This window comes from Desmodus rotundus, chromosome 9, assembly GCF_022682495.2.
Source record: "Desmodus rotundus isolate HL8 chromosome 9, HLdesRot8A.1, whole genome shotgun sequence".
Taxonomy (NCBI): domain Eukaryota; kingdom Metazoa; phylum Chordata; class Mammalia; order Chiroptera; family Phyllostomidae; genus Desmodus; species Desmodus rotundus.
This window is the reverse complement of record NC_071395.1, coordinates 95,604,701-95,743,255: the sequence shown is the minus strand read 5'-3', so window position 1 is coordinate 95,743,255 and position 138,555 is coordinate 95,604,701. Positions and strand designations below refer to the sequence as shown.

General features: G+C 51.6%; 6 protein-coding genes and 1 pseudogene across 16 annotated transcripts; 3 read left to right on the top strand and 4 right to left on the bottom strand.

Moving 5' to 3' along the window:
- Positions 1–3,988: 3,988 nt before the first annotated feature.
- Positions 3,989–9,607, top strand: LOC112316521 (olfactory receptor 4D1). 3 transcript variants are annotated; one of them, XM_045182410.2, is made up of 3 exons: positions 3,989–4,138; positions 5,973–6,076; positions 8,173–9,607. In XM_045182410.2, exon 3 carries the CDS (start codon positions 8,203–8,205, stop codon positions 9,136–9,138), a length of 936 nt encoding a protein of 311 aa, XP_045038345.2. In that variant the 5' UTR covers positions 3,989–4,138; positions 5,973–6,076; positions 8,173–8,202; the 3' UTR covers positions 9,139–9,607. The 3 variants fall into 3 exon arrangements, with proteins under 3 accessions (XP_045038345.2, XP_024429159.2, XP_053767148.1); XM_053911173.1 differs by lacking the exon at positions 3,989–4,138 and adding an exon at positions 5,093–5,243; XM_024573391.3 differs by lacking the exon at positions 5,973–6,076 and having other exon boundaries at positions 4,079–4,138.
- On the bottom strand, positions 5,864–6,884 carry LOC112316497 (large ribosomal subunit protein uL13-like; annotated as a pseudogene).
- A 12,106-nt stretch (positions 9,608–21,713) lies between the features above and the next one.
- EPX (eosinophil peroxidase) lies at positions 21,714–31,992 on the top strand. Its single transcript, XM_024573246.3, has 13 exons — positions 21,714–21,896; positions 21,998–22,091; positions 22,340–22,515; positions 22,693–22,810; positions 22,932–23,061; positions 24,027–24,233; positions 25,420–25,735; positions 27,166–27,326; positions 27,708–27,963; positions 28,426–28,596; positions 30,554–30,791; positions 31,304–31,516; positions 31,863–31,992. The coding sequence occupies exons 1-12, from the start codon at positions 21,764–21,766 to the stop codon at positions 31,503–31,505; spliced, it is 2,202 nt and encodes a 733-aa protein (XP_024429014.3). The 5' UTR covers positions 21,714–21,763; the 3' UTR covers positions 31,506–31,516; positions 31,863–31,992.
- Positions 31,993–32,658: 666 nt separating this feature from the next.
- On the bottom strand, positions 32,659–43,854 carry MKS1 (MKS transition zone complex subunit 1). 2 transcript variants are annotated; one of them, XM_045182565.2, is made up of 19 exons: positions 43,704–43,821; positions 43,206–43,315; positions 42,015–42,085; positions 41,459–41,614; positions 40,015–40,112; positions 39,706–39,834; positions 39,332–39,436; positions 38,559–38,667; positions 37,953–38,069; positions 36,869–36,911; positions 36,536–36,601; positions 35,541–35,611; positions 35,117–35,186; positions 34,901–35,008; positions 34,082–34,215; positions 33,481–33,563; positions 33,297–33,394; positions 33,136–33,197; positions 32,659–32,791 (listed from the first exon to the last, which is right to left on the bottom strand). In XM_045182565.2, exons 1-19 carry the CDS (start codon positions 43,781–43,783, stop codon positions 32,783–32,785), a joined length of 1,719 nt encoding a protein of 572 aa, XP_045038500.2. In that variant the 5' UTR covers positions 43,784–43,821; the 3' UTR covers positions 32,659–32,782. The 2 variants fall into 2 exon arrangements, with proteins under 2 accessions (XP_045038500.2, XP_024428967.2); XM_024573199.3 differs by lacking the exon at positions 32,659–32,791 and having other exon boundaries at positions 32,803–33,197; positions 37,953–38,009; positions 43,704–43,854.
- An 11,695-nt stretch (positions 43,855–55,549) lies between these two features.
- LPO (lactoperoxidase) lies at positions 55,550–75,719 on the top strand. The gene is given in 15 exon segments (XM_024573433.2): positions 55,550–55,625; positions 56,567–56,654; positions 58,920–59,055; positions 59,057–59,081; positions 60,450–60,564; positions 61,007–61,039; positions 61,041–61,128; positions 61,875–62,081; positions 63,293–63,617; positions 64,968–65,127; positions 71,782–71,994; positions 72,844–72,884; positions 74,254–74,427; positions 75,102–75,339; positions 75,512–75,719. Coding segments are annotated over 15 exon segments (2,127 nt in total).
- A 1,550-nt stretch (positions 75,720–77,269) lies between these two features.
- Positions 77,270–87,704, bottom strand: MPO (myeloperoxidase). Its single transcript, XM_024573190.3, has 13 exons — positions 87,398–87,704; positions 87,152–87,245; positions 86,660–86,835; positions 86,316–86,439; positions 86,065–86,194; positions 85,778–85,984; positions 84,630–84,948; positions 82,625–82,785; positions 80,993–81,248; positions 80,347–80,517; positions 79,335–79,572; positions 78,367–78,581; positions 77,270–77,636 (listed from the first exon to the last, which is right to left on the bottom strand). Exons 1-12 carry the CDS (start codon positions 87,471–87,473, stop codon positions 78,374–78,376), a joined length of 2,160 nt encoding a protein of 719 aa, XP_024428958.2. The 5' UTR covers positions 87,474–87,704; the 3' UTR covers positions 77,270–77,636; positions 78,367–78,373.
- Positions 87,705–99,213: 11,509 nt separating this feature from the next.
- On the bottom strand, positions 99,214–123,567 carry TSPOAP1 (TSPO associated protein 1). 8 transcript variants are annotated; one of them, XM_045182453.2, is made up of 32 exons: positions 123,238–123,567; positions 122,355–122,462; positions 121,940–122,068; positions 121,173–121,352; positions 120,463–120,648; positions 119,117–119,194; positions 118,947–119,030; positions 118,596–118,685; positions 118,281–118,403; positions 117,916–118,020; positions 116,439–116,489; positions 116,005–116,025; positions 114,966–115,170; positions 114,198–114,370; positions 112,905–113,020; positions 112,514–112,623; positions 109,203–110,036; positions 108,884–109,035; positions 108,178–108,561; positions 107,854–108,093; positions 107,339–107,518; positions 105,925–106,770; positions 105,185–105,284; positions 104,929–105,083; positions 104,159–104,327; positions 103,696–103,767; positions 103,278–103,310; positions 102,988–103,091; positions 102,830–102,901; positions 102,507–102,617; positions 101,827–101,890; positions 100,034–100,168 (listed from the first exon to the last, which is right to left on the bottom strand). In XM_045182453.2, exons 1-31 carry the CDS (start codon positions 123,565–123,567, stop codon positions 101,861–101,863), a joined length of 5,571 nt encoding a protein of 1,856 aa, XP_045038388.2. In that variant the 3' UTR covers positions 100,034–100,168; positions 101,827–101,860. The 8 variants fall into 8 exon arrangements, 7 of the variants coding, with proteins under 7 accessions (XP_045038383.2, XP_045038384.2, XP_053767525.1 ...); XM_045182451.2 differs by lacking the exons at positions 121,173–121,352; positions 121,940–122,068; positions 122,355–122,462; positions 123,238–123,567 and adding exons at positions 102,292–102,351; positions 120,844–120,902; XM_045182448.3 differs by lacking the exons at positions 101,827–101,890; positions 121,173–121,352; positions 121,940–122,068; positions 122,355–122,462; positions 123,238–123,567 and adding exons at positions 102,292–102,351; positions 120,844–120,902 and having other exon boundaries at positions 99,214–100,168.
- Positions 123,568–138,555: the final 14,988 nt, after the last annotated feature.

The following is a 138,555-nucleotide window of genomic DNA, read 5'->3' as shown; positions in this document are numbered from 1 at the left end:
AGAAGAAACATTTATCCATACTGGTAGGAGGAGTAGATAGGACTCACGACAAGGTGGCAGCTGGAGGGCTGGAGGGGGCAAGGCGGCAGCTTGTGGATCAGGCAAGGTGGCAGCTGGTGGACCAGGCAGTACCACATTTGTGTGTGGACAAACTGGGAGGAACAGCTGGGGAGTGGACAGACAGTGCAACCCAGGGTTCCAGCATGGGGAAATAAAGCCTCAAAACCTCTGACTGAAAAAACCTGTAGGAGTTGTGGTGGTGGAGGAAACTCCCAGCCTCATAGGAGAGTTCATTGGAGAGACCCACAGGGTCCTAGAATGTAGACAAACCCACGTGTTTGGGAATCAGCACCAGAAGTGCCCAATTTGCTTGTGGGTGGTGGAGGAAGTGACTGAAAGCCTGCCCAGACCTAAGCAAGTGGCATTGTTCCCTCTTGGACCGCTCCCCCACATAGGGTGCCTCAAGGCAGCAATGTGGGTTGCCCTGCCCTGAGGAATACCTAAGGTTCTGCCCCTTACTATGTAACAGGTGTGCCAAGACAAAAAAAAAAAAAAAAAGAAAAGAAAAAAGAAAATGCCCAAATGAAAGAACAGATCAAAGCTCCAGAAAAAATACAACTAAGCAACAAAGAGCTAGCCAACCTATCAGATGCACAGTTCAAAACACTGGTAATCAGGATGCTCAAAGAAATGGCTGAGCATGGTTGCAAAATAGAGGAAAGAGTGAAGGCTATGAAAAGTGAATTGAAGGCAAATGCACAGGAACCACCAGCAAGGGGAAGGAAACTGGGACTCAAACCAATGGTTTGGAGCACAAGGAAGAAATAAGCATTCAAACAGAACAGAATGAAGAAATAAGAATTCAAAAATATGAGGAGAGGCTTAGGAACCTACGAGACAACTTTAAATGTTCCAACATGTGCATCATAGGGGTGCCAGGAGAAAAAGAAGAGCAAGAAATTGAAAACTTATTTGAAAAAATAAGGGAGGACTTCCCCAATCTGGCAAAGGAAATAGACTTCCAGGAAGTCCAGGAAGCTCTGAGAGTCCCAAAGAAGTTGGACCCAAGGAAGCACACACCAAGGCACATCATCCTTACATTACCCAAGATTAAAGATAAGGAGAGAATCTTAAAAGCAGCAAGAGAAAAGGAGACAGTTACCTACAAAGGAGTTCCCACAAGACTATCAGCTGATCTCTCAAAAGAAACCTTGCAGGCAAGAAGGGGCCGGCAAGAAGTATTCCAAGTCATGAAAGGCAAGGATGTACATCCAAGATTACTCTATCCAGCGAGCACTTAGAATAGAAAGGTAGATAAAGTGTTTCCCAGATAAGGTCAAGTTTAAGGAGTTCATCATTACCAAGACCTTATTATAGGAAAATAAAGGGACTTATCTAACAAGAAGAAGAAGATAAAAAATATGAAAATGACAACAAACTCACAACTATCATCAACTGAACCTACAAATCGAAAAACTAAGTAAGCAAACAACTTAAAGCAAAAGAACAGGAATAGAATCACAGAAATGGAGATCACATGGAGGGTTATAAGCAGGGAGGGGGAGGGGGGTAAATGGGGGGAAAAGGTACAGGGAATAAGAAGCATAAATGGTAGGTAGAAAATAGACAGGGGGAGGTTAAGAATAGTATAGGAAATGTAGAGGCAAAGAAGTTAAATGTATGACCTATGGACATGAACTAAGGGGGAGGGGAATGCAGATGGGAGGGGGGTCCAGGGCAAAGTGTAATTAAGGGGGGGAAATGGGACACCTGTAAAAGCTTAATCAATAAAATATATTTTAAAAATAAATAAATAAATAAAATAGCATCCAAAAGAATAAAACACCTAGGAAAAATTTAACCAAAAACATGAAAGACTCGAACACTTGAAAACTACTAAATATTGCTGAAAAAAATTAATGAACACCTGAATGAATGAAAAGACACCTCATGGTCACAGATTGGAAAGTTCAATATTATTAAGACAGCTGTACTCCCCAAAGTGATCTACACATTCAATGCAGTCCCTATCAAAATTCCAGTGGCCTTTTTAGTTTTTGCAGAAATGATCTATCCAACTCTTAAATTCATATGCAATTACAAGGGACTCCAATTAGCCAAAACAACACTGAAAAAGAAAAAGTAGGAGGATTCATACTTCCTGATTTCAAAACTTATTAAAGCTACAGTAATTGAAACAGTGTGGCATCAGCCTATGGACAAACATGTAGACAAATAGAATACAATTGAATGTCCACTAATAACCTAAAACATTATGTCCTATTGATTTTATTTACAATGGTGCCAAGACCATTCAGTACAGAAAAAAATAGCCTCTTCAAAAAATGGTGGAGCCAACTGGCTCCTCATGCAAAACAATAAAGTTGCACCCTCACCTCATTCCATATATAAAAAATAACTCAATGTGAATTAACTATCCAAATATGAGTTAAAAATATAAAACTCTTAGAAGAAATAAACTTTCATGACCACAAATTTGTCAATGGACTTTAAAATTTCACACCGAAAGCTTGAGCAAAAAATGTATTAGACTTCATAAAAATGAAAGTCTTTTGTACATCCAAGTACATTTTCAAAATATGAAAAGATAACCTACAGAATGGGGGGAAATATTGAATATTTGTAAATCACACATTTTATGAATCTAATATCCAGTATGTAGAAAGAACTCTTATAACTCAAAAACACACAAACAACCCAATTTAAAAGTGGACAAAGAACTTAAACAGGCATTTCTCCAAAGAAAATATACAAATGGCTAATAAGCACATAAAAGATGTTCAACACCAGCAGCTGTTAAGGAAATGCAAATCAAAACCACAATGAAATACCACTTCAATCCCACTAAGATGGTTAAAATAAAAAGACAGATAATAAGCTGTCTTGTGTTGGTGATGATGTGGAGAAATCGTCACTGCTCATACACTGCTGCTGGGAATATAAAATGGAACATCCATTGGAAACAGCCTGACAGTTCCTTCAAAGGAGGAATATAGAGTTATGTGAGCCAGTACTTCCACTGTTAGGCATAAACCCCAGATAATTGAAAACATATGTTTACACGGAAACTTATGTACAAAAGTTATAGCAACATTGTTTATAATAGTCAAAAAGTAGAAACAATCCAGATGTTCAAGGACTGACTAATGGATAGACAAAAGTGGAACACCCATACGATGAAATACTACTCAGTCATAAAAAGAAATCAAGTTGATACTTGCTACAATATGGACAAACCTGAAAACATTATGCTAAGAGAAAGAAGTAAGACATAAAATACCATGTATTATATGACTCCATTTATATGAGATATTCAGAATAAGCCAATTCATGAGGACAAAAAGTAGTTTAGTCATTGCCAGGGAGTGGGGAAAGAACAGAATGGGTAGAGACTGCTGAAAAAATACGAGAATTCTTTTCAGAGTGATGAAGCTGTCTGGAGTCAGATAGTGGTTATGGTTTCACAGGCTTGGGAATTTACTAAAACCCACTGAGCTGCACACTTTAAAAAGGTGCATTTTGTGGTATGTGAATTGTATTGTGAAGGTAAACTTTGCTGATTTATATTGGGAAGGTCTCTACAGCTGTAAGAACAGATCAGGGGCTGGAGTGAGAGAGACCCTTAACAACTGTACATGTGAAAAAGGCTTCTGCGTTTCCTCTGTAAACGGTGTAACCTGGACCATGTCCTAGGACACAGCTCACTTTTTCCACTACTTTGGTGGTAGCAGAGGGAAGAGCCTTGTACTGTCCATGGTGCTGACCTCAAGGGATTTAGTTCTTGTAAACCGTCCTGAGAATTTATTTTCCCTAAGGGCTTTTATCCTTCTTCATCTTGGTCCTATGATCAGGGCCCCAGAAGAGTTTATAAGGGTGCATCTGGTGCAACAGCTCACATACTTTTTAATAACTCCCATTGCTCTTGCCCTGAGCAGCCCGAGCCCAGCTTCAATTCACAAATTAAGCCTAAGTTTTGTCCTCTGAGGAATGTCCTTTCCCTTAAGGCCAATCCTATATGTGTTCCTGGTTTTAGAGAGGCCAGAAAAATGGAGCTGCGGGAGAAGGGTAGCCTGGAAGATGGGGGGATCTAAGTTCACTTGGCCACTTTGGGCTGGAGGTAGGTGGTGCTGCCAGTCTCCTTCTTATGGACAAGTCAGCACCGAGAAGGCTCCTGCCAAAGCCTATTGTAAGATAAGCATGGGGTGGAGGGAAGGTATGGGGAAGTCATGGGACAAGAATGCTGGGGGGCAGGATTTGGGGAACAGTGCATTTTATCTGGAACTGAGACCTTCGTCTGTACTGGCTTACGTATTGGGTGGAATTCAGGACAGAGGGTGGGAGAAAGAGCAGAATACAGATGATACTGGTTTCTCCCCCACGTCCCACATGCAATCTTCAGCTTCTTTCCACATCCAGGAGAAAACAACAGGGCCTTTCTCACACTTCCTACCCTCTAATGTTTCCCTTCTAATGTTTTATTACACTACCTTCCTCTTCCTCCTGTCTGCTGCCTCTCCCACTCACTCCAGGTTTTCACCCCTTCTTTGTTGCTATACCTCCATCTTATCCTTCCTTAAATCTTGTCTCTGATGAAACCTCTTAATGCTCCCAAGATGACCACCAGCTAGATTCACCCCTATTTTTGGGACCACTTATTCCTCCTTCCCATCCTGCCTCTTAGTCTCATGTGAACTGATGTTCTGGGAGCAGGGCAGATGGGAGACAAGATTGAGTAACACTAGGAAGGGGCTTGGAATCCTTCCCTTATCCTATACATGTCATGTCCTTCCTTTATGTCTCTTTGCTTTCTTTCCCATCTAGAATCCCTCTAAATCTATTCTCTGTGAAGGTAGGTGGAAGAACCATTTCCAGAGATTCTTATGAGTGTGTAGAAAGCATGCTGGCAATGCTCAGATGATGCTTCTAGGTTCATGAGTCTGGTGATGCTGGGCATTAGAATCCTGGGTGCCCTTCAAGGTCCTTTAAACTGAACTCTTTGAAGCAGTGGCTACTCTATCTCCTCTCCCCTCTCTCAGTGGTCTGACCTGTCCTGGAGCTCCATCCACTATGAAAATATCAAGCATTCTTTTGGGAAACATCCATGAGAAAGTTTATGTGTGCACTAGGAACTGTGTAGCATTGAACATCAGATTCACATTGAATCGCAAGCACATGTGAGGTGACAGAGCCATCCTTATGGAAATACACGAATACACGGCAATGTATGGAAGAGCTCATTACTCTCGGGCCTTGAGGGAGGGGTAGAATTCAAATAAGTGAACAGGATGGGAAGGTAATCAGGTTGGGCACTGGCCTGACGAAAGGCACTGAGGCCAGAGGAACCCAGGAGCTCAGTTTGGATGAAGCCAAGGATTCTTAGAGGGGAGCAAGTGAAAAGATCATTATAGTTAAGAGTGCATTTCTGGGACTAATTAGAGCTGGTTCAGAGTCTGAGCTCTACGACTCATTTTCTCTGTGACTTGGGGAAAATTATGTAACCTCTTTAAGCCTCAGTTCACTTACGTGTAAAGTGGGGATAATTAATAGCAATTACTATATTTTATAAACATGAGAATAATGCATGAGAATTAAACAGGATAATGCTCACCATAGGGCCTAGCACATAGTAAACTTTCAATAAATGTTTATGACCACAATGGCAACAATTACCATCACTGACAATAAATGTTTTACTACTTCTGCTGAGCAGCAGATAGATCTTAAAGAAAGTCAGGAGCCGGGTAGCGTGGAAACCCCTAAAAACCCATGTAAGTGTGAGTTCTTTCCTGTAGACAATGAAGAACCACGGTTTTTTTTTAAGGAATTAACAATTTTTGGGGGTTCAGAACAGAAGCCCATGGGTGTTGAGGACCTCTATGTTTGTCATACTTTTTCCCCTCCAAGTTCTTTCAGGACTGTTTCCTAGTCTCATGAGTTGCTTTCTCTTCCAGCAGCAAATCCGGCCCTTCTCCTTCCTCTTCTCCAGAGTGGCCGTGACCGCCTGGTGCTTCCAGCCAACCTCATGAGCCGGTGCCCTAGGGAGGCAAACTTCCATGTAGGTTTACCACGCACGACTTTGAGGATGGCAGGAATCACCCTCCGCTTTTTCTTGTCATAGGGTGGCGGGATCCACGGGATTCCATCAAACACCTTGAGGTGGTCAAGGGAGGCCAGGCCTCTCCTGGTCTTGGAGGGGAGCATGCCTCACAGGTCTGCCAAAGGATGCAGCTGGGGGTTTGCGAGTGGGTCGGGGCCGCAGGATGGGTGCTCATCCACTGGTGGAGGAAGGCCAGGTACTTCCACTTGTTTCTACAGAAATTTCCAGAAATGTTGATGCTCTCACAGCGTATGACCTCTGGGCCCAGCAATACCTGCTTGGCCACTGTGGCTGCCAGGCCACTCAGGAGGTGACTGCAGCCACTCAGCACTTCCACAACCACCTCTTAAAAACCATGGAACATTTTTGAAAAGAAGGTTGATCTAGAAGAGAAAATATCTTTTAGGCAGTTGACTTCTCTATGATGTTGGGCAGTGTGCATCTCTGACTGATAAAGGCCTATAAAAGGGTATGATAGCTGTAGTCTTTATACAGACAAAGATAAAAATAGAGCTAATAAAGCTACACTGATGGCATTTGAGGAATAATGACCAAGTGGGAGGGTTGGGGGCAGAAGCTTCCTCAGAGAGGCCAGACCATGTCATTTAAGCTGTTGCCCACCCAGTCTCACTTCCCCAAGGACACAGAGCCAGAGAGAAAAACATATTACCCTCTGCTGGGTTTGCTCTGATGCCTCTCCAGGAGTGTCTGCTCCACTCTTGCCTGCCTCAGGGCTTCCTGTCCTACTGGGCAGGGACAAGCCCATTCTAACCCTGAATCCTCATATCATTTTCCTTCAAAAGTCTGCCAGAGGTTCTCAGTTGCCCATGGAGATCCTTTTCAAATGGTTCTCTGCTGGGCGTCAGTGAGGCCACAGAATAAACAGAGTGCCTCTTCCCACAACATCATTTTTACACAAATATTTAGAATAAATACGAGTTTTCGATGTGATAAACATGGCAATATTCTGAGCACTGTTAATATCTCACAGGTACTTTTAGAGATAATTCTCATTTCTATTTGTCTACAGAAGTTGATAGGAAAAATTTTGCATGTATGTATTCAGTGTGACTCTGCTGTCCCTCCCGTGTCTGAGGCGGGAGAGAGGGAGGAGTCCTTTTTTATGTTCTGTTATCAGCCTGGGGTGGGGACTCGGCAAATTTTCCCAAACAATTAAACAATTTAGGAAAACTGTAAGCCAAGGGAATGGGTTTTAACACAGAATGGTCACTGAGCAAAAGAAAATGTTTCTTCCCTATCCCATATGTTATGTAACACCTTGGACTTACCAAAGTTTTCCAAGCCACAATGCTTAACATTTAAAAGCCCTGTCAAAGATGGTCTACAGATGCAATAGCAAATGCACACAAATTTAAAATAGGAGACATGAGAGTTCAAGGAAATCTGGCGTTTGGCCTGGGCTGCATTGAGCTCCCTGTGCAGAGGGCCCCGTGAGGACAGATGCCATTAGAGAAGCATTTCTGTGGAAAAGGTTGAGAAGCACTCGCCATCCAGGCTGTACTACAGCTGAGATCCTCTGCTTGTTTTCCTTCACATTTGCCTCTGAATTTGCCCGTGACAGCCTCCTCTAGTGCCCACCTCTCTTCCTCAAACCTCTGCCACGAAGAGGTGTCTATTTGTTTACTTAACAATGGCTAGTCTCTACTTGCCATACTCAAGATTTTTGCAGCTAGGTCGATGTTATTTGTGGTCACAGGTGCTGGCTGACCTGTTTATTCACTCATTGATGGATCCAACTGTATTTGTGTTGCTGTGGTTCACAAGGCTCATATTGGGCACAGTGGGTATGAATCAGATATGAAACCCACGGACAAGGACAGCGTGATTTGAAGAGAAAAAGACCAATAAATGCCCATGATACAGTGTCGGGTGTGGTTAGGGTGGTAAGTCTGCAAGAGCCTGGAAAATGTGTTTATCTCCACGGAAAGCTCTCCTAAGTTTCATCTTGGAATGGCACAGAATAGTGACTTTGGTCAACTCCATCCTGATACTCCACAGGAAAATGATGCAATTTTCATAATTTTTGTTTGCAGGCTTCTCTCTAGGTATGTGGAAAAGATCCCATGGAACCACAGAACACCACACGGGTGTCAGAGTTTGTCCTCTTAGGGTTCTCACAGACCCAGCAGCTCCAGAAACTCCTGTTCCTGGTGTTTCTGTTTGTCTACGTCACCACCGTCGTGGGAAACCTCCTTATTATGGTCACAGTGACCTTTGACTCCCGGCTCCACACCCCCATGTACTTTCTGCTTCGAAATCTGGCTGTCATTGACCTCTGCTATTCCACAGTCACTTCTCCAAAGATGCTCATGGACTTCTTTCATGAGACCAAGACCATCTCCTACCAGGGCTGCATGGCCCAGATCTTCTTCTTCCATCTCTTGGGAGGTGGAACAGTCTTCTTCCTCTCAGTGATGGCCTATGACCGCTACATAGCCATTTCCCGGCCCCTGCACTATGTCACCATCATGAACACTCGATGGTGTGTGGGGCTGGTGGTGGCTGCCTGGGCAGGGGGCTTTGTCCACTCCATTGTCCAGCTGGCTCTGATGCTCCCATTGCCCTTTTGTGGCCCCAATGTCCTGGACAACTTCTACTGTGACGTTCCACAAGTGCTGAGACTTGCCTGCACTGATACCTCCCTCCTAGAGCTCCTTATGATCTCCAACAGTGGGATGCTGGTTCTTATCTGGTTCCTCCTCCTTCTGGTCTCTTACTCAGTCATCCTGGTGATGCTGAGGTCCTACTCAGGACAGGCAAGGAGGAAGGCAGCTTCCACCTGCACCACCCACATCATCGTGGTGTCTATGATCTTCATTCCCTGTATCTACATCTACTCCCGGCCCTTCACCCCCTTCCCCATGGACAAGGCTGTGTCCATCAGCTACACGGTCATGACCCCCATGCTCAACCCCATGATCTACACCCTGAGGAACCAGGAGATGCAGGCAGCCATGAAGAAGTTAGGCAAGCGCCTAGTGATCTGCAACAGGGAGTGAACTTTAAATAGGTCAACTTTCAATGACACGCTTCTCTCTAAACTTTCATTTTCCCATGTGAAAACAGAATTCTTTATGGAGTAGGGCAATTAAGATTAAATTAATATTTCTATGGCCCTACTCCTGTGTCAGATACTGTGGTGGGCACTTTTATCTCATTCTCAGAAAACTGACAATGCATATATTATTTTTTATATTAAACAGTTTGACAAATGAGGAGACTCAGAGAGAAATGACTTGCTCGGTAATGGGCAGCAAGGGAGTGGCAGATGCTGGCCAGGCACCTGTTTCCCCTGACTCCAAGGTTGGAGGCAGGAGATGTGGGTGAGCCTGGAAACTCAGGGTCTCCCACACCTGCAAGGGAAAACCTGAGTGTTCCTCATCTATGGGTCAACATATCTGCAATAAATGGTCAACAGTTTCATCTTAACTCTGGAACGATCACATTCTTTTCTGCTCTCTATGTCTCTGCCTTATCACCCACTCTGGTATATAAGAAGTCATCTCCCTTTTAACATTGTATAAATATTATTTCCCATAAGCACATTTGCCCATTGTATGTTTTCTTACTACCAGACACTCCTTGGATAGCCTGTGAAGTACTCTACTTTCTCGACACAGTCTTCACATCATTTGGAAGACAAGGCTGAGAGGAGTATGTAGGACGGTTGGGGAACCAAGGTCAGAGAAGGCAGAGCCATAATATGAGTGTTCCAGGTCTGGGCTTGTGAGTTCAGTTCCAAGGCCAACCCCTCGTGGGCGTTCCCTTTGACTTCTGCCCTGGAATCAGAGCACCTTGAGGGCAGAGGCTGTGCTTTAGTCACCTGAAATCGTCCCAGCACCTTGCCCAGTACCTTACACGGAGGCATTTCTGCTTTTCCTGCATCTTGTTCTTTTCCCATCAATTTCAGAACCTAGTTTTTATTTCTGCCTCTATCATATTTCTATTTATTCTCTCCATCTCCTTTGAGATATGCCTCACTTTGTAAAAACCACTGGCCTTGTCCAATGTTGACTCAAAGTTAAGAAGATAGTGTAGAAGCTTTTTACTTCTTCCCTTCTAGCAACCGTCCCACCCAAGAAATAAAAGTCCTTTGGGGCTCTCTCTAAGCCGTCCTGGCAACTCTGACTTTACCTTTCCTGTTCGCATTTCACATGTTTCTCCCCGTTCACAGGGGACCTATGGAGGTGAGGGGAGAGGAAATGGACTTAGCGTCCTATCTCATCTGTGTGGTCTCTCAGAACAGCTTTTCCTCCTTTTACACGAAATTCCTTTACGTGACTGATGATACTCTTCTCATCCTGCCATTCGTCTCTTCTCCAGGTGCAGCATCTGCTAATTGTAACCTATACTGTTGACCCAAAGGGAAGAAATGTGAGAAAAATGTCCTCAGATATCGTGTGCGCACGTTAATTCCACAAGATGAGGTGCTTGATTCTTCACTGACTTGGTTAGGAAATACCCCACTTAAATGAATACAGCTATATCCAGGAAAGTTTATATTTTTAAGACATCTTTTAATGAAGCTATGCTGTTTTTATAATGTAAATTTGGCTCAGATCTGAATTTATGAACCCTAAATGGGTTGCTGCAATGTCTTCTACTATAAAGACTTCTGAGGAGAAAAAAATTAGAAATAAGTTGTCCATAAAATGGCTTACCTTAAAAAATATCCCCAGTGCTCTGATGCTGCCTTCAGTAGAGCAGTGGGCCAACAATAGACCCCACTGAGGCCGTGGGGTTCCAATCCAGGCTCTAACTCCTGTTGGCTGTATCCCTTTCGGACATCAATGAACCTCTACTTCTTTAGCTGTGAAATTTCCACAATGCCTCACAGTGTTGTGTAGATCGATGGCACAATTGTAGAACAGCCAGCACAGTCCATGGCACATAGTAGTTGCTCAATTAATGTTAGTTCTTTCACATATTCCCATTTGCCATTATTATTATTGTGTTTTGTTTACTTCCCATCTATACTTATACATGAAACCCAGAGAGTTAGGCATCCTTACAATCTGAACAATCAGGTCAAGTAATGCGCTTTGGTTATGTTGCTTATTTGTAGGATTAGCCAAAAACAGCTCTCTCAAAAGAAATCCATAAATTCAGGGATAGTCAATTAATTCTGGTCCAGAGAATATTTCACTTCTCAGACTTATTAATCCCTAGATCCTTCCATTTCCGTTGTATTCATAATCAAGCACAGTGATGATTTAAGAGTAAGGAGGAAAAGACCTCAGCCAACCTTGTCTAAGTCATCGACCTCATGTATGATGCACAGAAAGTGACATACCCATCAGGGTCCCACCAGAGAAACAGGACCAGGGGGCTATGGATATACAATGTCCGGCACAAATAACGCCCCTGTTTATTACAAAATCTTTTCTTACGAAATCATAAGCATGCAATTCTGTAACATACCAATATCACACTCAAGCACACCATATGACATTTTAGGTGAAATGCTCAAACTAAAATGATAAATTATTAAACCCATATTATTACGCCACCAACCATGCTCAAGTAGGCCTTACTCCTACCAAACCCTGTACATTGTAAAAGACCTTTTGCAAGGAAAAAATTCAGTCCTACACACTTGTGAGGCGGGCCGGGCAAGTGTGAAACCTGTAGGTCAGGCCATCGGCAAGTGCTGGCTGGAACTCGGGCAGGAGCGAAAGCTGCAGTCCAGAATTCCACTTCCTCAGGGAACCTGGGTTCTGCTCCTCAGGCTGTGCAGCCCATGGCATCAGGCCCACCTGGTTACCTAGGACAAACTCCTTTGCTTAAAATCAGCTGATTATAGACATCAAACACATCTACAAAAAAAAAAAACCCCATAACAGCAACACCTGAAACCTATTTAATGTTATTAACCAATGTTATCCCAATACATTTAATAAAATTTTTAATAAAATTAAAAAAGAATTAGTGTTTTTTTTAAAAAAATCTATTATCTCTTACCTGTGGAAGAGCTTTACATTGTTTCTTATCTCTCTGGCAGATACTTCATTTTGTCAAGTATAAACCTTTGCAGGAAGGAATTCAGACCAACGTGGAAACACTGTGTAGATCAGAGAGTTCCAGAAGTCAGACCCTTTCTACAGCGCATTAAGGTTACAATGCCAGTTAATTCCAGTTTTGATCAATTCCTCATAACGAGAAAATACCCAGGTTTCCTGTACCAATCCGTGTACTGGGAGTAGTAATAATTCACACGTAGGGAATGCTGGCAGTTTATAGTATAGTAGATGTGAGTAGACTTGGCTATGCATGGTGCATCCACGTTGGGGGTCTGGTTGGCAAAATAAAGGGCAAGGTTTACAGGGTAATAAGTTTCCATTGTAGATACAAACGTTTTCACACCTCTGACTTTCTCTAAGTAAAGATCAGTTAAGTTTAAAAGTGGAAGGAGAGGAGAGAGAAAAGGAGGAGGAGAAGAAAAACCAGAAATCAAACCAGTTAATCTTGCTGATTCCATGAGGGTGAACAGCTCACTGTGCTGGGAGCAAGTCCGTGGTTCCCTGTGCGGTTCCAGGAGTGGGAGCAGCAGCTCCATCTGAGGACGTGTGACACGTGCAAATGCTTGGCCTCTGCACTGACCCACTGAATGAAGATGTCTGGGCCTGGGCACACTAATTTGTGGTTTAACACACTTTTCAGGTGATTCAAGGATAAGAATCACTGGTCTAAGGAGACAAGTTCTTCCAAAACATCCAGAGAGTCTGATTTTTTTTGAAGGGACCTTTTGACCTTTTGGATCTTGGCCTGGGAATCCAACATTCTACAGATCTTTGAAATGTTCATTATCCTTGGTACTCTTGGCGCCCAAGGAACACCTCTCAAAGAGTATGTGTTGTTGAGACATTGGAAACTTTTTATCAACTCCCATTGCTCCTTTGGCCCCAGTGGTAATCAGCCCAGTCCTGCTTCCCAAGCCCAGGCCAACAGTTTCTACCTGAAGAAATTGCCTCTTCCCCTAGGGTCACACTCATAGTTGTGTATGTGAGGTATGGGCAGTGGCTAGGAAACCGAAGCTGCAGGCAAAGGATGCTCAAGAAGATGTAAGACCTGAAGGCTCTCTCTCCTTCTGGGCTGAAGGAAGGTGAGAGACCAGGGTCCCCTCATCTGTAAAGAGATCGGCTGTGAGAAGGATCTAGAAACGCTGGCTGGAAGGTGGGGAGAATAATCAAGGCACACAGACTTGACACCAGTGAGTCTCTGAAGGGTGAGGAGGGCCTCAGAAAGCAATGCAGGGAAGGCGGGGATGAAGACAGATGCGTGGGGGTGCACGTGAAAACTCAGGCTTTTAAAGACCAAGTGAAGACTTGGCCCTGCAATTTAGGAGCAGATGCTGAGAGCAAGGGGTGAAGAAATACACCCCCAAATTCTCCACATAGTCTCTTAAAACAAGATCACACAATTACCTACTAATACATTAACTTAGGAAACATTTTTTTGAGCAACTGCCAGATTAGAGTTGCTGTTATAGGTGCAGGACAGAGGGGCTACTAAGTTGTTGAATTTACAATCTAGTGAAGAGAGACAAGAGGAAAAAAATAAATGTCATGTCTGAGATATTTATAAAATGCATTGGAACCCAGAGAAATGAGAAATGACTTCTGATTGGGAGACGTGGGGACAGGAGTACAGAGAAGGGTATATCTGAGTATTTAGTTGAGAAGTTGGTAGAAGGTATTCCAGGAAAGAGAATCCATTACCAAAACCATGGAAAATACCAAACATATGAATTCCCTGGAGAAAAACCAGTTCCTGGGTACCGGGATGCTGGTTAGAAAGGCAGATGGAGGCTGCATTTGGTTGCTCTGTATGGCCTGCTGAGAGGGAGGTGCATGCATGTACAGGAGCATGGTTTTCTGCCCTGAATTGATCTGCAAAGCACGTTAGGGGACTTCTAAGAGTCTGAGTTTTAAGCTGTGGGCACTACACAGCCACTAAGATGATAATGAGGGAGAAACAGAATCAGGTATGAGTTTAGAAAGGCCTCTTTGAACGCTGTCTAGAAAATGGACTGAAATGGAAGCAGAAGGATGAGATTAAAAAGACCTCTAATAGATAACAGATTGCAACAGGCAGGTGAGAGAGGATGGGAGATTGAGAGAAGGTGGCGGGAATGGGAGGCTACCTCTCTGCTCCCATGTTACCCTCCATCTCTCATCTTCCACCCCCTTCTCCACCATTGGCCCCATTCCCTCCCTTTCGCGCCCCAACACCTTTCTACTCCCTTCCTCCACCTGCTCTATCCCTTAACCTCACTTCCTCTTAATCACCCTTCTTTATCACTTTGTCTGCCCTGTTTCTCTTACTTCAACATGATCCTTTGTTTCCCACCTTAGTATTCAATCACATATTCTAAAATCGTCATTACATCAGAAGAGCTGTCCGAGTCCCTTTCATACAATTTCATCAGGTATTCCTTAGTCCAGAGAGCCTCTCTCCCTCCTCTATCTTGTCACAGGACACACACTGTGTATATCCTGTCTTCACTCAGTAAGGGCACCAAGGAGGAGATGGCTCAAGGGGGACAGGATGCACGCCCACAGAACGGTTCTGGAGGGGGGGGGGCGGGCGGGGCAGGCCTGGGCTCTGCTGGGGCGGTTAACAGTCTAGCTTTGGAGTAAACTCCTCCACCTTGCCCCGAGGCGGCAGACTTGGAACCGGCAGCTTCAACTCTCCAAAGTCTATGCTAAACCACCCAAGAAGGGAGTGTGACCGCTTTGACCTCAGTCCTCCAGAGCTCGAACCCCCTTCTCTGTGAAGGAATCGGCGGCTTCCTCTCCTTGGTGTCTGCAAAAGGCGTTCACCTGTGGCAAACCTGGGCCTGGGTGAGCAGGACCAGGCCCCATAGCAGGAGCCCGGGGAGGCAAAGGGAGCCCAGGCGGCCAGGCCTCGGGCTTTCTGGGGGCTCTCTCGGGGCATAGGCGCCCCGTCTCACCTGGAGAGTGCCCACGCTGACCCTTGACCCCCGCAGGACACCTGCATCCCTCGATAAGCGGCCCTCTGCCTCCATGGGGCTCGGAGCCCTGGGGCTGGGGTGCTAGACACTGGCCTAAGTTGCGGGAATCCCACAGACCCCTCCGTCCCGTCCTCCCCACTGCAAAGATCCCCCTGTTCTTCCATCCGTAAGGGGGACCCCTTACGGATGGAAGAACAGGGGGGAGGCCCCCAGGAGATGGCTTTTGTCCGAGCCGCGGCTGGCTGGTTTCGGGCCAACATGCGGGGACGGGCAGGCCTCCCCCACCACAAGCCTCTCTCGGGCAACATGCCCCCGTTGGATATCAGACGAGGTTCACAGGGTCCCTGGGGTCATGTCCGTGGAACTGGACGCTCTCCCTGCCACCCAGAGGACCGCCCGTTTTCCCGAGGACCACTCTTGCCAGCAGGTCTCCCACCCTCGCAGAGGAAGAGTGCCCAGGGAAGACCTGCGGACCTGGGGCTGGGGCGGAGTGCTGGCCACGCTTCCGCGCCAGGTGGAGCGGGCCCGGTGGGCGGGACCCACGCCCACAGACCGACTCTCCCGTGGGTAGTCAGGCCTGGGCTCTGCCGGGGCGGCTAACACTCTGGCTTTGGCAGAAACTTCCCCACCCTGCTCCGAGGCGGCAGACTTGGACCAGGTGGCTTCAACTCTCTAAAATCTGTGCTAAACCACCCAAGAAGGGGGTGTGACCTCTTCGACCTCAGTCCCCCCAGAGCTTGAAGCCCCTTGTCTGTGAAGGCATTGTCGGCCTCCTGCCCTTGGTATCTGCAAAATTCTTTCACCTGTGGTGAACCTGGGCCCCGGCGAGCAGGACCAAGCCCCATGGTAGGAGCCTGGGAAGGCAACAGTAGGCTCTGGGGCCCGGGCTCGGGCTTTCCCTGTTGCTCTCTCGGAGCCCTGGTGCCCTGTCTTACCCAGTGAGTGGCCCTGCCGTCTCTTGATCCTCTGTAGGCCATCTGTAGTCAGCGTGATAGGGTCCACTCCCCATGCCACTTGCCACTTCCCCATGGGCAAAACAGAGAAGAGAAAGTGACATAAATTCAGGGCATGTCTGCAAGACTCTGACTACTTACTGCTATTTTCCTACCTACCCCCATTTTCAGATGCAACAGTCCTTGCAAACAGGAATGGGATCACTTGTTCGTTCGTTCATTCATATTTGTAAATATATATTTGTAATGCCTGATGTAATACTTTATAGGAAGTGCTCTACAACCGTTTTTTTACTATCTCTTTCTTTCCCTTACATTGATAGTTATCCTATCTCTCCCCTCCCTCTTCCCTCTCTCCCTCCTTACGTTGATTTCTGCCAATTTAGTCTTTACATCCATCTGGGTTTTCTCCCCCAATTCGCTGGGGTGTCTAGTGTCCTCTCTGCCTGGACTTCCATGGCACCCCCCCCAATATCTTTCCTCCACTATCAAACTGAAGCTTTGGGGTCAGGTTGTAAGGCAAAGTGAAGAGAAGAAATACGTTGTCATTAGAGTTGAAGGGGCTATGACCCCAACACGTTTAGATAAACAGAGGGGGGTTATTTTAAGGATATAAGGCGGCGTTGGGTATTGTGAAAATATGAAGCTGTCAGGGCTGACACAGCTGGTCTCTCCTCTTCCCTTCTTCCATCTATCCCTCCTTGCTTATGCAACCACGTTAAGTGGCCCAAATGAGCACCTCAGCCCCAAACCCTGACTTTTCCATTCTGCCTTCCACTGTTGACTAGCTCAGTGTTTCATGGTTCAAATTCCAAAGTCTCATAAGAATAATCTGATTGGCTGAGGTTGAGACATGTGTCCCATGTGGCTGAGGGATATGTATTTCATGTGACATATCATGACCATCCAAGCCCACCCCTTCAGCAGGGATTGTGGGTGAGGGCTGTTGCCAGAGAAGGAGATATCAGTGGACAGACTCCCCCCAAACATGTCTGCCATGAAAGGAACAACCAGGGCAACCCTTAAATGTTATCCAAGGAATTTAATGTTAGTTATGTCTAGACATTCATGTTTTTATTTATTCATTGAACTAATATTTGCAGTTTGGGCACCCCACAAGAGGCAGTGTTCAGGGGGTCATGTCCCCCACTGAGCCCCCTCATTCATTAAGTCACTGATTTGAAGCAGAGTGTGCCTTAACTGCAAGGCCACCTTCCTCCTCCCCCTGACCCCAGTCCCTGCCCCTGGGAGTTCCCAGTGTGACGGAGGAGGTGAGGTATAGCTCTCACAGAAGGCCAAGGCAGGAGGGAAGGGAGGGATGGTCCTTGACCTCAGCTGACCCTTCAGCCTGGACCTGAGCATCTTTCCAGTGCTCATCAGAGACCCCTTCTGCCTGCAGAACATTTCTGCCCATTATTGACTTTACTAGCAGATTATAGAGGGCAAACCCTTGCTCAAGGTCACACTGCCAGAGTGGTACTGGCCTCCCAGGCCAGGTCTCCAAGGCCTCACAGCGAGTTTTTTCTGGCCTTGCTAGAATCAGAACACTCAGAGATGCCTCTCTCAGGAGTGGCCTCAGCACTGGAACACGTACATACACACATGCAAACACGTGCACACGCTTCTGACCCTCCCCAGCCTCTGACACAGGGTGGAGCTATTGCAGTTTGAGTTAAGCCCCTTCTCCCTTCAGACTTCAGCATTCTTGTCATGAGAATAGGTCCAAGGACCCCATTCCCAAGACCCCTTGGAACAGGAGCAAGCCCACCAGGCCCTGGGCCCTGCTGTGCTGCAGCTGTCTCCATGGGGACCGTTGGGGCTGAGTAGATAAAGAGATCCAATCAGGCCTGTGGCCAGCAGCTCTGCTGTGGCTGGCAGACGGTTCTTGTGAAAATGGTTGCAGAATGTAGAGGTTTTGAGATGGCCAGGGGAGGGCGGGAAGGAAGGTCCTTGGGTACTACAGCTGAAAGATACCAGGGAGGGAAGGCTCCCTCATGGTCTTAGGTCTGGGCCTCAGCCTGGCAGGGCCAGTCTCTGCAAAGGTGTCCACTGAACCAGGGTGAACAATGTCCCTGACCAGAGGCACCAGATCCTCATAGATGTACAGGCACAAACCCAATCCCTGCTCCCAGAGCTATGACAGACAAGGTCACAGCAGATGCATCCATTCCACAAATATGTGTAGAGGCCCTGCCAGGCATTGTTATGTGCTGAGGCTACAGTGAGCAATGGCACGGGCACACACCTTTCCTGTATGGCACTCACAGACCTGTAGGGAGCTGTAGCTTCATCATATCCAACCACAGAAATACATGTATAATTACAGTGATGTTAAGTTCTATGAAAAGAGCTCTAAGAGTAAGGACCAGGAAGACCCAGCCACTTGAGTTGGGTCTGGTGGGGCTGGGACAGGAAAGGCTCCCTGTGGTTGGGGTCTGGAGGGTCAGTAGGAATCTCCAGCCACAAAAGGGAAAGGGTTTTCATAGTTGAGACCCATAGCAGGTAGGGTAGGCCCTTTTCATGAGCTGAAAGCCAGTGGGTTTAGAGGGCAGAGGAATAGAGACAGGACTGGAGAGGAGAGGGGGCAGGAGCCAGACTGTGCGAACCTGGGGTTTCTTTCTTTAGGAGAAGCTTCATGGAGGGCCAAGACAAGTTGGCAGAGGGGATACTATTCTCATGGAACCAGTGGTACCCGGTCCCCTGGGACCTTGTTGTCCTATGGCCGCCTGGGAGGAAGGGAGAGCAGTTGAAGGGCTGGCTGTTCAGGGTCCTGATCCCCAAGGATGCCCCCATCCTTCTGCTCACCCCTAATTCACAGTTTCCAAGCAGCCTTGTCTCCTCCTGTTGCCCCAAGTGGTCTTTTTGATGTGTCTCATTACAAATCTTTTTTCCTCTGTGGCTCAGACTGGGAATCCGATTTTGCCATTTCCTGGAGAAAGAGCTCTCCTGCACGATTCCCCAGCCTCTGTGGTCCAACCAGGTCCCAAGCCTGTAAGCTTCAAATGAATGCACTTTGATTACTTACCCTTTGATAAGCACTGTATTCTACGTGGAAATCAATTCTCAGTTACACGGTGGCTCCCTCCAACACGTGCATTTGCTGAGAGTAAGTTCCAAGTCATCTGGGTTCAGAATCATCTGAGCTAGCAGTGGCTTAGCCACACACATTGTTGAGTGCCTGCCCTGTGCCAGGCCCTATGCTGCATTCTACATTTATTGCCATGATGACTGTAAGTTGCACATAGCAATGATCTGTATTTGACAATGAAGAGGTAGGCTCAGCGGATGAGGAGCTGATCAAGTGAATGACAGTGCTGGGACTGGGACCCAGGCCCGTTCTTAGTCATCTCCCTATACTGCTCTCAACAAGCTCCTGGGGGCTACGTGCTGTGGCTCCCAGAGGGAGGCTTCCTGCAGAATCAGTAGAGGCCTGGAAGCAGAAGCGGAGGGGAAGGGGTGAGGATAGGGCGGGTGCTGTGCGTGGAGGGTTGAGGTGGCTGGAGCGTAGGGGCAAGGTCCATTGGGGCCGAGTGGGCAGCTAAAAGCAGACTGAAGGGGCAGAAGTCCAGGTGGTGGACCAACTATTTCCTTCGGTCTCCTTGCCTGCACCTCTGCCTGCCTTCCTGCCCCTGCCATGCCTGGGGCGCCTGCCCTCTATAGACTGGTTGTACAGGGCCCCTCAGAGGCCCCTTCCTATCTGCTTGCCTCTCATCAGCACCTTGAGCGGTCAGTGGGCCAACCCCCTAGAGATCAGCCAACATGGCAGGCAAGGTCTAGAGCCCAGGGTCCTGTCTCAAGCTAGTGCCAGTCACCTGTAGCAGCCCACAGCCGTGACAAACCCTTGCACAACTAGCTATTGCTGAAGAGCGAGTCCTCACGGAGGGCAAGCAGAGCTAGCTCACTCTGTGTTTCCTTTGGGAGTATCCCGGCAGGTGGGCAACCTAGGTCCTACCTTTGCTTCCAACCTTCTGGGGGTACCTGGCTTCCTGAGGTCCAAACAGTTAAGCACATTTGAGAAGCAGGCTACCAATTTTTAACTTTCCTTTGGGAGGCTCACTGTCCCCCTCTCACAGATTTGGAACCTGAGATCCAGTGAGTGGTGTGATTTACCCCAAGGCACTCAGGGGTAAGTGCACTTCTGGCAACTCCACAGTGACTTTCCATCCAGGCTGCTTGTCACAGGAGAGGGGCTCCTGCTGAAGATAAGGAGATAAGATTAGGGCCCAGGCCTTCAACTGGAGCTTGTGAAAGGATTGCTGAAGGGGGCTATTTCAAGAGCAACCGTCAGGCCAGGGCGTTGATGTGGGAGGAGGGGCTGTGGAGGGTGTGGGGCTGGGTGTAGGCAGGGCATGGAGGGTAGAGGGTGGGAGACAAGAACACTCAGAACACCCTGGTGGGAGTCTGAAGCAGGTACAGTGTCTGCACAGAGGAAGGGATGGACATGTCCACCTGAAGAAGAGGCAAGGACAGGCAGGCTGCAGAGCTCAGCAGTGGTGATTCTGGAGCTGAGTGTGGGAGGGATGAGCACAGGTTCTCCAGACAGACCAGGGTGGGGTGGAAGCCAAGGGTGAGGCAGGCTCATCCAGTAGAGGGAGCTGCAGGACAGAACTGCAGGAGGAAATTCAAGAAGGTATGAGGGGGCATGTCCCTTGAGGGACACTGACCGGGGTGTTAAGATGTGGAAATGAAAGTTTAGTTAGCCAAGGTCGCACAGGCAGTGACAGACAGAGGCAGATCCAAGCCAGGTGGCTCTGAGTCCCTGCAGCAAACCTCCTCTAAGGAAGCTGCTGCTGATCAGCCCAATAGGAAGTCAGAACTTACACCTGCTACTCAGTGCACACCTACTACTGCTAAGAACTTCCATTCATGGAGAAGCACAAAGCCCAAGGCAGATCCTCAGCTGTTATGGAGGCCCACTACCATTCCTCTGCTGGGTGCTTTACTGTGACATCTCACTGTGTCCCCTACATGGCCCCAAGAGGTAGCCCCCTTCATTTTCAGGCTCTGACTCAAGCATCGCCTCACCCTCTATTGGCATCTTGGAGAGGGCTGGAAAGGGTAGGGAGTAAGGGGGAGGGGCTGGATCATTAAGCCTACATCATGAATTCACTCAACAAACATGTATTGAGCACCTACTGAATTCCAGGCCTTGTGCTGGGGGAGTATGTGGAGATACTACAGCACTACAGATCCAGTTTCTGCCCTGTTGGAGAAGGAGAGGAGCATTTCCAGCCATCTGGCTCAAATCCCATGTTAGGGGTGTGGAAACTGAGGTTTGGAGAGGGGACATGACCGTGCAACTGGTGAGCGGGAGGACCAGGCACAGTCCTCTTCGGAGGCATGCTGTTCCTCAGTCATCCAGCCAATGTTCACCGAGCAGCCTGTGCTCTGAGAGAGCTAGATCAGAGAATGCAGCAGTAGAGAGGGTGGGGATGGGGTGAGTGGTAGGAGGGGAGAAGGTCCCCAGGCTGGTGAGCTGCAGGGTGGTGTGTGTGTTTCTGTCTCACAACTCCCCCCAAAATAAAAGGGAAGTTTAGAGCTCCACCTCAAGAGGCTGGGCTTCTGAGGCCCAGAACACCCCTCCCTCACAATAGGACAGGATATAAAAGTCCCAGCTACTTCCAAAGAAGAGCAAGAGGAGGGGAGAGGTCAGCTTGGGGTCCTTCCAGTGAGAAGGGAGCAAGAGAATCCACTGGTATGCAAGACATAGGCGTGGCTCATTGCCCCACTGTGGCTGGGGGTCTCATTGTGGAGATGAAGCTGCTCCTGGCCCTGGCGGGGGTCGTAGCCACACTTGTCCTGGCCCAACCTTGTGAGGGCACTGCCCCAGGTAACCTTGGACAATTAAGAAGGGCAATGGAGGGGGAAGTGCTTGGGTCTAGGGTGGGGGGTTGGCTCTCATGGACTCTGAGTCCCTGTCCCTCTGAGCAGCTTCCCCCACGGCAGTGGAGACATCGGTCCTTCAGAACTGCGTAAAAGAGGCCAAACTGCTGGTGGATGCCGCCTACAATCGGACTCAGGGGAGGTGGGCCTGGGTCTGGAGTCTGCATGGGACTGGGAGGGTCGATGAGGGAGGATGGGCTCCAACTGAGGTCACCTTACCCATCTCTTGCCCCTGGGTGCCATGGGGGCTGGGCCAGGTTGGTGGAGAGCCTTCCTTCTACCCATCTACCAGTGTAAACAGGTAAACTTGACTGTGTACCACCTGAGATGGGGCTCTGCCGGGTGGGTTTGCTTCCTTTGATCAGCCCTCCCTCCTCCTCTTCTACACAGAATCAAGCAACGCCTTCGAAGTGGCTCTGCCAGCCCCATGGACCTCCTGTTCTACTTCAAACAGCCAGTAGCGGCCACCAGGACAATTGTGCAGGCTGCTGATTATATGCATGTGGCCTTGGGGTTGCTGGAGGAGAAGTTACAACTGCAGGGGTTCAACTCCTTCAATGTCACTGGTACCATGATCCCCACTGAGCCTCCAGGGCTGCCCTGAGAGTGGAAGGAAGCCAGGAGGGGGAGGCGGGGTGTGAAGCCTTGGGAGGGGAAAAGGGGATGGGAGGTACAGAACAGACCAGTCCAGGCAGGGGCTAGGATCCCTGACCCCAGACCCCGACTGCCTGCCCCAACCCCAGATGTGCTAACGGAATCCCAGCTGTGGCTGCTGTCCAAGGCCAGTGGCTGTGCTGTCCAGGACCAGGAGGAGAAGTGCGGGAACAACTATCGCACCATCACTGGGAGATGCAACAACAGGTGGGTGCCAGGGGCTACACCTGACCTGGGGGTGCCTCCCTTCCCTCACCACCCCCCTATACTCGGGGTGGTCTCCAGGTCTACAACCCTGCTGACCTGAGCCCACCCGCTGCTGCTGCAGGAGGAGACCCTGGCTGGGGGCCTCCAATACTGCCCTGGCTCGCTGGCTGCCCGCTCAGTACGAGGATGGGCTGTCGCTCCCCTTCGGCTGGACCCCCGGCAAGAGGCACAATGGTTTCCTCCTCCCTCTGGTGAGTCATGGCCGAGGACCCTCAGGATGCTTGATCTCTGTGGAAAACTCGAAACTGGGGGGCCAGGGGTTGGTAAGAGCACAGCCCAGAGTCAGCCAGAGAGGACGAATCCAGGCTCTTCCCCCAGCTGGCTGGGTGCCTTTGGGCAAGGGATGCAGCTGAGTCTCGGTTTGCTTATCTGTAAAATGGCAGTAAAGCCTGCCTCATTTTGCTGGTATGAATATTAAATAAATATTAAATAAACATCCATATAAGATATACTCAATTACAGAGTATTTTCTTCTGAAAGAATTAGTGTCCAAGTGTCTTGCTAAATACAGGGGTGGGCAAAAGTAGGTTTACAGTTGTAATATAAATAATACAATAATTATTAAATAATACAAGAATAAATGCTCAGTTTCGCATATTCACAACTGTAAACCTACTTTAGTCCAGCCCTGTACAAAGGCTATACACTTTAATCTAGCTATTATCTACTAATCTACACTATTTCACATTTACTAACTTATCAATTTTCTATTCATATGTCAATATAACAATCTATCAACATGTATTTAGTAATTTTTCTTCCATCGATCTATCCATTCTCTCCATATGTATTATCCATTTCCTAGCAACCAGTCCGTGCATCTATCAATCAGTGCTATCATCCATGTATCCATTAGTTTATAAATTGATCTATCGATCTGATGTAATAACCTCTGTGGAAGTGCTGGCGGGGTCTGAGCCAGTCAACCTGGCCTCTCCCTCCCGGGCTCCTCAGGAGCCAGGCCAGATACCACCCTTCTAGGAATGACAGCCACATAGAAGGTGGGACAAAGTAGGACAAGGGAGGGGAGAGCGGGAGGGGAGGAGGACTCCATGAACTCCAGCAGGCGCGACCTGTTGCCCTGAATCCTGGGTTTTCTCCAACACTTTTCGGGGTCTGGAAGCCCACCCCCCACACTCACCTGTTTCCCCACCAGGTCCGGGCAGTCTCCAACCAGATCGTGCGCTTCCCCAGGGAGAGGCTGGCTTCTGACCGGGGCAGGGCACTCATGTTCATGCAGTGGGGCCAGTTCATCGACCATGACTTGGACTTTGTCCCTGAGTCCCCAGCCCGTGTGGCCTTCACTGCAGGAGTTGACTGTGAGAAGACCTGTGCCCAGCTGCCCCCCTGCTTCCCCATCAAGGTATCCTCAGCTGGCCTCCCAGGTCCCTGGCCTCCATCCCCAGCCAAGAGCGGGGGATGGGGGTGGATCTGGAAGACTTAAGTACCATCCTTAAGGAGCTGCCTGGGATGCTGGAGGATCAGAGACACAGTCCGGCGTGTGTTTGAGGGGTGGGGGTGGGGCAATCTTCCAGAAGATTCAGGGCAGGCTTCTCAGAAGGGGAAGCAAGTGAGACTGGCTTTGACCCATAGGTCTGATCCTAAGAGGGGAAGCCCCTGGGTTGCTGCTTTTGGAAGCCTTTAGGGTCTCTTAGCTCTCACCCTTCTCTCCTTCCTGGGGTGGTCCGAGGGCCCTGAAACTCTTATCAGCTCCCGTGATTGGGTTGTGAGCAGGGTGCCGTCCTTCGGGTAGAGAGGCAAGGGGGCTGTGAAACACTAGGGAAGAAAAGATGCTGGGGTGACAGGAGCCACACCACACATGCACACACTCATGCCGCCTACCCTCACACCTTCGCTCTCCCATAAGGCAGGCAGGATCCATGGGGCACGGTAAGTGTGAGGACCCCTGGCTGACCCCTCCCTGTTGCAACTTTCCCCATTCTTCAAGCTCTGGTTCAGGGGCATCTCCTCTGCGGAGCCTTCCCATATCTTCCTATACCACCTTTCACTTTTGGTTGGCTTTTAGATCAAGCATAGCAAATGGCACGTCAGTTTAGAGTTACATTCTCTCTGTGTGTGTCTGTTTGCAACTGAATTGCCAGCGTCCTGCAGCCGGTACTGGGCTTTGTTGATCTTCATATCCCCAAACCACCCCGCCCAGAAAGGCGCTTGGGAAGTATCTGGTGAATTGAATGGAATGAAAGGAGCAAGACCTAAATGTCAGAACTAGGTTTCAATCCTTCCGCTAACTCGTTGTCACTTCCCATCTCTGAGCCTCGTTTTCCCGTGAGGAAAATGAGGACTTAATTCCATTTCTTCTGGAAGTGAAGTTAATTCCATTAACTTCATCCATTTCTAACCTCTCAGGACTCTATGATACTAAGGACATTCAAACTGACTTGGTGAGCAGCGTGAGTCTGAATGAGTCAAGGAGGGCTTCCTGAAAGAGGGGAGTTTTGAGCAAGGTTTTGAAGCAGATATGGGATAACCAAGAGTCATGAGCTTGCTCTTTAGGGGCCCCAGTGCCACTGGCTCTTCTTCCATCTCAGATTCCGCCCAATGACCCCCGAATCAAGAACCAGAGAGACTGCATCCCCTTCTCCCGCTCGGCACCCGCATGCCCCAAGAAGAACGTCATTCGAAACCAGATCAACACCCTCACCTCCTTCTTGGACGCCAGCATGGTGTACGGCAGCGAGGTCTCCCTCGCCCTGCGCCTCCGCAACCGGACCAACTTCCACGGGCTACTGGCCATCAACCAGCAATTCAGTGACAACGGCCGGGCCCTGCTGCCCTTCGACAACCTGCGCGACAGCCCCTGCCTCCTCACCAACCGCTCTGCACGCATCCCCTGCTTCCTGGCAGGTCAGACGGGGGACAGGTGGCATCTTCCTAGAACCACCAGTCCCTAGGTTTGGGGCTGGGAGGCTGTGGTGGGGTGCAGTGGGGGCACCTGTCTTCAGACCTCAGTATTAGGCAACCATAGCACAGATCCACGTGTAACTGCCCCGGGCTCTGTAAGTTGTTAGGAGTCCCCTTGCAAATGCCTGTTCATCTCCAGCAGTGCTGACTACTAGAAAGGTCCCCCACTTTTGATCCAGCACCCACCTATTGCTCTTCCTCATGTTTCTGGAACTTCCGAAATGTGGCCTTTCTCTCAGTAATGGCCTCTTACTTAGCTTTATTTCCACCTACATGTTTTCCTCCTCTGGGCTAAATTCCCTTAGGGTTTCAATCCCCCCACCCCTCATCCCACTATTGCTAGACACTGTTACCTAGTACCTTCTTCCAGATGCACAATTTGAACTCTCCTTGGGCTGTTTGACCCCATGTGCTGGTTGTGATAACGGGCGTCGTTTCTAGTTGTTTAAGATATTTAAATGTGCCCTCTCTAATCCTTATAGCAGCCCTGACAGGGGGCCACTATTATCACCTGAGTTTGACAGATGAGAAACTGAGGCTCAGGGAAGATGACTAACGGGCTCCAGAGCACAGAGTTCAGGTGGCAGAGCCCACAGTGGGAACTCGAGTCAGGGGAGTGTCCAGGTCTCTGCTCTTCCCACTCCTCTACCACTTCTTTGCAGGGAGCTGGTTCCAGCCCCCCTTTCTAAGGATATATATATATTTTTGGAACCTTTGTGAGAAGTCTATTGAAGAGTGGGTTAAATAAGACTTTATGTAAAAGGGCTTAGTTCAAAGCCAACAAATAACTGTGTGCAAGGCCCACCTTCAGGAATATACTTAGTTTCCTGGCCTCTAGGAAAGGGTCTGGCTACAGGAAGAGGCTCTGCCCAGCCCTCCCTCTTGCATGATAGCAAGTCCAAAGCCGGGGGGAAAACCCAGCCCTGGGCAGAGAACATGCAGATGGATGTCGTTCTTAAGACAGGCAGGCTCATGGTCCCCCAGTCAAGGTTTCTAGAGTCACCCAGTTCTCTCCACGAGCTGTGGGCCTGGTCATCTTGTACAGTAGAATCATTAGGCAAAGATCTGCCTGTCCAAGACTGGCAGTTGCCCTATGCTTTGTTTTCCCACCTCACCCAAACCTGCTCCAGTCGCTTAAGGATCCAGGACGCCACTGTCCTCCCCGTCCTGGCCCGTTGTGCTGGGGAAGAGGGTGGCGGTCAATGAGCAAGCTCACAGCACAGCCAAGGAGGTGGAGGTCCAGTGAGGGCCAGGAGCTTGGCCCAGGCCAGGAAGTCCCGCCACCTTTCTCTAGTCTCCAGAATTCTGTCTGCCCTAGCAGAAAGACATTCCTCTGGAAAAGTTATGGTGACTCTGAACTTGGGGTTTTCAAGGTGACTCTCGATCAAGTGAAACTCCCAAGCTGGCAGCCATGCATACCCTCTTTATGCGAGAGCACAACCGGCTGGCAACTGAGCTGAGGCGCCTGAATCCTAGGTGGACCGGAGACAAGTTATACCAGGAGGCTCGGAAGATCGTGGGCGCCATGGTCCAGGTAGGGAGCCCTGGGTCCCAGCATTCACTAGAAGAACATCTGGCATGAGAAGCAAACTGAAAAAGTGGTTCCCACCTTCTTTAACACCCTCAGGGATGCGCCTCAAGCAAGTCAGGTCTGAATGATTGTGTGTGTGCCTAAGACCTATCTCTACCCCCAATTCTGCCACTGACTCACTGTGTGACCCTGTCCCTGTCACTCAGTTTTGCTGGGCTTCAGTTATCTCCATCAGCCAATGGGAGATTAAAGCTACATTTGGCATGATGATATTCAAGAATGAATATGTCTGAGTAGCCCTTCAAAAAGCCAAATCCTGTCCAAAGATAAGGGAGTATGGTAGGCAGCCTCTAAGGTAATGTCTTCCCATGACTTCTCTTCTAGATCATCACCTACCGAGACTATCTGCCCCTGGTTCTGGGGGCGGAAAGGGCCAGGAGAACCCTGGGGCCCTACCGGGGGTATTGTCCCAATGTGGACCCCCGTGTGGCCAATGTCTTCACCCTGGCCTTCCGCTTTGGGCACACCATGCTCCAGCCCTTCATGTTCCGCTTAGACAACCAGTTCCGGGCCTCAGCACCCAACTCACGTGTTCCGCTCAGCTCCGTCTTCTTTGCCAGCTGGCGAGTTGTGCATGAAGGTGACCAGGTTCTCCAGAGGCAGATGGGAGTGGGGTTGGGGAGGACCCTTCCCCCTGGGTGGGCCAAGCCTACTGCCCAGAGGTAAGGCTGCTGCTCAGGCCACTGCTAATCATCTTCCCAGGACAGTGAAAACAAGGCAGGTGCCACCAAGACCCTCAGTCACAGGCCTCCCATACCCTGTGAGATTAGGGATTTCTAAAAGGGGAGGAGACTGATGTCAGACTGGTGGCTTGTGGACCTGAAAGAAGCTTGCCTTCCACTCCTTTAAGAAGTAGGGGCTACCCCTTTCCCTGCCAGCCCCACTCTCTTCATGTCCGCCCAGGCTTCTGCTTCCTGAAATAATCATCACAGAATGTAAGCGACTGGCTTATCCAGCTCTGAGCTACTTTGGCATTCCGTGATGATTCAGGGGCTTCTCAGAAGCTGGTGCAATCTGTGCCGCTCACATTTCCTGCCACCAGGTGGCATCGACCCCATCATCCGAGGCCTCATGGCCACCCCTGCCAAGCTGAACCGGCAGGATTCCATGTTAGTGGATGAGCTCCGGGACCGGCTGTTTAAGCAACTGAGAAGAATTGGGCTAGACCTGGCGGCTCTCAACATGCAACGCAGCCGGGACCATGGCATCCCAGGTGAGGGGGCTGCCCACCCCTTCTCCCAGGCTTTGCTTGGACCAGGGCTGCTGCTGCTGCTAGTGGTGGTGGTGGGGACGGGTTTCAGAGAAGACCCTTGGTGCCTCTTTTTGACTGGGGCTGTCTACAGAATGTGCAAGAACAAGGCTGGCGCAGTAGGGCGTTCCTGGGGCCACCTTTTCGCTGCCCTGCTATATCTTCTCTGTCTGTTGCAGGGTCTTTATGTGTATGCTCACCACAGGACCAGGATTTGGGCACAGGAGATGAACAAAGGTGATCAGGGTTTTCCAAGTAGAGAGAAACAGATATAAAACGAGGGAAGAAATGCTCGATTCCCCAGCACCTTGGCAAGTTCCAAAGAGAAATGGCTCAAGTTCCAGGGACAGAGCCATTTCTCTACTGGCCTCTGGCTCTAAGTAGAGAAAAGCAGAGCCTGAGAGACAGGGAACAAGGCTGCCGTGGCTGCTCAGTGAGGATACAGAAAGCCTGATTCCGAGAAAGAGGACAAATTAGGCACTATGCTAGGGACTTTCATGGATATTAACTCATTTAGTCTTTCAGGAAATAAGCTCAGGCATCCAGTAATTTGCCCAATGCCACATAATTAAGAGGTAGTAAAATCTGAATCAAATTCAGTATTTCTCCTTTCTTTCCCCGGTTCAATTGGCAATGTTAGGGGAAGGCTCTGTCCCTCTCCCCACCTTCTACTTTCCTGTCCATTTACAATCTGCAGCTCCACCTGCCTCACCTGGTCTTGGACTGTGTGATAACAGCGTGGGGGGAATTTCTACTGCACCTAACTGGCAGGCACACGAGAACCAGTTTCTTTCCTTCATCACACTTGTGTGGTCCTGACAGCTAAAGAACTGTGGGCGCCCCCTGCTGGAGAACTGAGATTGCTAGGCACCCGAGTTGCCACACAGCTTCTGTTCCCCCAGTACCTGTTTGTTCCCTGCAAGCTGTCCCAGAAATATTTTCCTGATACTACCTCTTATAGTCTATTCTAATCCCTTCCAAAATCCAACACCAAATTTGGAATTGGAAGACCTGGTTTGAACTCCACTTAACAGTAAAGTGACCTTGGATAAAGTCACAGCTGCTTAAGATCAACGGCTACCCATTGATAAATGGGAATTAGGTGTTCCGAGGGTCCTGAGAGGTAGACATTCATGCAACAGAGCTTTGTAACAGTAACACATGATACGGTTTTCCTTTGAGCAGCTGGGGGATGGCGTTTGTGAGTTGTAGTTCAAGGGATGTTGCTGGCCACGTGTTCCTTCGGGTTACGGCAAAGCCACCTCTTACAGTCACGGCCCCGCACATCAGGTGGCCCGAGGCTGGTGTGAGGGGCATCCAGCATGGCGAGTCTTAGGAAATTTCTGAGTAGGTGAAAATTTTCAAAACAGTTTTGTTGAGATGTAGTTAATGTCTACAATTCACCCATAGAAAGTATACAATTCAACGACTTTAGTGTGGAGTTGTGCATCAGTCACCAGCTCTCATAACAGAACACTTTTATCTAAAGAAACCACATAGTAACAGTCAACCCCCATTCCCACGCCAACCCCTGATAACCACTAATTTACTTTCTGTCTTTACATATTTGCCTATTCTGGACCTTTACATAATGGAATCATATAGCATGTGGCCCTTTTCTGAGTAAACTTTATCCATGTTTTTCATTTCTTGTTTACTCACTTACTTCTTCATTCGTTCGTTCTACCAACCTGATTGACAGTCTCTCGTGTTCCGGGTGCTGTCTGAAGTGTCACGCGCTCAAAGCATGGTTGTCCGCTTGCACGTGGTCCTTGGTTCGGGGACTCTTCCGCCCGCAGGCTCTCGTTCTGCCCAACGTGCCCTTACCACAGAGCTATTGGGAGAAACGTGGAAAGCAGCAGCAGGTAATGGGAAGACAGCAGGGTTAGGATTGAAATGGCTTCTGCCCCCTTCCCCTCAGGGTACAATGCTTGGCGGCGCTTCTGTGGGCTCTCCCAGCCCAGGAACCTGGCACAGCTGAGCCGAGTGCTGAGAAACCAGGATTTGGCGAGGAAGTTCCTGAACATGTACGGGACACCTGACAACATCGACATCTGGATCGGGGCCATTGCAGAGCCTCTTCTGCCAGGGGCCCGAGTGGGGCCTCTTCTGGCTTGTCTTTTTGAGAACCAGTTCACAAGAGCCCGAAGAGGGGACAGGTAAGTGACCTGACCTTAAAGAAACTAGCATCAGGGCAGGAAAGAAAAGCACCAGCATTCAAAGACTCTGAGTTTACAAGGTCTGAGACCAGGAGGCTCCAGGGGAGCCCAGTCACAGGGAGTGAGACCACTGACTCCGGAAGGCTGGTATTGCCTGCGCTGGGGGCACCTTTAACCCAGGAGAGAGACCCCGCGGCCTCGCTGTTCTGGGCTGGAGGATCCTGGAAAACACGGGCAGAAAAGGCTAAATCTGCTTTCCCTCCAATAAGCTTTTGGTTTAAGACCTGATTTATTTGCATTTGAACTTTACCTAGGTTCAAATACAGCCCTGGCCACTTACATTACTGTGCATTTAATACTGGGCCATTTACTTGACCACTGAACTGGTTTCTTTAGTTATAAAATGGGAATAATAGGTATTTTGCAGGAATTTTGTGACAATTGAATGAAATAATGTACCTGGCACACACAGGTGCTCATTGTATATATTAATTCCTCCTCAACCTTGGAAGGTTCTGGTGGCAGAAGCAAGGTGTTTTCACCAAGAGACAGCGCAGGGCCCTGAGCCAGATTTCCTTGTCTCGAATCGTGTGCGACAACACTGGTATCACTACTGTTTCGAGGGACATCTTCAGGGCCAACACCTACCCCCAGGACTTTGTGGACTGCAGCAGAATCCCCAGGTTGAACCTGTCCGCCTGGAGAGGCAAATGAGGCTTCTGCAGGTAAGGGGAGGCCCTCCCCCAAGAGCCCTGGGCTCGATCAGGTCCTCACTTCCTTCCCCAGATGGGACAGCCAAGTCCTCTTAGACCGCTAAGCTGGGACAACAGAACTTGTCACTAGCGGGGAGTATACTCATTCCCAGTGGCTTCCCAGTGTGCTGGCATCTGGGATGACAGTTAATCCCACCCAGGGCCTAGAACTCGGGGGGTAGGGGGCTGCGATTAGGAAGGTCCTGAGCTTCCAGCTCAGGATCCAGCTAGCCTTAGCTTAGTCATCAACACCCTGAAACAGCTTCATTTCTGGATGTCCAGCAAGTTTCTCACACGTCCACTTCTGCTGCTCCCACAGGACTCCACCCCCGGCCTCCAACCTTGGAGACAGGGAACCTCGGGAAGACCCCAAGTTACCTTTCCCCCTGGAGCAACCACATCCTGCTGATGCTTTTGCTGGCTACAGCTCAGAGCTGGTTCTTTGGCTGGGAGTGATAGGTAGGGTGCCCAGCAGCAATGAACCCACCGGCCTTGGGAGCCAAACGAGGAGATCTTGAGACCTCTGCAAGAAGTCACCTGGAGGGTTTCCAGCCACTTTCCTACAGTGTATTTCCCAGCCCATCCCCAGCATCCGCCGATGACTGGGAGACCACAGTCCCAGCCTCTAGCCACCCCATGATCCTCCTCGGGAGCCTGCAGGCTGGGTAGCATGCTCTGCTTCTGCCAATAAAGCTCTGCTGAGGGCAGGAGCTGGTTTCTGTTTTGGGCTGGGGAGGGCGTGACCTCAGTCCTACGCTTTGCTGCAAATGTTTAAGAGGACTGCTGCCAAGACAAGCTGGCACTAACCGCGAAGCCTCTCCTGGGGGCTGAGTGAAGAGAATCTAAAGGAACACCCTGGAGTAGGAAAAGGCAGAAAGGGGGAAGGGCAGCAGCGCAGGGGCCCTGACATTAAGGAGAATACCTCAGCTATGCCAGCGGCCTGAGCAGAGAAATAACCAACAGAACATCAGTCAGTATAAAAGGCTTTTATGTATAAAACACACAATAAAAGATACTACCCAGCTAGCAGAAAGCACTGGGCACTGCCTGCAGCCTTCATTTGCTCTAGAAATAGTGGTATCTCAAATGCAACGAGCCTCAAGCAGTAGGATGAAGCTCCCCTGCAGAGAAGAGGCTGAGGCTCCTGGGCGGGGAATGTGAGGTCTTGCTCACTTTCCTTCTTTCTTGAGGCTCCACTTGTAAAGAGGTTGTGGAGAAGGAGGCGCCTGTAGCCCACAGCTACGATACCTGTGAGACAAGCCAGAAAAGAGGCTGTGCTGAGGACAGAACTAACTATGGTGTTACCCCAAACTAGTCTCAAACCAAAAAACCTGTCTTGTTGTGATGCCCACTTGCAGTAGCTGAAATATGAATATGGGGGCCACAGGGTCTCTGGCTTTACTGCCACGTGGCAGGGAGAAGACCCTGCAGACTAGGCAGAGGGGCTGCCCTGGGGATTTCCTCAGCCCGTCTCTGATAAGAAAGGTGAGGATGTGGGAGAACACAGGCCTTAGCTATCACCCGCCATATCCTCTTGCAGAGAGGGACAGAACAGCAGCAAGCTAGGAGACCACAGTTCCCAAGTGGCTCACTAGGTCCTGGGGAAGGCTTCCTCGGGCCTCCTGCATGCGGCGCCGGGCTCGACGGAAGGCCTCTGTGAGGGGAGCAAATACTGGAGTCAGCTGCCGTGGTGTGGGGAGGAGCACGGCCCATGCTGACCCTGCGAGGCCAGCTGTGGGGGAAGGGGACCTACCCAGCACATTGTGAACAGAACTCTGCTGGCTGAATCCTTCCAGACGGTCCAACACACTCCGCATCCTTTTCCGGAGAGAACTCGACTCCATGAAGGCCCTGTAAGGGAGTGTGCCACAGGGCCCAGGCTACTCTCCAGCCCCCAGGGATAAGAAGCCCCAAGGCAGAGGGCCAGGGTCACTCACCTGGACTGCTGCAGACAGTGCAAGCGGAAGGTGACGCTACCAGTGGTCTCTGTACGGAGCCCAAAGCGGCTCAGACGCTCCCCCTGTGGCATAGTTAGACAGCATCAGATTTCTGCAGCCTCGGGACCCCAGGCGCCGTGCTGGCCTCACTCCCGGTGCTATTCTTAGGGAAAACAGTTCTGTTGGGGAAACCTCATTCCAGCACCCAGACTCCATCACCTCAAAGCTAACCCTGGGCTCCCAGCCTGGAAGGAGAGAACATTCCAGCCTCCTTGAGACGAAGCCCTGCTGATCGTCCCCACCTCAGCTATCAAGGCCTCAGTGATGGGCTGGAAGGAGGGGAGGAGGGGAGGGTTATTCTGATGGGAACCAAGGGAATCTCAAGTATACAATTTTCCAGAGATCTGCTAGGAGAGCGGTGTAGATATCTGTACCTGGTTCAAAATGCACCTATGACTTCCAGCCTAAGTAACAGGAAGGAAAGGGCTAAGTCATGGTGAAGCAATGAACAACTAAGGGGCTTTAACCTAGATCCCACCTTCGACAGATGAGACAGGAACATAAGTTCCTGGCACGAACTCTCCCCAGAGACAAAACTCACCTTGAAGGTTCCTGGTATCCGCACATAGGAGAGGTCCTCCAGTTCCAGAGACCCACCAAGGAAGAACCTCCTCAGCTCAGCCACTGTGCCAAGCTCCACGGGTCTCCACGTGGAGACTGTCAGGGTGTGTGAGCCTGTGCAGGACGAGGAAACGGAGGCCAAGGCCGGGAAGGTCACATGGTGCCTTGCCGATTCCCCAGCGCTGACTCTGGCCTAGTCACCACTACAACACCTGTTCTGGTGACAGCCTGACCTCTGGTGAAGATTATCGTGGTGGTAGTTTAGGGCGCCCATTTGGAAATTAATCAGACAGAAATTCAAGTCTCAGCTCTGCCCGTTATTACCTGTGCACTGAGGTTAAGTTTCTTAACCTCCCCGAGGCTCATTCTCATCTCGTAAAATGGAAGCAACAACACCTACCTACCTGTGCCTCGCAGAGCAGTTGGGAGAACTAAGGAGAAGCACCCCGCACAAGGCCAGGTGCACAGGAGAGGAGAGTGGCTGTTGTTTTAAAATGAACGCTGATGCGCTCCGCCAAGCAGCTTCTCTCTCTAGGCTGCGAGTCAGATCAGAGCAGCATGGAGCAGGCTCCAGAGGCACTCCGGCCGCTCGGCTTCACAGCTCGCTGCGGTTTCACTGTTGTGTCTAAGGAAGGGGGCAGACTCCTCAGCAGGAGCAGGGACTCTTGCGAGTTAAATGCTTCTAATTCCTAACTATCCCTCCTTCTCACTGGAAGCGGCAGAATCTTTTGGAAGTGTTAGTCTTGTTCCTAGGATCTAGGGCATGTGGGCCACAGGAAGGGCAGGGACAATAGGTCACCTGGGGTGGCAGGCAGCACCGCAGCCCCGTAGCCTTCCACACGGTACCTCTGCCAGAAGTCCAGGGAGAGGACCTCGAAGTAGAGCACAGGCCACTCCGGGAGAGCCTCTGGGAGCAAGTGAGAGAAGCAGCCAGGTCACAGGAGGCCTTTGCCAGGAGGGGGTGCTACCTGAGGAGACCTAAGGCCTGGGATCCCTCAGCGGCTGAGCTACTCACCAGCTGATTCGTCCTCATGGAGGAAGGAGGCCTCCAATGTGAATGGATAGGAGAAGTAGGCCACCTTGTCCTAAAAAAGAGGAGTGTCATTTTATACTCGGCGTCGTGGGGTAGGCAAGACCTCACCTGAAATTCATTCTCCCTGTGGCCAAGGTCACCTTCACACACGGAAAAAAAATTATCACCCCAGGTGGGAAATAAAAGGCTGAGGCAAAGGGAGACCCAATTACCAGCTGCTCCCATTCTCACAAAAGCCAAGAGAGAACCAAGGGGCTAAGCAGCCCTGCAGAGCCCCACTGAAGGGCTGGACCCGACTCTGGAATCTGCCTAGAGGGTGTGGCTGTGGGCCCCATACATCCTCAGATGCCACCCCAGGATCAGAGTCCTGTGCCCTTGGCTAGGTACCCCTTCCCGTTTTCCTTACCATTCCCAGGGACTTGGTGGCACAGGTCTGTGTTATTCCCGAGAGCTGCTGGAAGTCTGGGCTTGACCAGTCTGAAAGCCAGAGGCCACATGTCATAAGTTTGCCCAGGAGGAGGGCAAGCTGCCGAGAAAGGACGCGTCCCTTCATGCACTTATTCACACAATCAGTCACTCATGTAACCTCTACTGAGTGTCTGCTCAATGCTGTGACAGGCACTGGGGACATCCTGGTGACCAGAGAGAAAAGACCCCTGTCTCTCATGGACCCAACATTCCAGTGCGAGAGAGACGGACAACCAACAAGAGACCGTCAGGGAGAGAACAATGCAGTGCTAAAACCAAAACAGGGTAAGGGACCGAGGGGCCTGGAGGCTCATTTCGATCGAGTGGTGAGGGAAGACCTCGCAGAGGCGACACTTAGGCTGAGACCTACACTCAAGAAGATCCAGTCACTCAAAGATATGACAGGAAAGGTTTCAGACACAGGAAATGGTCCTGAGAAGGCCCAGTCTTGCTTCGCTCCCTGGTTGGGACGTAGAAGAAGGCAACCAATCGATACTTCTCTCCCCCACCCCAACCTTCCTCTCTGTGTAAAAGGAATGAAAGAATGTCCTCAGGTGAGGATTAAAAAGAAAAAAACATATTTACAAAGGCCCAGCCTTGGATACTTGAATAGTTTAAGATTAACAGAAGGTAAGGAATCTACCAAGGGGCTGACAACCCACCAATCCTGCTTCTCTTTTCCCTCTTGAGAAGCATGAAGCCAGGAGCCAAGAGAAGAGTTTCAGTGAGAAGGGAGCCTTGTCCAATGCCCCTGAGAGGTCAAGTAAGGTGACAGCAGAGAAGTCACCACAGACTTGACAACCCGGAAGTGACCTATAGTCTTGACAAGAACAATGACGTTTTTGTGCGGCCGCCGGGAAGGAAGCCTGACCAGGGGCATGTAGAAAGCTCTCAGAATGGGTATAAGAAAAGAGACTCAAGAGCGTTACTTACTAGTAGCTGGTAATTCCACAAAGAAGTGGACGTAGAGATTGTCATACTCGTAGCCTCGGGCTGAAACTAAGAACACAGGAACCTATTTTCAGCTTCTCCCACCACCTGCTGCACCCACCCAGGCCTAAGGGGTCTGTACCCTTCTGGAAGAAAGTCCCTCAAGGGCCAGGAATTCTCTTGTGTTTCCAGGAAAGGCTCGTGGCTGAGTTTCCCAAGTACTGCGGACAACCCAAGGCCTCCGTGGGGGCCTTACGGTGGATTACGTCACACTCCACTGGGGCACATGACCGAGCTTGAGAGATCTCTGTCATCTCTGTCTGGCAAGACACTCACCAACCTCTCCATTCACAAAGAGCCGGAAGGCGCCAGGGACCGTCTAAGGCAGAGAGAAGCGGGGCAGGTCAGGAGGTGCGGGGCGGCACCGAAACCTCTCCGCCTGTCCCCAGCGGACCTGACACTGGGTGTTGGATCCGGATGTGTCCCTAAAGCGTTTCCTCCCCGCCCTGCCACTTCACAGATCCGTTTCCTAACGCACCCAAAATTTGCCGTGGGGAAAAAGCAAGCACATCACTGCAATGGCGGGGAGGTATGGGAAATCTAGAAGACTGGCCAAGGGAAGCCCGGCAGCTGTGCTGCGGTGTGTGCGGGGCGGCGGAGGCCCCTGCTCCCTTCAGACGCCTGAGGTCAAGCCGCTAGCCAGTCCCAGTTTTAGTTATTTGTGCAGCTCTCTTATCTAACTTTTGACATTGGCCATCTGCTGCTAATGCAGTCTCAAAATAATGAAAGTTAATTTTTTAGAGAGGGAGACCAGTGGCTTGTTCTCCTCTCTATCCTTGTTTCCAGATCTGGAAATGGAGTTCCTAGAATGTGGGGGCATGAAGAACACGACGTAAAATAACGGACCTAAACTGTTTTCTTTGGAAAGAGCCGAACTGTTTAACAAACAGAGATGACATCCCTTCCCTCTATATGGGGCTCTCGGGCAAAATATCCACATGAAGTGAGGAAGGCATTTTCCATCTTTGTATTTATTTTTAAATTAATTATAGTCATACTGAGTGCATTACCACTGAAAAAAATCAAAACTACATATGTTTAAAGAATACAAAGTAACACCCCTGACATGTCACTCTCACCAACCAGTATTTGTCCACCATCTCCCCATCCCAGCATCTCCCCAGAAAAGCCACCCACAGCAGGTGTGTGCCCTTTAAGGCCTTTCTCTGTGTATCAAGAGTGCTACATCAATACGCAATGTGTCAAAAACATTAACAAGGACTATCCTCTTTATGCTATTTTTTACTTCCTTTGACACGGCAGAGCATGTCTTGGGGACCCTGAGGGGAGGCGCTATGACAGCCAGTCAGAGCGCCCTGGCTGAGCCCAGCCACGGTGCTGCAGGGAGCCAGGGACTCACCGTCTCAAAGTCGGTGCCCACGAGGCTGCTGAGGTACTCCTTGTGCCGGCCATAGAGCTGAGGGAGAAGAGCAAACCAAAACCCCAGATGTGACCCAAGCCAGAGCAGGGTCCAGTCCTGAACGGGAGGAGAAAAGCCCTGATGGGAAACGCCACCAAGAACTGGAGGCCTAAGCATCCTGGCCACTGACATTTTAAAGTGAAGCCCAGAGGCTGCGGAGTCCCCTGGCCTGGGACCAAATCCCGGCGCTCACGCGTACAAGCTACGTGACCTTGGGCAGACTGCTTAGCTTCTCAGTCTCAGTTTCCTCATTGATAAATGGTAGCAATAGAAGTATTTACCTCAGAGCTGTCGAACAACTGAAGGAAATACAGTACGGGAAACAGCTAGCCCAGAACATGGCTCAAAGAAATGGCCCTTATGATGATGATGATGATGTTCTAATATGATAACAAACTTGGGTCTGATATGTCAGCAATGCTTCCCGAGTCAGAAGAGAGCCACTAAGAGCAGCCCTTGCAACTACAGACATCAACCTCGGGCAAGGTCTCAGCCTCCCAGCGCCGAGCCTCGCCCCTTTGGTACTTGGAAGGAATTAGCTCTTACATCCTTGAACACACGCTGTTCCCGCTCCTCCTCCTCCGGCTGCGCAAGGGAAGACACGTTGTCGATGGTGTACTTCCACAGCTCCTGTTTCTCCCCCTCCGTCTCAATTCTGTAAGGTCAAAGCCACAGAGGCACTGACTCTAATAGCAAGAGATGGGGCCCTCCAGACCCAGCCTAGTGATGAGCTATCACTGGCCACACACCTCTAAGGGTGTGTGTTGACGGCGATGGCCAGAACGATGCCTGGCAGAGGGAAATGAGATGGTCGAGTAAGGGCACCAGACTAGACTCAGAGAGTATAGGATCTGGGCCCATTTCTGCCTCGAAGTCACAGTGAAACCCTAAAGCGTGACATCCCTGGCACCCCGTCCGCTCACCTAAGAAACGGACAGGAGGGGTTAGGTGATTTCTAATTCACAGTTCTGTTATTCTAGGACATAGAGATAAAGAGCAATTAGCCCAGAGGAAAAGACCCGGCTGAGTTCATCTCACCCTGTTCTGGTCGGTCCCTGTATTCAGCAGCACAGAGAATTATTTTCACTTAACTATACAGCTGAAGTTATCACTTTCAAATAGGTGAAGTGATACGTGTTCTGAGAACAGATTCCCAGTATCCAAGGGGTCAATGACCCATAACAGAACATGAACCACTACCTGGGAATTTAAAAGTTAGAACAGATGAGGGGCTTTCCGCACAGCTCCTCAACTAGGGGCACGAAGTGAAGCCAAGGGGAAAATGCCAGTCTCTACCACCCCCTTCGTTCTCTCCTCACCTGTAGGGTCCTTTGAGACCAGTGAAGTCAGGCTTTACTGTGATCACACCATTGCTGTCCACCTTCAGAGTACAGAGGACGTGTTCATAGTTCTTATAGCCAAGCCTAGAAACCAGGAAATCAACGAGGTTCAGGATCCCCAGTCCCACGTCCAGGGAAGAGGAAGAGGAAGTCAGACCACGTCAGGGCAGAGGACAGGGGCTGTAGTGAGAATTACTGCACAAAAGGCTTTCTTCTGAGAACCACCAAGAAAAATAAAAAGGGAAGAAGTCCTTCCCTCCCACATACCCCGGGATGACTGCAACAGGAAGCTGGTCACTAGTGAGAGGGGACGCGGACGAGGGCCTGAGCTGGGCAGCGGGAGCTTCACTCACTTGCCATAGGGCCCCAGGTCTGCCATGATGTACATGGTCTGAAGAGGGGTGTTGAGGACATGGTTGTTCCTGATGAATTCTTCTGAGGGTTCCCAGGTGACAATTCGTGACTTGAGGATGCTGCCCTCCCTGGGAGACACCGCAGGAAAGGTCACTTCCCCGGTACCCCCTGGAGAGCCTGAAGGAGGAGCATAGGGGAGCACACCCAGGTGGCGGTCTGCTGCAGAATGGGAAGCTCCGGCCGGTGGACATACCGAGAACAATGGCGTGGAAGGACCGCAAGGCTCCCCACAGCCCCCATGTACTCACATCCCTCGCCTGTCCTGCCGGCGCCGCCTGACATTTGCCATTCGCTCAACCAGGAATGATGGCACCTCCCTGGTTGCGGTGGTCATTTTCTGACAGTGCTGGGAAAAGAGAGCAGCCTTGTGGAACCCAGTTGGCCAGGGCCACGTGGGACCAAGTACCCAAAGGGAGGTCTTCCTTCTGAAGCCTCATCCAGGACCCAACCTAAAGTCACACCTCACCATATCCATGCGAATGGAGGGGAGCAGTGGCACAGACGAGCCGAAGAAGATTCCTACCACGCCTCGGTTTGCCCTAAGCTTTCAGCAGCATATCGACCTTCAGAAATGCGTTTACTTATGCTAATGTTAAAAGAGCTGCAATTCCTGAGCGCATAGCAACAAAAAGTTGGGTGAGTTTGCCTGGTAGATGTTGACATTAACTCGGTAGTTGGAGGGTGCCAAATGGGATACAAGTGTTCCGTGGGAAATCCGCACATGGGAACTAAGCACTAACTGTAATTTCATTCACTTTTCCAAACTGTATATGATGCCAACCTACAGCTTTCTTAATAAAAGCATCAATATTTCAAAAATTTTCACTTAACAACTATTCCTTGGAGAGATCTACAAGGGTATAGACAGAAATCATAAAATAGTCCCTCTATCCGCCCTTAAATAGTTTAAAATCTCTGAGAAAATGGAATGCATCAGGCAGTAACTGCAGAAAATGTTAAACAGGTCCCCCAGGGTGTGCTGGGATAACTGAGCAAACTGAGGCCATAAGCCATTGGCTGAACTGAATTCCCGTGCAACCCCATACATGCAGCGCTTTGGCCGAATCCCCTGGTCAATTTCATCTAGATCAGCGATTTTCAACCAGTGCGCCGCAAGAATTTTTAAAACATGCAGTACCTGACTATTGAGTCAGGGGCACTGACCTCTTTTCCCTTAGATTGTCAAATTTTAAAAAAATGACAACAGCCAACACAACAATAACCACCCAGTGTGAATGAATCAAAACTATACCTATATTTTTCGTCAGATTGGCAAAAAATGTATTTTTTGGTGTGCCGCCGAGTTCTGGTAATTAGTGTATGTGTGCCCTGAGCTGAGAAAGGTGGAAAACCGCTGTTCTAAGTGGTTCTAAACCCCACCCACCCGTCTTATCTCATGATGCATGGAAGCACCGTGGCCGCTTCTCCAGGTTTGCAGCCTGCAAGCCTATCCTCAGAGACGCTGCCAGCTCCTCCCGGCCCCCCAGCAGGCAGAGAAGGGATGAAGCCACACCACCTGTAGACTCTGCCCACACTACTCCAGCCTGGCTGCCAGCAGCACGAGTCAGTTCCTACACTGGCTCTCTGTCACCCCTGAATAGGCTCCCGATTTAACACCCAGAACCCAGGGAGGCCAGAAAGCTCAGGGAGACAAAGGAGAAGGTAGCTATGGGACCTTGGAAAGAACAATACCTCCTCCAAGTTGGTGTATCTATCAGAGTCAGTGTAGGTAAAGACCCGTCGGTTCCTCCTTCCACCCGAATCCTCCAGCTTCAGGACCTCCTGGCGGTACTGATGGTCCAGAGGGCTCTGACAGGCCGCTTCATTTTGGTACAGATCCACTTCAAACTGCGGTCACAAGGGAAGAGAGATCTACCGAGACTATGTCGAACTTTCGTTCCTATTACTGTTGAATGAAAGCAGTTCCACATGGCTTATACAATCCAACGTGTTTTCATAGCCAATTCTAATTCGTCTAAACTAACGGAGGGCAGGGCATCCCAAGAATGTAAGAGTTAAAAGGAACCAGAGTGATGGTCTAATCCAACTCTGATGTTACTGATAACAGTGGCCCAGAGGTGAGAAGGACCCTAAACTGGGTGATGGCAGTCACTATGCTACACTGCCCCGGCTACAAGCTTTCTGGAAATCAGTCTGTCAGTCTGTAACAAGAATCTATCCCTGCCACCAGGCAGGTGGAGGAGGACTAGGTGGGGGTAGACTGAGCAGACAAGTGGCACTGGCTCACCTGGCTAAAGAGCTTCTCCTGCCATCCAACGAAGACCTCCTCCTCTTCCTCTTCATCTGGGCGGTGTCCACCTCCAAAGACAACAGGGCGAGTCAAATGTCTGAGCAAAGCCAGCACCAGTTCTTGCTCTGTGCTTAGTTATCATCAAAGTCCTGCTCCTACATCTGCCACAAACCCAGCTGGAGCTCAGTGATTTATTAAGCACTCACTCTACACAGAGGTTGCAGAGGTCGTGGTTGTGTCGAAGCCAGGATTAAGACCCAAGAAGTCTGAATCACTTCTCTGATTTGAATAAAAGCAAGACATGCCTCCTAGGAATCATTTAATCTAACTCAATGTCAGTCGCTGAAATTTAGATATAGGCTGAATAGCTCTTCCCCAATCCCAATGGTCTACATTTGCTTAAAAGGAACCCTGGCATTTTAATCTTTACTATTCCTGAAGCCATATATCTGGAATCACAAACACTGTAACCTTCGGACCAAGAGAAGAGAAGAAGAGAGAGAGAGAGAAGAAGAGAGAAGAGGGAAGGCAAATAAATGACTATATAAAAAACCAAAACTAACACACTCCTGTCTGAGTACGCCCTTTGCAGAGACACCTGCGTCACCACCCACCAGCCCACACTCTCGCCCACGACTACTTTTTAACAGAAACAAAAGCAGAGACTAGAGGCCTAACAGGAGCACACTGTTCTCTCTTCCTCACTCTTCTGCCTTCTCAGAGAAGGAAAGCTGCAAGAGCACAGCTGATGTTAAAATGCATGTTTTCCGAGCAGACCCCAATTTTTAAAATCATTTTAAGAAGTGTCTATATGTATACTTAGAATTTGAAGCATATTTTCTCTTAGAAAAAATGCCACAAATGAAATTTAGGTTGCCAGGAAAATGTATATTCTATCTAAAATATGGCATTTGTTACTTCACCACATTTAACTGCAAGTAAGATCAGTATCTTGATGGCAAGACTCATTCCTATTCAATTTTCATACACAACATAATACAGCAGTTAAAATTGCCTAATCAAGCCCTGGCTTCAACATTTACCAACCATGTGACCTTGGGCAAGGATCCCAACCTCTCCATGCCTTTTCTCAGACTACAACCCTGGGTCTATTCTGTTTTATGAGGTAACTACCACCCTAGTCCCTTCCCAGGTACCCAGGGGGACACATCACCACCAAACACCCACTGGCCGTTGGGTGAGGCCTGAAAGTGGCCAAGTCTATGAGGTCCTTCCCGTGCTGGGCAGCAGGCTGGTAATGGAGGAAGTTGCTTGATGTGATTCTTTGCAAGTGGACTCTGTCAGGAAAAGAGAAGCCCAAAACACTCGTTAAAAGACAGACAGCCTGCAGATGAACACCAAGCAAAGATGGGGGAAACACAAGACTACAGTGTGCGGGGTGCACACAACTGAGGGGTGGTGAGTGGGGCGCGGGGTCCTAAGGGGAAGAGTGAGGGTGAAGGAGTGTCCTGGGGACAGAGGACTCCGAGGAATCTGGGAGGGCCTGTGTGGGTCTGCAAGCTGTGAGTGGGGAGGGTACAGGGTAGTGGGCAGACAGAGGGAGACCGCGGAGGCACTTAAGGGGATTGTAAGCGGAAGTGGGAGCCCCCGAACACTGAGAGGTGAAGTTCAGGCTCGAATGATCTGAGAGCATAAAAGCCCGGGGCTCTGGGACCATGCCACTACCGGAGGCGCAAGTTGCGCACGGGGTCCCGGGAGCGATATACAGCCTCCCCAGTGTCAGTGTTCCAGATGGTTTCCGCCATGACAGCTGCAACACGCCGCGACTGCGCCGGAAAGCACGCCGCTCCCAGTTCCCGTGGCAACGGAGACGCTGCGTTCGGAGGCAACGGCGGAGTTGCGCGCGCAATCTTTGTTTCCCAGCGCGCGCCGCAGCCGCTAGCGGGTGCAGTCCCGGCCAAGGCCAGGCATCTGGTTGCCCTCCTCCTGGGGTGTCCCGGGATCACCGATTATCACTAGTGTGATCAAAGCTGAGGCACACCCAAGGCCGACTTGATGCACTTTACAAATGAGGAGACTAAGGCAGAGCCATTGGCCCTTTTCATATAGATTCAGACGGGGTGATGGGGACCAGACCCAGATTCCTTGATCCCCCACCACACCTCCCTGACTTCCGCGGAATGCTGTTTACTTGGGCCTGAAAATCGGTAGATGTGACTTACAGAATGTTTCTGTTCTTTCCAAAGAAGTCAGAGAAGGTGATGGCACTCATACAAACATGAAAATATATTCTAGGAAGAAAAAAAAAACCCTGCCAGATTAATTAGTCCTTGTATTCACTAAGCCAGAGAAAGAAAAACAAGGAAGCAAGCAGTAAGGAAAACAAGTTATTGTAGTGGGTTTTCCCCTGCGTGTGTTAGTTCCAGATTAAGACCTTAGATACTCACTGGCCTCCTGAAAAGCTAACAGTGTCATTCAGAAGTCACGCTTCGATGGACTAGCAAAGGCAAGACACCTCCTGACCTCCTGTCTAGCTCCCTGGCATCTTGAAGGTGGTGTCAACAGTCATCAGCCTTTGACAATTGCCACTACCCCCAACAGTGTAAGCAGTTGTCCTCTGAAATCAGGGCTCTTGTGCCGGTTTGATTATATTGCATTGGGAGCCCTGGGCAGCAGAGCTGCTGTTGGGTAACACAAAGGGCTCACTATAATATTAGCACCATTATTTAACATTTAACACAGCCTGAGCGTTTTGTTTGCATTGTCCCTAGTCTTCCCTCTAAATTGCTATTGTTATTCCCACTCACTGATGAAGTTAGTGAAGGCCAGAGCTTAAAGAGCTTGCTAAGGTAGAACTCTAGTAAGTGGTGAAGGAGCTGGGACGCTAGCCCAGGTCTGTCTTTTGAAGCCCGAACACCTTCCACTCTGCCTCCAGCCTCTCACCCACCGGTTTATTCTATTGCAGCACACAGTTTGCAACCTGGGAAATAATTACTTTAACAGATGAAACCACGGAGGCGGGATACTAGCTCTTGAGAAACATTCTCTTTCATTTTTCCTTTTAAAGTTGTGAATAGACAGGAAACACTGTACCACATGAACAACGAGTGATAAATATGGAGACTGCACCAACAGTTTAGTTTTATAACCAAATCAAATTTATAGCAAAGTCTACCCGATATAAGTAAAATGTAAGTACCACATGGTATGGAAATGTAAGTTATTTGTATAAGTAACCATAATTGAATTATTTTTATACAGGTAAACTAGATGCTTATGTTTTTGTTTACTGCATTCTATAAATCAGCATTCTTAAAACTGGGGTCTGTGAGTGGTGTCAAGGAGTCTAGGAGCGCTTTCCTAAAATTCTGTGGGGAAGGGACCATTTTCTGGAGGGAGTTTCTAGGTTTTATCAGATCCTTGAAGGAGTCTGTACCCTGATATCAAGAATGGCCTTATCCCCACTACACTTACATACTATCTTGTTAAAAGCCAAAAGTTTGGGTTACATAGCCCAAAGTTGGGGCTACAAAAAGAACAAAATCCGTTGTACCATCACCAGCAACCCTCCCACCCTCATCCCCAGCCAGGATGGTTAAGAGCTGGCATTTACTGTGTTCTCCCTAAACTAACACCATAATCCAAAGAAATCTTTTGGTTTAGAAAATATTTGCACAAATCACCTAATGGAAGGTAAATATTATTGCCTACATTTCACATATTTATAAATTAAGACACTAATTTCTCAGTCTTATGACTAGGAAGCATAGAGCCTGGGGTGTAAGTCCAGAGGTTCTGACGTAAACTGGTGGGCTCTCCTTTGAACCGTGCTGCCTCCTTATGTCTACGCATCCCCATCCCCACCCCAGACTTGTTTCTTTCCAAAACCAGCCCCATCTGAGCCACATCAGAACAGCCCACCGCTCCTCCTTTTCCCTCCCCAGTTGGCACTTCACAGTTTACTTGAGCTCTCCTCACTCCTAGACTTTAGGAAAGCAGACGAAAAGGAGGAGGAACATCACAAAGTGAAACATTCACCTACCACACGATCGATCCAGCAGTCCCACTCCTAATCACTTACTCCAAAGCAATGACAACATATATCCACACAAAGACCTGTATGTGAACGTGCACAACAACTTTATTCACAACAGTAAAGATGGGAAACAACCCAGCTGTCTACCAACATGTAAATGTTTAAACAAAGTGTATAATTATCTTTACAATGAAATACTCCTCCACAGTAAAAACCAAAGTAGCTACTGATACATAAAACCAAAAATTATTATGCTAAATGAAAGAAGCTGGACACAAAGGCTATATCCTGTGTGGTTCCTTTTATATGACACTAGAAAAAAAAATACTGTAGAGAGGGAACACAGGTTAGTGGTTGCCTGAGGTGGAGTTTGGGAAGAGGGGTTGACCATATAGGTGCCGTGTGAGGTAATCTGCGTGATAATGGAACTCTTCTATATGGAACTGCGGTGGCGGTGGTAATGCAACCCATCACGTTTATTAAAACCTATAGAACTGTGTGTCACGATGAGTGCATTTCACCGTATGTAAATTGTAAACTGTTTACCAAGTTGTGAGAGGTACCTGAAATGGAATATGGACTATGACAAAGGAATCGAACTGTGTTACAAGTGATTCACATAACCACACTGTAGGAGTGAGAAAGGAGCCACTCTAAATAACTTCATATACATATTCATGTGTCTAGTTATTTATTTTTGAGAGGGGAAGGGAAGGAGAAAAAAGAGGGAGCGAAACATCAATGTGTGGTTGCCTCTCATGTGCCCCCTACCGGGGAACTGGTTTGCAACCCAGACATGTGCCCGAGACTGGGAATTGAATCAGCCACACTTTGGTTTGCAGGCGCTATCCATTGAGCCACACCAGCCAGGGAAACCCTAAAGAACTTTGAAAAATAGTGTTTTGACTGGAAACTGAAGGCTATAGAAGAAAAGAATTATCTACAAATGCTGAACTCTAGTTGATACATTTATTTCTCAGAGGGGTGTCGGTTAGCAGTTCTGAAACTACCTATATATACCAAGGCTGAGAAAATAAGTAAATATATTATAGATAACAAGAACCACATTTTTCACTGTCTGAGAAAGAAATTACAAATAAGGAAAGGGGGTAAAGGCGAGAATGGACCCTGTGGATCATAGTGGGAGTAAGGAGTAAAAATTCATGGGTATTTGAATACGCAAGGTAAGGGAAAAGTAAGTTTACAGTTGTTCGTATGGAAAAATAATACAATAATTAATAAATAACAACACAAGAATAAATGGTGTTTCACATACAACTTCAAACCTACATTTGCCCCACCCTGTATATATAAAGGCAGGATCAGAAATGAATATGGTTATGGAGGCATATAGGCAGGAGTTGCTATCCACACATACAGTTCCTAGCTATGTCCACTGAGACAGTCTAGAAACAGTCACTCCCCAACAGAAATGAGCACTCCCAGTACCCGGACTTTGGTTTCTAAATACCATTCTCCATTACGAAGCAATCAAGAATTGACTGATTACCTGAAAGAAGCATAATGGAAACTAGGCATTTCTAGGTTAGGGAGCTCCCAGCCAAGGAGAATCCTGCGATGGGTGCAGGTATGAGCTGTTAACAGTCAACACACTCGGGAGCTGGTCAGGAGGACCTAAGCAGAACACCAAAACATCTGCTACAGGGACATTTTGTAAAGGTGATCCCAGGAAACATTAGTATGGGAGTGGGCTAAACCCAGACCAACTTACTCAGGGAACCATGAGAGTGAGCATCCCTATCTTTTCCCAGCCCCTTCCAGGCAGTGTGCCAACAGGTAGAACAGGTGGGACCACATGGGTATTACCCAACTGACATTAGCAGAGTCAGGAAGAGAACAAAAATAGGAGAGCAGTACCTAGAAACTCCACCTCCAAAGCAGTTCATTTGTGTCAAAGCCAGATTTCAATTGCCTTTTCCCAAGAAACATACTCAGGTTCTGATAATTAATTGCTTTTATCTTGGGAAGCCCCATTTTCCCTACAGTGTGCCCCAGCAGGTTAGCCCAGGTCTTCGGCAACATGGAGCAACAGGAGGGTTCTAAACAGTAGAACTCTGACGACATTGGCTTCTATAGCCTCCCCCGCTCCAAGTACAATTTTTAGAAGTACAGGGACTTTGAAATTCACCTTCTACGCTCCCCTTTTTCTTTCTTAAAATTTTATTGTTATTCTATAACAATAATTGTTGCCCCACTTTTTCCTCCTTTACCCTCTTCTACCCAGCCCCACACCCCTGCTCCCACAGTCAAACCCCACACTGTTGTCCGTGTCCGTGGGTCATTCATACATGTTCTTTGACTAGTCCCTCCCACTTCTTTCCACCATTACTCCCCTCCCCCGTGTCCCTCTGGCTGATATTCTCCTGGAAACACAAAGAAATTAATCTCTTCAATAAATTCTAGTAAGTGGCAGAGATTTATTTAGGTTTATTGGATTCTCCAATAAATCTATTGGATTCATTTAGATTTATTTAGATTCTCCAATGCCAGAGATTTGAATTCTGTAGCGGAGGAGCAGGGCCTGGACACCTGTATTTTTAACCAGCTTTCCACCAATTCAGATGCAGTTTTGGGATCCACTGAACCAGAGGCTCGCTGAATTTATTTTGAACTCTAAGCGTCCTTTTCCCATGAATCTGGCCAATATAAATCAGAATGGAGCAGAGCCAGGTTGGCCATGATTCTCCCACTATATTTATACTGTAAATAGCACAGAGTCAAAACCACTCCTAGATATAGTCATAGATTACACTCACTCCCTTTCCCGAGAAGTTGGCATTCGCCACCCTTTGGCAGAGCAGACTTCCACTGTGCTCTCAGACAACCCAGTTAATGATTTATTGAGCTCCACCAAAAAGAGGAACTTCCATATTAGGTTTCTTGGAGAATTTTTCAGAAGACAAAAGTAACAAGAACATCTAGGGTTGTGTGACACATTGAAAATATCCCACCAACAGGAATGATCCAAATTGAGTTTGTTGGAGCCATGATCTCTTGCTCCAGATGCAGAATCACAGAATGATTTGAGCAACTCCTGTTTTCCTACCCGCCCGTCATCAGTACCCTCTCCTATGGTATAGCCACATATGGAAAGATTCATGGAGATGGGCAGGAGCCTGGTCCTAGAACTTGGGACTGGAGGGAATGGCTGGACTTCCACCCCCTGCAGGAGTTAGGAGAAGGGCCTGTTGCATTGGTAGGATATAAAATCCAGTGAGGACCATCGTGGGCTACAGATGGTGTCCTGGAAAGAAGCAAGCATCAGGGAGGGCCTGTAAGATATGCCCTGACCGATGTCCTGGCAGGTGGGCACAGGCCAGAGGGGGGAAAACTGGCGGGTGTGTAGGTAGGCCAAACCTGGGCACTCTGACCACACTCTCACCCCTCTGGGTCCGGTGCTCCTCCAGTGTCATACCAACGCACAGGGTGTTTGTCCTATATTAACGTGAGCACAGCATATCCCTTCTGCCTGATGTTCTTCCTTCCGTCCTCCACACCCCTGCTTGAGTCCACTGTCCTTCATACTAGCTTCAGACACCCTTTGCTCAGGGCAGACTCCCCCGCCCTCGACTGTCTTAGACCCCAGCTTTAGACCTCAGGTCATGGGTACCTATTTCCTGGCAGTCTTACAGTTTGCAGTTATACAGTTAAAAGTGGGATTAAAAAATATATATTTGACACCCTGACCGGTGTGGCTCAGTTGGCTGGGTGTTGTCCTGCAAAGCAAAAGGTCTCTGGCTTGAATCCTGGTCAGGACACATGTCTGGGTTGTGGGTTTGGTCCCCAGCCAGGGTGTGGATGAGAGGCAACCGTTTCTCTCTCACATTGCTGTTTCTCTCCCTCTCTCTCTCTGCCTTCCCCCGTCCCTAAAAATAAATAAATAAATAAAATCTTTATACAAATTTTAAAAATAAATTGTCAACTCTAACCCCATGAAGGCAAAACTCACGTCTGTCTTCAGTCCCAAGACACCCCCAGAACCTATGTGCTCAGCGCATGGCAAACACTTGCTCAATAAATGAACAATTGCCTTTTTATATGTCTTTCCCCCCACTAACCTGTGAGCATCCTAAGAGGAAGAACCAGACTCAATTTACCTTTGTATCCTTGGAGAGAACAATGGCTCAATATACAATTATCTGAATTGTGCTGCACTGAATTAAATGATCAGGCATAGCAGTGCCCCGGGCACTGGGCTGGGATTCTGGGGAAGATCCCAGGGCTTGATCAGGGAAGTTAACCCTGAGGCCATGGACTCAGGGGCACAGGTATTTACATTAAGGTGGGCTTCCTACAGTCTGCAGCCAGAAGGGAAAAGAGAAAACCAGAGTTACTCTCAGCACCGCAGGCTGGTTTTGAGGTGTAAGGCTAGGAAACCCTGCTAGGGCTTTCTGGGAGACAGGCCTCACCACCTGGGCATTGCCACAGGGGCTTCTGAGAGGTGGCAGCAGCTTGCCAGGGGTCACTCAATTCAAGAGCAGCACACCTGTCTGGGCAGCTGCTGTCCTCTGGGCTGGAGATGGGGTTTTTCACACCTACACCCTCCCCCACCCCCAAATGCAATATGAATGCTAGCTCCTTGGGTAGTCTCCGTGGTCCCCCTCACCTCTCACTTGTTCGTCATCAGACAGCAAGCAGTCCCATGGTGGGATGGTGGGTCAGTGGGGGTTTGGGGGGATGGCGGGGGCGCTGTATCTCACAGTCACCAGGACAGACAGGAAGTCCAGCAACAAGCCAAAAGAAGGAACTTTCCATTTCTTCCTCCACTTCCTGCCCCCTCAAATCTGTGAAATGCAATCTGGCAATGAGGGCATGGGATTTAAGCACTTTTCTTCCTTAGTTTCACTTTCTGACCCTCAGCATTCTAACTAGAGCTTCAGAGGAGCCCAAAGCACGGTGTCACAAGAACAAGCTGTGCTGAGGGCACTGTGCTCCTCCTGGTCATCACCCCTCACGTGTGAACCGTGCCCTCCGTGTCTGGGGGCCCCCACAGCAGCCCATGGTGCAGGCTGGCGCTGTTGTTCCCGTCTGCCCGAGGAGGAAGCCGAGGCTCTGAGACAGAGTGGCTGCCTGGGGCTGTCAGGACCCAGTGACACCTTCTGACCCTGATCTGAGCTCACTCTCCTAGAGTCCTGCTCACCGCACTGGCTGACACCTCACCTCTGGGGGCGAGCGGGAGGAGGTCACTGCACAGGCTCAAGTGGCCCACCTACCACACGTGTCCATTTCCGTCTGTGTGAAGTACATTTAAAATTTTTATTTAAAAACAAACACAGATATGATCTGGAGTAAGACACAAAAGGGTGACTTTTGTAGCTAAAACGCGAGATCTTGAACTTTCAGTTGATAATAATGTAGCGATGTGGGTTCGTTATTTGTGGCGAATGCACCATAGAGATGTAAGATGATGATGATGCTAACAGTGGAAAGCAGGTGTGCGTATGTGTCTGGTACTATTTTTCCAATAACTCTGTAAATCTAAAACTTCAGTGTAGAGGAGGGGTGGGTGGAGACAGGCGGTGGCAGGAAGAGCAGTGAGAAGGGTGTGGCTGGAGCGAAACCGAGATGACTTACGGCAGAACCACAGCAAGGTGAAGGCAAAGAATGACAGATGCACAAGATTTATGAAGGACGAATTGACAGATATTGGTGATTGAAATGTGAGATGGGAGGAAGGAGGAAAAAGAGGAAAAAGAAGAAGAAAAGCGCCCAGGATGACCCTTGCTGGAGAGGTGCTAAACACGGGCTAGCCCGTCAGTTTCCAACATTCTGTGGCAAATTGAAGAAACTCATTGATGCTAGGTTTGTCCTTCAGAACCCCGATGTTATGCCAACCTCAGAAGCATCCAAGGACTCCTCCCACCAGAAAATACTTAGAGAAGACAACGGAGCCTTTTCCGTCGGCTGATGGAGACACACAAATCATCCCAGACATTTTTCTCTTCCACAAATCCTTCTTCACTCTGAAGGGAGCCGCCTGGCACTGTTCCCATCCTTCCCCAGGGCTTGTGTTGCCCAGGGACACCATTCAGAGAAACTTCGTCATCTCTACACCCCAACCAGAGGCCTGGATGGCTTATGCCAGAGCATGGGGTTCCTCCCTTCTCCAAGATAGAACAAATGGATGAGTTCCAGCGAGGGCAAACATTGGCATGTGCAGCCATGGTGGGAACAAGAAGTCTATTTGTTTAGTGTTCTTGGAAAACAACAAGAGGGAATATACTTTAGTCAGGAAAGAAAATAATAACCTGTCAAGCTGTGAATGACACACGCTTGGAGATTCCAAGGCAAAGCCAAGCTGTGAATCTAGGCTGGCTGCTGCTAGTGCCAGGCGTGGGGCTCACTGAGGGTAGCTGTTACTTGTTTAAGAGGATTAAGGAGGTTGTGAAGCCTGAGTCAAGACCAGACATTCATATGGAAAAGGGGCTCGTGTGGAGCAGAGTCTCTGGGGATCTCCAAGGTGGGTCAAACAGTGTTAGCTAGGTTGATGAAGTTTCAGACATGGCATCAGCTTGCCGGCTCTTTGGCTCTGTGGAAGAAGGGTTTAGAAAAGGAACAATGGCCTCTGCTCCCCTTGATGCCAGACACTCAGTTTCTCCCTGTATACCACTGGTGCCTTTCAAGCTGCTACTCTGGTGCTGGAGCTCAGAGGGAGTGAGTCTGAGTAGGTGAGTGCATGTCTGGGTTCTTTAAGAGGAACTGCTTGAGGCTCCAGCAGTTTCTTCTACCAACTAAATCCCTGCTGGTTTTTGCAGCCAGAAGTTATGGGGCCTTATCTTTCTGGCACTGGGACCCTGGGCTGAGGGGCCTGGTGTGGGGCTGGGACTCCTCGCTCCCAAGATATCCCTCCTGAATTTTTATCCACCACACGTGGATGTGGGACCAGCCCAATTTGCATCTGCACCCCTCCTACCAGTCTGGATAGATGTGGTTTCTTTAATTCTGTAGTTGTCAGACATCCCTTCAACTTGATTTCTGATGGTTCTGAGTGATGGTTGCTCTACATTTTAGTTGTAATTTTGATGTGGTTGTATAAAGAGACAAGCCATGTGTGCCCGTGCCACCATCTTGACTGGAAATCTGGCTTGGGTTCTGAAGAATGAATAGAGTTTATCAGGCAGAGAGTGTGTTGCATAGGAAAGAGAATGAATAGAGGCAGGGGACTGCAGACCAGCCTGTCATTAGAAGGGCAGAGGCTGTGGCTCTGCCTCTATCTACTGTCATGTCCCAGGGAAAGCACTGGGCCTTGCCGCCAATGAAAGAGATTGGAAATGGTTTCTGCACTGAGCATGATGATGAGAATGTAGGTGAACATCCAACCATCACTGGCTGCAGCTGCTGCCCTTCAGGATCGTTCTCACACCCTTTTTCAGTGGCCTGGCCTCACGTGTGCCTGGCTCTGCTTTCGGTCTCACTCTTTTCTTCACCCTCACCGGGAAAGTTGACTAACACGTGGGAAATAATTTAGTTTTGACCTTGAGGTACCCCCCCCTCCAACTACTCAGTGAGGGGAGTATGAAGGCTGTTCCAAGGATAGGAGAAAAGAAATGGGCATCTAAATTTTTTTTTCCTGTTCAGTTTTCTCAACTCCCATGTGTTTGGCTATGACATTTTCCTCTTCAGTCTAGCTCATATGATGCCTTTTTTTTCATAGACTAACCTTTTATTTTTTCTTTTTATAATGAAATACATTAATCATGGAAAGAATAGTATAATGAATACATGTGTGCCCACCAGCCCTCTTTAAAAAAACAATGATATGATGGTCCCCAGAGGCTAGGAAGAGGGGGAAGTGGGAGTTGGTGTTTAGTGGATATAGAATTTCAGTTTTGCAAGATGACATAATTCTAGAGATCTGTTGTACAACAATGTGAATATACTTGTCACTACTCTACTGTACGGTTAAAATGGTTATGATAATATATTTTATGCTATGTGGTTTTACTACAATTAAATGTGTGTCTGTGTATATGTATGTGTGTGTATTATATATATAATACATACACACATGTATGTATAATATGTATACACATACACATTATATACCAATGATACCTTTTACTCCAAAACCATTATCTTTGTTTGCCTGAAAAGGCACGTTTCTGCTGGCTCAGTGGTCTCCTTAAGTCACAAAGAGAAGGATTCTGGTTGGTTCTACCTGGGTCCATACAGGTATAAAGACAGGAGCCCAATGAGGGTTAAGCCCTTTGAAAATTCCTCTCGGAAAAAAAAAGTGCAGGGAGAATCTTGGTCAGGGAAGTATTTACTTATACTTTTACTTTTTTCTAGAGTTAGCTTATAACAAGCACATTCAACAAGATGAAAATTATTAGGGGGATCATAAAATGGCAGAGGAAAAGACTGGGGGAGTGTGAGAGAGGCTGAAATTACCTGGTCCAGAAACACAGTTCTCCTTTTGTGGTCTGGCCTAACCCAAAGGGAGATTATCCGGAGCGGGCCTGGAAGACTGCCTGGGCGATCTCTCAGGCAAAGCTCCAGAACCATGCTGTCCCCTAGGGGAGCTTCCAGTACATACAGAGGGGGAAGCCACCCTGAGAACGTTCTCCTTGGCGTGTTTCCGGAGTCCACCGGGGAACCACACTGCAGGGTGACCCTGTGCTCTCCTGGGAAAGCTGAGGGCCTGCCAAGACTGTAGTCTAAACATGTGATCATTCCGTCTGCACAGGGACACCTGCCTGGCTGGAGCTAGAATCTCCTCAGGAGATATTTGGGGTCTATTCCACCAAACCTAATGTACACACTAAGCCCCTAAGCCCCTCATCAGCAAACAATGCTATGCAAGTTTTAGTCTGACGGTTTAGGTTCAGAGTTTGAGCTCTCGAGGGAGGGAGCTGGAATCTCTGCAGACAGCCTAGGACACAGCTGTGGGCTTAGGGAGTCTGAGCTTTGCCACAGTGTTCATTCCTGTGTTCCCATCAAATTGCCTTTTGGAGCGAGGGTAAAGCCCCTGCCATTTCTGAAGGCAGGAACCGAATGTCTGCTTTTAGGGCACACTCTCCTGGTGCTGAGCCAGAGGAGCAGGGCTTGCAGGGAGCAAAATATCCTGCAGGGAACCCCACAGACGTGTTCCAGGTTTGGTAATAGCATTTCTCCCCAAGACAGGTGGCAAGACAGGCACAGGATCTCAGGTCACAGGCGGAATCGGAAACCTTGGATCACTTGGTCCAACCCTCCTCACTTGACAGGCCAACGGCCCAGAGATACTGAGTAACCTGCCCAATGTCATAAGCTAGTTAAAGCAAATCAGAACTACAACTCAGGACCTGCAGACGCCAAGGCCTGAGTTCTTTCAACCCACTGCCTCTTTCCAGTACCCAGCATGGGCCTGCACTTATGGTAGATTCTTAGGTATTGTAGCTTCGCCTGAACTGTTTTAATGTTAGGGTGTCTGGTATCCCCTGGGCTTCTCTTCCTTACCACCCCGTTTCTGTGACTCAGTCCCTCCCATGGGGGCTCTGCAAGGCCCACACCACGATCTGGATCTCGTTTCAGCATGTGGGTCCTCCTCTGCGTCCCAGGGCTCCGAGCGTCCCTGACCTTGCTCCACGCTGCAGTGTCTGTTGCGTGCGGTAAGTGTCTCCCTGTATTGGTTTCCTGGGGTTGCTGTAGCAAAGGGCCACAAACTACTTGGCTTAAGACAATAGACATTTTTTCTCCTACAGTTCAGGAGGTTAGAAGTCCAAAATCAAGGTGTCGGCAGGGTCATACTCCCCTGAAGGCTCTAGAGGGGACTCTGTCCTTGCCTCTTCCAGCTTCCAGTGGCTCCTGGCCATCCCTGGGAGTCCTTGGCTCACAGCTGCATCACTCCAGTCTCTGTCTCTGTCTTCGCATAGTCTTCTTCTCTGTACCCTCCGTGTGTCCTCCCCTCTTGTTGTAAAACCACCAGTCAGAGGATTTGGAACTCACCTTAATCTGTACATGTATAACTTTATTTTAATTTATGTCTGCAAAATCCTTATTTCCAAATGAGGTCACATTCTGAGGTTCTGCGAGTACCTGTATTTTAGGAGCACACTACTTAACCCACTATACTCCTCTTGTTCAGAGAATGCATCCTGCCCACCCGACACCCAGACCCCAATATGAATGGAATCAAGGAATCCCACCTCTACCCTACACCATCCTCTCCCTACTTCAGGGCCCTGGTGGTCAGCTAAGTCCTTGATGGACTTGCTTAAGGGTCTGGTTCGCTAAGAACCAGAAAAATCCCCACAGCCCAGGAGCTTTAGCCAACCTGAACAGCCACACACCTTCCTAATTCCATCACTGGGTATTCCAGTGGACTCCCAAAAACCAGTGTTGACATCTTATGGAGGATCATATAGTGTTCTTCCCATGCTGTGCTTTTTGTCCTTGAGGATTCTTGTGAAAGTTTCCTAATCTTGATCCTTTGCCTGCTCAGATTTGGGGGTTGAGGGTGGGTAATGGCTGAGAAAGAGGGAGATGGAAGCAGAGGGCATTTCAAAGGAGTGGTGTCTGACACCCCGCTGCTTATTTCTCCCCCTCCAAGCACAGGCCACCAGCACTGCTGCCATCTCTGATACTGTGAGTCGGGTCAAGGTCCACGTCAACAAGGCCTTTCTGGAATCTCGGACCAGGTAGGTGAGACACCCACACAACATACTGCCCTTCCTAGGCCTCCTGTTAACGACAAGCACATGCAGGCCAGCCCTGACAAGCCAAGGAGCCAAAGCAGCTACTCAATCTGCCGATCCACCTCCCCACCTCGGAGCACTTGGCAAGCAGGAGTAACAGCTCACAGCTCCTAAAATCCTCATCCTGTGGGTAACTTGAAGCGGATGTTTAATCTAATCCTATAAAACCCTGCAGAGGTCTCGGTCAAAAAAATTATAGGACAGGTTGAATATCACACACCCTTAAGAAACACATGTTGTAACCAAACTGATGGCTTCAACATTATGGGTTACTATTAGCCATGTACAAACACACAGCTAGTCATGACCTTCAACCTTTGCATCCGATATACGTACCAATATTTAAGAAAAGAGTTTCTTTGTATCTCTCATATCGGCTGTGACCTCCCCAGGAGTAAGCACTTCTTTCTGCATGGCCAGTGTTTCCTTGGGTCACACGTTCCAGTCTCAGAAAGCCTGTAGGTGGAAATTCTACATTTATTTGGCTAATATTGACTGACTTAGGTCAGGTCCTAGAAGCGGAACCCAAGACCTGGGTTCACATGCGGGTGACTGATTGGGGGGTGCTCCCGGGAAAGCTGTAATGGAGTGAGGGAGCAGAGAGGTGAAAGGAAGAAGCTAAGCAAGGATGTGGTTTAAGGTCTGGCCTCAGCTGACCCCAAAGGGAGACCTGTCACAGCACCAGCCACCACTTCATTCCCTTAGGCTCTCTGAGAAGGTATTAATAGCCAACCACAACTCTGGGACACCCAATGGGGCCTTCCTCTTAAGGCCCTTGTCACTAGTATGAAAGCAAAGAGGAAGCTTCCCACGGTGGCAGGAGGGAAACAACAGGTATTTCTGCCCCCTCCTACCTCCTTAATGTCAATCCTTGCATAGCCCTGAGCTGGGGTTAGAGCATAAAAGCCGCAAAACCAGTGTTCATCACCTCCTCTGTAGGTCGTGCACAGGACGACCAGCCCTGCTTTGGAACTTGTCCTCACTGGTTAGTTCTTGGGCTTGGGGGCCTCATGGAGACACAAAGGGTCACATTTGAACAGCCTGTTACACAAACACACAGACAACCCAGCAATTGCTCATGGAATGAAGGAATAAACAGAGCAATGGTTGCTACTCCTGGTGGAGGAGTCAGGGAAGCATGACGGAAGACAAGGAGGAGCCAGTCCTGCAGAGGGGTGGTATTCCAGGGACTGGGAACAGCAGAGGTAAAGGTCCTGGGGCAGGAAAGAGCTTAGGGTGCTCGGGAAACAGAAAGAAGGCTGATGTTGGTGAAGTTAGTAGGCAAGGAGGAGCACACACAGGCGAGGACAGAGAAATGGACCATAAGGGCCATGGAGTCACATTAGTGGTTGCTAGGGGTTGGTGGGGGAAGAGGAGAAGAGGAGAGGAATTGGAAGTGACTGCTTAATAGGTATGGGGTCTTTTCTGGGGGCGATGAAAATGTGTTGGAGCTAGATAGAGGCAATGACTGCGCTTTATAATCAGCATGCATGCAGCAAGCAGATGGATTCATGCACGTCCCAGCGGAAGCCAATGAAGTACTTTCATCAGAGGATGGCATGGTCTGAATTTCACTCTAGAAAGCTCACTCCAGCAGCTATGGAGAGAATGGATGGGAGGGGGACAGGAGTGAGGCAGGAGCCCAGTTAGGAGGTGGCTGCGGCCCTCCAGATGGGAGAGGACAGTGGCTAGGATGAGGGCGGAGGCGGTGGAGGTGGAGAAAGAGGCCCTCCAAAGCCCTGCCTGCTCCCACAGAGCCCAGCCCCGAAGCCGGCCAAGCAGGAGGTAAGTCCCTGGTGAGTCAGTGTAGGAGTGTAGGCAGGAGAAGCACACAGAGCGTCAGGGGTTCCCCGGTCTGCATCTGTGTGTCCTGGGACACTGGTGGTTTCAAGGTTCCCCAGTCGGTCCTGTCGCAGCCAGCACAGCCGCAACCCTCTGATTCTAATTCAGGCAGCGCTCACATCCATCTGCCGGCCTTCCCTCAGAACCAGACCTAGCAAAGCTTAAAGACACACAGCATCTTCCTCCTCCCACAAGAGATTTTCCAGAAGAGAACTGAGAAAAGATCCTGAGAGCGCAGGCGGTGCTTATCTCCTGCATGCTACCCATACCCTCGTGGCCTCACTATTCACGCTGCACCTCACACCCGTTCTACGGATTCAGAGCCGCAGGGGCCAGGTCACGAGTCCTCCTTTGTCTCCAGTGTAGGCTGATGACTGCCATGAGCTCTGAGGCGCCCAACACTCGAAAGCTCTCAGAGTACCTCAAGCATGCCAAGGGCCAGACACGCACGGCCATCCGCAACGGGCAGGTGTGGGAGGACTCCTTAAAGAGACTGAGGCAGAAAAATGACCTTGACCAATGCTACAGGTACAGAAAACCCCCTGGCCCTCAGATGGCGGGAAGGGGTCGTCTCCTCACAGGAGAAAGCAGAAGCCACCAAAAGTTGTGTCCCCTATGAGGAGCCATCTCCTCGGAGAAGCACCCCTGTCTCTCCCTTCTTAGAACTGCAAAGCAAGGAGGAGCTGAGAGGACAGCTAGGAAAATGCTCTTTTTGTTTTTGTAGAGAAAGGAACTTAAAAGTCCAGCAAGGTCACACTGTCAACTCCAAATGAGGGGACATTCATGCTCTTGGTAGAATACCATCTGAAAGGCCTATACCCAGAGGAAGTTCTAAAGTCAATGAACATGGGCTCCCTGTTCCAAACCCCAGTGTCACCACTTTCTGCCTGCGAAGGGGACATTTAAGTCACCTGTGTCTGGGGGATTTACTGGGGTTGTATCACAGGAGGTAGGATTTCCACCTTCTGAGTAAAGTGGAGCTGAACCAATGGGCCTATGGGTGGATCAGGGCTTCCTCCCAGCTCTCCACCCCAGCCCCACCAGTGTCACAGAATCACGGAGGGAGGGGTTTGGATCTGACCAGAGCAAGAGGTTGCCGGTTCCCCCTGGCAGCACATCCAGTGAGAGAAGGTATGCAGCCCAGGACCTGGGCAAATTCCAAAGTTCCAACAGAAGGAAACTGGGACAAGGAAGGGAGAAGTAGGCAGCACTTTGGACTCCAAGATTCAAAGGCAGGGGTGGGGATGAACCCCGGCCCCTGCCAACTTTCATAGACGGTCCTCTGAAGAAGCCCCCCGGGCTAGATTCCCTCACCTATCTTTCTCTGTAGGTGCTCTGTTGGGCCACAAGCTGCATCAGGACTGTGGAGCTCTCTCCATTCTGTGCCCACATGGAAGCCTCCAAGGCCTAAAGCCCCCCATTATGTTGCTCCTCCCAAGACCACAGTGCCCCTGACTTAGAAATGACCTGTCCCTCCCCAACATCTTTCCCGTAGAGATTCCTGCTTGTTTAGTGCTTCAGATGTCAGTGAAGCTTTAGAAGACAAGCAATCATATCTCAGGGGTACTTTTATTCTAACAGAAAGATCCATTAATTCAAATGACCTGACAGTCAAAGAATTACTGAGAATTCTGGGGCCTTGCAAAGTTGTTACCTGTGTGGCCTTGGGCAAGTCTCTTGAGCACTGTGGTCTCAGTTTAACTGGGAATTTAAATTCCTTCCCAAGGAGTTGTCAGGATGAAATGAGACACCACCTCAGAAATGCTTACTTAGAACACAGAACATATTCCCCCAAATTTGAGTTCCTCCCTGGTTTCCCTTTCCTGCCTCCCCGCCCCCCCCAGTGCCTCAGAATGGAGAAAGAACTCAGCCCCGTTGGTGTCCCTTCCGTTTCAGACCTGAGCCTGAACTTGGCTGCACTCTCTTGGGAGGTGGGTTGTGATGCCCCTGCCCCTGTGGTGAGATGCGACAACAGGTCTTACTGCACCATTAGAGGAGACTGTAATAACAGGTGAGTGGGCTTGGGCGGCTGTGGGGGACAGGGCTCACGACCACCATGCCCAGCCCACCTGCCTTACCCTGCCATCTGCCCCGCTCCGCCCAGCCCAGCCGCTTGAACATTCCAGGCAGCGCTCCCACTGCCTTACCCTCCTAAACTTGGCGCCCACCAGAATCCGTCCAGTTGGAACCCTGCCCCCCCCAACTCCCCCACCTTCTAAAGAGACCACTGGTTCCCACTGGAAGCAGCACCTTTCCCCAGGGCAGGGGAGCCTCGCACCTTCAGGTGGGGGAGGTAGTTCAGAACCCCTACATTGGAGAGGTGCCTCCTCCGCGTCCCCTTTCCCTCAGGCAGATGCTCCTGGTCCTTCCCCATGGGATCCTCATGGGATGTGCGGGGAAGCGAACCCCGGAGTTGCTGGTGGAGGCTGAGTGCGGGTCCTGCCCGGTTTCAGGAGCAACCCTGAGCTGGGCGCCACCAACAGGGTGCTGGCTGCCGGCTGAGTACGAGGATGGGCTCTCCCTGACCTTCGGGTGGACGCCGGGAAAGACACGAAATGGCTTCCGGATCCCGCTGGTGAGGCCAGGCTGGCAGTGGGGGGTGAAGGATGGGAGTCAGAGGGGGACAAGATGCACTCTACACCCACAAAACAAGGACGAAGAGCTAGGTGGGAGGACGGAGGATGCGTGGTGGAGCCGCTTCAGGAGATGGACATTTGGACTTGCTGCCGGGCGGTAATCCCCGAACTGCCACGAGAGGGCAGCAGAGCTCGGAGCCAGCCAGGAGCCCAGCCAAGTGGCTGTCACATCCCAGTTGCCCACAGGCCAGATCCCCTGGGGTCTCCTAGGCAGATGGCCTCCCCAACCCATCCTGCTCCTGCTTACCCCACCCCAGCCCCTGGAGCGCATCAGCTGTCCTTTGCCTGGAGGTCCTATCTGCTGGCCTTATCTGAGCTGGCAGGCCCTCCCCTGAGCCCCTCTCCTCTTCCCAGACACCTGGCAGCTCAGTGGCACTTCAGAGGCAGCCTGTCTTTGTTTCCCCTCTCCACAGTGGAAGGGCACCGGCCTTGCAAGCCTTCCAGCCACACAGACCTGCGTTTAATCCTGTCCCTGCCCTTTCGTAGCTGACCTTGGAGAATTGACCTCACTTCTCCAGGACTCGGTCTCCTCGTCTACAAAATGGGGATAACGCCAAGCGCCTCACAAGCTTGTCATAGGGATTAAATAAATGTGCCTCTTACATTGTAGGCAAAAACTGCAGTTGAACCTGAATCCTCAAAGCACATTTTCCTCCAGCCCTCCTGCCCCTTCTTTCTCCCGCAGGCCCGTGAGGTATCCAACCAGATTGCAAGCTATCTGATTGAGAAGGATGTTCTGGACCCAAACAGATCCCTACTGCTCATGCAGTGGGGTCACATTGTGGACCACGACCTGGATTTTGTCCCTGACAGTGAGCAGGGGAGCAGCGAATACTCCAAAAAGCAATGTGGGAAGTACTGTGTCCAAGGAGGCAACTGCTTCCCCATCATGGTAGGCCCCGCACTGCGCGTCCCTGACAAGCCCTGGCCACCCTCACGGGGCAGACATTTCCAGCCCGTCAGCCAGGGTCTCTAAGGAGACCTTGAGTGCTGATTTGACACTCCTCACATGTCCATTCATCCACTTGTCCATTTATTCAGTAAACAGACATTAGTCATCTCCTTCATGCCAGGCAGTGCACTATGTGCTAGGGATTCAAAGACAAATTAGATGCTGTTCCTCCCCTCGAGGACAGAGGGCCTGCATGGGAAATGGACAAGGAACCTCTAAGGGCAAAACCGGGATGCTCTGGGGAGGCTTGTCTGTGTCCCCAGCCGGCAGTGTCGGTACCAAGTGTAGACTTAGGAGAACTCTTAAGCCTCCGCCCAGATACTGGGGAACAGGTCTTACACTCTGCTAGGAGATTCACTTCATACGCAGTAAGCTTTGTGGAACCCTGCTGTAATAAGTCATCCTAGGGTCTGGGAAGAGCTGAAATTTGATGGATGAATCAGAAATTGGGGAAATTTCCAGCAGGAAGGGAGAGGAACTTGCACTGGGGCCCCTTGGCCTCTTATTCATGGACTTTAGGATTAGAGAGTGATTTATTCACTCAAACAACAAGCAAGTCAAGGCCACGTGCTAGGGTATAAAGAAACTGAGCCGTCAACTGAGGCCAACCTGCATCTGATTCTCACATCTTTCCCTCCCAGTTTGTATGTTTGTGGGCAAGGTACTCAACCTTTTTGAACCTCAGTTTTCTCATCTGTAAAATGGGACTGAATTAGCTACCTTCCAGGGTTTTGTGAGGTCCAAAGTGAGAAAATATGCAGAATGCCTAGCACACGGTAGAAGCAAAATACATCCATGGTAGCTGCTGTTGGTAGTAATTATTCACAAGTCCTTCCCTATCTCCTGCTCTGCCTTCCTGCCCAGGGGTCTCAGGGCCCTCACTCCACCAAAAATGTGAAGCCCTGTCTCTGAAAGATTGGCTGAGTCCCCTTAGTCCTTTTACACAGTGGGAGGTAATGAACTTCAGGGTATAGCGGGCCCAGGATGTACAGCATCAGCAGGAGGTGTCTGGAGTCGGTGTCTGACACTAGGATCCCAGAAGGACACCATCAGCACCTTTGCCAGCTTCACCCAGATCTGCCCTGGGGAGAGGTTGCCAGGGCCCAGCTGTACCACCTCTGCCCAGTCACCCACCTCCAATCTCTCTGCAGATCCCATGCAATTACCCTCAGGTGAAGATTCAAGGGGAGTACATGTCTTTCTTCCGATCTGGGTTCGTCTGCCCCACTCCATCCTACCAGACCCTGGCCCGACAGCAGATCAACGCTGTGACCTCCTTCCTGGATGCCGACTTAGTGTATGGCTCTGAGCCCAGCCTGGCCAGACGCCTCCGCAACCTCAGCAGCCCCCTGGGCCTCCTGGCTGTCAACCAGGAGGTCTGGGACCATGGGCTGGCCTACTTGCCCTTTGACAACAAGAAGCCAAGCCCCTGTGAGTTCATCAACACCACTGCCCACGTGCCCTGCTTCCAGGTGGGTGAGTCTTGGGTAGGAACAGAGGGGCCCAAGGGCAAGGGGGTGGAGAGCAGAGGGAGGCCAGAGAAACCTCATGGGGCTGCCAGGCAGCTTCCAGGGTCTTCTCATCATCTTCTGGAAAAATGCACACCAAGCCACCACTGCCTCTGGCACTGGTTCGGGACTGGCAGAAGGGTACAGATGAACACAGAATCTGAGAACATGTGTTCAGTATAAAAAAAAAAGTTAAGGGAGTCCATAAAAACGCAAAGAAGATCAACAAAATCCCACCACCCACAGGAAGTCATTGCTAACATTTTAATGCCTATCTTTCTAGGTTTGTTCCTATTACAGTTCTGTATCATTTTATATCAACAGGATCATGTAGTAATGCTCTATAACCTGATGTCTGCACTTAGGACGTCACTTAAATACTCTTCTACAACATGATTTTTAATGGCTGCCTGGGGTTACATGTATTACCACAATTTATTTTATCAACCTTACTTGGAGACATTCGAGTCATTTCTAGTTTTTCTGTGATTTTTTGTTGTTGTTGTTCTTAGGTAATAAACATTTTTGTTGATGATTTTTTGTGCTCATTTTAGTAATTTTTTTAAGATAACTTCCTAAAGGAGGAAGTTCTAGATTAAGAGGATGTATATCTTTAAGGCATTTTATAAGCTTTGGCATAAATACCACACTCCACGCAATCTGTGCACAACCAGAGCCCCCCAGTCCTGTTCATTTGGGGCCACAGGACCCCTGGTCCTCTCTGCCTTTCGCCTCTGGAGGCCTTCCCTTTGCCAAAAATTCACTCTCCCGGGCCAACCCCCTGCCCACCCTGGCATGGCAGAGGCCAGCCCGCAGGCCCAGACCTCTTTGCCGCTCTTTCAGATTCCGTGTCTAACAGAGCTCACACCCACCCAGGCGCCTACCCTCAGACTTGCATTCCGGAAACCTTCGAAGTTGCTTCACACAGTACAAAGTTCCGTTCGTATAGCCCGCCCCACCTTAAAAGGCAGTCGGGACTGTACATTAGCAAAACTTTACTTTTTAATGTCACCTGTAGTCTTTACCACAGTCTTGTGAGGTTGGCTTTATTATCCCCGTTCTCACAGATACAAAGACTGAGGCTTAGAATTGTTAAATAACTTGTGCGAAGTCACACAGCTAAGAAGTGCATGTGTGTGGAGCTGAGATCCAACCCTGTGGGTCTCCACTCTGATCTCTCTCCACCTTACTTCCCTTGTTGAGTGCAAAGAGGGGCCCTGGTGGGGGGCACCATCATTTATTTTTTTGGTGCAGGCTACCAGGTTCTGGGGCTGCTCGGGGTGGGGGGGAACCCACCTCCTGCCTTCTGGGCTTTCAGGAGATGCCCAAGTCTCACAGTATACTTTGCTGGACACTTGCCACACCCTCCTTCTCCAAGAGCACAGCCGGCTGGCCAGGGAATTGGAGAGACTCAACCCTCAGTGGGATGGAGAAAAGCTCTACCAGGAAGCCCGGAAAATCCTAGGAGCCTTCATGCAGGTACGGAGGCCCAGCCCTGCTCCCCCCAACCCTGCCACAGCCTCCCCTCCCTCTGTGTGTAGCAGCACCTCTGCTACCTCCTCTGCTTTTCACACCTCCGCTTCCCTCCCTCCTCTCTGCTGCTTCTTTCCCATGGTCTCCTTTAAAACCTTCCTTTTTGTTTCTTTAGCTTCTCTTCCCCAAAGTGAGTCTCTGGATGCAGAGTATTGGACAGAATCACTCGTAGGCTGGTCACTCGGTGTACCTGCCCAGGTACCATCTCAGGGTGTAAGGTTCCCTCACTCCTGGGGCAGTTACATTGTAGTTATTTTGGTTATTTTGTTTGGATTATTTTTTTTCCCCAGTTCTCTGCACCTAAGCCACACATCACAAGTGTAGTCAACTGCCCTTGTTGACTGGCTGACTAACTAGAAAAGACTTAGAAAGCTTGATATGTGTTGTTATTAAACATGAACATACTTGTAAAATAAAAACATTTGAAATAATTGTCAATTTTCAAGAAATTGTAAAAAAAAATGTACGTGCATCCAGCCTCCCCCAATGCCGAGATTTTGTATAACTACGGTACAATATCAAAAGCAGGAAGTTAACACCGATACAAACCACAGCATTTATTCAGATCTTACCAGTTATGAACACAATCATGTGTGTGTAGCTCCATGCAATTTTATCACACGTGTAAGTTCATGTAACCACCCCCACAATGAAGATGCTTAACTCTACGGTAACCACCAGACTGCCACACTACTCTGTCATGGCCACGCCCCCCCTCCCCTTGCTATAACCCTCCCCCCCCCCGCCCCCCTGGCAACCACGAATCTGTTCTTTACCTCTACAGTTGTGTCGTTTCATGAATGTTATGTAAATGAAATCATGCAGTATGTATCCTTTTGAGATTGGCTTTTTACATTCAGCATAATTTCCTTGAGGTTCATCCGAGTCCCTGCACCTATGAATAGTTTACCCCTTTTTGTTACTGAGTAGTATTTCGTGGCTTGTTTAACCAGTCAGCTATTGAAGGACATTTGAGTGGTTTCTAGTTTGGGGCTATTATGAATAAAGCTGTTATGAGCATTCATGTAGCAGTTTCTACATGAAAATAAGTTTTGATTTCCCTGGGACATATGCCCAAGGATGCGATTGCTAGATCATAAGATACACCCATTTCAGTTTTTTAAAAAACTGCCAAACTATTTTCCCGAGGGACTGTACCACTTCATATCCCTACCAGCAATGTACGAATGGTTCGGTTTCTCTGCACCCTGCTCCTATTTGGTGTCATCACAACTTTTACCCTTTCTGACAGGTGTACAGTGACGTCTCATTGTGGTTTAAATTTGCCTTTCTCCAGTGGCTAATCACATTGAACATCTTTTCACGTGCTTATTTGCCCTCAGTGTACCTGCTTCAATAAAATACCTGTTCATATATTGAGCTCATTTTCAGATTGGATTGTTTGCCTTTTAATGTTGAGTTTTGAGAGCTCTTCATCTATCCTAGATACAAGTCCTTTGTCCGATACGTGACTTTAAATATTTCCTCCCAGCCTGTACTTTTGTCTTCTCACTCTCTTCCAGAGTCTTTTGCAGAGAAAGGGTTTTTCATTTTAATGAAGTCAAATTTATCTTTTTTTTTCCTTTCATGAACGGCGCCCTTGGCATCAAGTTTCAGAACTCTTTCCCTGCTCACAGGTCCCCAAGACGTTTCTCCTGTTTTTGTTGGCTTGTTTGTTTAATAGTTTTATTGTTTTATGTTTTAGATTTAAGTGCATGACATTTAAAATTAATTTTTGTGTAAAGTGTGAGGTTTAGGCCAAGGGTCATTGTTTTGGCCTATGGATGTCTAATTGCTTCAACACCACTTATTGAAAAGGCTATTTTTCCTCTACCGAAGTGCTTTTGTTCCTCTGTCAAAATTACCTGGACATATTTATGTGGCCCTGTTCAGTCTACTTTCTCTCTGTTTTCGGATTGACTAAATTCTATTGATCTGTCTTCAGTTCTATCCTGTCATCTCTATCCTGTGACTGGGTCTATTTAACAAGTATTTTATTTCATTTAATTTTCAGTTCCACGAGTTCAGTTTGTTTTTATAAAGTCCACTTCTTTGCTGAGGTGTTCTGTATTTCATTTGTTTCAAGACAGCTTAGAATTGGCCACTGAAGCGTTTTTAGGACAGCTGCTTTAAAATCTTCAACAGGCAATTCCAGCAGCAGATGTAAGTCACTGTTTAAGTCTTTCCTCATTCAAATTTTGGCTTTCCTTTTTCTTGCTATTATGAGTGACTCTTCAGCTGTATCCTAGACATGTTAGTTGTTACGTTAGGAGACTCTTGAGCCTATTTAAGTCTTCCGTGTAAGCGTGCAGTTACCGTTTAGGTTTAGCCTCTAGGTTCTGACATACTTTAGTGGACATTAGTTCTAATGATAGTTTAGTTCCTGAGTCCCTGCAGTGCTATTCGGGTCTGCTTTATTCTTCTAGGGTTCATGAGTCATTACTGACTGGTGCTTCTGGGGTTCCCAGTCAGTCCCTGCTGACACTGATACGTTCCTGGCTGCCTTCTGCAGCTGAGCAACCTTCTAGGGGAGCAGAAGCCACTGCTCCTGCGTCTCCTTATGCCACTGAGTGAGGAACAGAGAGACACAGGGTTTCACTGCTGCCACCACTGTAGGCAGATCAGACCATTCACCAGCCTGGGTTGGGGATGAAGGGCTGGGATGGCTAAGGGCTTGGCTTGTGAAGCAGGTTTGGGCGCTCTTTACTAGTTCTCTGCTGGACTTCCCTTGTCCAAGTCCTTTAAAGAAAGCATTCTGGGGGCTTCTTTCTGTCTATTCCTTGTAGAAGTTCCAGGTTGCCAGCCTCTCCTGCACCTAGTCTGGGGTATGCAGGGACTCTCCATGTTGTCATTTCCCAAGTCCTGAGGTCATCAGATAGTCTACCCTCTTGCCAGATTTCAGAGTCTCTTTCCTGTTGTCTGTTGAATAATTTCCAGGGTGTTTTGCTATATTTAGCAGGGAAGATGAAGGGAAAATGAATCTACTCCATCTAGTTCTGGAACCAGATGCCCTATGCACTTATTTTTAACTGTCAAAGACATTTACACATATTTCCATTTTCCTCTCAAAATCTCCAGAATTCAATATTTATTTTAAAAGAATTTGGAGCCCAGAAGTCTTCCTGCTGGAGATATTTATAGGAAATCATCCAAAGAATTTAAAAAATGTCTACCTACAGATTAGTTATGTTAAGGCTGGTATTAGCATACTCAGGTTACCACAATAAGATCTCACAGACCAGGTAGCTTACACAACAGAAATTTATTTTTTCAGTCTGGAAGCTGGAAAATCAAGGTGTTAGCTGGTTTGGTTTCTCCTGAGGCCTCTTTCCTTGGCCTGCAAGGTGGCCACCTTCCCTCTGTGTCCTCACATAGCCTTTCCCCTGTGTCTCTCCCCCTTCTTATAACGACACCAGTTCTTTTGTATCAGGGCTCTACCCTTATGACCTCATTTAACCTTCATTATCTCCTTACAGGCCTGATCTCCAAACACATTAGGGGTTAGAGCCTCAACATGTGAATTTGAGGGGGACACAATTCAACACATAACAAGGCTTTTGGGACTACAAAAAAAAGAAACCCACTCAGAAAATACAGATGACTGCAACTGAACAACAATAAAATAATAATAATAAAAAAAAAACCCACTCAGGCTAGTCCAGATGTTCAGGATTGGCTCAACCCCATACATATGTCATATGGGAGCCGACAAGGGTTTCTCCTGGAACCCCAGGATAGGGAGGGTAGTTGGGCCTCAGCAAGGGTTAGAGGCAGAGATGGGAAACCATCTGGAATTATAGCAGTTAGTCTTGCTCTGTCCCTCCCTTCTCTCTGCTCCTCTCTTATTCTTTGTTCTCCACTCTCTCTCTGCACATGAGTTTTCTCTGATTTTCTGCACATGGTAGAAAATGAAAACCTATATGACCCTTCCTGTCCCTTCAGATCAAGTGCCATTAAACTGGGCCAGTCCACTGTGGCCAAAGGCAGGGTTCTGTCTCCTGCCCCTTCCCATAGCCCATGGAGCAGATTGCCTGTACCAAAAATGACGCCCACATAGTCTGTGCTGCTAAACAAATTAGTAGCAACCCAAGAGTAAAAGAGTAAGGGAAGGACCTGTGAGTACGATAGAATATTATACACATTTAATTACATAATTGTGAGCTAAGTAGAAATGTGACAAATGTTAAGTGAAAAAGCAGAATGTAAATGTTTGTATTCTCTAGGATTACAACTATATAAAATGTGTATTATATAGACAAATATTAGAAGAATAGCCATCAGTGAAGATGGAGGTGTAAGTAAACACACTTCGTCTCCTTGCACAACTACAAAAAAAAATTACAACTAAACTACAAAACAAATACCACCCAGAACCATCAGAAAATCAAGCTGTATGGAAGGCCCAACAACCAAGGATTTAAAGAAGCCATATTCATCCAGATGGGTAGGAGGGGCAGGGATGCAGAGAGAGGTAGAGAGGTCCTGAGAGCCATGGAGCCACAGAGTGGCACGGAGAGGCAGTGGAACCAGAAGTCCAATATTCACATGTGGTGGATAAAAATTGGGAGGGATACCTCAGGAGCAAGGGATCCCAACCCCAAGCAAAACCAGCCAGCAGCCCAGGGTTCCAGCACCAGGAAGATAAATCCCTATAACTTCTGGCTGTAAAAACCAGTGGGAGTTGGGGCAGTGGAAGAAACTGCCAGATTCTCAGGAGACTCCTCTTTTAGGGCCCACATGGACTAAGGACTTATGCAGACCTACCCCCCTCTGGGATTCAGCACCAGGGCAACAACTGGAAGGTACAAGGACACACAGGGAGTGAGTGAAGTGACTGGAAAAGGGCAAGTGCCAGGAGACAGTTTATCAGATACAGAGTTCAAAACACTGGTGATCAGGATGCTCATTGTGTACAGCAACAAAATAAAAAAGATCCAGGCAGAAATGAAAGTTATATTAAGTGAAATAAAGAAAAATCTACAGGGAACCAGCAATGGAGGGGATGAAGACAACAATCAAATCAACATTTTGGAACGTAAGGAAGAAAAAAAGCATTCGACCAGAACAGCAAGAAGAAAAAAGAATTAAAAACAAAAAACAAAAACAAAAAAACAAGGATAGACTAACAAGCCTCTGGGGCATCTCCACATCTCCACATGCAACAACATCTGAATCATAGGGATGTCAGAAGGAGAAGAGAAGAGCAAGAAATTGAAAAATTATTTGAAAAAATAAATGAAAGAAAACTTCCCTAATATGCTGAAGGAAATAGTTATTCAAGTCCAGGAACCACAGAGAGTCCCAAGCAAGTGGGGCCCAAAGAGAACCACACCAAGACACGTCATAATTAAAATTTCCTCTTACAAGCAGCAAAAGGAAAGGAGAGAGTTACCTACAAAGGATTTCCCATAAGACTATCAGCTGATTTCTCAAAAGAAACCTTGCAGGCAAGATGGGGCTGGAAAGAAGTATTCAAAGTGATGAAAAGCAAGGACCTGCAGCCTAGATTACTCTATCCAGCAAAGCTCTCATTTAGAATAGGAGGGCAGATAAAGTGCTTCCCAGACAAGGTAAAGCTAAAGGAGTTCATCATCACCAAGCCATTATTATATGAAATATTAAAGGAACTTATTTACAAAAAAGAAGATCAAAACTATGAACATTAAAATGGCAACAAATTCACAACTGTCAACAACTGAGTCAGAAAAACCAAACTAAGCAAACAACCAGAACAGGAACAGAATCATAGACATGGAGATCACTTAGAGGGTTATCAGCTGTGAGGGGGAAGGGAGAGAGTGGGGGAAAAGGTGCAGGTGTTAAGAAGCATAAATTGGTAGGTATAAAATATACAGGGGAATGTTAATAATAGTATAGGAAATGGAGAAATAAAAGAACTTATATGCATGAGCCATGGACATGAACTAAGGGGGAGTTACTGGAGGGAGTGGGGATACTGGGTGGAGGGGGGTAAAGGGGGAAAGTTGGGGCAACTATAATAGCATAATCAATAAAATATATTTTTAAAAAGAATAAAAAATTAATATAATTATTGTGTTAGATGGTAGCATGATTTATTATTTTTTCAAACTTTTCTTAATTTATTGTTTTCAGTAAAACAAAAGCAGAAACTGACCTCTCCAAAGTGCAACATGTCTTTCAGAACTGGAGATTGAATGAACGTCCCTTGGTTGCCCTGGGAACCATTACTATGGTTCTTCATTCCTATTGCCCTGGCCTGTGGGAAAAAGTTTAAAAGCCCAACATGGCTATGTTGAAGTGACACACAAGGGCTGTCACTTTAGCTTCAAGGTCATAAACTTAGAGTAAAGATGACAGAGAGTACATCTCGAGTGCCAAATTCAAGTGACTGACTGGTAGTGCCTAGGTTGAGACAAATCATGAGAGATCAGCAAAAAGAATGTCACGATCAATTAGTAATGTCTGCCAGGCCAAGGGGGCGGGGATTTGACACAGGTGCTACGAATTTGCCCTCCTTGATTTCTGACTGCTCATCCCTCTCAGCTGCAGCGCCTCTCCAACGTCCCTCTGCAGAGGGTCTTCTCATACCCTTTCCTCTTGACTTGTTTCTCCTTCCGGATTATCACCTTTAGGGACTACCTACCCATTGTGCTAGGCGTTGAGATGCAGAAGTGGATCCCTCCGTACCAAGGCTACAACAACTCTGTGGATCCCCGAATTTCCAACGTCTTCACCTTCACCTTCCGCTTTGGCCACTTGGAGGTCCTCCCCACTGTGTCCCGCCTGGACGAGAACTATCAGCCATGGGGTCCAGAATCAGACCTCCCCCTGCACACCCTCTTCTTTTTTTTTTTTAAATTTTTTATTGTTATTCAATTACAGTTGTGTGCCTTTTCTCCCCATCCCTCCACCCCACCCCAGCCAAACCCCCATCCCTCCCCCACCTCCACCCCACCCTCCCCCTTGACTTTGTCCATGTGTCCTTTATAGTAGTTCCTGTAATCCCCTCTCCTCACTGTCCCCTCCCCACTCCCCCCTGTCCATTGTTAGATTGTTCTTAACTTCAATGTCTCTGGCTATATTTTGTTTCCTTTTTTTTTTTTTCTATTTATTATGTTCCAGTTAAAGGTGAGATCATATGGTATTTGTCCCTCACCGTCTGGCTTATTTCACTTAACATAATGCTCTCCAGTTCCATCCATGCTGTTGCAAAGGGTATAAGCTCCTTCTTTCTCTCTGCTGCGTAGAATTCCATTGTGTAAATATACCATAGTTTTTGGATCCACTTGTTTGCTGATGGGCACTTAGGTTGCTTCCAGTACTTGGCTATTGTAAATTGTGCTGCTATGAACATTGGGGTACACAGGTTCTTTTGGATTGGTGCTTCAGGGTTCTTGGGGTGTAATCCCAGCAGCGGAATTGCTAGGTCAAAGGGCAGTTCCATTTTTAGTTTTCTGAGGAAATTCCATACTGTTTTCCACAATGGCCTCACCAGTCTGCATTCCCACCAACAGTGCACTAGGGTTCCCTTTTCTCCGCATCCTCTCCAACATTTGTTTGTGGATTTGTTTATGTTGGCCACTCTGACTGGTGTGAGATGGTACCTCATTATGGTTTTAATTTGCATCTCTCTGATGGCTAGGGATGCTGAGCATCTTTTCATATGTCTCTGGGCCCTCTCATACCCTCTTCTTCAACACCTAGAGGATGGTCAAAAATGGTAAGGCCATTCAGGGAAGCGCTGCCACCTGGCTGCCTCACTTTGCAGCCTGCTTTGAGGGAAACCTGGCTTGGAAGTGAGGCTCCAGGCACTTTCTCTGTGACCTGGGGCAAGGCAATTCTCCTCATTGAACCTCAGTTTCCTCAGTTGTAAACTGTGGACAATAATAGTACCTATCTCACCAGGATATACAAAAATCTTGAAATATATGGGTAGAGCACCCTGCATAGTCCCTGACACACAGGAAGTGATCAATAAATACTAGTCGTTATTCTTTCCTCATCTGGCCTCTAAGACACCAGGTTTTTCCTACCTCCTTTCCCCCGTGTCCAGCTTCTCTGGCCTCTGTAGAAAAAAAACTCATGGATTTGGTAAATAACTTGCTCTTCTTCGGTCCCCTCTGGGACTTCCCACCTCCATTAATTACTAAAGGTTGGACCCAGCTTCCCTTTACCTTCTACTGGGTTGTGCTGAAACTGGCCTTAATTGAGGCCTGACAAGTCACGCCCATTTTCTATAGATTTCTGCTACCTCTTCCTGTACTGCAAGGTTCCTTAACAGAACCTGTGGAAGGAGAAGGGGCCATCTCTGAACTAGAGCTTGGAAAAAGTCCTGAAGTTTATCTTCATGCCATTATTTCATGAATGGCCCTTTCTTTTTTAAAAAGTATATTTTATTGATTATGCCATTACAGTTGTCCCAATTTTTTTCTCCCCTTTCTCTCCCTCTGCCCTGAACCTTAGTTCATGTCCATGGGTTGTACATATAAGGTCTTTGGCTTCTCCATTTTCTATACTATTCTTAACCTCCCCCTGTCTATTTTGTGCCTACCTGTTATGCTTCTTATTCCCTGTGCCATTTTCCCTCATTCTCTCCCTCCCCCTCCGCACTGATAACCCTCCGTGTGATCTCCATTTCTGTGATTCTGTTCCTGTTCTAGCTGTTTGCTTAGTCTTTGTTTTTTAGGTTCAGTTGTTGGTAGTTGTGAGTTTGTTGTCATTTTACTGTTCAGAGTTTTTGATATTCTATTTCTTAGATAAGTCCCTTTGACATTTCATATAATGAGGGCATGGTGATGGTGAACTCCTTTGACTTGACCTTATCTGGGAAGCACTTTATCTGCCCTTCCATTCTAAATGACAGCTTTGCTGGAAATGGCCCTTTCTTCCATCCCCAAAGCAGGCAGTGTGCACTGCCTCCTCCCCCAGAACACCCTGCAGGCTGCACTGTGCTCTTCTCTCCCTGCTTTTCACCTGAGATGTTCAACTGGTCCTACTCATGCTTGAGAGATAACATCTGGTAGAGGGAGGGGTCAGCAATGGCAGATGTCCCCACCCTCCCTTTATCGCCAGGATGGTCTCCCTTGCAGGTGGAGTTGACCCTCTGGTGCGGGGCCTGCTGGCCAATAACTCCAAATTGATGAAGCAGAATAAAATGATGACAGGAGAGCTGGGCAATAAGCTTCGCAAGCCCGTTCAAAAGATGCACGGCTATGACCTGGCTGCCATCGACACACAGCGCTGCCGGGACCATGGGATGCCTGGTGAGTGGGCCTGGGTCTGGCCTGACCTGGGGCACTTTTAGCTATTTCTGGGGTTCCAGAGGACTCTCTTCTGTGATCCTGAGGATCTGATCAATTCTAAAACAGAAGGCAGGCACACCAGTTTTTAAAACTCATTTTGCTCATTTGTGAAATGGAGTCTTCCCTTCACTCTTCAGAGGCAAGAGAACATATCTTGGTACCATCTTGGAGCTTCTCAAATGAAAAAGATACCACCAACTGACTTGAAAATCCAGTTTGAAAGCCCAGAAAAAATTATGAAAAGGAGAATAGAGGGAAACCAATGACCATGGGGCCATATTTTTGACCCCAAGAAAGGCGATTGAAACGTTTTGATTAAGAGCCAATCTACCTGGGTTCAAATTCCACCTGTGCCATTTCTAGTTATGTGACCTTCAGCAAGTTACTTAACTTCTCTGTTCTTCGGTTTGCATATTTGCTTAGAATAGGGCCGGGACCCTCACCACCTGCTAGCCCTCCTGAGACTGAAGCACCACAGATAGAAAACAATGGAACCTCATCCCCAAAGCTGTGACTCCTATGAATCCAGACTTTCTGGGGCTATGGGGCAGGAGTGGGTATGTCTCCGGTGGGTGTGGGGGGGGACTTCAGCAAGTGGTCCCCAGGATGAGACAACTTCAGCCTCTCTGTCCTAGGGTATAACTCCTGGAGAGGCTTCTGCAACCTCTCGCAGCCCCAGACCCTGGCGGAGCTGGGCGCTGTGCTGAAGAACAAGATGCTGGCTAAGAAGTTCCTGGATCTCTACGGAACCCCTAGCAACATTGACATCTGGATTGGGGTTGTCGCTGAGCCGCTGGTAGAAAGGGGCCGGGTGGGGTCTCTCCTGGCCTGCCTTGTGGGGAAGCAGTTCCAGCAGGTTCGAGATGGAGACAGGCAAGTGAAACCTCCGTGGGAGAGTGGCAGGCCTTTCCCCGAGGTGGGGTCCCCACCTCCTGGGTGAGGGCTAACCCAGACCTCAGCATGTTCCCAATGACCTGCCCTTTGGCAGGGTGGGGAAGGGTCAATAGCTGGGCTGTATGGCAACGCTGTGCCTCTGTTTCTACAGGTTCTGGTGGGAGAACCCTGGGGTCTTCACTGAGAAGCAGCGGGACTCCCTATGGAAAATGTCCTTCTCACACCTTGTCTGTGATAACACCCACATCACCAAGGTCCCACTGAAACCATTCAAATCCAACAGCTACCCCCACGACTTCGTGGACTGCTCAACCATTGAGAAGCTGGACCTCTCACCCTGGGCCTCAGTGGGGAACTAGGGGCCTCCCACACTGTGCAGGAAAGCTGCCTTTGGTCCACCATGCCATTTCAAGCCAGTTCGGTGGCCAGCCCCTGAGTCCTCCACACCCTGCCCCAGCCCTTCTTTCTCACCAGGTCTTGCTTCACTTGCCAGATGCGTACCTCCCGCAAGCCCAAGACCAGAGCCTTGGCTGCTCTATCTCTTCCACTAGAAACCCACTGCCCCCATCTCCTCTGCCTGGGGAAGTCCTTGTTTGCCGTGGTGCAGACTTGCTGTGATACCCTTCCAGTCCAGCTTGCCGGGGGTCACCCACCCTCTCCCTGGGACAGGTCTTGGCTGAGGCTGTGGCCTTTGCATCCTTATCTCTCTTTATTTCTTCTCAACTAGATTGTAAGTTCCTTGAACCAGGGACTTGACCTGCTTCTGAGGGTCTCCTGTACCACCCAGCAAGGTGCTGGCACACAGCAAGCACTCAATAAACATCTAATGATTGACTAAAGATGCGCAGTGACACCGTTCCCTACCGGAGGGCAGGCCCTGCAATGTCTGCACGCTAGGTGTTTGCAGTTTCACCACAAAGGTGTGTGTACGGGTCTGCGGGGTGACAGGGCATGGTTTGGTGGGTTTCAAAGAACTTCCCAAGAAAAAGAGGAGGCAAGAGGGTTCCAGGAAAAGAAACAATGGCCATAGAAAGGAAAGAGAGGGGGCTTGGGAGAATGCCAGGGGATCAAACAGGGAGGAAATCCAAGCTTGGATTCCCCTACCTCTAGAGTTAATTTCCCTCCCAGAGGCCCTTCTGAGAAATACCCTCTTCTTCTAGGGTAGAACTCAGAGCCTGGCAGGCCTCTAAGGGGCACCTCCAGAATATTCCTCGTGCTGCTACCCAATACATATTCATGTGTATGTGTGTTTTCATATGACCCTCTGGGTAAGGTCAGCCCAGCCAGGACCTCCAGGTCCCCCAACTGGCAGGGTGGGGGTGGGGGGTGGGAGGTACTTAACCATCTTGTGGGAAGAGCCCAGGAGCCAGAAGGCCTGAGCTGCAGCCCTGGCTCCGGTACCTACTTCTGCAAGGCCTCGAATAAGCCCCTTCACACCTCTAAGCACCCTGCTCGTCATCAGTGCACTGAAGATAAGTAGTATTTATCCTGCTCTGGTGAGGTCCTAATGTGACCTAGGGGTACTCCTAGGGGTACATTAGCTCTAGCAGCCTACACACTTTCTGGCACTCAGCTGCAAGTGGCCCTCCCTAAAGGCAGGAAGGAGGGGGAGGGAATCCACCTTTCAGATAGAAGGGTCACACTCCAGGCAGTAGGGAAATACCCTCCTTCCCTTGTTGCAGCTCTGGCCACAGAAAGCCATGACTGAGAAGGAGTTCCCTGTGTGAGGAGGGCCCCTGAGCCACCATGCCAGGCTGCAGAGATGCAGGATCCAGAGGTCCCTTCCTATCACACCTCTGCTCCTGACCCCTTGCAGGACAGCGTTTTGTCCCCTCTATTTCCCGGTACTGAACACAAGCCTGATACAGAGTGAGCATGTAGCAAATATTTACTAGAGCAATGAACACACGGGCTTGGTGGCCACAATTCCTGTTCTCCAGGTGGTATGAGAGGAAGGTGAAGGAGGAGGGTCTTCTCAGTTTGGCCCAGCCCCAAGGCATCTAAGAACTGACTGCCTCCCACCTCTGGACCAGCCAAAGGAAGACTCCTGGATATCCTCACACACCTCCCCTGCCCCCGGTTCAGAAAACACAGGGCCCTGAGGTACAGACCACACTGGTTCAAGTTCGGAGCCCAGCGCAAGCCTTAGACTGAGACTCTAGCCCTGCTGCAGACACAGAGGGAAGATCCCCATCAGTTCTATTTATTATCATGGATGTCAGGTACAAAAAAAATGATACAAAGCCAATGTGCCCCAGTTCCTCTCCAGGCAGCTCCTGCAAATAAGCGAGAGAACAGGGTAAAGAAGAAAAAAGAGAGCCACGGACTGACTGAGCCTTGACCACCACACACAGCCCAGCTGCCAAAGGCCATTCCTCCAGGGGTTCCTGGTTCACCTCTGCCAGCCAGGACATGGTAAAGGGGTAAGGTCTATGAGGGAAGAGACGATGTCTGACTCTGTTTCCCATGCCTAGCACAGTGCCTGGAAGCTGGTAAGTGCTCAATAATCACAGAACCAAAGGAGGCAAATGAACCCTGTAAGGAGACATGACAGCTACAATAGCAACTGTTTTCTTATTCACAAAGAAGTAGACTCAGGCTTAGTGAGGTTGAGAAACGTGTTCAAGGTCACACAACTGGTAAGAAGCTGGGCAGGGATTTGAACCCAAGCAGTCCAGCTCCTGAGCCTGTGCTCCTCCCCAATCCTCTCTGCTGCCTTCCATATATTTAATACTCACTGAAACAACAAACACACACTCACTAAATGACACACGTACACAACACAGTACAGTCCCTATGTTCACAGATAACACACACACACACACACACATAATGCAATATATATACATTGCACAGGTGCGCGCACACATATGAATGAATGTCTAGTCGTTCATCTTCTCGGCCAGCACCCAGAACAGGGGTGGGCTCACCTAGGGAAGGGATATCTGTGGCTGCAACTGCTAGCCCAGGTGTCCCCAGCCTTCACCTCACCAAGCACCCCCTTACCCAGGCTCTAGTCTGTGCCTCTCCAGGAAGACAGGTCCAATGCAGGAAGTGTACTGCACTTGACAAAGTCCCGAGGGAAGGTGTTGGACATGAAGATGTTGTTCTTGGACACGGTGGTGATGCCTGTATTGTCGCAGATGATGCGAGGCAAGGAGATCTTGGCCAGAGCCTGCTTCTGTCGCTTGCTGAATACACCCTTGTTCTGCCACCAAAACCTGCATGAGAACACCCACGGACACTATGCCTGAGGTTCTCCTGGGCTGGGAGGGCATCACCTAACTTGAGCCACCCTCTAGATGCAAAAGGGCCACAGCAGACACAGCTCTATAGCACAGGGGTGCTCCAGGCCTTCAGACAGCCACGGGTTTTCAAGCAAGTGAAGCTTCACTCACCGCACAGAGTAAAGCCCAGCTATCCAGATGGCTTCACCCCAGCAGCCTCTGGGTCATCACTAATGCTGGACAGGGGGCTGGGCCCACACTCACCCACGAAGTCTGTGCTCCGGCCAGAGCTTCACCCATAGGGGTGGAGAGAATCTTGGGGGTGTTTATAATTTGTCCACCCAGAGAAGGACACCTTTTCTAATCTTCCCAAAAGCACAGTGCAGGCTAGGTGAGAACGAGGGACGACAGCTGTCAGAGCCATGATGACAGGGCACTAGGACAAGCCAGGATGGGACTGCTCAGTAGTGACTGACGACACCATGGCTGCACCCTGATGCACGGAGAAGTACAGAGGGGCATTTTCTCTGCCTTCCCTCCTTCCCAACCAGGAGTCCAGGTCCCTCCTCACTGCATCCCCAACAGGTTCAGAGCACATTAGGGATGACCTTGAAGCTCCCTGGAACATACTGGGAAGTCACATTCCTTCCAGCCCTTTATTTCACTGCAAAAAGCTGGGGCCCCAAGAGATTCAGAACAGGCCCAGGGCCACACAGAGTGCCTGGACCCCTCTGCCTGTCTCCTCACCGATCGCCATCACGGAGCTTCCTGAACTGGGTCCCGATGAGGCAAGCAAGGAGCGGCCCCACACGGCCATTGCGGTTCAAGGGCTCGGCCACGCCGCCGATCCAGATGTCAATGTTGTCAGGTGTACCATACTGCCTCATCAGCTTCCTCGCCAGTTCCAGGTTCCTCAGCACTGTGCCCAGCTGGCCTACCGTTTGGGGCTGTGGCAGCCCACAGAAGCGCCTCCAGGCATTGTACCCTGCATGGGGGGAGGGGAGAGGCGGCTGTGGGTGCATCTTAGAAAACCCTCTTTCTCAATACACCAAGGCCATGTACAGAGTCACGGGAGGGTGGGGAGGACACAGAAGGGCTTCTCCCAGTCTGCAAACCTCTGGGGAACCCTAAACCCTTGGCTCAGGCCAAGGGCACAGCTGAGTCGCTCCAGGACCCTCTCTATCTTTCCCTTGCCCTCCCACCCAGAGGCAAATCCTAAATTGCCATAACTCCTGTCAGGTCCAAAAATAACGATATCTCATCGTCCCCCCTCTGGAAATCTCAGGCCTGTGAGGGGTGAAGTGTGTCTAGAAGGCTCAGCGACACTGGTTGACCCATGACACAGGCACAGGCTTTGAGGTTAGGCTGACTTGGGTTCGAATTCCAGCTCCGTCACTGACTTGGCTGGAGAACCTAAGTAAGCAACCCTCTGCTTGCTCATCAGTAAAACGCATGTGACAATACTCTCCTCCCTTCAGAGTTCATGTTACATGAAGCAAAACGAAACGACCATGGAAATTGCTTTTCAGTCTATGGGGATTAAGGGGCTTGATGTTATTATTATGATGCTCCATGTTTAAGGGTTACAGCAATGCAGAGGAGGACAGGAATTGCTGAAAACGAGCAGGCAAGCCCAGGGAGAGGAAGGTGCCCGACCTCAGACCGATTCCTAAGAGCGAGATGCTGGGCCTGGGGGAACTCTTGGGCAGCTGGGGACACTGGAGAGGGGATGGGGGAGGGGGATCCTGCAGCCCCTCACCTGGGAGACCATGGTCCCGGCTGCGCTGCATGTTCAGAGCAGGCAGGTCCAGCCCGATCCTCATGACCTGCACGAACAACCGCTCCCGGAGCTCATCCACCACGATTTGGTTCTGGCGATTCAGCTTGGCAGGGGTGGCCATGAGGCCCCGGAGGATGGGGTCAATGCCACCTGGGGGCAAGACAAGCAAGGTTGGGGAGAGGATCCGGCTCAGTATCAGAGCTCAGACAGGAGTCAGGCATAAGTCCAAGGCAGGGTGGGGTGGGCTGCAGAAGAGGGCTGGGCATATGCAGCTCCTGGTGCCAAGGGGGCCCCAGTGGGAAGGTCCTCACTGGGGCATCAAGGTCTCAGGGGATTATGCTGTCCAGATGTGCAGGTTTGGGGTGCTCCCTGCAACCTCTGGCCTCCTGGGTCACTGAGAGTCACAACGCACAGGAAGGAGCCAGCTCCCTGTGAGCGTTCTCCGCCCACTCTCTATTGTTAGATGTAGGAGTAGAGGCAGGTGAACTGCGGCTGGCGAGTCAGATCAGATGCCCCAAAATGGAAGGAAAGAAGATTGGTTTTGCCCTAGTTCCCTGTGGCCAAGCCCACCCCTACCCCATGCTCAGCTGCCAGCCCAGTCTCTCCTGGCCTAGGTCCCGCTCACCTTCCAGCACAACCCTCCATGAGGCAAAAAAGACCTGGCTGAGTGGAACGCGGGGGTTGGGCCCCGTGGGCCTGTACTGATTGTCCAGGCGGAACATGAAGGGTTGGATGAGGGTGTGGCCATAGCGGAAGGCGTTGGTGAAGACGTTGGAAATACGAGGGTCCACCGAGTCATTGTAGGAGCGGTACTTGGGCAGGTACTTCCTCATGGCTTCTTGCCCGAGCACCAGGGGCAGATAGTCCCGGTAAGTGATGATCTAAAGAAAAAGTCACTCCGAGTGGCCTCTCTCCTCACCCATCCCTTCAGAGTCTTCACCTGCTCCCGGCTTGGGGGATCCTTCTCATCCAGCTATGGCCAGGGAACCCCCTCCTACAGCACTAGATCCAGGTCTGACTAGTGGCCCTGGGGGGCATGAACAGAGTTCTTGCCTGCTGTGTGCCTTTGGGCCAGTTATTAGCCTCTCTGAGACTCAGTTTCTCAAATGTAAATTAAGGTTAATTATTCTGCCCTCTGCCCTAGAGGATTAAATAACAAAGGTCTTTGTTGGTCATTGATAGCTCCCTTGACTTTGAGTTCTCAATGTCTCGTTCCTCCTACTCACTTATAAGCTCCTTGAGGGCAATGCTTCTATTTCATTTCTCTTGGAATTACTCAGTGCCCAGCAAGTACTTGGCTCACAGTAGGGCTCAATCTATGACTGTGGAAAGAGGGGAGGCAAGAAGGAAAAGGGCTACCCTAGATGACTTCCCCCAGATATAGAACAGTATCACTCTAGACCCTGTACTCGGGAATTTCCTCTGAGGCTTAAATGAAACTCATATAACTTCTTAGTGCAACTCAAAAACTCACCCTCAGCACCTGCAACTTTCTCCTCATCCAGAGTTTTAAAAAGGTGTGCCTCTGTGTGTGTGTGTGTGTGTGTGTGTGTGTGTGTGTGTGTGTTGGTGTTTGCGTCTTGAGGAGAGGATGGGGGTACTGGAGCATCAAAGTTGGAAGGGAAAACCAGGAACACTGCCCAGAGATAAACAAGGTTAAGGAGATAGAGTGGAGCTCTGACAGAGCCAAAAGGAACAGGTGAGTGGGTAAGGGGCCAAGGGAGACAATGAGATGAAGGAAAAATGAGGCGTTTATTGAACGGCTGTCAAGATTTGATTTATTTATTTTTAGAGAGAGGAGAAGGGAGAGAGAAAGAGGGGGAGAGAGGCATCGATGTGAGATAGAAACATCAATCAGTTGCCTCTCCTGGGCACCCAACTGGGGACTGAACCCGCAACACAAGCATTTTCTCGAACCGGGAATTGGGAATCAAACTGGTGACCTTTCGCTTTGCAGGATGATGCCCAATGAACTGAGCCATACGATTTAGCCCTCCCAATTTCATTCCCAATGGACAGAAGAGTAGAAAGGAGAACAAGCCTGGGAGAGGATGGAAGGCAAGCAACCCTTGTCAGGCACTTAGTAACTGCCAGGTGTTTTCCTGTATGTCTTTAATCTTTACAGTATCATGAATGAGGAAACTGAGGCTCATGAAGGTTGAGTTGCCCAAAGTCAGACAGCCAAGAGGTGACAGAGGTATGTTTGGATCCTAACTCTGCTCGAACCCTGGCGTCACAGATGCTCAGGACTGCCTACCTGGACCATGGCTCCCACAATCTTCCGGGCTTCCTGGTAGAGCCTCTCTCCATCCCAACGAGGGTTCAGGCGCTTGAGCTCTGTGGCCAGCCGGTTGTGCTCCCTCAGAAAGAGTGTGTGCATGGAGGTGAGCTCGGGCATCTCACTGGAGCGGATATCCCCTTTGGGAAGCAAAAGCTACTATCACTCTTAAGACCTCCACCTCAGAAAGGACTTGCCTCACTGAAACTCCCTCCCCTGAAATGCCTCCTACCCAGCCCACCTCTCCACCCATCCTTCTGCAAGGTGTTCAGATGACACCTCCTCTGCCTTGATGCCCTGGGCCACCATAACAGCTTCTTCCTTGGCTTAAGGGCACTGCTGGTCAGAGATGTTCATTCAATAGGCATGAGATCTGACATATGGTTTGCCACCTTCCTGTACATGCGAGTGGGAGCTCCCTGAGAAAAAGGCTTCCTGTCTTTCACCTTTTTATGTCTGACCCTCTCACCCAGCACATGCATATAGACCTGGGGCTTCACCCGGTGCTTGGTACATAGGAGAACCATGAACACTGCCTGGTTGACTTATTCTCTTGAGTCAGGGAAGGGCAAAAAGTAACATGCTTGTTGGCACTCCCTGCTTCCTGCCCATGTCAGACACAGCCAACGATGACAGCGCTCTCTCTTGCTGAAATTGGATGTAACCTGAGAATCCTTCTTAACACAGGACTCTAGAAAGTCACTACCACCTGATCAGAGTTGCCACCCTTAGTACATGCTAATTGTGCAGCTTGCTCAGGGAAGGGGGTGAAGGCACAGGATGTTTAAAGTCCACGCCTGAGACTCTTCAAAACAACTGAGTTAGACGCTTGATCCTTCTAGTCCTCCCCCAACCCTTCTCTGAAAGGCCTGAGGCCATTTCAGCAGGGTTTAGTCCTCACCAGCTCTTGAGGCTGGTGGGAAGAAAATTCTGTGAGAGCAGCTTCTCCATTCCATTAGCTGCCGGAGGTCGTGATGATCCAGACCTGGGTCAGGCAGCTTGCCAACACCAGACTGGAGGCAGCCATGCCTGGCTGAGGAACTCAGCTCTTCCCTCACTAGCCTGGGGAAGTCCACACTGGCACTGACCTTGAATCTCCTCCCCCAGGCTCAGCCACTAGAAACCACCAGGAGGAGAGGTTGGGAGGTCAAAGGGAAGGGCCTTTGGCGCACTGCTGGTCTTACATTAAAAAACATTGGAGTACATTATACAATTGTCCAACCACTATGCTGTACACCTGAAACTAATACAAAATAATGTTGAATGTCAACTGTAATTAAAGAACAAAATATTAAAACTCAATGAAGTCCAAGACAATTAAGGGACCCAATAAAAAAACTGGAAAATTTCTGGGCACGTGCACCATCACAGCCCCAGTGGCATCCCCAGGGCTGCCAGCTGTTTAAATTTCAGCTCCTGCCCTCGCTTATTACAGGCAGTCAAGATGGGCAGGAAGTGATATTCTGGAGCAGCACTGTCTGACCGATGAGAACGTTTTACAGCCTGTGAAGCTATGGAGCATGCAAAATGCGGCTAATGCAGTGGAGAAACTGAATTTTTAATGTCCGTTAATTTATATTAACTTAAATATAAATGCAAATAGCCACATGTGGCTAGTAGGTCCCTAATTAGTGATGTGGTACAAGAGGGTGAGGGTCCCTGTCCCTTTAGTTAGTTCCCTGTCCTTCAGGGGCTGAACTCTCCTCTCTGCCAGAGTCCAGAGGGAAAGCGAGAGACAGAGGAACGGATGGACAGAGGCTCCTCAACCATTCCTGAATCTCCTTCTTATGTTTGAGTTTTTGTTTCTTGTTTTTTCCTTTCTGGCTCCATCCAACTTGTTGCCAAGGCAACTGGATTAATATCAGGAAGCTGGTGAGGGCAGGGTCTCTCTAAACGCAAACCCACAAGGTGCTTACAAATAGGCCTGCTGCGGCTCCAGCAAGGAGTGCCCCTGTGTCATCCCAGGTCCCTGCCCAGGCCTGACCTGCCAGGAAGCAGGGGATGCTTGCGGAGCGGTTGGTGAGGAGGCAGGGGTCATCCTGCAGGTTGTCGAAGGGCAGCAGGGCCCGGCCGTTGTCAGTGAAGCGGGTGTTGACGTCCATCAGCCCCAGCTGGTTGGTCAGGTTGCGCAGCCTCGTGGCCAAGGGTTCCTCGCTGCCATACACCATGCTGGCATCCAAGAAGGAGGTGAGGGCGTTGATCTGGTTGCGGATGGTGATGTTGTTCTCTGTGCAGGCGGGGGAGGAGCGGAAGAATGGGATGCAGTCCTGTTGGTTCTTGATGCGGGGGTCATTGGGCGGGATCTGTGGCAGAGAGGGAGACTGAGCCGGCTCACCAAGGCAGGGACAGTGGCTAGGAGTGGCTCTCCCCCTGTCCACCCTCCTGAAGGCCTTGATCCCACCTAGGAAGTGGCCTGCAGCCCAAGACCAAAGGAGGAGACCCAAATACCAAAACAGGGGTCTCTTGGGACCTCTGGCTCCCTCAGACTACAGGGAGGCCTGTCAAGGCCCACAAGGAGTCCTATCTGAGGTTCCACGTGCAGAGTGCCTCTGAGCTTCTGGGGTGAGGAACGGAATGCTGGACTAGGGAATGTGGGGCTCATGGAGAGAAACCCACCAGTCCTCTGACCTTCCTCCGAACCCTATCTCTCACTCCTCTCCTTTGTGTCTGCTCGGTCCTCGCCAGCTCTTCCTCTTTTCCCTTTCCTGTTCTCCTCCCTCTTTCTGCTTTCCTGCCTCTCACTCTGGCCCTTGTTTCTCTCAGATTCTCCTTCCTTCTCTCCTATTCTCCCTATTCCCACCAACAGTCCCCTCTCAGCCCTGCTCCAGCCCCACAACCCAGGCGCTGTGCAACTGGGCTGCCTGGAAGGTGCCCCTTTGTGAGGAGGAAAGAGGACTGAACACCAGGTACCACATGCAGAGGTTTGCGGGACAGTGGAAGGTCCTTAGCAAGTGCGGGGGGGGGGGGGGGGGGGGGCGCGGGCCGGGGGCACAGGTAGGCAGGGCTGGGCCGGCCTTCTTAGGGAGCTAAGGAAGGAAACCTGGGCACAGAGGGAGGTGAGGTGGACACTTTAGGAATGATGCCCACTCTCTCCACCCGGCAGACAGTGGCCAGACGGGAAGAAGTGGGCACCTTGAGGGGAAAGCAGGGTGGCTGCTGCAGGCAGCTTGTCTCGCAGTTAAGACCACTGGTATAGGAGACCCGGGCTGCTGGCTCTGGGGTGAAGTCAAGGTCATGATCAATCAGCTGGCCCCACTGCATGAACAGGAGCGAACGCTGTTGGTCCTGGGTCAGCTGCTGCGTAGGGAAGCGCACGATGGCGTTGGAGACCGCGCGAGCCTGCGGGATATGGAGAGTCAGGGGCCGGCTGCCTCTGCGCCGCTGGGCCCGGCCTAGCCGCCCTGCAGTCCAGCGCTCACCAGGGGCACCGGGAAGCCGCTGCGCTTGACCCTGGGCGTCCAGCCATAGGGCAGCGAGAAGCCGTCCTCGTACTCAGCCGGCAGCCAGCGCGCAAAGGCGCGGTTGGAGGCCCCCAGCGTGGGGCTGCGTCTGCGGGGCGAGGGCAGGGTGTTCACACAAGGTGGCAGTAGCAGTCAGGCCGGGGAACCGGGACGCCGCCCTGAGCCACCTGCCCGGAGATGAAGGGCCGACCCGCGCCCGCCGTGCACACCTGTTGTTGCACTGCCCTGTGATGGTGCGGTACTTGTCCTTCTTGGGGCACGTCACCCCCACGTCCTGGTAGGCGCAGCCGCTCGACTTGGACAGCAGATTCAGCTGGGCAGGTGTCAGCACGTCTGTGGGGTGGGGGGAGAGGACTGTGGGAGCTGAGTCCCTCCACTTCCTATCCTAGGCTAAGAAGCCTCGGTGAGGGGGGCAGCCTGAGGAAATGGAGGGGAGACTCGAAGTCTGGGGGACCCCCTCGAAGGAGGACTTGGGGGGATCCCTGGGAAGTGGTAGAATCGCTTGGAGGGGTCCCTAGTGGAGCAGGGGTTGGGATTGTAGGGGCAGCAGTACCGGTGACGTTGAAGGGCCCTGACAACAGGGGCCGCAGCTTCCCCTCCAGCAAGCCGAGGGCCACGTGCAAATAGTCAGCAGCCCTCACAGCTGTCCTGGTGGCAGCCACAGGCTGCTTGAAATAGGACAGGAGCTCCATGGGGCTGGCCCAGCCGCTGCGAAGCCGCTGCTTGATGCTGCTTGGAGAAGGGAGGAGTGAGGGCCAGAGGAAGTGCGCAGAGGCACTCTGCAGAGCCCCAGCCCAGGAGAGGGACACATGGACAGTGTGGACAGACTCACAGACAGGAGGAAGGTTTCTCTTTATAAACAGGTTTCTGTCTGGACTTGGGCGTCCAGACAGAGGCAAGGCCGGGGAAGTGGTGGTTTTGAAGACATTCTCACATACAAAGACTGACAGACCGAAAGAGGGCCCCACCCCTCTCCCCATGCCTGCTCCTTTTCCCAAAGGCCTGGGCAACCTTGCCCAGAGCTGGGCAGTGCCTGGCACCCCACCTTTCCCGCCGCTCCTTGTAGGCCTTGTCCACTAGCCGCTTGGCCTCTTCCATGCAGGTCAGAACCACTGAGGTTTCCACCTCCCCCAGGACAGCTGTCCAGAATGGAGGTCACAAGGTCAGGAATGGTCCCAAAACACCCCCCTTCCCATGAGACCCCAGAGCCAGGGTGGCCTGCACTGAGGAAGGAATCCCAGAAACTCAGAACCACCAACACATCACCTTTCCCTTGCCCCTGAACTCTTACCTGGATCAGCACCCTCCAAGGGCCCAGGCACAGCCAGAACGGCCAGGAGCCCTGCTAAGGCCAGGAGCGGCATCATCTCTGCAATAAGACCCCAAGCCCAGTAAGTGTCCAAAGCTTACAGTGCACTTGGGAGAGGAGAACCCCACTATTCCTCTCCTCCTGGCCCCTCGCTTGCACTTTCATACTCCAGTCCCATCTCTACAGGGCCCGCCTATGGGTGGAGCCCAGGCCACCTTGAGGGAGGGGTCCAAAGCACCCCTCCTTCGCTAGGTCACCTGCCCCCTGCCCCAGGGCCTCACTTCGAAAGTTCACCTAGCACTGGCAGCACCCCTCAGCTGAATCTAGGCTTTTTATGTCCTCCAAGCTGGGGGAGGGGTGGGGCAGAGAGGCCCACCCCTAGAGACTGAACTCTCCTCCCCCACTGGGGCTGGGAGACATGGAAAGAGGTACCTGATATGAGAGAGGGGAGCAGGAAAGGAGAGCCCAGAACTGTCCCCAGAGTTTCTCTCCCCGTTGTGCGCCTGGTCCAGTGCTGTCCTCAGGGGGTACAGACGACCATAACTCCTCTCCCAAATTCTGATTAAACCTAGAATCCAGGGTTCCTTTGAAAGGGACAAAAGTCAGGAACCAACAGCCTAAACAATTATGGGTAGTATGGAAGCCCCAGAGGAGGAGGGAAGGAAAAGGGGAGCCCTAGCGTGAAGATAGTCTGATTGGCCTCAGGGGTATGGCCCCCACCCCAACAGTAACCTGGCCCCTGTGGTCAGCCCTGGTGGGCGGCCCCCCATTGTTGGTAAGGGCTAAAGGGACAGGATATCTGGGTGGAGACCGTTGGATTTCACAGGAAAGAGGACCCTGGGGGCTACCCCAGGCTCAGGACCAAAGTAACTTCCTCTCTCCTTCTCTTCCTCCCCTTAGTTCTTGACTTTTGGTAAGGGGCTGCCTCCAACACCCCCGCCACCTGCTCCCAGATACCAGGAACCAGGAGAGAGCAGGGCTGGTTGTGGTTAGTGGTCAGTAGGGTGATGCAGCCCAAGGCCTCTCTGGGACAAGACCAGAGCAGTTTGGAGGACTAGGGTTAAACGTTAGGCTCATTCTGACATAGAAGAGGGGGAAGTTTCTCTCCTGAAGAAGGCTTGCAAAGGGGCTGCCATTCTCAGGCAGGAAAAGTAGCCTATGACCAAGAACTGTGTTTGGCCACCTCCCTGGGACCTCATCAGACTGGGCACACACCAACCACGCTCCCCTGTGCTGTTTGATCTAGCCAAACCCCTACTCCAGCCACCTGCCTGCCCTCACGCTTGTCTTCTATGACCAGATCACATCTTCTTGGCCAAAGAACAAGGGACAGCCACACACTGAGAACACCTTCCCAGTGTACTCAGAGACCCTGTCACCCACGGGGGGGTGGAGCCCAGGGGCCCATTAGAGAGAAGCCATTCTTCCAGGCTTGGTCTGCCCGAGTCTGGCTAAATGTGAACTTAGACAAGTGACTCTTTGCAAATCAGGGTCTACAGTTTTATAGAATTTTGCAAATACTTTTTAAATCCTATAAGTAATATATTCCCATTCGCAAAAAGTTTTAGAACACAAGCAAAAATAAAAATAAATCAAAATTACTTAAAGTAAAGTGAGGTTATGGGTAATTTTTTTTCTTTCCAATTATGTTATTGCTTTTCACATAAATAAGAAACAAGAAAGAAAATAATTTCCCATAATCCCATCATTCACTGATAACCTCATTTCGTAATTTGATATCTTATGTGTAAATATAATACGTATTTTTAAACAGTAATAAAGAACATACTTTAAACATTGTTTTACAAACCTACTCTCAGGACCTAACAACTTAGCCTGACATCTCTTCATGTTGGTAAATATAGGTTCACTTAGTTTTTGCGCCTGCATGATATTTGTGTATGAAATACTATGATTCATTCAGTAATTCCCTCTTGTTAGATACCTGAGTTGTTTCCCATTTTCACTGTTGTAAGCAGTACTAGGGTCAACCTCCATGGAGTAAAATCTCTAATCACATCTTCAATCATTTTCTAAGGCAAGAAGTTCTAGACGTAAAATTGCTGCATATCTGGGTGGCCACATTTTTACGGCTTTTTAAAAAAAATTGTCAAATGGCCTCGTGAAGATGGCACCTCACGCTCCCATTGGCCATGCGTGGGCGCACCTATTCCCAGCACCCTCATCAGCTCGAACAATTAGGGTCCTTTCCCTCTTTCAGGTGACTTGTCAAGGCTCAAGAGGGAAGAGACATTTAATACAACCCCTCTTAGCACAGAGGAGAAAGATGGAGCCCAGGGAAAGAAATAACTTTGCCAAGGGCAGCGGAGTGGCACAGTGCAGAATAATCTGGCTGTCAGGTCTCTCGACTTCCACACCAGCACTCTTTACCCAAAGGCCTCCGCACACTCTTCCCGACCTTTACGTCGGGCACTTACTCAGCAGGCACTTACTGAGCCCTTGCATGTTCCAGGCGGGCACTGAGCTGGTCACTGGGGGTACTCCACTGAGCAAAGAGCAAGCTATGTTCTCAAGGACTGCCCAGGAGGATGCAGAAAGTTTTCTTTGTGCAGGGTTATTTAGGAGCATCAAAGAACAGCACTTGGACCAACTGGAGGGACCTAGGAAAGCTTTCTTGAGGAGTTGGAGCTTGAGACTATCTTGAAGAATGTTTAGAAGTTGACCGTGTAGACACAGAAAAGAAGAACATTCTGGCCCCAGAGAACGACACAGCAAAGGCCTTGGCACGGTGAGCTTCATGCAGACCATTCTCCCAGTGGGCGAGGATGAGGCTGCTGAGGCAGGCAGAGGACCCAGCACTCTCTGACCTACTGAGAAGTTTCTGTCCTGAAGGCTCCAGAGAGCCATAAAGGCTATGCAGTGCATGGTGACAGTGTTATTTAAGAACGCTCACTTGGGCAGCAGAGTGGAGGGTACACTGGGGTGGGGGCAGGGCAAGCCCAGAGGTCAAGGGCTGGACAGGAGTCATCTTAGTGATTCATGAGCCTCAAGAGGCAATGAGGCAATGAATGTTTGAAAAACTAAAGCCTTTTCAAAGAATGATGTGAAAATCCCCTTTGCTCGCTACCCGCCTGGAGGTGGGAGAATTCTCAAGATGTATGATCTCCAAGCCACCTGCCTTTGGCTCAGGGCTGGCGCTGTGGGCCTGCATTTGTCTATGACTTTATCCTGTGTCCAACCAATGAATGACCCAACCAGGATCACTACATGGCTGCCCAGGGTACCTCTGTTGATCCCTTACCTAGGTCCTGTTTGTCTGGCCCAGGTGTATTTGAAGCTCAAAGGGACCAGAAGGAGAAGATGTCTGCCTGAGAAGCTATTCTGAAGAAGCCTTATCCCATAAGTCATCCCCCTAGCTCCTCGTCCTGGGGTTGCCTCTGGAGGACACTGCTGGAACTGCTGCACCTCAGGACTATAGTCCTCTGAGGGTGTCCCCACCACCCACCTACACACAAGCATCCCTACCCCTAAGGGTCCAACTGCCTGTGGGATAACGGGCCCTCTGCTACTGCTTGCGACACAGCTTGCTCTTTCTTCACGCTCTTTGGGGAACAATTCAGTTAGGATTACAGCCAGATTTCCTGTGTGTGTGGTTGGAGAGCACAGGCTATGGAAGCTGGTGGGAGGGCAATGACTCCTCAGGCACATCGATTGCACCCGGTTCAAAGGCCCTGTTTTCTCCTTATCTTTAAAGTTTTTTAAATTGATGTTGAATTATACCGGTCATCCTTGGAGCTGCTTTGAATCAAATTGAAATATCACAGGTTAGGCTGAAGCTCTCTTTAGATTGGGGTATTGCACCATCCCTGACTCAAGTCCCTTTCCTCCACTCCTGAGACATAAAACCTGGTCATTGTTGTGTTTGTCCTTCCAAACTTTGTCCTTCACATTCATTTATATATATGGATCTGTGGGAAATATTCTTCTGCCTTTATTTTCCCCTAAATGCTGTCCCATTATACACACTGTTCAGCAATGTGCTTCTCTCACCCAACAATACGTCTTGCAGGTCTACCATGTACTACGTAGACACCAGCCTCACTTGGTAACTGGTACATAGATGCTTTAATGGAGTTATACCTCCATTATGCGACCATTCCTCTGCTGATGGAAGTCTCAGTTTTTCTTTTTTTCCACTAATAAAAACAATGCAGCAAGACACTTCTTCGTACACACACACACAAGTGCTCTCCAGGGCGAAGGTTTAGAAGTGGGCCACAGGTTTCGTGCATTTAAAATTTTTAATAGAGATTGCCGAATGGTCCTCCAAACTTTGTAAAATGCTCATGGGCAAAGATTAGAATCACCTTACCGGATCAGTGTTTATGTCTTTGATTAATAGTGAGATTGAGCACCTTTTTATTTGTATTACCTCTTCTGTAAATTTCCTGTATTTGGTTTTATCCATTTTCCTATTGGATTGTCACTTGTTTTATTGATTTATAAAAGGTGTTATATATTCTGGATAAACACTAATCTCTCAGCTGTTATATGTGTTGGTTTTTTCCAGTCTGTCACTTTTCATTTATGTTTTTTATAGGATTTTAATTGTGATGTGGCCAAATTTACAAATCTTTTCCTCTATGGGTTTTTTTTTTCAGACTTGGTTAAGAGGATCTCCTTTTGTGCAAGATCATAAACATACTTTCTGACATATTCTTCTAATACCTTAATACATTAATTTTTCACATGGAGATGCTAAACCACCTGGAATTTTTGTGTGTGAATAGTGGAAGGTAGGGAGCCACCTTCAATTGTTCCAAATAAATAACCAACTGTCCCAATGCCTTTAACTGAAGAAGCTGCCATTTTTCCATGGAATTGAGATACGACTTTTATCTCACCATAAATGTGTGTGTATTATTTTATTCTGACACCTCATTGTTACAATTATCCTAACTTTCTAATAGGTTTTGTTCTCTGATAAGATAAAGCCTCCCTCCTCTTTTTTTTCAAAAGAATCTTCAACATTCTAACACACTCTTTCTTACGAATTTTTGAATGTCTAGTTCTATGAGAAATCCTATTGATATTGTATTCAGTTTATATATAAATTTGGTGACATCATGATATCAGTTCTTCCCATCCATGTACATTCATTCATTCCACGTGTGTTTACTGTGTACGCATGTGCCAGCACTGTTCTGGGTACTGGGCATACAGCAATCAGCAAATGACTCGCTCTCGTGGAGTTTATTTCTTGAGTAATGTGTTTAGTTTACATTCAGGAGTACATCATTTTATTTAAGTCTATTTTTATATTCTTCATTGAAATGTTAGTTTCACTTTCTTGGTAGGTTTGTTCCTGAATACTTCCTTTTTGAAAAAATGTATATAAACTTGGTCATTAAGTTTCTCCACCCAACTTGTAAACTCTAAGTATTCTTTTTCTTAAACGCATTCAAGATAAGTCTTTTAAAGATTTAAAATTTAGTATGCTTCTCTTAGTTCTCTTTGGGAGGTAGATTCATAGATCCAAAAAGCACTGGATATTTTTAGCCCACCATTTTAGAAAGGTTGCACCCTCTAATGAATAAGATTTGTAAAATTTAAAGAGTAAATATTCCAACTTTTGTTAGTTTAATGGCTCAAAAATTTGTTTAGGATAATATTATAAAGGTAAAGACAAGTTAAATTACATGGTTATACAAATGTTTAATGGTGATTTAGTTAACCCCTTTTATACTTGTGGTTATTGGTGAGGATGCAGGGGGGTAAACTTTTTTTTGTAGGACTTTGTCCTACAAAAACCACTAAAAATAAAAAGCACTAACTTCAAAGAATTCAAGAGCATCTTTACCAATAAGATTAGTTAAAGTTTAAAGAGACTGCTAAAGCCCGTGCTGGTCAGCTTGTGAGAAAAAAAGTGTAGCTTGGCCCCGTGCCATGGGGCGGCAGTTTGGCAATGTCAGTCAAAGTCCCAAATGTACATTTGCTCTGACTCAGCAATTCTACTTCCAGGAAGGAACTCAGCCTTCAGATGCATTCTTAGGAAAGCATAAAGACGTTTACACAAGGGTGTTCACTTCAGCCTCAATTCCAACTACCGAAAGATGAGAAACAAGCCAAATATCCATCAAAAAAGTTTTGCTACTTTGTGGTGCATCCGCACGATGGTGTTTCATCCTGCCTTTGAAATTAATGAGGGAGGTCTCTATGCAACAATATAGGAAGATGTGCTGTCAAAAGAAAAGTTAGTAAGAAAACATTATATAATAGTGTGATGCAATTCACGCAAAACACGCACACATTCCTGCCACGCACAGGCACACGTGTATTTGAATATGCATAGAAAATTCTGGAAACCGAGACAGAAGCCTGTTAACGGTGGTTACCTTTGGAGAATGGAACTGAAAGGCCTGAGGAGAAGGAAGTTTTTACTTGAAAACTATGCTCCCCTGTTTGATAGTTTAACAAAGCAAATATAATAATTTGGTCACAAAAGAACTAATAATCTCTCCATCCACCTCAACTGCCCCCCTCAATGTAGCAGAATTTGATTGTCTCTTAATGTGAAATCAGACACTACCAGAGACTGAAATGATAAAGAACATTCACATACATGGCACAGGAGAAAGAATTTCCTTTGTGGGAGGCTTGGCAGTGTGACGATTTGGCTAAGTATAGAATTCAAGTTCAGATTTCTTTCTCTTCAGCACTTGGAGGATACTGCTCCATTATCTCTACATATCTAGCATTGCAGTTAGGTTCCCTGTTACAAATAGACTTCCAGTTCCTGAAATAGAGGTATTTACTCCTGTTTCAGGCAAAGCAGAATTAACATGGGCTGCAGGATCCATCAGCCACTCCTGACCATGGCGACGTCTCAGAAGGGAGGCACAGAAGTGAAACTGTTGGAGAGCAGAAAATACTAAGAGCTGTGGGAACCCCCAGGGAGAACCGAAGGAGCCTGGGACCAAATGAGGGAAACAGACTAGAAGGGAGGGACATAGGGCCAGGTGTCACCAGCAGGGGGTGCTCTTGGCAGAGCTTTCCAGTCCAGCCCTCCTCTCTGCACCACGTGGCCACGTGGGCCTGAGCAGATCAGGACCAAAAGTGACTGCAAGTCAGGAAAACAGCTCCTGAAGGCCCGCAGCCTTTTGCAGGAGGGCATGTTCCACTGTGGAGCTGGACTCTTGCCAGACTAGGGAATGGAAACAACAGGTCCTGTCCTCTGCCCTAAGGGCCAGAGTATTATGTGTGACCTGAGGGGACGTTCTTGCCTTGCCAGAGGCACATGGAGACTCCCTGATAGGTAACGTCCTGTGTTAGAGGGGAGGGGGGAAGCAAAAAGGAGATGAACCCAGATTGTAACCCTAGAGTCACTCTAGGAAGTGAGTTACCCCCAATTGCCACCACCCTCTTCTCTTTGCCCTGTGCGTACTCCTCATACTCAACAAGAGGGACTCCACGTGCTGGGGAATAGGCTTCCATCCTCCTCCCAGGTCATAACCAAGTGGCATTGATCTCAGCAAAGTATTAATAAGTTGGTGTAACACTCAAAAATTAATCAACATTTACCATAAATATGAAAGAAAAATCACACCGCCTCTCAAGAGATGCAGAAAGATCATTTGACAAAATCCAACATCCATTACTGACTTTTTGTTTAAACCCTCTCTGCAAAGTAGAACCAGAAAAGAACCTTCCCGAAGCTGATGAGGTGTATCTACAACAAAACACATTACGCACATGGTGCTCAGTGTTGGAAGACTGAATGCTTTGTCCCCAAGGTCAGGGACAAAGCAGGCGCACCTGCTCCTGTATGTCTGTTCCACACTGTACTGGAGGTCCTGCCCAGTGCAGGGAGGCAAGAAAAGGAAATTAAAGTCCTCCAAATTTGAATGGAAACAGTAAACCAGTCTTTGTTCATAATAATATGATCGCATATATAGAAAATTTTAAAGAATCTATAAAAAACGCTATGAGAACTAATAAGTCAGTTTGGTAAGGTTGCAGTATATTAAGGCCCAAATTAAAAAAAAAATCAGTTGTTTCTATATACTAACAATAAAAATGCAGAAATTGAAATGTAAAATAACAATACCATTTATAATAGCATCAAAAATACTAAATAATGAGGAATGAATCAGACCAAAGATGGGTGAGCTCTGTACTGCAAACTACAGACCACTGTTAAGAGAAATGAAAGGCCTAATAAATGGAGAGATATGCTTTGTTCATAGGTCAGAAGACTCAATATTGTTCAAAAATCAATCCTTCCCAGACTGATCTATTTGTTGCATATTAATTGTGTCCTTGCCTTAATAGTTGAGAGTCCATGCAAGGCCGCTGGGTGGGTACGGCTGCTGTCTTGGGGGTTTCTGTGAGAGAGGCGAGGGGGACACAGTGTGCTACATGTTGCTGGTTCCTCACCTGGGCAGCGATGCCAGCTGTCTGCCAGCTGTTGCCAGCCACCTAAAGTGCGGCCTGGTCTCCAGTCCAACCTGCCACTCCCACTGTTCTCATCTGACGGCAGACATCTCGCTACATGTACAGGGGTGGGCAAGAGCAGGTTCACGAGTGTAAAGAAATTGATGACAACAAAGAAGTCTGTGCCAAAGTGTGCTTGAGTGTAGCTAGTAGAGAAGAAAGTGTAAATAATGAAGGCCAGCAATCAGAGCACTTACAAGATTGTACCTAAGTGCACTGTGCCACAGGGACATTCTTTTGAGTTGATAAAGCTATTGTAATAATCTTTTTCCATACGAACTATTGTAAACCTACTTTTGCCCACGTCTGTATAAATGGAATACTACGCAGCCATAAAAAGGATAAAATATTGCCATCTGTGACAACACGAATGGATCTTGAGGCTATCAGGCTAAGCAAAAAAAAAAAGTCAGATGGAAAAGGGCAAGAACCATATGATTTCACTCATGTGTGAGATAGAAAACAGAAAGTAACAAGTGAGTGAATAAGACAGACAAACTCATAGTCACAGACAACAGAATGGTGGTGACCAGAGAGGAAGAGAGGCAGTGCTGAGGGTAACAGAGGGAGACTAGACTTTGGGTGGTGAGCACACAAAGCAATATACAGGTGATGGATTATAGAGTTGTATACTTGAAATGTATACGTTACTAACCAATGTCACTCCAATAAATCTAATTTAAAAATAGGAGTTCCAGCCAAGATGGAGGCGTAGGTAGAAACCCTTCACTTCCTCGCCCAACCAAAAGGAGGATAACAACCAATCTAAAAATCAATAAACAATCAGAAGTACCAGAAAATCAAACTTCATAGAACTCTGACAACCAAGGAATTAAACAATCAAACAGAACAACCAGACTGGTAAGAACCCTCTGGGAGGTGGCAGACCATGTGGGCAGGGCCGGCTGGGAGAAAACGCAGTGAGGAGGCAGACCGTGCAAGCGGGGCTGGCTGAACCGGCAACTGAGACACAGGTGACTGTGGACTACGGCAGTTGCTGCAGTGGGAGAAACTCCCAGCTTCACATGAGGGTTCCTTGGAAAGTGGGCTAGAGGAGCAGGTGAGCTGCATTGGTTCCTCTCTGGCCCCTCCCCCACAGGCAGCACCTGCAGCTCAGCAAGGAGGTTTCCCTGACTGGGTGAACACCTAAGGCCCCGCCCCCTTACAACCTAACAGGTGCACACAGACAAAGAAATATGGCCCAAATGAAAGAACAGAGCAAAGCTTCAGAAAGAGAGCTAAGCAATGAGGAGATAGCCAACCTATCTGATGGAGAATTTAAAGCCCTGGTAATCAAAATGCTCACAGAACTGATTGAGCTTGGCTGAAAAATGAAAAAACAAATGAAAGATACCCAAAATGAAATAAAGCAAAATATCCAGGGAACCAACAGTGACAGGAAGGAAACCAGGACTTAAAGCAACGATTTGGAACAAAAGGAAGAAATAAACATCCAACCGGAACAGAATGAAGAAACAAGAATTCAAAAAAATGAAGAGGCTGAGGATTCTCTGGGACAACCTGAAATGTTCCAATATCCGAATTATAGGGGTGCCAGAAGGAGAAGAACAACAGCAAGAAATTGAAAACTTATTTGAAAAAATAACGAAGGAAAACTTCCCCAATCTGGTGAAGGAAATAGACTTTCAGGAAGCCCAGAGAGTCCCAAAGAAGTTGGACCCAAAGAGGAACACACCAAGGCACATCATCAAGTTACCCAAGATTAAAGATAAAGAGAGAATCTTTAATGCAGCAAGAGGTAAGGAGACAGTTACCTACAAATGAGTACCCATAAGACTGTCAGCTGATTTCTCAAAAGAAACCTTGCAGGCAAGAAGGGATTGGAAAGAAGTATTTGAAGTCATGAAAGCCAAGGACCTACATCCAAGATTATTCTATCCAGCGAAGCTTTCATTTAGAATGGAAGGGCAGATAAAGTGCTTCCCAGATAAGGTCAAGTTAAAGGAGTTCATCATCACCGAGTCGTTACTATATGAAATGTTAAAGGGACTTATCTAGGAAAAAGAAGACAAAAAATATGAACAGGAAAATGACAACAAACTCACAACTATCAACAAATGAACCTAAAAGAAAAGAAAAATAATGAAACCAAAAACTAAGCGAACAACTAGAACAGGGACAGAATCAGAGAAATGGACATCACATGGAGAGATTTCAGTGGAGGGGGAGGGGAAAGGGAGGAATAGGAGGGAAAAGGTACAGGGAAGAAGAAGCATAATTAGTAGGCATAAAATAGACAGGGAGAGATCAAGAATGGTATAGGAAACAGAGAACTCAAAGAACTTACATGTACAACCCATGGACATGAACTAAGGAGGAGGAATGCTGGAGGGTTGGGGGGTGCAGAGCAGAGGGGAGATAAAGGGGGAAAATTGGGAAAACAGTAATAGCATAATCAATAAAATATCCTTAAAAATAAAAATAATTAAAAATAAAGGCAGACATACGCACCTTTGCCCCTTGGCCCATAGGGAGGAGAATGGGAAACATTCATTCAACCTGGCTACTTCCCACAAGGAACCCCAGCCAATCACAGTCAGTGGCCCCCGGGGGGTCTCTTCTGCTCTGTGTCGCCTCCAGGCCTGTAGCAACATGCAGAACTCCCCCACCCACTCCCTGCTTACAGGGTTCTGAGAATAATTTCCCATCTGGCTGTCTTTTCTGGAGCCCTGCCGTTTCTAGTTGACTAAGACTTCTTGCTTTCAAGTGGAACTATACATGGTGAGTGTTCGCTTCTTTGATTGGTTTTTCTTACATCTATTATTTCCATGAATGTGGTACAGGGGAATCACGATTGCAGAATGTGCCTTCTCCCTCTGTGTCCTCCGTCCCCTTGCCCAGGTCTCTTTCTCCCTCCAGGACCCTGCCCCAACTCTAAACACCTGGCTTCGCAACTCAGGAAGCTGCCAAACTTTCTTCTTCAGAAAAGAAACTGGAGCTGCTTGGTCTCCTAGCTGTTCATTGGCGTTGCCCCAGGTGCTGTGGATGTAGCTTCCAGGTTCTCAAGTCCAGCAGGACCTGCCCTTTGAGGAGTTTGCCCCAGGTAGAGCCCAGCATGGGTTTTGTGAAAATAGACTTTATTATAATAAAATGTCTTTTTAAACAAATGCCCCCACCATCCCTCACCCCTGGAGACCAAAGTGGGGGTGGGGTTCAGTCAAACAATCTCCCACCACTGCGAAGGAAACATGCAGAGACTCACCCAGCTGGTGGGGGCGGAGGGGGAATGGATGGTTAGGGTACGGGCAGAGAGCCCTGACCCCACTCTAAACTGGGAATGTATGAAAATAGCTGCATAAATCTGTCCTTTTCCCCAGCCCCAGCCTCTGACGGGGGCCAGTGGAAAACGATGCAAAAGAGAAATTGAATCCAATGAGCAAAATAAGGCAAACCCAACTCCTGCTTTCTGCCCACTGGCCCCTTGGGTCTCTGGGGTTGAGGACACACAGGGGTCAGAGGCCGGCTGGCAGGGAGGGGTGGAGCATTCTGTGGGTGGGGTTAGGCCCGCTTTGGCATGGCCTGTCTCCTTCCCGGGCCTGTGCAGTGGAAGCGACATGGAGGAAGCTGGACTGAGGCACTGAGTATGTACATATATACATGGCTCTGCCGCCTGCCCCGTGGGGAGGGGGCTCAGGACAATCCAGTGCAAACTTTCCTTTCTGGGGAGGGAAGACATGATCGGGATAGCCAGTGTCATCAAAGGGAACAGACCCCTTTCCCCCCTCGGGATCCCCGTCCTGGGAACAGGGAGGGCCAGAGAAGGGGCTAGCATCGCGGGGTGAGAAACTACCTGTAGGAGGGTGGACTGAGTCAAGAGTCCCAGGTCCAGTCCTGGCTCTGTGTCTGAAATGCTCAGCCACCTTGGCGAGCTACTTCCTCTCTGGGCCTCAGTTTCCCCTCTTATAAGAGGAAGGTGACCATTCAGAGGATTCATCCTCAAAGCCTAATCTAGCTCTGACCTGCATGGAGTCTCTGAATCCGTTCCAAGTGCCACAGTGTTAACTCAGAGGAACAGAAGTCGGGGGCCTTCCCCAGGCCGCCCCCTCCAGGACCGTGATCTTGGGGCCTCAGGGGGCCACTTCTTCCGCAGGATGAGCCAGAGCGTCACTCCTTCTTCCTGGAGCCCAGTTTCCTGAGGAGCTGCTTCCCCTTGGAGAAGAGACCCCGCACCTTCTCACTTGTGCCCTGTGGCTCCCTCAGTTCAGTCCTGGGGAGGCTGCCAGGGGCACAGGGCCAGCCTGGAGGCACTGGGGGCCCTTGTGTTGAGCTGGCCCAGTCCTGGAATGTGAGAGAAAAGGGACAAGGTCAGGGCCCAGTTCCCTGCCCTAACCCGACTCCTTTAGCCTACAGCCGCAGGTGCCTATAGCTCCCCCCATGTCACAGAGCCATGGTCAAGAACCGGAGACCCAACACCCACCTCCCCCAACAAAGCACAGAGAGGTGAATGAGCACAATGATGGTGAGGAAGCACTAAACTAGGAGTCCAAAGGGAGAGAGGCAAGCCCCTCCCCTTCTCTGGGTCTCTCTGTGGGGTGCTGGGCTGACAGACCTCAAGAGTCCTTGGACCTGACTCTCGGGTGGGGTATCCCGACTACCTCCATGTTGTTACCTCACAATGAAGGGAGAGCAAGGACCAGGGCCACTTGGAGGCAGCCTTCACCTCCAGAGAAGGCAGTTCTGCACCAGCTCACAGACAAAGGAGCATGCCCTCCAGCCCAGAGATGTGCTTCTCCAGGGCCTCAGTGGGGGGCAGTGCCCACCCCATGTGGAGGAGATCAGGACTCTGCCCTGAACAGCCTCGGGAAGCTGCCGGGAGCCTGGGCCGGAGGCAGTCAGGTGTCACTCAGCCCCAGCACAAGCAGGGAGGCTGCCTGGCCCCTCCTTTAACATCCCTCCCTCGCTGACTCCCTTAGCTCCACCTGCAGCTGTGAGCATTCCCTCTGCTGCAGGCCCACCCAGGCGGTGCTGTTAGTGGCCTCAGGACAGGGACTGGGCAAACAGAAGAGCCACCAGGAAGCCTCCCCCAACCACCTGTACTCCCACATTCCCCACCGTGATCTCCTGTGCCTGGCACATGTCAGGTCTTGCCAGCCTGCACATTGCCCATTCCCCACTCCCTTCCTCAAACCTCCACTTGCCACCAGAGCCAGCCACGGAGCCCAGACCAGGGGCAGGGAGCTGCGGGCCAGCCCCACCAAGGCCCTGGGGAAGCAGCACGGCCTACCTGCCAAGAGGTCTGCTAGCACCTAGAGGTTCCAGCATCTCCTGCCAGCCAGCCAGGGCTGATGGCTGGCCGGAAGCCGCAAGCCCTTCCCACTCCCTCCCAGGGCTCCTTCTACAACATGGAGGGGTGAGGGGAGGGTATTGCTGAGGAAACAAACGGAAGGGTCTCTGGACCCCCAAGACACAGGGTGTGGGGTGTCTATGGACTCTGAGTGCTTGAGGCCCCTGTTTGTTCCCCTCAGCAGAAGGAACTCAGGGTTGGAAGTAAAATCACGCATCTGATCCCCTAACAGGTCATGATGCAGAGGACAAGGGTGGGAAGACTGTTATTACTGGTAGCTCTACAGTGTCATCCTTCTGTCACCAGTAATGATCATGATATGATAATACACCATCGTCATATAATATCCTGTACACTGGTGAGTCATAACAGGGATGCCATGTAATATTCCACAAGCCGTATGTAATCTGAGGAGTCAGCTAGTACGGACATTATATCCTAAGATGACATGCACACCTATGACAGGTGGCACGGGCCAAAGGGGAGGGGATGATCCTGTACCCAAACCTGGCTGAAAGCAAGAGCCCCCACTCCCTGGAAGAATGTGGAAAAGCCAGGTGAGCTCCAGCATGCGAGACAAAGGGGTGCTATCTGACCATGGGGATGTGAGGAGTGGGGGTCACATGGACATAGGGGCCAGTCCCCCACTTACATGTTGCTCTCTCTCTATATATATCTATCTCCATCTAGCACTGGACTCTTCTCTTCCTCGTTCTCTGAAGATCAGGGAACAAAGAGAGGACATGGGTTATGGACAAACCCACCAGTTCTCCACCCAGTCACCAGGTCCCCAGGTCACGGGGGCTGGTCCTGCTTTACGTCGCCTTTGCCTTTGGAGCTAATGCAGATGGAAACCCAGGGGTTTCTGGTTCGGGTCTGGCCTCCTTACCCTCTCCCTGCCCTGTGAACTGGGAGCTTAACTGTACTCCACCCACCCCAAGAAGAGGCAAGCTCTAAGAATGAGAACCCAGGAGGCGGGGCCTTGCAGGGCAATGGGCTTTAAAAGGCTCCTGGGGGATAGGGAGATCCAGCAGGGTGGGAGGTTCCCTGAAACCAGGGCTGTGGCTGGCTAGAGGTGTGGGGCATACAGGGGTTCTTTTACACAGGGTTCCCTCACCTGCATCAACCCCAAGGTGTGGGCAGCTGGCCTGGGAGCAGGGTCGCAGCCATCAGGCCCCTGCAGAGAGAGCACTACTCAGCAGCTCCAGTCGGGGCACCGGGCTCACCTGCATCATCTGCCCCTGCGCCCTCCCACCGCCCGGCCCTGGCCCACCAGCACACCAGCAGAGTACAGACCCAACTGTTGGGCTGGGAGCCCAGCCCCTCACTGACCTGATTCTTAGCCTGGGGTGTCCCGGGCTCCTTGTTTAAGCCGCTTGCCTCAGGCCCAGGGCCCTCCAAGAAGTTAGATGGCACCAGGCCCCTCTGTCCATTCAGTTCCCCCTGGAGAGGAGGTAGTGGTGAGACTGAGATCAGGAGAGAGGCCTCAGCCCCAGTGCCTTGACCCAGAAGCCCCTGGAGGAACATCCTGGGGTCAACATCTCTGTCATGGGAGGTGACCTGTCCACGCCTCCAGGCATCTCTCAGGAACCCTTGCTCATCCCCTTCCCAGCTCCGGGTCAGCCCTTTCTGAGAGGCTGATGAGGTGTTCTCACATAGTAGAAGCCATCATCGTCCATGCCCCCAAAAACAGTGATGACATCCCCTGCTCGGAAGGGCAGCTCTGCCTGTGGAGAAACCAAGAGGCAGCTGTCAGGCCCGGGGAGGCCCTGCCACCACCCCCATTGGCTGGGCTCTCTCCGAAGGTCCTCACCTCCACATCCACATTGGGGGAGCTCTCCCGGGGGTTGTAGTCAAACACAGCCACCATGGAGCGGGGAGCTCTCAGGCTGGCAGAGGGGACCAGCTCAGGGGGGCCTACAGGGGAAGGGGAGATTTGGAACTTTCTCTGGACTCCCCTACCCCACCCCACCTCTGCACTGGAGGCCTGCTGGCCCCCTATTCCCCACCTCCCCTACTAGTTGTAGCTACAGAGGAGAGACCAGAGGGACAGCCCGCCCCACCCCTTTCCCTAGTCTCCCCTACCCAGAGATAGCCCCTCACCTGCACAGTGCTGGGCAGGACCTTCTGACTCAGCTGCGGAGAGAATGCGCACGTGAGCCCCCCACCCTCACCCCACATCCCTGCTCAGGAGGCACAGGGCAGGCAGGATGCTCAGCCTCACATTAGTGATGCAGAAGGGTGCTCAGAGAGCACCTGAGCCCAGCCCTTTGGTAGGGTACTGAACTAAGGCCCAGAAAGGGGGACTTTCTCCAGGCTGAACAGAGGTCCCAACAAGCTACTCCCCATCCCCATTGGAATAAAGTACCCTCCTGGAGAAGGGACAGATGTGGCAAAGGTCTGCCCTGATACCCTTTACCTATGTAAATCTCCACTTGTGTCTCCCCAGAGAGCCAAGTGATGACCCCCCCACCCCCACTCACCCTCACAGGCCCCTGAAGGAGAAGGGGGTCTTACCCACCTTTCTTGGAACGGCGGGGTTTCGGGGGAGGCCCAGTTGTGCAGGTTGTGGAGTATAGAAAGGGACCATTCCCTGATCCAGGAAGGCAAGTAGATGTAAGAGAGAAACTGAGGCAGGGAATAGGACAGTGACTCTGTGGAGTCTCCTGTTGGGGACACTCCAGGGTCCCCACACATAAGTTTCTAAAGGGCATTCCTCTCCCACCCCAACCCCCAGGATCCAAACTACGAAGCCCATCCCCTCTGTAGTACACCCCACTGCATGTGGCAAGCTCGCTGCAGTGGCCACGCTGGCCGCAGCCTCTGTGAGGCCCCAGTGGCTTTGCTAGACTCTTGATAAGCGAGGCGTCCTGCTGCCACTCCAGCACACACATTCTCCATGCCCCAGACAGACAAAGCTCAGGAGGGGGTTGAGTTGGAACCGGGGAGGCGGGACTTGGGTGAGGGACAGCAGCAGGTCCTACCTGAACCCTCAACGAGAACATCTGGGGACAAATAACCCCGCTGAAATAGCTGCTGTCTCCCTGCAGGACTGTCCACAGCCACCTCGGCCACCATGTTGCAGGGGACGTAGCCCGTCCGGCCCCCAGCTTCACCCCGATAGAAGCCATCAGCATCCTTTTCTCCAAACACCTGGAGACAAAGGCAGGCTGTTTCGGGAGGCCACTTCAGCGCGCTCCCTGTGCCCGAGGTCCCAGCCCCGCAGCGTGGCACTCGCAATTGCGGAAGAACACTGCCTTTTGTGGGCCATGGAAAAGGAAATGGGGGGCAAGGGCCAAGAAAAAGGATCAGAGGGATGAGAGAAAATAACGCTTTCCGTATTATCATCATCAACTGCTTTCTGCACGTCCGTTCCCCCGGCCCACCCCGGCCTGGAGATCCCCAACCTCAGGGCCATGGCAAAAGCCTTCAGGAAATGCCTGGAAGTGTAACAGAAGTTGTGATGTTGACGGCAGCAGCTATATTGGGCGCCGCACCAGGCAGTTCTGGGGCCCTGTGTTTACTGAATCATGTAAACCTCACGGGACCCTGTGAAGTAGACACTAACATTATCCCCATTCTATCAATGGGGAAACTGAGGCCCAGAGGAGCCGATCTACTCAAGGCTGCACAGCCAGAAGGGGCAACCCCGCTCCCTCTGGGTCTAAAAGCTGTGTTCTGGCCCATATGTGGTTATATCTCCACACAGGAAAGGAGGGAGGAGGGAGGAAGGAGGGCCCAGCCAGTGACCCACCTTCAGGATCTGGCCCTCCCGGAAGGGGAGCTCCTCTTCCCCGGCGTCTGGGTTAGGTGACATTGACACAGGGTCATAGTCAAACAGAGCCACAAAGACCCTAACAGGCAGGTCCTGGTAAGCCAGCGCTTCTTCTGGGGGGCTCCTCAGAAGGGCTACAGAGAGTTGGGGAGAGAGAGAGAGCAATAATAATGAGTTCTGGCCAAGGGGTTAGGAAAGGCCCCCTCCACTGAGCCAGCCCCCTTCAGGTGCTCACCCAGCTCAGTGGTGCCTTGCCTGGGGGCCCGGGCCCTTCTACGTGGGGGGCCCCTCCTCCCAGAGCCGTCTTGCCCTCTGGGCTCCCCAGTCTCTGTTGCCTGCAAACAGGGGGCAACAGAAGGCAGAAAGGTCACACTATCCCGCTGGTGGGCACCCCGGCAGAGGCAGACCCCACATGTGCTCCCCAGCTCTGCCCCATCAGCAGAAGCAGCGCAGCAGAGCAGGGACACAACATTCCTCTCCTGGAGTCTGGGCCCAACCTCACCGGAGATTCAGACACCCCCACGGGGGGAGGAAGGGCAGGAAGGGAGGCCCCAGCTCCAGCCACCCGAGTAGATGTGTGCAGCAGAGGGGACTGGACTAAGGTGACATCTTAGAGTTGACCAAGGAGCGTGTGAGAGGAGGCCCTCTTCTCAGCGTCAGGGTTGGGTGACGCTGGACAGCACAGTCAATGTCCTAAGCAGAGGAAAGGACCGCCCTGCCCAAAGGCAGGGGGCTGGCTGGCGGCAATTGGCGACTAACAATAACAGAATATTGTGCGTCCCAGTTCCGATCAGCAGAAGCAGCAAAGCAGTGGAATGTGGGTGGGAGGAGGCAGGTGAGGGAGCCTGGAGGCCCGGCCCCACCTCAGCTGATGAAGGCGGCAGCGTGGAATGGGAGCGGCTGGTGGGCAGCAAGCAGAGCCACCGGCAACCGCAGCAGGCAGGGGGCTGCCCAGGGTGGGGAGTGCGCACGGACCCGGGAGGCTGGCTCCTTGGCTCTGCCAGTCGCACTGCGGCCTCTCCGCTCTGGCTCCCCTTTCTCCCACGCCGGGAGGCGTGGGTAGGGATTGGAGCCTGAATTGGCCTTCAGGGCCCCCCTGGGCTCTCCTGTGGATGCTGTGCCCCACGCCTCCCCATCTCCAAGGTAGCAGGAGCTGGTGATGCTGATACCCCCACCGCCCGCCTCCTGCTCATCCTCAGAATCATATTCGATGCTGATTTCCAAGCACTTTGGGGAGAGGCAGCTGACCAGGCCAGATTCGGGGGTCTGGCCATGCAGGCACCTCTGGGAAGGGGCCAGCCGCCCTCTCCCACCAGCCTCTGGTCCACCCCTGGTGCCCTCGCCCACAGGGGGGCTGCCCCTCTCCAGTGTGGGGCCTGGTCGTCCAGAGGCCTGGGGCCCGCCATTGCTGAGAAGGCGGCTGCAGTGTTCACGGGGATCTGGGGACCGCTTGCGGTTTGGGGGCTTCTCGGTGGAGCCACTTCCTCTCTTCCAGCTGCTTCCACCAACCAGTCCGGGCATGTCCTCCAGGTGGTCCCTGGCACTGGAGGGCTCAGGAGACAAGGGACATGGTCCAGGTCCTTGGGGTAGACTGCTGTCACAGCCCAGCCCCAGCAATGTGGGCGCAGGTGGGCTGTGGTCTTGGGGAGAAGAGCCTGCCCCTGGCTTCTCCTCCTCCTCCTCCTCTTCCTCCTCCTCCTCGGGGATGCTGAAGAGCTTCTTGCTGCAGAACTGCTGGAGGGGCAGCTCCAGGATCTGCTCCAAGATCTCCTCGTCACTGTCAGTCTCAGAGAAGGGCTCGGGCTGGGGCTGGGGCTGGGGCTGGGGGAGGGCAGCAAGGAAGAGAGGTCCATGGGAAGAGGAAAGGCTGTGACCTTTGCCCTCATACGAGGGCAGGGGTTGCAGGCAACCCCATAGCCTTCCCTCAGCTTCCTCTAAGAGGAAGGACCAGAGAGGGGGCTGGCCCAAAGTCACATGGTGTGTCCAGGGCAGAGCCAGAGAAAGAATGAGGAAACACACCCAAGGAACAGGCTGCACGGGTGCTCGGGCCCCTGAGTGATAGCAGTGGGCCGTGCCTGTAATAGCAGAGAGGCCTCCCTACCCCTTCCCCTGCAGCTCCCAACACAAGGATCTCTGATGGCCAGGGTGCTGCATCTGGTGCGCTGGAGCAAGAGGAGGTACAGCACACAGTTCCTCATCCTCCCCTTTCTTCCAGGAGGGCAGAGGCCAATCCTGAGCCACTTCCTATCTGCTTCTTAGGACAGGGCCCAGGCCACACACCCAGAATGCTGCTGGCACTCAGTGGTGGCTGGAGCAGCTGCTGACACATAGGATGGAGGCCCCTGGAACCCCAGGGCTAGGGCCCACCAGCCCTTCCTCATCCCGTTACCTTGGGCCCATTCTCCCTGATGCTGTTGCCAGCAACCTGCTTCTGGAAGGAGCAAGTCCTGGAACCCAGCTCTTCTTCCTCTTCTTCCTCCTCCTCCTGGATGTCTGACAGATCTGAGCTCCGGCCCTGGTCTGCAAGGGAGTTCACCGGGCAGACCCCAAGCTCCGCCATGTCCTCCTTCTGCAAGAGGGGGGACAAAAGACGAGACAGGGAGGGCAGTGAGGGACTTGGGGTGGGGAGCACACTGGTAGGTCAGCCCCCGCCACAATGAAAGGGTCTCCTGGCAGAGGAAGAGGGCAATGTCCCAAATGAGGGTCCAGACGATGGGGGTGGGGAAAGGAGATGGATGGGAGCTTAAGGGGAAGAGAAATCTGGGGAAATAAAGTGGCAAAGAGACGGATACACAGTCCAGCCCAGAGCAGAGAGCCAGCGGACGGCGACCAGAGTGTGGCCAGTAGGAGACAAGGAGGCACTTCTGATTCTTTGCGGTGGCACAGTGTATCCCCAAACCGTACCTCAGCCCTGGGCCTCAGCCCAGTCCCTGTGTCTCCTCCGAGGCTGGCCTCAGCACAGGGCACCTTCTGGGCCAGTGCTCCCTCAGGGGAGCAGGGTGCTAGGCAGGCCTCTCCTGTGGTCCACTCGGCCTGCTCCTGGGCCAAAGAGGAAGTGGCAGGCCCAGGAGCCTTCTCACCCGTAGCTGGCTGGCTGGCCCTCCTGTCCTCTGGGGTGCCCAGCACAGCAGCCCCAGCCTCCTCCTGGAATGGGAGGCACTGAGGAAGGGCCCAAGCCCCAGGCCCTTCCCCTAGCCTCCACCTACTCCCCCTTCCCCAGTAGAGTACCTGGGAGCAAGGTGCTGGGGGCTCCTCTTGGGATTCTTTCAGTGTCTCACTGAGAGGGCTTGCTGGGGGGCCCCCAGGGGGCTCTCGAGTTCCATGGGGCTCAGGACAGCGGACGGGAGAGCTGGGGTCTCCAGGCCCTGGAGAGGCTGGAGCAAGGGCTGATCTGGCCTCCGAGCCTGGTCGTGGGGAGGGGGAGGGGCAGGAGACCCTGGCTGGCAGGCAGGCCGCAGTCAGGGCTGGGGCAACAGGAGCTGGAATGGAGTCGGCCGACTCGCCATGGGGCGACATGGTGCGCACGGCCACCTCGCTGCACACCTGCAGCAGCTGCAGCTGGGACAACTCCACCAGCACGCTGCCTGCTGTGGGCGAGGCCACCTCCATGATCTGCAGGGTGGAGGGAGCACAGGACAGGAGAAGGACGCTGAGATGGCCAAGTGTGAGAACACAACAGCAACCACAGTGACTGGCATTTGCTGGGCACTGTGCTAAACCTCATCTCATTTAATCCGCCTAGCCACAGGGCTTCAGTGGTAGAGCCGTTTTTGAATCCCAATTACCAAAGCCCATCCTCTGAAACAATCTGCTACCTAGTGCCCAAATGCCAGGCACCAGGCATCACCGTGCTAGGCTGGGAGGACTAGGCCTCTGAGCATGAGACCCACATCCTGCTCCCAGGGTGCGGGTGGGCAGAGTCCCTAGGCCATACCTTCTGCCCATCCGCATAAATGGCATAGCCTGTGACCCGGACGCCATTGGAGGTGCCAGCAGCATCAATTGTTACGGGGAGCCAGCTGATGATCAAGATTCCAGGGGAGGGCCCTGGCTCAATCTGCACATCCAGGGGGGCGTCAGGTGGGCCTGAGGGAAGGGGACACAAGGCCCAGTAGTACAGGACACTCACCACCAGAGATAGAGCCGAGCCCACTTTGCCACTTCCCTGAAAACGCCAATTGCAAGTCTCCCCTTCCACCATCACCCATGGCCTGGCCTCCTGGGTATCACAGTCAGCGCCCAAGCCTGCATACCTGCTGCGAGTGTCGTGAACTGCAGGGTGGCCGTCCGCTGCTCTGGCCTCTCCCAGCCTGGTTCCCAGGACCCTCCGGGTGGGAGCTGAGCTTCCACTCGGGCCTGATAGAGCGTACCAGGCCGCAGGTGGCAGAAGGTGGCCCAGTAGGTGCTGGGGCGGGCAGGGGGGCATTCTTCCCCATTGAGGTAGATGGCATGAGCCAAGTTGCTATTGCCGGGCACCCAGGTGATCTCAGCAGAAGTGGCTGTCAGTCGATGGACCCGTAACTGGCTAGGTACCACCCTGGCCCGGGCGTCCATCGCCAAGCAACAGCGCAGAGGGTCAGAGCTGCCCCGGCTGGTCAGGGCCTGCACAGAGACATGGAGGGACCCAGCCCGCAGGTCCAGGTTCTCAAGCACAGCCTTGGGGGGTGCCCCGGGTCCCAGGGTCTGACGCAGCTCCCCATTCACGCAGATGTGGTAGCCATGTAGCTCTACTGGCTCAGGAGGCGGCTCCCAGGCCAGCACCACGCTGTGGGCCAGCTGCTTGAGGACAGCCAGGCGGCGGGGGTAAGGCACAGCAGGGGGTTCGCCCAGGCCCTCAGGCGGGGGGCTCAGACTGAGCTGGTCTCCTGCAGCCTCCTCCTCCTTGGATCTGGGCTGGCTGCGTCCCCCGACGCTCTGGCCCCCACTACTGCTGCCACCCCCACCTCCGCTCAGGAAACTGAGTTCAGGGCCTGAACTGTGGGACAAATCAGCCAGCTCCGAAGGGAGGGAGGTCAGGAGGTCGTCATCGGACACGCGCTCTACAAAATTGGAAGGGACCAGGCCCCTTCGGCCATCCACGAGCTCCCCTGGCAGAGGGAGGGCAGGGAAGGGGGAGATAGAGAGAAGGTAGAGAAAAACCAGTCCGATAAATGCATTTCAGCAGTGGTCATTGGGTGATCTTCAGCATTTGGTTCAAATCAACGTTTACCTGTGAGCATTTCTAAAAGACAAGAGCAGTCAAGGCCTGGATTAGGGAGTTCCTGTTCACTTGTGTGAGTGTAAGAACAGTATTGCGGTTATACAGAAGGGTGCCTCTTCTTGTCCACGTGTGTGTGAGTCACCTGGAGGTTTGTTAAAATGCAGATTCTAATTCTGTTGGGCCTGGGTGCAGCTGAGATTCTGCGTTTCTAACTAGCTCGCGGGCGACACTGGTGTGAAGGGTGGAGGTGGATGTGTGTGCTCGGAGGAGGGGCGTGTGGAAGTGTGTGCAGGTCAAACGTCCTGTCTCCAACCTGCTTTTCAGTTGTTGTCTTTTTTCACCTACATGGACAAGATGTGAACAACTGTTGCACTGAGGTGGGGAGCGCTATTATTCTTTAACTCTTCCGTCCGTTTGACAAGTTGCACATTACACGGGCCTGAGCAGCGGGGGTGGGGCCCCCCTCAACTTCCCTCGGAGGAGAACAGACAGCTCGGAAGGAAGAGAGAGGCAAGGAAGGAAGGAAGGAATCTTTACAGACAAGAGACGTAAGTGCCAGAGAAAAGAGTCTCCTGTGGGTGCTGGACGGGATGAGCAGCCGGTCTGGGTCTGGGAGCATGACCAGCAGTCAGTCTAGGCAGTGAGCAAAGGTAAGTCCTGCCACCGTGTGCCAGTTCCCCTGAACACCTGGCGACAGACCGCGGTAACACGTGTTGCTGCTTGAGGGATGGCAAGGCAGGAAAAACACTGGGCACACGGCACGTCAGGTGGAGCTAATTTGGGAGAAGGACACAGACCCCCGGGAAACAGACCAGCTCCTGGCTACTGTGCCTTCGTGGGCGCTGGGGGACGCAGAGGGTGGGTGCAGGCAGGTCTGGCGAATCTGCCCAACACCCTCTCTTTCTCTCTGGCTAGGAGAGAAGAAAAGGTAAGGAAACCTGAAGAAGAAACAACCGGGGCTTTCAACAAATTAGATCATGTAAGCACTGTAGTGGGCTGAATGGTGGCCTCCGAAACTACGTCCACATCCTAATCCCTGGATCCTGTGAACACGACCTGAAGTGGAAAAAAGCATCTTTGATGATAGAATTAAGTTAAGATCTTGACATGAGATCATCCCAGATTATCTGGGTGGGTCCTATGTCCACAGACAATTGTCCTTAGAAGAGACTCACAAAGGGAGACACAGAGAGGAGAGGAGGCGGCAACGTGAGGACGGAGGCAGAGATTGGAGTGACGTGGCCACAAGCCAAAGGACACCTGGAACCACCTGCAGCTGGAAGGGACAAGGAACGGGTTCTCCCCTAGAGTCTCCAGGGGGCGCAAGTTTCTGCCAGCAGCTCGATTTCAGATTTCTGGCCTCTGGAGATGAAAGAATACATTTCTGTTATTTTAGGCCACGCTGTTGGTGGTAATTTGTTATGGCAGCCCTAAGTAATTAATATAAGCCCTAGTACACAGGACTGCGACTTCAAAGGTAGGAGCCTTCACACGAAGCAGATCCACAACCCTGGAAGGCTGGTGCTGGCGTTGGGCATGGGCCCCAGTGCTTGTGCCCCCGAGAGCAGTCCAGGTGGGACGAGCTGCAGCTGAGGCAGTCGCTGAGCTAAAGTGTGATGAGGAGTTCGGCTTCCTGCATCCAGCTGTCTACACGCCTTTAATTCTATCCCAGACTGTACAGTTCAAATTCTAGTAATTTGTGGTTGGTTTTTTTGTTGTTTGTTTTTGCTGCACCCCCTCCCCCCAAAAGGTGTTAGCTTTTTTTTTTTTTAATACCAAAAATCCTGGTGCCCATCCAGGGCCACCCTGGGGAGTCTCATCTGCAGGCCCTGCCTGTCACCCAGTCTCAGTGATGGGGTATCTGCCTCAGTTGCCTGATCTCCCCCTGGGCACTGGAGAACTGGCCTGAAGCCCCTCCCTCTGCCTGGGCATGACAGCTGCTCACTACTTGCTCACCACCTTTCCTGGGCTCTGAACCTTCCCTACACCCAGCTGGAGCCCAGCATCAGATCTATGCTACCGGCCTGACCTCGTCGTCACTAGGGTGAAACACTGCCGTGGCCTGTCTGCCAGCACGAAAGTGCATTCAGCCAGAATTCCTCATGTCACCGTCCATCGCGTAGACTGTGGGAGGCCCCGTCCTGCCCTGCTTGGGGCAGACCTGCAGTCAGACCAGCTGCTGCCCTTCCCAAGACCCTTCCTTTCCCTTTCCTCATGGGCTGCAGGTCTCTGTTGCCTGTTCAGTGAGCCTGAAAAGTTATGGGGGGCTGAGCATGCAGGGGAGAGGGTGTGAATGGGTGGAGGTCTTGGGAAGAGGAGCTTAAAAGCAGGGGAACAGACAGGATGACCCCACCACCTTCCTACCTTCAAAAAAGCCATCCTCATCCATGGGGCCATAGATGTAGATGTACTCGCCAGCAGTAAGCGGGAGCTCTGCCTCTGGGTTCTCGTTGGGGCCCTCGAAGGGGTTGTAGCTGTCGGAGGAGGCACAGAGGAGGAGGACAGTGACTGACATCCTACCTCCATGTCCTGTCTCCTCTCCCTGATGCTCTGGGCCTCTATGGAGATTCGGTTGTCCATCTTTAGCCAAGCAGGATGCTCACTGTGCCCACCCAGGCCCAACCAGGATAGGAGGACAGGTCCACCTGGGATCCTTCTACCAACCCCATTGTCTCCAGGCGCCTCTGCCATCTTCGGCCCCTTCCTCCCACACACCCCACTGCTGGGGGGTGGGGCACAGGGGCCAGAGGCCCACCTGTAGCGTGCTAGGAAGACTTGGATCCTGGCTCCTCCCCGGCTGCCCTCCGGCGCTGCTGGGAGCAGGGAGACGCTGTCTGCCTCCAGCTCCTCCACCTCACTGGCTGTGTCCACCTGGGGGGACGGCAGGAAGAGTCAGTCCTCTCCAGGACCGGGGGCCAATGGCAAAGCAAGCAGGTTTCCTGGCTCAGCCAGCAGAGGACCCCCTGAGAAGGGAAAGTGAGCACACGGAGGACGAGGCCAGCAGCAATGAGCCCGCTGTTTTCTAAATCAGCTCCTGGGCCAGCAGGTCCTAGCAAAGCCCAGCTGCCCTGGATAGAGGGCAGTGGAGACCTGGATCACCCCTCCGCACCGCCCCCCACCCCGCCCTGGCCTCTAATGTAGGAAATGACCGCTTTCCCCATCAGAGAGCGGGCCAGCCACACTGGTATGGGTGGGTGTCCAATGGCAGTTTGTCTCCTTAAGGTAGAAACACAGCCAAGCACTCAAACTATAAATAGGTGAAAGCAAGGAGGCAGGAGGAGCAGGTAGGGCCCATGGTGTCCAAAGCCAGCACTACCACTCTGTCCCACAAAGGGGCAGTAGAGGCCCGGGGCCGGGTTTGACCATTCTCCACAATGTTGGACTGCAGGGCTGCTCCGGTCCTGCCCCCTCCACTTCCTGGAGTTTGCAAGGTACAGAGGTATTGGAAGGTGGTTGGAAGAGTTGGGAGTCATCGATGCCCAAGAACTTGGTCATCATAATAGCTGCCACATTTAAGCATTTACTGGGTGCTCTGCAGGAGGGAGGCACTTTCCTTATATTTTTTCATGTAATCCTCACAAGAAACTTACAAGGCAGGTTTTATTAGTTCCAAAATCCAAACAAGGAAACCGAATCTCAGAAAGGGTCTGGCCTGAGACAGGGCGGGGACCTGAATCCCAGAACCTGTGTCCTTTCTCACACGCCCATCATTTCCGCTGCGGACACTCTCCGAACAGTCTCATCACGTGGACCCTGGCGCCAAAGTGTCTCCCTCCGCCCAGCCCAGGGCTCTAGGGCCTCTCTGAGCCCCAGAGGGGTGGGACTGGGTGGGCCTGGGTGGCCCCAAGGCATGGCTCTGCCTGAGCTCCCTGCCCACCCTGGGGAATCCACAGGCCCTTCTCTCCCAGGGCCTGGCTCCACTTCCCACTGTGGAGTCTGCATCGGCCACCAGCCATCCAACTCCTGGGGACCCCAGAGGGGTCTGGGCCCCCTCCCCTACCACTTCGCCCAGGCAGAGCCCGACCCCAGGACCCTCCCCAGTGCAGACCTCAGGCGTAGGGCACGACTTGGGGCTGTTGTGGATGGACTCAGAACGAGAGGAGCTGGAGAGACACTCTGCCTTCTTGGCGGTTCTTCGAGGGACCCCAGCAAGGGTGGCAGGGGCAGGCTCAGAAAACTTTGGGGTACAGCGTCCTGGGGATCCCGGTGGGAGGTCAAGGTCTAAAGAGAAGATAGCATATAGATGTGGGGTCCCCACTGATGGCTCAGGGTCCAAGGGTCAAGCTGCTTGGATTGTGGGGGGTCAGGCCCTCCATAGCTGGGTTTCTTTCCAAAAAGGGGAATCTTTGGGGAAAATTTACTAAGAAGAGGGGGGAGGAAATTTACGTGTGTTATGTCACATGACCCTCAGAGCAGCCTGACGAAGTGCACTGAGTTACTCCTTTCTTAAGCTCAGGAAACCACAGTCCCAGAGGGTTAGCAGCAAGGTCAGGATGAAACGGACTACTGAGTGAGAAAAGCTGGGACCACCAGCTCTGACTGACACCCGGCCCCAACTCTTCATGAGCCCATACTGCCTGCCACTGAGTCCTGGAGCCCACCTCCCAACCACGACCACAGAGGTCTTATTGGAGGGAAGGAGCAGTGGCCTGAGATCCCTGGGCCAGACTCCGGGACAGCCACCCCAGGCCTGGCTCTAACTCACTGTGTGACTTTGTGGGGGTTGCTAGCCTTCTCTGACCCTGAGCTATCTTATCTATACAAAATTCTCAAGCCCGGGAATTCCAGGCTAATGTCACTAGGGGGTCCACCTTACCTTTGGGGCCGGACCCCCGGCAGGGCTGGGGGATAGAGCAGCAACAGGGGGGTGGCGGGCGGTCCCCCAGGGCACTGCAGCCCAGGGCTGAGGTGAGCAGATCCAAGGGGCCAGGGTGCAGGCGGAAGGCCTGGAGCTCCTGTGCCAAGAGGCTGAAGCGCTCTGTTTGGCTGCGGCACTGCTCCTCAAGCTCTCGAACCCGGACCTGAGCCGAGACCCACCCTGAGCCACCAGGCCTGGCAGTGCTGCCCAGTCCTAGCCTGTGCCATCTCCGCTCAGCCCCACACAGATCTCCGGGCCACAGCCTCTAGGCTTGGGCACTAACCCTGCGCCTGGCTGCCCCACTGCCCTGAGCGGTGTCTGAGCTGAGGGTGAAGGGCCGGAGCTGTGGGACATCTTCACCTCTACCCTCCCCCAGAGAAGGGCTGGGGCCTCACGCTCAGCACACCCTCACGCCCAGACACTGGCACTGCCCGCTTCTGGCTGCGTTCTACACCAAAAGGGATGATGGCTTGCACCCCCATCACCACCACCCACATCACCTCGGGAGTTTTCTCGGCCCCACTGCTTGTCACCCTCCCACAGCCAGTGACCCAAATCCCTGCCCTCAGAGAGGTCCCCAGAGGGATCACACACAGGAGCTAGGGACAGCTGGTGACAAGAATGAGCCAATTCTCAGGACGTTTTCGTCAGGTATCCTGAGAGTCCCGACTTCAGCGTCTCTCCCCTGGCCAATACCCAGAGGATCGTGCGTTAGACTGGTGAAGACTTTGCTCGTGGGCCGAGTGGCCAGGTTTTAGAGGAGGGAAGGCCCCATGTCTGCTGGGTGTAGTGGCAGGTCGGGGATGAGGAGATGGACCACATGTCCTGTGGGAACCCGGGCCCATCTACGGACCCTCAGTTCCGCTCCCAGTCACTCCCCTCTGGGCTGTACATGAGAGATGCGACCACTTGGACACATCTGGTGGGAGGAGAGGCAGCTCAGTGGGCCTGGAGGGGAGAGGGGATACCCCAGGGGCGGGGGGTCAGGAGGCTGTACCTGCATGGAATCCAGGGTAGACTGTGGCAGGAAAGGAAAGCACAGAGGAGAGATTAGATCTCGGACCTGTGGGTCATTACCCAGAGAGGGCGGCTGGGAGAGAGGGGCCCCAGTGGACCCCTCTGGTCAGCTCTCTGGACTGACTGAGCATTCCTAAATTGAAGGGTATTTGAAGGTGAAGGCAACCTGGGCGGGGGGGGGGGGGCGGGGGGGTGGGGGGGCTGGCGGTAATTGGAGCCTGCTGCCACCAGACCCTGGAGCCCCTGGCCGTGCCTAGCCCGAGGGACAGGCCAATGGTGCAGGGGGTTCTCTAGGCCCTTCCTGCAACCCCTCACCTCCCCCCACCCCCACCCCCCAGGTCATTCCAGCTCTCTCTGAACTTCCCCTGCCTCCCCTCAAGCTGGGGTTGATGGCAGCCACCCCCAGGGACCTACCTCCAGCAGCTGCACGGCCCCTTCATGTTCCCTCTTGGCTTCTGCCTGGGCCTATGGGTGGGAGGAGGCAAAATGCTGGAGGGGAAGGATGAAGAATGGGGGTGGGATACAGGGAGATGGATGGGAGGGTAGGAAGGATGGAGGGAGGGCAGGAAGAGGGGGAAGGCAGGGGGAGAGGAAGGAGGAAGGGGGACTAGGAAGGAGGAGGCTGAGGGTTCCTCCCTCCCAAAACTCCCACACCTGAACCATATCTCAGGCCAGGGGCGATAGGGTCAAGGGGAGGTGGGCCTGAAGCTGCTTCTCTCTTTCTGGGACATCCACCCTCCAGTTTCTCTCCTACCTCTCTGGGCGCTCTTTCTCAGCCTCCTTCTCCTGCTCCCCTTTGCATGTTAGGGAGCTGCTGGGCCCACTTTATACTCTCTCCCAAGAGGCCCCTCTGGTCACATGACTAGACACACTGACGACTCCAAAACCTGTCTTCGAGGCCGAATTCCCCACCGCTCCAGACTCATAGATCCAACTGTCTATGGATATCTCCGCTTGAATGTTTAACACACGACCCAAACTTGGCCAAAACAGACCCAGAACTCAGGATTCCCTACTTCTCGGGCCTGTTGGCCCTTCACCCCTCACCTCCTGGGGCATGAAAAGACCCACCATTTATCAGGGTGTACTCAGCCAATGGGTAACAGCGCGGAGGCTGTCTTTCCATGACTGGAATCCGTGGAGTCTTGCCGATTCTATCTCCAAAATATATTTCAAGTCCATCCACTGTTCCCCCTTCACTGCCTGCTCTCTAGTCCGGACGGCCACCATCAGGTGTTGCGACAGCCCCAGCACCTCAAGGCCCTGCTTCCACGCCCACTCCCGCTGTCCCTCTTCCACAGCACCGCCAACGCCACCCTCTGAAGTGATGGAATCAGACCACGCTGCTCCGTGCTTGGGACCTTTCAACAGCTTCTAACCACTCGGAGGGCAAAATATGCAAACTTCTTCCACAACCTTTAATGCCTGAGGCGACCTGGCTGCTGCCTACTCCTGCTCCTCTGTCCATCCTACGACATTCTAGCCAGACTTGTCTGGATCCCAACCTCTTCCCTGCCACAGGGCATTTGCACTTCTAGTCCCCCACCTGGAGTGCTGTCCAGCTGGCCCCTTCGTGACCTTGAGGTATTAAAACCTTCCCTGCTGACCTCTCTACAGCAGCCCCTCACTGCATCCCGGTGACTCTGTCACATCACCCTGCTCACTGCCCCCACTGCGCTCCTCGGCATTGCACTCCTCGGTGACTTGTCATCTCAGGCACAGATCTTACTTGCTGATTGGTCAGGGGCCTGGTCTTTGCCCACCACTCTGCCCCAGCAACCAGCACACAGTGGGTGATCAGTAAATGCTCATTGGATGAGTGGATGACTAAGCTGGCGTCCAGCAGCCTATCACCTTCCATCATTCCTGCCCCTGGACACCCCATCCCCACCTGCTGCAGCCTCCGGACCTCCTCCTGCTTCTCCTGAAGGCTGAGCCGAGCCTGCTCATGCTCCACCTCCAGCTGCTGCCGCCTCTGGGCCACCTCCCGCATGTGCTGAAACACAAGACCCTGGGTCAAGGCTAGAGCCCCACTCCACCGTTTCTGTAGAAGATCTAAGATGAGGGAGCCTCAGATATCATGGGTTCCAGACACCCTCTGTTGAAAAGAGAACTAAGACTAGAGAAGGAAAGGGCCTGGCAGCTCCTGGCCTGGGCCTCAGGCCCCAGTGCTCCACAAAGGGCATATTGCACGGTCCCACTTTCTCCCCGTGCCAGGAACCAGTGCCCTCCCCCTCCCCCATACAGTCCTCTCACCTTCAGCACCTGCTCCAGGCTCTCCAGCTTGCTCTGCAGGCCCTGGCTCTTGCGAAGGGCTGAGTCCCTCTCCTGCGTCACCCCCAGGAGCTGGTCCCTCAACTCTGCATTCTCCCACTCCACCTGGAGAGGGGGGAGTGGCAGGGAGCAGGGTGTGTGAGTCTTGTCGAACCAGCTCCTTCACCGGAGCAGGAGGAACAGTACCCTTCATCCCCCAGCCCGGTTCGGAGTGGGCACTGGAGGAGACAGCCCCTCACCAGGGACCCAGGCTCTAGCAGGATCCCAGGCTGCACAGCACCTGGGCAGAGTGGCTACCTGCTCCTTCTGCGTGGCTCTCCCACTGAGCCGAGAGTTCTCGTCCACCAGGCGGGCATTCTCATTCTGGGCTTCCTTCAGCTGCAGTTCCTGAGAGACCAGAGGAGCTCCGGGGAGGGGGCATGGCACCCACATTCCTCCTCTCCCCACACAGAGGACCCTCCCCCCGAGACAAGACCTTCCTCCCCCTCCTGGAGCCTGCATCTGCCAGGAAAGGACAGCCCCGGAGCACAGGAGGGGAATTGTGTTCTTGAGGGCAAGAGGGGTGAAAGCAGAGCTGAGAGGGAGCCCATCCCCTTGCTGGCCTGGGGGACAGGGGAGCTGGCTTCTGGGAGGCCCTCCAGAGCTCACCAGCTCCTCACATCGCCTCTGCTTTTTTCGGGCTTCCTGCTCCAGGCTCTCGCATTTCTTCCGCTTCTTGCTAAGCTCTGATTCCTGTGGGGTCAGACCCGAGGGCTCCTCATGTGGGAAGGCAGGGCTGCCCACAACAGGTGTCCTCCAGCCCTTGACCTGGGACTTACCAGCTGCTGCACCCTCTGCTGTTTCTCTGGCTCCCCTAGGACTGCAGGTGGGTTTTCCACATCCTCCTGGGGAGTAGCCTGGAAATGCCCAGGGCAAGGGCCTGGCACCTGGGAACAGGGTCCCAAGGCAGCCTGCTCCCAGCCCAGCCTGTTTGTGGAGGTTCCCACCCCATCTCACAGTCAGCAAAGAGATCCCTGCCCAGGAAGTGGGGGTGCCTGTCTCCCCACCCCTCCCATCACCTCCAGCTGATGTGACAATGCAGAGGCTGCACCCCCGTGTCCTCCAGACACGGTGCTTTGAGACCCTGGCACCCATGCATGCCTCAGGAGATGGGCCCCTTATCCAGGCCAAAGCTTTCCCGTTTTAGCTTCTTCCAGAAGCAGCCCTGCTCTGCACTCAATAACTGTCCTGGTGTCCTCCCGTGACTGGCAGAGAACTAGGCGGCCACCTGGCTCCCCAGGGATGTGGTGTTCCCAGAGCTAGGGGTTCTGGACCATCCAAATCTGGGCTTGGCCTAGAGTAATGCACACCTGGCCCGGCCCTCCTAAAGCGCCGCTCCCGCCCTCCGCCCCCTCCCCCCCCACAGGCCTACCCTGCAGCACCTCCCATTTATCTGTCCAAACTCCAGGGGAAGACAGGTCTTGATGGAAGGTGCCTCTCCCTCCCTGGGCCAGGCAGAGGGGCAAAATCTGAGCAAGAACCACCCCACATCCTGCGGCCTTGGTCGCTATGGAGTCCCTTCTCCCACCCTGCTTCCCAGGAGGAGGTGGACCTGGGTGGTACCCAAGGAGAGAGGATGGAGAGGAGCCGGACTTCTAAGTTCTGGAGATGGGGAGTGGGGTCCCCGGCCTTCGCGACAAGGGCTTTCTAAGCCCAGCGCCCAGGGAGGGTCGCCCATACCTGGAGCCGGGGAGGATGCACTGCCGCCCGGGGGAATCGGGGCCAGGCCGGGCGGATCAGACAGGCGCTGAAGGGGGCGTCCCCGCGCTACGGCGGCGACGTGAGGCAGCGGCTCAGGCTGGGCCCCGGGCGGCTGCCAGGGCAACCAGGGATTTGCTGCCGGGCTGTACCACTGGCCGCGCGGCAGGGGCGGCGGGGAGGGCACCGCGGGGCGCTTGCCTGCGGGGTGGGGGGACCCCAACGCCCGGGGGCGGACACAGCGCAGTTACGGGAGGCGGGACCAGGCAGGACCCTACGGCGGGGGTCGGGAAAGCTCCGCAGCCCTTGGAGTGCGCACACCACCACCGGGTCCTCCGGGCTCTGAGCACGCGTTTCAGGAGGAGATCCTGGAGCCACCGCCCCCCTCTACACACACCCACACACCTGCCCCAGTGCCGGCGCTCACCTCTCCCGGGGCCCTGGAGGTGGGCGCTCGTGCTCGGACCCGGACAGTGCGGCCCGGGGGCCGGAGCGGCGGGGACGACTCCTGCTGGTTGCGCAGGGCGATCTGCCTCTGCAGCCGCAGTACCTCCCGCTGGGACTCTCGCAGCAGCCGGTCGAAGTCCCTCATGTGGAGCCACTCGGGACCCTCCTGGGTTGGGGCACAAGGAGCGGAATTTGGCCTAAACCCCTGCCCGCCCCACGTCGTCCCCTTGCTGGAGGGACTCCGATGCGCCGGAACGTGCACATCCTCCCATGCATACATGCCTTGGTCATAGGTGCGTGCGTACATGCTTTGCTGGCCCATGTGCAAACATACACAACAACTCATTTACGGATCACTCACTGTGTGCCTGGCACTGTGCTAAATGCCTTGTGAGCATTGCTTCACCCAAGTGTTAGGTATGTGTGGATTCACACAACCAGAGCCACTGGCATACAGCCTGAAGCCTGGAGCACAGTAATTCCCAGGTCTGGTACTCATGGCTCCGCCCCCTTCAGTTGAAGCTTCTCCCCGCTCCCACCTGGGCCGTTGCCAGGGGAACCTACTCCCCAGCAGCCTCCTCCTTTCCTCTTCATTTGCATCTCGTTAACGTCTGGGTCCGAGTCCCACTAGCCAGGCGGGTAGCCCAGTGTAGGGGTAAGCTGGAGGGGGTGACTAGGGCCTCCTCGCACCTTGCCCGCCAGGGTGAGCCTGGCCTGAAGCTCCCTGCACTCTCGCTGCAAAGCGGCAATCTGCTTGTCCTTGGCCAGCAGAGCACTGGCTGTCTCACTGAGGTCCCAGGTTCGCTGTCGGGCCAGGGCCTTCCTGCACAACTCCAAGCTGGCCCCTGGGTGGGGCACAGGGGCACTCACCTGGCCGAAGAAGAGATAAAGCCTATAGTCTGTGGGGGGCTGGGGCACTTCTCCCACTCCCAGCTCCTCCCAAAGGAGGGGTTAGGATGAAAATCTAGAAGTGTGGCCTCCTGCTTTTATCCTGAGTCTGGGGCCTCAGGGGACCAATAGCCTCATCTGACCCCCTCCCAGCAATCCTCAAGCAGGACTGACAGGGTTACCCCCACGTCCCAGTTTAAGCCCAAAGGACACTGCTTATTTAGGGCTGCCACTGTGATGGGTCTTCATCCCTGCCCCCACAGGCTCTGCACCCAGAGATGAGCTCAGTGGGAGGCTGGAACCAGCACCAGCACGTAGTAATCCAGAATCCTGCTCTCTGCCTGCCCAGAAGCTCCCCGCCCAGCCCTTCTCTCCCTCCTATAGCTCCAGAAATCCTTAGCCTCCTAACCTGGCCAGGCCACATTCCCGCTCCCTACACTTTGGCCCTTGAGTTCCTGCTTTCCTGGGGACTAAGAGTCCACGACTCCCAAACCCCAACTGTCAGGCCCAGCCCTGGCTTCCCTCTTCCCTGGTCACACAGCCTTCATCCAGTGGCCTCCAGTCCTCACCACCTTCAGGTTAGTCTCCTGCAGCTTCCGGGCCCTCTCCTCCAGGCGCTTGGCAATGACGGCCAGCTCAGCGTTCTTTCGCTTCAGCCTCCGAACTTTCTCCTCTGTCTCCGGGAAGCTGCTCGTCCTCTGACAAGGGGTCAGCCAGAATAGGGGCATGTGGGAAGCACCCCGCAGACCCAAACCTAACTGCCCAGGCCTTGGGCAAGAGCTCTGGGCTCAGAGTGGGGTCCTTGGCAATTCTAGATAAGGGTTCACCCTCTCTGGGTCAGAGACCATGTCACCTCCATGTGGCCCCCACTGGGAGAGACGTACATGGGATGAGGAGGAGGACGTTGAGGCAGAAGGACAGGGTGTCTGAGTCTGCCTTCCCCCAGCTCCAACCAGGACCCAGGACTCGCCTTCCCAGCCTCACCAGCATCTGGTTTTCCTCCTTAAGGGTGGCACAGCGCTGCTGCAGCTCCTCTAGGGCCTTCAGCAGCTCCAGATTGGGCCTGTCCCCAAAGCCCATGTCCAGCTTGCCCTGGCATGGGAAAGGACAGGGCACAGGGCCTCAGGAACCCACCCTACCCAGTCACAGCTCTCCTGCCATGGCCCAAGGAGACATGGAGACAAGATTCTCCCATATCCCAGGCCTTCAGAGTGTAGCACAGGAGGTCCAGGAGAGGGAGCTATCTAGTCTTCCCTGCTCACACTGTCATCCCCGACCCTGGCACCCTCTCTGGTAGTCCCCAGTTCTTCCCATTCCTGCTCATCTCCTCCTGGAAAATGCCAGCTTGAACTCCCAACCCCACCCCTCCAGGCTCCATGGCCCCTGAGTCCCCTCCCCCGAAGTCCCCTCCCTCCATCTTCTACAGGAGACTGCTCACACCCATCCCAAACATTGTCCTCCCTGGCTCAGCCCAACACTGAGCCCTCTCCCGTGACTCTGCTTCCTGTGCACTCTGATTCCGCCATATACCTCCACACAGCCCAGTATCCTCTAGCCCCCAAGGATGGAGTCTCACAGAGGAGGAGACACAGATAGACAGACTGTCAGAGAGAGATTAACAGAGGGAAGGGGTAAGGGCAGGGCCAGATGTAGACAGACGGGCAGGGAGTCAGGACAAATGGCCAAAAAATGGAGCCACCGAGATTCCTGCCCAAAGAAGAGAGGACAGATAGTCACAGAATCAGACCCACAGACAGAGACAGGCCACGAGAGGAGTGGGGGCAGCAGGCTGCCCATCATGCCTCGGCTGGAGGACATGATGAGAGGCCCCCCACCTCTCAGACCAAGCCCTCAACAGCCCCCTTACCTTATGGAAAGCCTTCACCTCCACATCTTCCAGCCTTGGGCAGCTAGGTCCGGAGCTCGCTGCTTGCTGCCCTAGGCTGGCCAGCCCCGTTTCTGTTCCTTCAGGGTGAATGTCCCCTACGGCCCCAGAGCTCTGGGCTCCCTCAGGCTCGAAGCTCTCCAAAGGCCTCAGTTCTCCAACCTGCAGAGCTGCCGGAGTAACGGCAATGCTTGGGGCTGCACCTCCAGGTTCTCCCCCCTGGCCTGGAGTCCAGGTCTGCCAGGTGGGGAGTGCCCATGACTCCATGGCTCCCGGGTTCCCCAGCCGTGGGAGGGGTATCAGTTGCTCCATGGTACTGCCAAGCGGCCCCAGGACCCGGGCCAGGGGACACCCCCCAGAGAAGCGGAGGGGTTGTTGAGAGCCATGCCAGACCAGACCCTTTCCTCTCTGAGTTCCTGGCTTCACCGGCGCTCCATCCAAGGTTGGCTGAGCTCTTCCTCACCCACGAAGGAGGCTGTGGGAGTCGGGGCTGCCACAGCTAGAGCTGGGGCTATGTGAGCTATGTCTGTGTGTGTGCGAGGGTGTCCCCGTGGGGGCGGGGAGGATGTGCACAGGCCACTGACAGCAGAGCCTGGATGAAGGCGAGCGTGTGTCTCCAGGTCTGCCTGTCCAGGTCAGCACTGTCGTATGTGTGTCTGGGGGACGGTGCCCCTACTTGTGTGTGTTGGAGGGCAGTGGCTCTGTGTGTCACTGTCTGTGCCTGCTTCGGAGTTACCAGTTGTTTCTGTGTGTGTGGGTGTCTGTGTTGCAGGGCTGTGGTAGCGTGTGATGCTGTCCCTGCTTGTATCTGAGCATCTCAGTGTTGTGCAGCTGTGGCATCCGTGTCACTGTGTGTCCGTCAGCGTCTGTGAGTCTGGCCATCCATCACGACCCCTCAGCCTGGTTAGGGTCTGCAGGATGTTGGGGGTGATCCCCAGTGGTCCGATGTGGTCCTTTATCTTCTGCTCCGCTCTGCTCTCCGCTGCTGCTCGCTAGCTGGATAGCTTGCCGGGAGGCCGGGGCTGGTCCTAAGGAGGCCTGGGTCGGTGGGCTGCTTGCCTCATAGTCTCTGTCCCTGCTGGCCTCAGCTCTGGGGACTGCAGGGGTCTCCTACAATCCCAGAACCCCCAGATGGTGGGTGCAGAGGAGGTTGAGCCTTAGAATCTGGGGTTGAGCAGGGGAGAGCCAGCCCTCCCCTCCCCTCCCCCTCCTCTCCCGCCCACCAATAGGAAGTCAGCTGCTGGTTTCCATGGTGATGGAGCTGGACTGGTGGGCCAGACCGGCAGGCAGGGTCGGGACAGAGGGAATAGCAGGTTCCTCACAGGATCCTGGCCCAATACCCCCCATATGTGGCTTCCTACACCCCTCCATGCCTTCGGGGGGGCAGCGGCAAGAGGACTGCCGCCGGTCCTCCGCACCTCAGCCCCAGCCCAAGACCATAGAGACAGAGACAGGAGGTGGGATGACAGACAGCGAGCCAGCCATGGAGAAGGGCAGGGATAGAGAAAATGGGATTTCAGATGAAACAAAGAGAAACAGAAATTAAGAAAATGAAAACAGGAAGACAGAAGCAAAGAGAAAGAGGTAGAAATAGGCTGAGAGAATTTCTTCAGCTTCCTCCTGGCAGAGTGCATTTTGGGGGCAACCTGGCCACCTCCGGCCAGCGGAGGAGACCGCACAGTCTGTTGGGCTGGCTTTGCCCCTCACTGTCAGAAAGTTCATCTTCTGTCTAACTGTATACCTTCATGCTATAGGAAAATGGCTCTTGGGACAAGAACATGGGAACTCCCCCACCCACAAGTTGGACGGTGCATGAGGACAGGAGCTTAGTTCATCAGAGACGACGGTATGGGGGGCTGCCCCTGTCCCCTCTGAGCCTGGGACTGGTCCATCTGCACACAAGCCAGCCTCAGCCGAAGTCCGGGCCCTCGTGTGGCACCCCTGGGGAACAGCAGCAGCCGGGCTGCTGAAGCTTAGACCCCTGACCACGAGCTCCTGCCACGCCAGAGCTGCTGGAACTGTGGGTGGGGAACAAGGGGAGGTGGTGCCGTCCTCACTCCCTCAACGTAGCACGTAGATTAACATGTGCACCGCTACATGCTGTGTTGCTGATGTTTATGTGGTATAAATGCATGTCCTCAGGTGCATGCATGTGTATCGTAGGCATATATAGAATAGACATGGACTTATCTGTCTGTGTGGGGGGGCATGGTATTATTCTGTATGTGTACACGCGGATGTATGTACATGCATGCCATTCCGTGTCTGTGGGTCTCACTGAGCATGCACGTTTCTGGGTATGCCATTGCATACGCTCATTTGCCACAGTGTCGTATTTTTATGTGTGTGGGGGGCTATGATTGTGTGAGCATGTAAGTTGTAACACGCATGTCATAAATGTGTCTCTGGATACCACTGTGTGGCATTAGGCCGTATGTGTTGGCACTCTCATAGTCGTGTAAATACGTGTAATGGCACACGATGACACGGCTTTATGTCTGTGTACGTAGATGCGTATCGCCATGTACCTGCTTCATACTTAGCACCATCGACGGACACACCCCTGTGTGTGTGTGCGATGGGGCTCAATGTGTTCATGATGTGAGTGTCGCCGTGTGTATTTGTGTGCTCTTGTTTGTGACATGTGTGCTCATGTTTATAACACTATGTGTGTGTGCACCATTGAATATGCATGTGTCCTGACAGTGTCTACACCCCTCTGTGTCATTGTGTGACATGCTGGTCATATCACCTGTGTGTATGTCGCTGAGCACATGTGTTGACAGCATGCGTGTGCGGGACCCCTGTGTGTAAATGCACGTGCGTGCTGGGCTGCGTGCTTTGCGTATTAGTATCTGATGCTTTGTGTGTGTGTTTGTGACCAATTCTTATACTACCCAGGACCCCTGGGGGTTTTAGATTAGAGCTGGAGGTAAGCAGCCTTCAGTTTGGAGGTGTGGAAAGCAAGTGGAGGGGGGGCAGTGCCAGAGCTAGGTTAAAAGCTGGGAGGGCCCTTCTAACCCTGCCCCTCCATGTCCTGCCCCCTTTACTCGGTTTGTTGGGAGGTCTCTCCCCAGGCCCCTCCTTCCTCTGCCAGCTGCAGCCTGGCGGGCCATGAGCCCTTTCCTGGCCTCATGGGCAGGCCAGCCCATGGCGCCCACCCGTCCATGTGGCTGCTGAGCCCCTTCACCTACCCCCTCCCACCCAACCCGCAACAACAGAGTCTCAGACAAAAGAGAAGCAGAGTCCATCGTTTATTAAACCAAGTTTGAGGTCCCAGACACCACCCCTCACTCCCCTCCATCCACCCTCCTTTCCCGCTTCTTCTCCGTCCTGGTGTCTGTCCTCATACGGCTGGCCCAGCACTCGGGGCCCCTCCACACAACATCAGGCCCCGCGGTCTTGCCCTCCCGACCCTGCGGCAGCACGGGAGCCGAAGTGGCATTTCCCCAGTTGGCCAGAACAAGGAGGACAGTGCCATGGGTGGCAGTGGAGCCCTTTCGGGGCTCTGGGGGGTGGGGGGGAGGGTGCGGTGGGGCTCACCTGTGACACACGGTCTTGAGCGTGGGGGACAACGGTGGCAGGCGGCGGCGTGGCGTGGTCTCCGAAGCCCACAGTACACTCATCCATAAAGTAGGAAACACTACACCCTCCAGTGCTGTTAGTAGTGCTTTCTACTTTATGGGTGACTGCACTGTCTGTCTGTCCGTCTGCAGGGACTCTTCAGGCCGCCTGCTCCTCCTCCTGACTCCTATTTGGAGAGTCCCCAACCTTCCCCAGCCCTCCTCATAGCTTCCTAAGACCCCACCACCTAGCCCCATGGCCCCTAGAGGGCCCGCCCTGGGCCTGTGGGCGGTGACTCAGCATGGCGCCAGACCTTGCCTCCTCTACCTCCCTCCCCCACTTCCTCTTTGGTTCCCTTTTCCCTTCCCCCTAGGGCTCCACCCCATCCCCCCACTTTCAGGGGCACTCAGGTAGAGACCACTGCTGCTCTTCGGGTCTCACCCCAGTCCCCGGTTCTAACCCCCATCCCAGCCACACTACCCCGCTCCTCTGAGTCCAGCTGAGGCAGCCACAGCCTCCTCCCCACCAAGGCCTCGGCCCACAGCCTCCTCACAAGCCCAAGGGCCCCACTCCTTCACTGTTCGTAGCTCCCCAGGCAGGAGCCCACGACCGTCGCAACAGAGATGGTGGCCATATTGGGTGGAGGGAGATGCTTAGGGCCTCTCGCTGATACCAAGTCCCACTTTCCAGCCTCTGCCCACCCTCTGCCATCCCCACCCTACTCTCTTGTCTATTTATTTTTTAGTTCTCGTCTGAGTCTATTTTTTATTACTGATTTTTAGAGAGAGAGGAAAAAAGAGAGAAAGAAACATTGATGTGAGAGAGAAACATTGACCTGTTACCTCCCGTATGTGCCCCAACCGGGAATCAAACCCACAACCTAGGTATGTGCCCTGACCGGGAGAGATCGAACCAGCAAATTTCTGGTGCACAGGACGACACTCCAACCAACTGAGCTACCCAGCCAGGGTACTCGTCTCTTGAAGGCTTGGACCCCTCCTTCCTGGTCTGGAGGCCAGAGGCCATTTTACCTTCCTTGTCCAGGGGCAAGTCAAGGCCCAGGATTTTCAGGAGCTGTCCCACCGTGAAGGGGGTAGATCTGGGCGTTCTTGCACCTCTTTGCCTAAAGCTTTGCTAGCAAGCCTTGGCACCCAAGCTCCTGACACCCCTCTTGAAATCATCTCCACCCAGGCCCTGAGACCCACACCCCTCATCGCCCGTTGAGGCCCAGAGTCAAGGAGCCCCAGTTGGGGCTGAAGTGAAGGTCCTGACCTTACCTGATGTTGCAGGGCTGAGAGGGGCAAGCCCTGTGCTCCAGGCTCCCAAGTGGGGTTCCCTCAAGGCGGGCAGGGCTTATAACCCCAAGGCCACGTGGGCCAGATCTCAGGGCGCCCAACGGTTTTGGAGCCCGCCCCCACACTGCATCAGAGATTAGCGTGCCCCTCCCCTCCCAGGGGAGGACAGACTGACAGGAAACCAGAGACAAGGCTGGGTATTGGCAGGAGGGGGGCCAAAGAGACCATCTCACACACCACCATGGGCAGGTGGCTTCCGGGACCCCAGGCCTGCCCTTCCCCCATGGCACAAGCTCCAGAGGATGGTTCAAGAGTCTGGGGCTCCTGTCAGGGCCTTTGGTGAGTGCCCAACACACAAAGTTCTGAATTCCAGCACAAGGAAAGGGCTTTTTCTCTGAGCCCCACCCCCACTGACCCCAACCCAGAGAATTCCCTTCCCTTCAGGACAGCAGTGACAGCCGGACAAAGCTGTGGCTCCTGTCTGCGTGCTGCCCAGAGGCCGCACGGGCAGCAGATGCAGACGGCAGTCGGGCCAGCTCATCACAATGCCATCCAGGCAAGCAGTTGTCCTCAGCGCCCCACAAAGCCCCTGCTCCCCCAGTCCAGCCTGCAGGCGACAAGACCTACACCCTCAACACAGTGTGGGGGTCACACTCGGGTCGGGTGGGCCTGTTGGCCCTAGACTGAGCATTCATGCCTCCCTCAGTGCCTGTAGGGATGCGAGGGCAGGGCGGAGCGGTGGTGAGGACCAGGGTCTCAGGCAGGGCATGGGTGCATTGGGCTTAGAGGAGCGGAGGGAAAAGGCTCTGAAGGGAGGTTCTGGCAGTCACCGGATGTGGGCACGGGGCCCACCCACCTGCACGCCACCCCCGCTTTCCCCATGGGGAAGGCAGGAAGCTGCCCATCCCAGGGTCCCTGGCTGGGGGAGGGGAACAGGGTCGGGGAATGAGTGGGGAGAGGGTTGAGATAGGCTAGGTCTAGGCCACACATTTCCCCCAAGTTTCTCAAGCCTCTCAGTGGGTTTCACTGAGGAATGGATTAGGGGTGGGGGGTTGGGGAGAAGTGGACAGGAAAAACCCAGATTCCTCCCCAGAAGGCCATGGGCTTCTTCTCTGGGTCCCCCATTCAAGGGCAGGCCCACACAGGCTTGAGGGGACTCTCCAAGTCAAGGCCCAGAAGAGGATTGGCATGGGGTGGGGACAGCAGAGAGGCAGTTGGCCTCCCATCCTTTCCTTCAGGAAGGGCGCCCCTCAGCTTGGAAAATTGTTATCCATTCCCAGGACCCTTCATCCGCTAGGACCTGAAAAGAGTGGCGAGGAGAACATGCTGGCCAGAAATGGGACAGTGCCCCTTTAACAGACCACCACTGCTTCAGACCCTGGGTGGAGGGGAAGTGGCTGCCCTAGGCGATAAGAGGATAAGAATATCAAAGTTGTGCAGTAACCTGGGTTCTGGGACCCCCACCCTTCAGGGCCCCTCCTCTTAGAGCATCTTGCCCCCCACCCTCTGTCTACCGTGCCTCCATGGCCACCACCTCAGAGGTGTTCTGTCCCAACCAAGGAGAGTCACAGGCTGGGGGCCGAGGCCTGACTGCAGAGCCCAGGTTTGCCACAGACCCTCAGCCTGTGACCTGCAGGGAATCAGACCTGAGGCTCCTTCTGATAGACACACTCATCCCCCCGGAGTCTCCCACGCAGCCCCCCTCCTGTCCTGAGCAGGGCAGGGCTGGCCCGATGCCCACCATCCTGTGACAACAGAGCCCGCCTTTCCTCTGTGTGTCCTCGAGGCCCCAGGCCAAACACCACCATCGGGTTTTTAATTACTTATTTATTTAAATTTCTTGTGGAAAAGAAGTCCCAGCCTCTCCATCCACGGAGCTTCTGAAGGGGCTGGGGGACAAGAGGGTTGAAAATAAGGGGCACTCAGGGTTCCAGCACCCTGGAATTCTCCCCAAGTCCAATGATGAATCCCAGCTCTTCTGGGCCTCAACCCAGGAGAAACAGGGCAGGGCCACAGAGACTAATCAAGGAGGAGGAAGGGGCACAGTCAGAGATAAGGACACAGGACAGTAAGAGCCACACGGCTGAGTGGAGCAGGAGCCCTGGGCTGCAGCGCTGCTCCAGGCTGGCCATAGGCGTGGCCTGCGGGGCTGACCGACAGGAAGAGCAGCAGGGGCCTGTCTGTGCGCACACACGGCCCAAAGACCCCCAAAGATTCACAGTCTCCTTTCCAGAGAGGTAGAGGAGGCCCAGAGGCACACAGACACCCTGTGGGTGGCACCCCAGCTCAGGCCTGCACACACCTGGCAGAGGCCTGCTGCACACTCCTGGACACACCCGCCTCCTCCCAGAAACACCTAGGAAGGTTCACTTGGGAATCTGAGGCCAGTGTTTGGAAGGGTGCCTGCGGAGGGCCTGGGATGGCTTCAGAACACAGGCACTGTTTCGAGAGAGGTGTGACCTCCCACTCCTGCCTCAAAGCTGCCTGCTGCCTGAGTTCCCCAGGATGAGCGAAACTAAACAAACCCTTGACATGGCCAGCAGCTAAAAGAGGAGGGGCCTGAGAGAGGGTGCCTCTCTTGGTAGAGGAGTGAGTTCAAGCTGACTTTTCAAACTCCACCCCTTGGCGGGAGGTCTGTGCTCAGCTGGGGACTCACTGGGCAGCCTTAGCTCACGTGGACTCTGCTATAAAATATCCTCCACGATCTTTTCCAGTTCTGACATTTTAAGACCAGGGATCGCATTTCTGCTCAGAGGTAGCAAAAGGGGAGAGGGGAGAAGAATCCAAAATAAAGAGTAGGGATGGGGTAGTAACATCAGAAATAAACCGGAAACATTGTGGCCCCAGGTGACAGGTTGAGTTCCTGGCTTGAGACCCTCACAGCCCCTCACTCCCAGCCCAGCCCCACTGGCCTAGGAGACAGCTGTCTTTGGGTGCTGAGCTGAGGCTGTGGGCAGGGAAAGGTGAGCCTGAGGAGAAAAGGACACAGGACTGGTCTTCAGGGATTCCCAGTCTGATAGGCAAGACACAGACAGATGTGCAGGGTGTGCGGGTTTTGTGTATTGGTGTGAATGAGCAATTGTATCTAAAGCAGGCGCAGAGCCTCAGGTCCGACGGGGACACGTGGCTTCTACTTGAGCAAATGCTGAGCCTTACAGTGACGTAGAACAAATGCATACCTCCACATGCACCTGCATCTTACGAAATTATACCAACAGGTGCAAATTAGCCCTGGGTGGGGTTGTGGGTCCCATGGGCTGGCCTGATGGACCCTGCAACGGCGACATAAGAGTCACAGGGGCCCCATCAGAAAAAGCTTCCCGGGGGAAGGGAGCGTGGACAGGAGAGGGTTTGGAAGAGGAGTTAGGATAGAAACTGACCAAGCAAAGAGGAGGGACAGGGAGAAATGGTCTTTGGAAGGCCTAACACCTGCAAGGGAGAGCAGGCCGGGAGGGTGGGAGAAGTGACCGTGGGCCTTGTCTGCATTTGCAGGCAGAGAAGAAAACCAGGCCTTCCCCCCAGCTGCACAGCCAGCAGGCTGCACTCAGCAGGCAGGCCGAGATGGCAGCTCAGATAACCTGCCTTGTGAGGAGACAACAAGAGAGAAGCCACAGGACCTAACCACTCACAAACAGGAAGTCAGAAGGCAAAGCAGGCCCGCCCTCGTGGGAGCAGGGCTTGGGGACAGGCCAGGCCACAAAGGAGGGAAACTGAGCCCCCAGCATTGCAAAATAAGGCTGAGGACAATTGGCATTGATAGTCCTAAATGTTGGGACCTTTAACCACTTTCCCCGAAGGGGCTGCCAAGGGAAGCAGGTGCTGAGAGAGGAAGTGCCTCAAGAATCTGAGACAAGCCCGTGTCCTCTGCAGAAATCATCTCAGCACCTAAGACTCCCGAGTCTCCTGACTCACCTCAGAGCCTTGGGGAGCAGCAGGAAGGCTGAGGGGCCCCGAGGCAAGGAGGGCGGAAACACTCTCCCCTCGGTTCTGCCTGCACTGCCCAGAGGTCCTCCAGGTTTAACTTCATGCCCCCTCCCCTACTCTACTCTGGGAGAGGCAGCTGCAGTGCACCCTGGGAGGCCAGCGCTGCTCTGGGATGGGGTCCCGCTCCGCTCTCCAGATCACCAGGAGCATTCAAGGCGTTTTAAGCAGCAAAGTCAGACAGCAAACTGGCCCAAGTCAGGAAACTGGGCTGCAAGCCCAGAGAGAAGCAGTAGGCAGCCTGAGGTCACAAAGCAAGTTAGGACCTAATTCAAGCTTTTGTCCACAGCATCTGGGAAGAGGTAGGACAGGCCGGGTAGGAAAGGGGGTGTGGAAGAAGGAGGCCACCCTGACCACTGCTGTGGGAGTGGCCTTAAAACCAGAAGCATCTTCCACTGTGAACTCCTAGGGACACTAGCAGGGCCATGAGAGAAAGCAGCTCCCTCCACACACAGGTGCCTGGGCTGGCTTGCAGAGCCGTGCCTGCTCCAGTTTTAACTGCTACAAATAACTGTGTGTGTGTGTGCGTGCATGCGTGTGTGTGTCCAGAAAGCTGGAGCCAGGCAGGGCAACCCTGCCCGGAACCTAACATGATCTTTCATCAGCCTAATTCCCTACCCCAACATCAGATCACCAAGCAAATGGTGAAACTAGGGGGCAGGAAACTAGGGGTCTATTCCCCATCCCATGGCTATTTACAATTTGGGGCCAGTCACTGAATCTGCCCCCAAACCCCCAGCTTTTGTGTGTTCACCTATAAAGTTGAGGAGCAGTTTGACCAAAGGGACTGTTTATACTCGAGAAAGTCCCCGAGAGCAAGTGGGTCCAGGGACCTCAGAAGAGGAAGCAACAAGGCCTGTGTTCCAGGAACTGCCCAGCTACTGTGAAGGCCATGGATTTTCCCAGCGGGCTGAAGGGCAGATCTCGCTTGGCTCGGAGAAGGCAGGTGGCTGGGAAGGGATCTGGTGTAAAATTCTTCCCTTACGGTGGCTGGGAATGAGGGGCAATGGGGTGGGGGGACTCCTTTGCCTGTCATCCCTCCTGCCAGCATCCTGCCCCCTCCGGATGCCTCAGATCCAGGGGACAGCAGCAGAAGGCGAGGGGTGGGAAGAATAGAGGGTTCTGTGAGGACTCTGGGCTCTTTCTCCCTTCTGCTGCTCAGCCCACACCCTGAGCTGGGGGCAGGGCAGCAGCAGAGACATCTGGAGCACTTTATAAAGCACATTCGATCTGAATCTCATTTGATCATCAAACTGACCCAGTGATGTAAGCAACAGTACCCCATCTCAGAGATGAGGAACCAGAATTCAGTAATGTCAAGTTTCACCTTCCTGAAAATCGGCCAACCGTCCGCATAGTTTCTGTCCCCCTAAGGGATTCGGTTCAAAGAGCCCTCCAAGGAATGCCCGGCAGACTCAGAGGGGAGACTCCACAGACAGTGCACACCCAGCCGGCGTCTCCTCGCAAGTCGGGGAACAAGAAGGGATTTGGAAAAAGCAGAGTTAGAACTCAGGGCAGATTTCCCTGCCCCCAGGCTTGTGGGGGGGGTAGCAGAGGGGCCTAAATGGGTACCCAAGTGGTCTGCACAATCTGTCCCCCAGCAAATGGCCACTCAATTAAGCAGTCAGATGGGGGAGGGTTGGCCATGAAGGCTGGAGCTCCAGCAGCCCCAGCAGCCCCAGCAGCAGCAGCTCACAGCACTGGAGCCGTTAAAAAGTGACTCAACCAGAAAGTGCGTTTGAAGCGACGCCCGCCAGGGCCCCAGAGCCAAACCTCAAAAAGACGAAGTGAGAAAGACAAGCCTGCGGGGGTTGGGCTGGGGGTGGAGGCCTGGCCTGGAGCCGCCTGGCCAAATAAGGGCAAATACTCCCGGGCCGGCCAATGGGGCTCAGGCAGCCCAGTCATGGGGCTGTGGCTGCAGGAGGGAGGAGGGAGGGAGGTGAGAGAACTGGGGCAACATGGGGCTGGGGCTGGGGGCAGCAGGCTCAGGCCCTCCAGGAAGGGTCCAAGGGTGAGTGAGCACAGGGAGTTATGTTGGCCCCCAACCCCCAAAGACCTTGGTGCTGAGGTTAGTAGACCTGCACCCTCAAGAACCCCACATACAGGCTGGGGCTCAAGAGGACAAAAGGAAGACAAGGAGGACCCCTGACCCCTGCCCCAGTTATGGGCCCTGACCCCATGTGTCATGGCAGAGGGGAGGCCGTTAGGACGGCGGGCTGCAACGCCACTGTAGCCTTGCCTGGCCACTGCCCTCCCGCAAGTGAGGTAACCAAAACTCAGCTTTCTCATCCGTGAAAGGGGAATAACGGCTTACGAGATGGCCCTGAAGATCAAGTGCAGAGATGGAGGTGGCCAGTTTTGAACCTGGCAACGCCACACTGACATAACAGTATAATAGTAGCAACACTGGCCCAAGGGCTGCTCCTCACTCATATTCTTGCCTCCCAGTTGCTGGGAAAAATCCCTCTGCAAGGACACCATGTCGTTCTCAATTCTGGCCTCTGGTGTCTATAATGGGAAGGGTTCGGAAAGCCTGGGGGCTCCTTTCAATCTAAGTTTCGTCCAACCAGCTGCAGAAGCAGAACAGATGGGCCCTTCCCAGGCTCATCCACCAGGGACATGGTGTCCACCCGAACCTCCTCCATCTCATCTTCCCACCGGGCTCCACTGAGCTCCAGACCCCGCCCCCACGTCCCTACTCCCCTGGGGCGCAGGGCTGAGGAAGTGAGTCTACTCAGCTGCTCAGAGAAAGTGCCAGTGTGCAGCTGTCTGCACAGAGGGTGGCAGCCGCTGGCTTCTCCCAGAGTCTGTGATCGCTCCCTTGCCTCAGGCCTCCCCAGGCTCTTCTGGGACCACAAGCCCCAGAGGAAGGCTGGGCAATGACTGCCACCTCTTTCTCCCTCCCAAGCATGGATTTGCATTTCCCCCTCAGCCCTCGCTACTCAAGCCCCCAGGGACAAGTGACAGTTAAACCCCCTCTTCCGGCTAGCGGCCTCAGAGCACTCACTTCCTTCCAGGTATTTTCCGGGATGGGGGCTGGCATTGAAAGGGTGGCAGTTGCTGGGTTTGGGGAAGAAAGAATGAGGAATCCATTTGAAGAGAAGCTGGGGTGCCCTCACCCTGGTCCTTACCTTCCCTCCACTTGTCTCTGTAGCTCGAGAGCTGAGCTCAGAGGAAGGGGAGTGTACGGGCGGGAAGCAGCACATAGGAGTTCTTGAAATGGGCCTGCTGGCCCCATTTGGGACTTCTCTCAGCCCCAGGCCTCCCTGTGCTGAGATAGACCCCAGAAAAGCTTGGGCATCAAATCCTCTGTCCATGACCCCATAGTGCCAGCCCTCCACTCGGGGGCAGGTTGAGAACAGGAGTGCCGGGGTCTGGGGGGGAGACGCTCTTATCATATGTCTCAGAGGATGCGGCGACTTGGTGCCAGCAGCACGGGCCAGAGTTTTCTCTGCACTCAGTTCCTGCTTTCTGGGATCTTAAAGAGAATCACCAGTACCTATAATAGGGCAAACGGCACAGACGCAGGCAGTGTAGGGCGGGCCGAGTAGCAGGGAGCCCCTCTTCAGGCCAGGCTGACCACTGTCTCTGAGACGCAGTCTTCTGTCCCACACAGTGCAGGGCTGGCCCAGGTCACGCTCTCCCCGGCCTCCCGTGCTCTTCATAATCTGCCTTCACTTTTTCTACAGGCCCAGCACTCTGGACCTCGCCCTCCATGGTGTAGGCCTCTGAGCCCCAGGGCCCGGCAGGCAGCCATGTGCTTTCTTCTTCACTCTAAGCCCCCCTGGCTCGCCCCACAGCAGCTGTGAGCAAACATGGCTGCCTATTCTTTTGAGCACACATGAGCAGCAGACGTGACCCCTGACAGGCTAACATGAATCCAAGAGGTAGAACATAACCAGTCCCAGAACGATTTCGCCACATGATACAAAACTGGAGGTTTATGACAATGACTTTGAGCCAAGTAGAGGTAAACTCACATCCCGAATCTCATATCCAAAGAGCAAGGAAGTATATATTTAAAAGAAAAAAGACTTAAGCCAGAAAAAACAATGACAGAACAGACATTACAATAAAAAACCATGTACTTGCAGGAAAATGCTTCAGTTTTGGTCTATGAGTGTATGATAGGTGTATTGGGACATCATCTACTGACCAACAATTCTAGAGGGACGACAGGCATTCCACGCTGACCTAGAGCTTACCTAGAGGCAGACCGTTTTGGGTCATGACAACCCCTCAGATACACTTAGTCGTTTACAACTCTCAAACTGCTTTTACCTAAATTCATGTGTTTGCGCCTCACAACCATGGTAAGCCAGGGAAGGCCATTTGCGTTTGTAAGGGAACTTTTGAGATGTAACATATAAACAGAGAAGTTTGTACAACACAAATCGTGAGTGTATAACTCAATACATTTTCAAAAGTGAGCCCACCTATGTAACCAGCATCCAGATCAAGAAAGAGGCTATAACCAGCCCCTTGGGAGCCCCTCGTGCCCTTTTCCGCCCCCACCTTTCACCAGTAACCACTGTCCTGCTCCCTGACACTGAAGTTTCGCCGACTGCATTGCAGAGAGAGGAAACTTTGTGTAGAGCAGTAAAGTGACTTCAAAAAGTCAGGGCTGGTGGGTGCTGAAGGCAACAGGGCTGGGGGGGCAGGGACACCCCCCTAGTCGGATGTGTGCACCTTCAGCACACGTATCTTAGCGTTCCAGTGGGTGTGACGGTGCCATAATTGGGCTGTAGACAGAGGGAGGTGGCGAGCAGGAAAATGAGGGAGTTGAGGGGGCATGGGGCACGGGTCAGCAGGTTCCTGGGAGCTGCTGGAGTAGAACACAGGTTGGGCTGGGAGGGAGCTGGAGAACCGCCCGGTTCCCCAGCGCTCAGAACAGGGATCCTGAGTAAGTCCCACGGTTCTCCTTCTCAGGCCATTTCCCCACACGGCCTCCCGATCTGTGGCTAATTTTAGACTCGGGGACTAGAGATGTAGGTGGCAGGAATAGGGAGGTTGGGGGCACTCAATGTGCAGGGCACGTAACTTTCCCTCAACGGGCTAATGCCCCAGGCTGCTTCTGTGGAGCACTCAAGAAGGGAGCGGGCTTGCTGCATTCGGGTGTAACTTTTGGAAACGGCAGCCCTAAATCGGGTCATAACTAAGTCACTTTAACTCTTTGGGCCCAGTCTCTTTGTTACCACGAAAGGGTGTTAACTGTGACACAGGGTTTTGTGAGGATCAAGTAAGATAATGGACATAAAAGCCCTTTTGTCAACTGTAAAATGCTACAGAAACGAAAGGTTTTACTGAGAGCAAACCTGAACCGGACTCCCAGACAAAGCGAGATGTTATTAGTCTGTTCTGAAACAGTTATCTGTCTTTTTTATACCCACACAGAGATCAGGTGTCGGGAGGGGACCTGTGGACGAAACAGCAGGTTACGGACAGGCTGGGAGTTGGGAGGTAGTGGCCTGTACCCAGAGGAGTGAGGCCTCAGTCCCCAAACTGAAGAGCCCAGCCTGGGTTTAGGCCTTCCTCAGTCCTTTCCCATTACTCTTGGGGAAACTGCTCCCCTCCAAGACCAGAATGGTCTGACCCCTGCCTTGGGACAGAGGCTGCGTTCAGCAGTGCACTGCCACTTGGCCGCCCAGTTTGGGGAAGACACTCTAACCACAGACTGTGATGGGTGGGGATCAGAGAATGAGAAACAAGCAGGCAAGGAGGAGACAGCCTGGTCACTATTCTGTTTTGAATCTGTTTGACTCGAGCCTGTTCTTGTTGAACTAGGGAGGAGCCTTGCCCTTCTGAAGGAGAGCAGCCAAACTAGAGAGAGACACCACAATCCTGGGCAGATGCGGGACCTCAGCTGTTAGAATGGGGCCGAAACTTTGACAGGCGCAGTGAGCAGGGCACAGCCCTCCTGCACGCAGAAGTACTAGCACCTGAAACCTCTTCCGCACAGCATCGCTCCCTCCCAGGGAGCCTGGAAGAAACAGCAGTCCCTCAGTTTCTTCTCTGAGGAGTGCTTTGAGCTTTGAGCTTCCAGCAAGGCATGGGACTCCAGAACCTTATTACCTCTTTGGGCTGCCGAGTGGCACAACAGGTTCAAGGACCAGAGAAAGCAAGTTCAGAAGCAGCTCTCTTGGCCCAGAGTCTTTAAAATCCAGTCACGGCAACTGGCCACCCCTCCCCCACAACCACTAGTGCCTGCGTCTTTCGCTTCCTGCGAGGCTGACAGTTAAGGCCCCAGCTCAGTGTGGGGCTGAGGCAGCCTGAGTGTGGTTACTTGTGCACAGCTCCTGTTGCCTCCCCTCCCCACAACTGTTTCCATTCTCACCAAGCAGCACCTCTGGGTCAGACACGCAGGGCAGCCATCGGGGCTTTCCAGGGGACTTTTTGAGAAAGCCAGTGAAAGTGGGGTGTTGGCTGCACGGCCTAGGCCCTCTTGCTGAAACCCGCTTCT

What these genes read in the sequence shown, in the direction of transcription:
- LOC112316521 (XM_045182410.2), top strand. Translation starts at nt 8,203, where the DNA reads ATGGAACCACAGAACACCACACGGGTGTCAGAGTTTGTCCTCTTAGGG.
- EPX (XM_024573246.3), top strand. Translation starts at nt 21,764, where the DNA reads ATGCAAGACATAGGCGTGGCTCATTGCCCCACTGTGGCTGGGGGTCTC. An exon ending in ACTGGGAGATGCAACAACAG is followed by an intron (nt 22,811 to 22,931) that starts GTGGGTGCCAGG and finishes CTGCTGCTGCAG; the next exon opens with GAGGAGACCCTGGCTGGGGG. An exon ending in CTGGCGAGTTGTGCATGAAG is followed by an intron (nt 27,964 to 28,425) that starts GTGACCAGGTTC and finishes TCCTGCCACCAG; the next exon opens with GTGGCATCGACCCCATCATC.
- MKS1 (XM_045182565.2), bottom strand. Translation starts at nt 43,783, where the DNA reads ATGGCGGAAACCATCTGGAACACTGACACTGGGGAGGCTGTATATCGC. An exon ending in CGGCAGGACAGGCGAGGGAT is followed by an intron (nt 39,835 to 40,014) that starts GTGAGTACATGG and finishes GGTGTCTCCCAG; the next exon opens with GGAGGGCAGCATCCTCAAGT. An exon ending in GGTGCTGCCTGCCACCCCAG is followed by an intron (nt 34,216 to 34,900) that starts GTGACCTATTGT and finishes CGTCCTGCACAG; the next exon opens with GCTCACACACCCTGACAGTC.
- MPO (XM_024573190.3), bottom strand. Translation starts at nt 87,473, where the DNA reads ATGATGCCGCTCCTGGCCTTAGCAGGGCTCCTGGCCGTTCTGGCTGTG. An exon ending in CACCCTGCTTTCCCCTCAAG is followed by an intron (nt 84,949 to 85,777) that starts GTGCCCACTTCT and finishes TCTCTGCCACAG; the next exon opens with ATCCCGCCCAATGACCCCCG. An exon ending in CATCCCCTGCTTCCTGGCAG is followed by an intron (nt 82,786 to 84,629) that starts GTCAGGCCTGGG and finishes TGCTTCCCAAAG; the next exon opens with GGGATATCCGCTCCAGTGAG.
- TSPOAP1 (XM_045182453.2), bottom strand. Translation starts at nt 123,567, where the DNA reads ATGGAGCAACTGATACCCCTCCCACGGCTGGGGAACCCGGGAGCCATG. An exon ending in GAGCCACGCAGAAGGAGCAG is followed by an intron (nt 118,404 to 118,595) that starts GTAGCCACTCTG and finishes CCCCCTCTCCAG; the next exon opens with GTGGAGTGGGAGAATGCAGA. An exon ending in CCCCCAATGTGGATGTGGAG is followed by an intron (nt 102,902 to 102,987) that starts GTGAGGACCTTC and finishes GTTTCTCCACAG; the next exon opens with GCAGAGCTGCCCTTCCGAGC.